Source organism: Aptenodytes patagonicus, chromosome 2, assembly GCF_965638725.1.
Source record: "Aptenodytes patagonicus chromosome 2, bAptPat1.pri.cur, whole genome shotgun sequence".
NCBI lineage: Eukaryota > Metazoa > Chordata > Aves > Sphenisciformes > Spheniscidae > Aptenodytes > Aptenodytes patagonicus.
Genome location: NC_134950.1, coordinates 43,456,422 through 43,590,461, shown reverse-complemented (window position 1 = coordinate 43,590,461; position 134,040 = coordinate 43,456,422). Strand labels below are relative to the sequence as shown.

Sequence of the window (134,040 nt, the reverse complement as noted above, 5' to 3'; positions counted from 1 at the left end):
CTAAAGGGGGGTAGATTTAGACTAGATAGAAGGAAGAATTTTTTACGCTGAGGGTTGTGAAACACTGGCACAGGTTTCCCAGAGAGGTGGTGGATGCCCCATCCCTGGAAACATTCCAGGTCAGGCTGGACGGGGCTCTGAGCAAGCTGATCTAGTTGAAGATGTCCCTGCTCATGGCAGGGGGGTTGGACTAGATGACCTTTAGAGGTCCCTTCCAACCCAAACTATTCTATTCTATGATTCTATGATTGTCCTGGTTTCGGCAGGGATAGAGTTAATTTCCTTCCTAGTAGCTGGTACAGTGTTTTGGATTTAGGATGAGAACAATGTTGATAACACACCGATGTTTTAGTTGTTGCTAGGTAATGCTTACACTAGTCAAGGTCTTTTCAGCTTCCCATGCTCTACCGACTGAGAAGGCTGGAGGTGCACAAGAAGCTGGGAGGGGGCACAGCCAAACTGGTCAAAGGGACATTCCATACCATGTGACGTCATGCTCAGTATATAAACTGGGGAAAGCTGGCCGGGGGGGCTGCTGCTCGGGGACTGGCTGGGCATCGGTCAACGGGTGGTGAGCAATTGCACTGTGCATCACTTGCTTTGTGTATTATTATTATTATCATATTATTATTATTATCATTTTATTTCAATTATTAAACTGTTTTTTATCTCAACCCACGAGTTTTTTCTCACTTGTGCTCTTCCAATTCTCTCCCCCATCCCACCAGGTGGGGGGGGAGTGAGCGAGCGGCTGCGTGGTGCTTAGTTGCCGACTGAGATTAAACCACAACAATGATTCTATGATTCTATGATTCTATGAAATATCCTCTAACAGTCTTTGCTCTCATCCCCAATCAGCCACGTTTATGATTTTTTTTTCCTTTACAGGTCCAAAAGTGTGTGCTGATAGTCAGCCTACAGCAATGTGTGTTGGATATTCTCACAGCTTACACACAGCTTGTTCTCTGTGTACCTTTAATAAAGGGCTCGTAGGCTCTTCTTCCTTAAATGCTCAGTGCTCAGGCTATTACACTGGTACTCAATGGAAATAGGCTCCATTCTCACAGATTTCCCACACGGCTTTAGGAAACTCACTGTAACAGTTCCTCCATTTTTTTCTGTATGAAATGAGGATAATTGTACTTCCTTTCCTGGTCTGTGCTGGACTGCTGACTCTTTTGGACAGGTACGTACAGGGCCATGCACAACCAGGCTTTATAACCGATCTCCATTTACTTTATATGTCCCTTGGAGCAGGGACTGGGATCCAGGTTTCCCCCTTCCCAGGCTGGTCCAGAGGAGATGTGACAAAGGGAGGAAGCAGACACCAAGCGTCCCCACGGCTGTCCACAGGCCACGTGCCAGCAATCTACAGCCTGGACACTCATAGGTGAGTAACCTTGCACTGGGTTCCATAAAACACAAACTGGGAACACTTTAAGGTCGTTAATGCTGGTGTGAATTGTGGCTGGCATGACTAACCATTCATGGACATCTCTTTATTGAAAAAAAAAAGATCAGTATAATAAACTCAGTATATAATCCATGTCAAAGAATATGCTCTGGGCAGGACTTTTTTCAGTGACCTGGATGATACCGTTTGCTTTCTTGTAACACAGCTTTCAGAGATGGGCAGGTACGTTTTTGTCACGTGATTTTTTCTGGACTATGTTAAGCTTTCAAAGACAGACTTAGTTTCCTTATTCTTTCCTTGAATTCATATAGCTTTAAGATGTTGCCTTTAACCATGTTTCAGAGTTTGAATGCTTGATATTTTCAGGAAGAAATGTGAGAAAGAAAGAAAAACATAATAGTTTCCTATCATCAAATATTTTGGGTGAGTCATTCGCCTGCATCCCTAGATAAATGCAACAGGACATCCTGTAACCGTTGTGCAGTTTCTTTAACTTCTACTTTTTTTTCCCTACCACATAAATAGTGAAGTAGGGAAGAAAGTGGCAATGGAGTCCTCTCCGGGCACTCCTCTGTGCTTGGATCCTCTCCTGCATCAGGAGAGGGAAGTCACAAGTTGCCTCTTGGGGTGACTACCCACCTCGGTACCAAGAGATACAGACAGATTGTGGTCTCCTCCTGGCCAGCGGCAGGGAATTCAAAGGGAAAGCCTCCTGAGGGACGTTAGACAAGCCAATGTTATTTTCCTGAGCCTTTTGCTTCGTGGAGGAGTTTCAGGTGTTACTAGCATCAGAGGGAGAGCGTAGCTATGAGTCTTCACCGGAGCTTTCCTGGAAAAGACCTGGAAGAGGGGTTTCTGTGCCAGCAGTCCTTTCCCTCACCCACAGTTTCGAGACTAATGTCCCTCAACCATTTTTTTAGGTCTTGCATGCCAGTAGAAGAATTTCAAAGAGATTTCTCTTCTTTCTTTTGGATGCTGATAAAGGGATGAAGCTGACCAGAACACCAGTAAAAGTGGTGTAACTGAAGTCAAACAAATCCTGCTCCCAGCAAAAGAAAACAATAAATCAGAACATAATAATTCTGGTCATAGAGTTGGCATATTTAAAGCTAACAGAAAGAAGGAAAAGTTGAAAAACTTGCAAAAAAAAAAAAAGTTTTCCTCTTTCTACTCTATCTGCAAGTACAGAGCTTTGAACCTTAGATCTATCAAAAGTTGATCTGATCTTACCCAAAGGCCTTGGAAAAAAAAATCTGATATCAGGTAGATAAACATCTAGTCAGAAATCTTAGAGTAAGCCTGAGAGACAGTTTGCATATGTGTGTGTGTGTGTATACATATATAATCACCAAAAATTAAACAGACAGATTTATGATGACAGACCAAGTGAAAGGGAATTAGTGGAGAGATAACAAATGAATAAAGCCTAACTTTCAGTAATAATTCCTGACAGAATTTCAGAGGCATGACTTCACATTAAATAACTGGAATCTCCTGAAATTCATCTTCCTCCTCAAAATCCCTTTTCAAGACTTGTCCCTACTGTGACTCTCAGCAGCAGTTAGCTGACAAAACTTGAATGGTCATGTGTTACTGAGGTATAGAGGACTTTATTTCATTTTTCATTGCCACTTACTATATTTATTATTATTATTATTATTATTATTGCCCTCTACTTAGTGTCAGGAAATGCCTTTCTGTGTTTACACAGTATGTAGTACAGTGGTCTTCAGTTGTGGTGGTGGTTTCAATAAACCCCATTAATAATTACCAGGAACTAAATCTGTCAATAAATAAGTCTCATAACTTCATAATCTGACAGCGTAATGAGGAAAAATCAGTGTCTTAACTGCTATCATGCATGTTTAGTTCTGGCACTGTTCTTCCTCTCCCTCCCATACAGATACAGCCTCATGAGGCAGAACAATAAAAATGAGGCTCCATGGTTTCATTTGCTGTTTACATAAACATTTTCTCCAGGGTGAGAAGTTCCCTGTAGTTCCTTTACATACCTCTCATACACACTTCTCCCACTCCCTCATTCTTTGAGTCTTTTCCTGATCTGGTCACAGGTATATTGGCAAACTTTTTTTTTCCACTTTTCAATCACCAATTCTCCTGCCCTCTCCCAGTGCCATCTATTTCACAACTGTTTTTGTCAACAAAACATCTTCCACTCCCTATCTGCTTTCCACATCGGGATTCATGCCTTATGTCTAGACTGGGAAGTCTCTGGGGCAGGGACTGTCTCTGGATTCACATGTACGTATGTTTACTTACCCTCAAAAAGCCCCAGCTCCAAACCTCAAAGTCCTATTACAGTAAGTAATGCTGGTGTGGGTGAAAAAGTTTTAATCTATTAATTCCAGAAACCACTTGAAACACTACTTTCTAGCCTTGACCAAAACGTAAAGGTTACTATCAATTTCTTCATGGCCCTTCTAACCCTTGCAATGCTACAGGCTTGGGGAAGAGTGGCTGGAAAGCTGCCTGTCAGAAAAGGACCTGGGGGTGCTGGTTGACAGCCAGCTGAACATGAGCCGGCAGTGTGCCCAGGTGGCCAAGAAGGCCAATGGCATCCTGGCCTGTATCAGAAATAGTGTGGCCAGCAGGAGTAGGGCAGTGATTGTCCCCCTGTACTCGGCACTGGTGAGGCCGCACCTTGAATACTGTGTTCAGTTTTGGGCCCCTCACTACAAGAAGGACGTTGAGGTGCTGGAGCGTGTCCAGAGAAGGGCAACGAGGCTGGTGAGGGGTCTGGAGAACAAGTCTTATGAGGAGCGGCTGAGGGAACCGGGACTGTTTAGTCTGGAGAAAAGGAGGCTCAGGGGAGACCTCATCGCTCTCTACAACTACCTGAAAGGAGGTTGTAGCGAGGTGGGGGTCGGTCTCTTCTCCCAAGTGACTAGCGATAAGACGAGAGGAAATGGCCTCAAGTTGCGCCAGGGGAGGTTTAGATTGGACATGAGGAAAAATGTCTTTACTGAAAGAGTGGTTAAACATTGGACCAGGCTGCCCAGGGAAGTGGTTGAGTCCCCATCCCTGGAGGTATTTAAAAGACGTGTAGATGAGGTGCTTAGGGACATGGTTTAGTGGGCATGGTGGTGTTGGATTGATGGTTGGACTCGATGATCTTAGAGGTCTTTTCCAACCTTAATGATTCTATGATTCTATGATTGAAGCTCTTCTTTCATCCAGCTTCAGGCTCTGCAGCCTCTCTTGAGGCTGTTTGAGACTAGTAGTGTAGAGCCTTTTCTTTTTCTCCCTTTTAATTGCGATAGCCTTCCTAAATAACTTGGGTTTTCCCTGCTTTTCTTCAAATATTACCTGAACCTTATCTTCCTCTCCTAATTGTTCTCACACAATTGTTTTCTAAAACCTTTGATTTAGCTGGCTTAGTAAAACATGCTATGAAAAATGCCACAGGAAATTGTTGCTTTGTTCCAGATGGTATTTTTATTTCTGTAATAGCTGGGAGCTCTCTTTAGTTTACCTACTAACCTGCTTTCTAGTGTTTGTTGTTGCAGATCATGATATCAATTTTCTGTTACGTTTCCATCATCGAGTCTGGTGTAATTGCTGTAATCCTTTACTTCTCTTCGTACATCAGAGCACACCTAATACACCAGTTTAGGGTTGTACTTGTTTCCTTTCCATCTTTGATGACCGACACAGTTGAGCCGGTTCACAAAAATAGTGAGTATTTTCTGAGTAGTTAATTGAAAAGGTCTTTTAAATTGACACAGAAAACAAATAGTGAAGCTGGGAAGGGAAAGAGAGTTTGTGTTATGCTGCTGTTGTTAGTTTTTACATTTATCATTGTATTTATTAATTTTTGTAAAGCCTGTTTCAATGGAACCCACATACTGGATAATGTTAAGAAGCGTCAAGAAGTGTAATACTCACAAAGCCTACATAGCAGTGTATTCAGAAGCAGCATGCTGTTTTTTGCATGAAAGAGCATGTAATTCTCCACCAGCTGTCCATATCTAGCCTACTTCAGTCTAGCCAAAATGCATCACTGTCAAAGAACTCATGGATGGCTTATATGGAGGTCACCACTGTCCCCTTCCTTAAATACAGCACAAACCATTCTCAGGGTTGACATCATTGTTTACAAGCTAAGTAGGAGAATGACAAGGAAACAAAGGAAACTGTCCTTTTGTGGCTCGGCTTCACCCCAGCCTCCTAGGGTTGGACAGCCCCGGTGAGGGGGCCTGGAGCTGCAGAGCGGCAGCGTTTAGGGATGTGCTGTGGCGTTGCCTCCCAGCAGCCGTGGCCTGTGCCTGTGGTTGCAGAAGGCTCTGGCAGATGCTGCATGGCTCCTCTGCACTGGAGTTTGATCCCGGCTGATGCGCTCAGCCTCAGAAGGCTGTAGGCAGCTGCTGGCAGAGGTAGGTGCACAGCGTGGCTGTTCTGTGCAGGTGCTTTCTGACCACCTCGGAGCTGAGGTTGGGTTGAACCCCTCCTCTGCATAGCCTTCCCTTCACCCACACAGCCAGCTGAACAATAATCATCAGACTGTCCTACAGACATCTTTGTGCCTCACGAACACCTGCCTCTGCCTTTCTTTGCCTTCACGCCCTGCCACAGTACAGTGTGGCAGACATACTCCCCCTCATGAGCGTGACACCCAGGAAAGCTGTCCTGGGAGCCTGGCGGAAGGGCTGGGGGCTCTGGCTTCTCCCCAGGTCTCATCACACTCACACGCTCCCCATCTGAGGGTCCACAAAGTCTTGGGAGATCTTTGTCAGCTCCCTCCTGGCACATGCCATCAAAGTGTGGCTGCTCGGTGGAGAAGTCCTCTACACCGCTGAGTCTCTTTCCTCTGGCTGTCTCAGTCAACCTGACAGTTTCTTTGAGCAGTGGGAGTCCCATGGGACTCCTTCACAGATGTTTGGTGTTTCTCTTTTCAAAGAAGTAGTCCATGCTGGTTTCTGTTTATCTTCATTTGTATTCTCCACTGCATAGATGAGTGGAGGGTCACTCCCACGAAGTGGGAAGCCACGAGGTCAAAAGTACATGGGCTACTTAGTCCTTGAAGACTTTGGCTGCCATGCCTGAGGGATCTGTCTGGCCAATGATATTTCTAAGTGCTATAATTTAATATTTTTATCATTCTAAGCAGTTTCTATTCTGGGCTAACTCCTTCAGGAAGCATCAGCTTGTTAGGTTTCTCTGTGTCCTTACAATTAGCAAATAGCCTTAAGTTTGCCCCGGTGTGCTATAACAGCAAGTTAATATCGTTGTTGTTAGTCAAAGCCAGACTCTTGCCAAAACTGCTATTCATAACTTGCCTTTCAAGAAACAATATACTACTGACTATGGCTACCATGCAGTTGTCAGATATTTGCTACTTTGATTTTTTATTTTTAAATGCCATTCAGTCTTTAAATGGAGCACAGAAGTTTTGCTCTGGCAGGCAAGGTTAAACCTATGCAATTAATAGTCTGGTTTTTGTACACTTTGCCTTAGTGATACACTTGGATGAGAACAAATGTGTCTTAATATCCTTGTTACATTTTTATGGCTTGTTATCAGGATTTTGCTATTCTTGTCATTATACTAAATTGGATGTTAAGAGTCATATTTCTAAATCTGGCTTTCAAATATCAACCAGTGAAATAGCTGCACAGCATCTGGATGCAACCTGGACGGGTGGGCTCCACCTCGTACGCGACAAGCTGGGTGTGACTCAGCAGTTTTCTTGTTGTTCAATAGATTTCTTCCAGCCACTACCTGCAGAGCAGCTGAGAGCTGAAGTAACTTCTTCCAGTTCAAAGATAACTGGCTGTGGGAGAGCATGATGAAAAATTGCAGAGAGGAAAGGCTGCACATAAATCAAAAGCATGGTCTCACTTTGGGGCCAGTGTTGCTGATGGCTGACCAGGTAGGGCAGAAGGCTTGAGTGGGGTGGGTTAAAGGGAAGCTTACTTGAGAAGGCGGCCTTAAGAAAATGGAGACTAGCAGACCAAAGAGATTTGAAGACAGAATCACAGAATAATTTAGGTTGGAGTCCAGCTTCCCACTCAAATCAGGGCTAGCTTCAAAGATAGATCAGGTTACTGAGGGCCCTGTCTAGTAGTTTTGAGTATCTCCAAGGATGGAGACCCTAAGGGTTCTCTAGGCACCTGTTGCAGGTTTAACCACTCTCATGGTGAAAATATTTTTCCTTAGATCCATCTGGAATTTTTACTGCTGTAACTTTGGCCACTGCCGCTCGTTTCACTCCACACCTCCAAGAATCTGCCACCTTAGTCTCTATAACACATCTTCAAGTAGCTGAAGACTATAATTAGACCTTCATCGAGCCATCTCTTCTCCATGATGAACACAGGTCTCAGCTTCTCCTCATACATCATGCGATCCAGGTCTCTAATCATCTTTGTGGCCCTCTGCTGAACCTGCTCCAATTTGCAAATTGATCCCTGATGAGGAAGAGGTAAAAGATAATAGGATAGGAGAAAAAGTAGGAGACAAAAGAGAACGGGGAGGAAAACCTTCAAAAAGTAAAGCCCAGAGCAATTAGGACACTATGCAAAAGAAAATGGATGGTGGGAAGGCAAAAAAATAGCACAAGGAAAGTGGCCACATAGTTCCAGCTGTGCCCTGTAGTAGCTCTGTTACTAGAGCACCTCAAGAATTTGGCTACCTGAGAGAGCTGTTGTTCCACTGATTCATTTTAAAGGTTATTGTTGACGTGGATTTCTTTCAAAAATGTCTTACTAAAAATCTGATTAATTTTGCAGTATGCATGAATTTTGCAGAGTATGAAATGGAAGGTTATTCACATAAGACAGTTACCAAGGAAAGAGTGATACTGGGGTTTGCGTTAGGCTTATTCCCCCATGAACACAGATGTCTAAGACAACTCTGAGGCAGAGATGTGGGGGTGGCAGATAGCGATGCCCAGGCGCCGATTCCTTGATTTTCTTTATTGCAGCAGGCAAGGCCATGAGCTTGCTGTGCAGCCACATTCCCGTTTGTTTTGAAGCATCCTCATCTTCTGGAAGCCGCTCTCTAGCTTAGTGGCATAATAGTCACTTGGCAGTTCTTGCTCAAAATGGTCGTCAGGGCTGTACCTGTCACTAACAGAAATTTCTTCTACTGCTTTGGGACTGCCGTGAGCCGTTCCTCTGATCATGAGCTTGACAGATCAACTGGCTGTTGCTCAATGACTGTAGCGCTGTACTTGGCAGACAGTGATTTGACACATCAGGGCAGGCAGCTACTTTGGAGGCCGGCTAATGTCAGTCCCTGACAATGCACTGCATTCCTGCAGAGGTGATGGCAAAGCAGAGCGACGTTTTGAGTAATGTCACCGAGCAATGGGACAAGAGCTACCATGTTTTAAAATGTGTGCATATTATTCATTCTAAAAAAGCACATTTGCCTTTTTAGAGAAAACATTTGTGTAATTATCTACAAGTCTAATCCAGTATATGGTTTTAGGGATTGTCTGATAGTTTTTTCTCATTTAGTGTATTACTTGGTCAAGTAGATATTTTACATTTTCAGCTATACCTGCAAATTATGCAGCATATACCTATCTTTGCTGTCTGTGGGATTTCTTCCACTTTTAAAATCTTTTTTATGACTAATCAACCTGCTTAATCATCTAAATAAATGTGAACTGTTATCCAAAACTGTGATCTATACTGAAATAATAATGTTATCAATAAAAAGCATTAGAAAATTTACAGAAAGAGCTAAAATCTTCTTAGCTCTATATACTCTTATTAAGTCTAAATGCCAAATTGAAAAGGGAATCAGAAGTCAGAGAAGTAGGAGAACATGCAGAGTCAGATATGGTCAGCTGTGTCCCATTTGAGCCCATTTAAGAGCCTGAAAGAGATGGAATCCAGTTGAGCTCTTTTGGTGATGATATCCAAGGTGCTGGGTGTCCCTTACCTTCTTCTGGACGGTTCAGATACCCTCCACTCTTCTTGTAGCTTCCTCTTTGGTGGCCTTTCCTGGGAGGTGAAAGACTTGGAAAAGACGTATCATCCTTTTGATTTCTCAGCACTGAAGAGATATTCAGGTCCAAAATAATATTTTTTTCTATCTACTTTCACCAGCTTTATTTAGCACAAATCATAAGGTTGGAAAAACTGTCTCTACAATAATTTAGGTAGTAGATTAGAACTAGATTAGAGTCTACTGCATATCACATATTTTAGTTAAGAACATTAAAGGTTGGGTTCATTCAGTTTATCTCTGAGCTTGCACATTTCACAAGCAGCCTCACAGCTGCACCTGAAGAAATGCTGATATATACACACAAATAGCCAATTAGCCACACTTATCATTAGGCAATCCGCATGCCTAATGTAAGGTATGCATTTCTATGCATTGGGGGACTACACAGTGCACTTCTGTGTTTCTTTCTGTGAGCAAACGATTTAATTCTGAGTACCCACTCACTTAAATTTAACCCTTTATAAGCAAGAGGGCTGCCTTAGTGACAGCAATGTGTGCACATGTGTGGAACCTAGTTGCAGGTTGCACTAATAACCTCATGTTAGTAGTGTGAACTGTTTGACTTGTTCATGGAAGCTGTTTAATAAAGTTTTATGTTACAGTATGGACCACATAAAAAAATGTCCATATGCTTGCCATTTTACTTCATATGGATGAAAATTAACTTAGTTAATCAGACATCTCTTAACATGCATGCCATCTACAAGATTAGCCTAATCCCCCCAGAGCTCAGTCTTAAATTAATTTTGATATTTGAGTGCCACCCTTGCCTCTAAGGCTGTGGTCCAATACAACTGTAAACCTCATTTTAAATACTACTGGGCCAAAATTGCAGTGGCCATCTAATACAAAGCACTTCCCTGGTACATATAGTAGAAAGTTTTGATGGATTAAATTCATGGCAATGAATTTTAAGCTGGCTTTGCTGTAGTATAAATTCAGCTGTCTCACAGCTAGCGCCATCCCAAGAGTCTGCCCCAATGCCCTCTTGCCTCTGCCCTGCTCATTCTATTCAAAGATAAAGATCCTTGGATGTCACCTGCAAGCTTGCAATCTTACATGTGTTGGCCATCTCTAATGGACACTCACCAGTCAGGCTTCTTTGTCGTAGATCTTATCCTAGATTCCTGCCCTGCATCAGATCTCTTCATCAGATCTTTTCCTTAACCCTTGGCCTTTGCCTCAGCGTTCGCACAACCAGTCTGCCAGTACAGCACTGTCATTGACTCACAGCCAAGCTAACTGAAGTCAAGCCGTAAATCTGTGCAAGCCATAAATATAGCTGATGTTCCTCAGAAACCACCCCTTATGCTGCACCACACTGCAGACCTTTGTGGGCAATACATACCAAGATACAATTCACCATTTCCCACAGATGCTTCAGTGGGGACATCAAAGGGACTTGGGAAAGTTAAAGGGCAAAAAACATGTCTCTGAAAAGTTCTGCAAGGTGGTTAGGTGGTTAGGGGCAACAGTGGAAAGGAAAGGACAGGTGAGATGGTGCTGACAGGTTTACTGTCATTATGGTGGTGGACCATATCCTGAGTGGGGACATACACATTTCTTCAGAGAAGAAAAAGAACTCCATGGCAAAGAATCTAGGGTTTCCTTTTGTTGTACTTGAGGTCACTCCCTTTAAGGTAGAGGACAAGTTTGAGCACAAAAACCTGCCCACATGGAAAAAAGACAGCCAAGGAGAAATGAAATACTCTTGGTAGCCAAAAGCACCATCTATCCCAAATGCTCCAAGAAGGCTTTTTTTTTCTTCTCCTGGGTTATCTTAGCATTTCTAGGCATTCATTCTGGTCCCAAGTGCTTTACTAACAAACTAACTAGTACGTGAGGAATGCTGCTCCATAACTCTTGCATGCCCCTAAGTTTGTGCCAGAGGCTTCTGCCTTGGTTTGTCCCAGGCTTGTGCCATATGGTACCTCCCCATTACCACCTAGAGTGTCCCTCTGACCCCTGCACCACCATACTTTGTGTCAGGTTGAATTGCATGACATACTCCTGCAAGCCTTCCAGGTCTGTGAGCCCAGTATGTCCCAGTGTTGCTCTCTTATCCCCAGCCCACTGTGGAAAGAGCCACTTGCCACATTATAAAGAGACAGGCTTGTCTGTAAAGAAGAAGAGGTTTCACCAGTGGAGAAATCTACCTTCACTGCCCTCCACCTTGTTGCAAGTCCACATATTTTCTATCTCAAAGGCAGTAGATCATGCCATGCATCCTTCAGAAATGTATATGCTTCCAGTCATCCTAGGAGGTCTCCTTTCCCCCAAGTCTAACACTAACATAGGTTTGCCATCCCTCACTGACTCCAATCCACAGCCCTTCATGGCTTAGGAACAACCTATCCAAAGAATATGCACATGGAAGCTGCCGATGGTTGAGCTGATCCAGGCAGGGCAGAAGCTGCTGGTGTAGACCTTCAAATAAGCTTTGGAAATGTTAACAACCTGTCTAGCTAAGGAAAGAACAAGGATTACCTTTATTCTCTTACTAAACCAATTCTGCTGACTGCGGCAGAAAACAGAACAGCAAGTACAGGATGTGCACGATAGCCAAGAGGCTGGGCAGTTCTGTGGCAGCAAATGTGCAGATGCAGCAAAGAGGTGGTTGTGACGATAAGAAAGAACAGACTCTGACCCAGACTTAATAAAGTATCCCAGGACATGCAAAAAGAGGAGCCAGGTGACAAACACAGCTGCTGTTGAGATCACAAGCACTAGTATAGACTCAGAGGAGGTTGCTAGTGGCCATAATGAACATCAGTAATTCCTACTCCCTCAGAAGCTCCTGCTACCTCAGACTTAGCCTTCCTGACCTGTTCATATCCTGTCGTAAACACCTCCACACCAGAAAACATACCCAAGGCTCAGCAGCTGCTACGGAACAACTCCTAATAGAACAGGCATTGCCAGCAGGAGACACTGTATGAGATTCTTGCTACAACCTGATCCCAGACAAGCATTCGGGCAGTGCCCGTCTTCCACACTTCAAGTATGTCTGGAAATAGCTGCTGTGTCCAGTTTTGTTCAAGATTTGATTTTCTTTTTGCCTTTGTTTTTCAATCACTTCCTACTTTTCATTTGTTTCCAGCTGAGAGCCTTATTTGGGGGCTTTCACAGCAGGGCTGGATGGCATCAGAGATGTCAAGGGTTGAAATTTCAAACGTTTCAAAGCCTGGGGCAAAGAGCTGCAGAGCTGCAACGGATGGGACGGCGCAGCTGGGATTTCAAAGCCAGTAGGGCCTGGCTCCAAGAACGGGATACAAAGGGCTTCAGGGGGAAACAGCAACTGGGAACAGGAAAGTCAGAGAAAAGCTGATTTACTGCTCATGTCTGACATGTGCATGATTTCAAGTTACAGCAAACAGCTGTCAACCACTCCGCAGAAAACAATTAGTCAAGTTGTCCCTGACAATGTGACCCTCCCAGTTTTCACAGGAAACAAGCGAGCTGCAGCTGGTGGAGGGACTGGCTGTAGTTCCACTTGTTACACTCCTACCCTGCCACCATCTGCTCTTTTGGCTCTCCAGGTTTCTGTGAAGGACACAGCATGCAAACAGGAGCCTGGTTCAGAGGGCAGTTTAGTAGCACTCCAGCATCCTTTTATACACATTGCACAGCCATTTTGAAGCCCTACCTGAGGTGGTAACGCAAGAGGTTCTAGCAACAGCTAGGTTGCTGCTAAATGCAAGATGAGGTAAGCAGGCTCATCCAATACAGGGTGATTCAGCAACTCCATCGCTCCAAATGGGCTCAGCAGCAGGTTTGTACTTGGCATGGCTGCGCAGCATCAGACGGGCAGGAGATATGAAAGATGTGAGTGCCATATGCCTTGCCAGACCAGCCAGCCTGAGCTGACAGCAGTAAAGTATCTGTAATGACCCATGATGGCTCCTCTCAGGATTCCTGCTCATGGAAAATTGTGCCAGGTCAGGAGACAGGGAATGAAGAGATCACCCTACGATGTTGCTGTTACAGACAGCACAGCCTTCCAACACGTCCTCCATGTCCACAGAGGGTGCAGGCTGTGAACTTTATGGGTAGCAGGTGTCACCTCCTAACTCACACAGGTAGCTGTCACCTTCCCAAGCCCAGGCTGATGGGTAATGCACCAGCAAAAGTTAGGCGCTCCCAGGTTTCATATAACCAAAGCAACCTTCTTGTTGATGTTCAGTGGCACTCCGGTGATAATTATCTTCTGTCCCAGATAAGAGCTACTTCTCACAAACCCTGTGCAACAAGGGGAGGGGGCTGATAACTTTAATTGGTACCAAATGTTTTCATCAATGCTACCAGCTCTGACTTCATTAACTCAAAGTCCACATATGTTGCCTGATGCTCTGCGCTGTCCCAGAGGAAAATGAAAGCTGCACTTGATGCAAGGATGCCTCATACTGCTGTATGACTGTGACCAGGTAGAGGACTGAGTTCCTACTGCTACTGCAGCTGTTGAAGAGCAGCTTGAACACTGCATTGCTCTTGCACAGCGAAGATGCTAATGATGGTCCAGTGCCTCTCTGTGAGGAAATTTTCCGTAGCAACTGGCTGATCTTGGAAAGGGAAAGCTACACTTTGACAGCAGCCCACTCTGGAAGCTGCCTCCAGAAACACCATGTTGCTTCTGAACTAACAATTCACATGATGCAGGACAGACAAGATGCAGGCTGGACACCCATCCAGGCTGGTGATACTAGGCGGAGTACAAGGCAGCAAACAAACAAACAAACAAACATATCACCACTGTGTAATCTTGCTAATTTGAAATTATCATACACCTGCTCCTGAATTAGCTCAAATCTGTTCTTTCAGATAATTAAATATTAGTGATCACAGAACTGTGTACTAAATTAAGCATAAATTAAACACATTCTTTAATACTGTGGGCAGCCCCTTCAGACCAATAAGAATATCTGCAAATGGCCACAAATCTTTGAAAGCAAAGGGCTCCTGGAACCCCTTGTTTGCCAGCTCACCCTTACTATTGCCTACCTGAATGAGCTGTGAAGAACCCATCGGTTTGGCTGCTTTTCTTGGCTCCGTGAGTAAGATGATATTCATGAGAACCAAGACGACCCTTTATTTGAGCTGTCATTTCTACAGAAAGGCAATTGGAATATTCTGTAGGACGCACATAGGCCATTTTCAGTCTCCATCAGGATATGCACCAGTGCTGTGCCACCAACACAACCTAGCTCGTTGCAACTGGTTCTCAAACTGTCTTCCAGTGTTGGACACATTTTGATTCGCTAACTGCCAATTTTTCTGCTTACAGCCATGAAACAAGTGGAAACAAAATGGGAAGGATTCTTGTGTATAAAAATGGGTAATGGCAGGTGAATAAAATATTTAAAATCAGCAAAGACACAGAAGAAGCAGCCTTTTCTTAACTTCCAGAATTAGACTATCTCAAGGCAAACACTTTTTCTATGTGCTGTATTATTATGGCTCATTCATGGGAATTACAATTAACAAGATGAAATAAAAAAGGGTGAATTTAGGATTTATGGCCAGAAAATATCAGTGTAATCAAATGTAAGCGGATGTGCATTAGGCAGACCACTGTCTACAAGAAAGATGCCAGCTTTCCCTCATTTAACCTACTGAGTATGTGTAGAGTTAGTCTAAACGACAGGTCAAATGCAAGCTGAGTCAATATAGGGATCTGTGCGTTATTTCCCAAAGTGTTTTTAAATGATTTCCAAAATTTTAGCCATAAAATTAGTCAAGATTGTAAATTAATGTGTGATACATTTCAAATAATCCCAATGGAACTACAATTAAAAATTAAGATTTTTTTTGTTTTTATTTCTCTTTAGTGTCACAAAACTTATTTTCCCAGGCTCCAAACTGGAAACAAGAGCAGGAACTGATGAATATCCACACATAAGAGTGTATTAACTTGTTGCTTCATACTTGAAAGTAACATTTCTTTCCTATATTCTTTTTCTTTGAACAAACAAACAAAAGCAAACCGTCTTTATCACATGAAAAGCACATTTCTTAGAATAAAATTTGTAAATATTCTTCTTACATAGGTCAATATGGCTTTCTTGAAAATCATAGGTTACAATAAGAAAGGAAGCGATGCAAAATGAGTGCCAAAACATACTGCTTTTATTTTCTGGGGGTTTTGTTTTTTTTTTTCCTCCAACAACATTGTGTGAAGAACGAGCATGTGACTTGGATCTCATTTTTTATAATCCACCCTTCACTACTTGTTTAAAAATTGCTACATTATTACAGAGCAGGTTAACAATTTGGACTTTAACTACTTAATGATAATCCCTTGAGGAAGAAATAAAATACAGAAAAACAATGCAAGCGGTGACCATGCAAATGCTGAAATTTCTAGAGAAAAGACATTTTACTGTGTCAAGAAATTGAGAACGAGTTTCCAAAACACTGGCTTATTCAAAAAAGTCAGATGTCTTAATGTTTTAGTTTTACATGTATCTTTGCTCTCTCTTTCCCTGTCCTTCTATGAAGAATTTAAATCCTTGTAAACTTATTTTTGAACAAAGTGATCTTTTCCCTGCTTTTTTTTTAATTGAATGAACCCAAGTGTTCCTTGGGATCTCTCTCAAATTACTGCTCTGGCTGTGCCACTTATGCTTTCATGACTAACTATTATTCTTCTATGACTGTTCTGCTTTTGGGTTCAAGCATACTATAGAAAATGCTCAGCAACGATGAGGTTAAGCAATATATAAAAACATAGAGTGAAGTCTGCTGTCTGTTTTCATTGTCCGTGACAAAGTTTGATTTACTGCCCAGAGCCACTGTCCCCTACAGTTTGTGCCACTTCATACTCCCGTATGCAATCCAAACAATGATCAGTGGCTACCTATATGGGTGCGTAGCTGGATTGGTCTGGAGAGTCTATAGGGCTATGTATAGGCCAGTAATTAACGGTGCCCAAGGAAACTTTCCTGGACATTCCTCCGAGTCTACTGACAAATTGCTGGATTCATTCCTGGCCCAGGCCACTTACCACTCTCAAAAAATTTCTAGAGCTGATCTGGAAGTTAACCTGGGCCAGGGACCACTCAAACACCAGTTTGGTGTAGTCCCCGTGTTCTGGATGCTAAGAGAATTTAACAGCACGGACATGGACTCTTACAGCACCAGCTGGCCTCAGTACTGGAGCACTGTCTCGCAGCCATGCTTAACTCAGCAGTAGAGACATAGTCTGGGAGTCAAGCCGGCCCAAGGCGGAAAATCAATTGCTGAGCACGAACGCTAGCTGGCTAACGTGGCTCACAGTCCTTTGTACAAAGACTTCAACTTCAGTGACAGGCTTGAAGTTTCTTTCTTGATCTATACACAAAGACATGTAAAACATGTGACTGGCAGTAGATCTAGAGACATAGGGAGGCTGGAACCAGCTTTTTGTTTTCCCTCTTGGTGAATATATAATGAGAGAGAGAGTTGCTTTCCTGCTTATGCTTTCTAAGGTAGATTTTGTACATATTCCTCTTGTCAGTGGGAACAAGGACGCATAAAACCATGACTTATTGCAAATGATACTAACAACCTGTCTTTGTTTTTTCTTCTTATAAAGCACAGTGTATTTATTCTACTCCAACCCTTCTTCTTATTAGTTCTTTCAGGGCAGAACTGATGAGTTTGTGCTATGCCTCCTCAATCTAATATTGCACAGCAGCCTATTAAGAATAATTCAGCACTTTTTTTATTTTCCAAATTATTTACATTGGTAAGATTGTATTTTACTAGACTGCTAGACTCTACTATGCATTTATAAAACTAATGCTTTGATAGGAGAAGGTGAATTTTAAACCCACTGGAATACTTGATAATGGAAAGAAGAAATAGGGAGTAAAGGAGGGAGGCCAAGACAGATGTAGGATCTGTGCACTATTTCTCCTCTCCAAGAAGAAAACCACAAGATGGAGGTACTTATCCTATAGCAGAAAGTGGAAACATGGGGCATTACCAGTACATTCTCTTGACCCTCTGTGATAGCACTTCCAAACAGAAATAGCTCATTTTGCATAAACTTTTGGAAACCAAATTTCCAACAAAAAAGATATCCCCAAACCCAAAGACAATGTAAATGAAATCAGATGTTTCCTTTTTTTATAAACTTTTCATAGGGGAAAAGGTTGTTCTGTGATTTTTCTTCTTTCTTTTTAAACACCTTTAAATAAGTTGGGGGAAGGGAGAAAACATTTACCAACTTTTTACTAATAGAACTTGAAGGAATTCCTTACTGTCTCACCCTACAATATTTTTAGAGGCTGGTCTTATACTGAGCATCTACATGACATTATTTGAATCATTGATGATATAACTCAAAGAAGACAAGCAACTATCGCCCTCCGCTTTTCAGAGCTCTACAGATGCCCGGGGACATCTGGGACTGATTTAGAAATGTGGCAGATTATGGTCCGACTGCTTCTACGGACCGAATCTTCTGCGGGATCAAGGTAGCAGCCTGTGTGCTGGAGTCACAGCCTCGAGGCAGGACTGCAGCTCATACTACAGTGCAGTTGCTCATACTACATTGTGCCAGTTGCACATGACCGTGCGTGGCAGGCCTTTACATCAGTGCCAAAGATCTGTAAGTCCTACTGACGTGAATCAGGTTCTTCTCTTAAACCTGTAGGGCGTGAGCTCCATCGAGCCATTTCCAGCTGTTTGGATGGTCTGCTGGAAGTCCTCGCCAGCTCCTCAGTCACAGTTTGTTAGGCCTTGTTCGTGAACTTCAAGAAGGGGTACAGAGATACCTTTGAGCATCTTATACCACTCTGACTGTTCCCCAAACTTGTTCCACTGTCTTCAATACTATGTGGAAAGCTTAAATGTCTTTTTTTTTTAAATTCTGCCTTTGAAATCTCCATGACCCGAACTCGTCCAGGTGGTCTGGCAGTACACATACGACACCTTGACTCCAGTTCTCATAGAGCTTTTCAGCTGCATCCTCCGAGTGTTATGTCCACACATTCATATTTCCTGTTTTGCTGACCTATGAGATCTTATTTCACTTTCCAACAGGCTAGTAAAAAATTCTTAGAAAAACAAAAATAAATTAAAATATCACCTTACTTGTTCTTTGTTTTCTTCCAACCCAGCCTCCAATGGACCTTAGAAGTTGCTATAGTTGAGCTTTGGAGAAGTTCATGATGGTTTTAAAGGCTGTTGGTGGAACAAGGCAGCCTTTTCTGTTCTGCCTCTCAGACTAACACGGTTTTATTTAGTTGTAACTTTTAATGGAGGCCAGTTCGCCTCACGAAGTTTGCTCCGGGGCACCGGGGCGCTCACTCCTCGAGGGCAGCAGCTCCGCCGGCCCCGAAGCAGCTCGGCAGAGGCATAACCCCCTACACCCCTTCCGCAGCTCCTGCCCCACCTCGTCCCTGCCACAGCCTCCCTCCGCTCAGCGTTCCCTGGTTCAGCCGGAGGAGCTGCGCCTCCCCGCCAAGAGCCGCTGGGGCCGGTGGCTGGGGCCGGTGGCTGGGGCCGCCCGCTCCCCGCCGCCAGCCCTTCCCTCTCTCGCCCCGCTCTCCCCTCGCAGCCCCTCATGCAAATCTCACCCAGCACCAGGAAGTAAGCCGAGAGGCTGCGAGCCAACCGGCGGCGGCCGTGCGAGGTTCCTCCGCCGGCTGCCCCCCTCTCCCGGCCGGCGGGACAGCGGCGCCGCGCCCCGCACGCACGCCGAGACCAGCCCAGCCGCCCCCGGGACACCCCTCTCGGCGCCCCGGCGGTAACCGTGGAGTTCGCTCGCTGCCGCTCAGCTTTCGCAGCCGGGAAAGTAAGTGCCTTCGCCCGCCGCCCCCCCCCCCCCCCCCCCCCCGCCCCGGGGCGGCAGCGCCGGGAGCGGCCGGCGGCTGGAGGAGGCAGCCCCAGCTCTCCCGGCCTCTCCCACGGGGGTGCACCGGGCGGGAGCGGGAGGGTGCCCGGCCGGGCTGCCTCCGTGCCCCCGCCCCGGTACGGGCACAGCACGGCACGGCACGGCACGGCGGGTACAAGGTGCTTTCCGGCGGGCTTGCCCTCGCTGCTGCCTCCCGGACGAGGTGCGTCTGCCGCCTGACCTTCCCGGTAGGACTGGCTGGGGTCTGAAAGGAAAGACGGCATTTGGAAAAAAAATATTCATTCTCAAAAGCGTGATTTATTTACCTCTTGCCGCTTTGCCCGGCTTCTGCTATCATCTTGAGGGCTCGGGTGCCTTCTGGCTGTTTCGTGCCGGAAAGCGTGTGAAATTAGCTGATCAAAGTCTGCAGTCGGTGTTTCAAGCCGAGGCGATAGCCTTGACTTAGGAGAGACAATGTGGCCTCTGGGTATTCCTTCTTACACTGCTTTTTTTCTAGGAGAGTAATCCTAGAGCGTCTTCCAAGTTAAAGCTGCTTCCTCTTAACTGTGTGTTCAAATGTGCTTTAGCTTAAAAGAAAGACGAGAAAATGGTACTGTGATGTTTGGTGCATGGTGTTTCTTGCTATCTATTTATCCAGGCTACTATTGTAATGGTACTGTATGCCTAAGGAATGGTCTTGGGGGGTTTTCTCCTGCCAATTTTAATTTAGGATCTGAAAGTCAAGCTAGATCTCCCTAGCTGATGCTGTACCTTCAGTAAAGCAGTTAAGAGTTTCTGTTGAAATTGCATCTTTTATGTGTTTGCAGTGAATGGGTTTGCAAGGCTCATCTTGCTGCTTCGGTTTCCTCTGTTGGCACTAGAGACCAGAGAGATTAACACTTAAAACTTGTTTAGCCAGATCATATTACTGTGGATATACATAGGGAGCATAAAGGTTGAGTTCTTATTCTGTTGTTTCATCTGAAACCCCAAATCAATATCCCATCACTTGCCTTTCATTCCCACCTTTGAAAAAAAGAAACCAGTCTGACCAATCGTAACGTGTTTTAGCTCATCGTAATACAAATTGGAAATCACATTTTTTGGCTTGATCCCAGAAAGTACCTGGAAGACTTTTGTAATTCAGAAATCTTAATGTTAGTTGCAAGTATCTGTAAAGTATGAGTGCCAGGTAGATACGTCTGTACTCTTCATAGTATCACTAAAGAGAAGAAAAAAAGAGGAAGATTTTTGTTGGGAAATTGCAAAGCTATGTTGGCAAAATGTAGCTCAGTTTTACCGAAGGGATAGTCAAATTGTGTTTGTGTGAATTGTTTCCAACCTAGTATTGAATGCAGCGTAGGTGTTACTTATCTTTTATGTGTTGGGACTTTGTATCTTTATAATAGGTACCATCGACAGCACTGAAAATATGGATGAGAAAAAATGGAATAGTTTTCTCTGAAAAAGTAGCAACAGGCTAGAAATCAGTTAGATGCTGTTAATAGGAGTTATGAAATCTTGGGCAAGGATTAAAATTAATGAACTCTGAGATCAACAGATGTCTCATTCTCTGGATCTCTTCTGAGATTTATAGCTTTTTTTCTTTCTCCGTTTCAGGTTTGTGAGCTATAGACTAGTTAGAAAAGAATTCTTGATTTAATAACATAAAGATCTATTGTCATTGTGTATTGTTGAGATATATTTTTTTTTAACTGTAATGGTATAGAATGATCATCTTTGTTTGTACAGTTGCTGGCTGACTTGAAGTTATTCTGCTTTTCTCCTGTAGTTTTTTTTGAGTAAATAAGGGGGGGTTTCCTATATAAATATACAGAGGACAAGGTAAGATTTAGGCCTTTCCTTATAAGTTCCTTGACCAGTGGAGTTGCGCAATGACTTTTTCTGATGATGCAATGAATTATGAAACTTTCGCATATGAAGTTAAACCCCATTGCCTTTGAGATGTTTAATATTCTAGTTTTTAATGTTACCCTTTCAAGAGAGTTTCCATAAATGTGAAATTCTTTCTTGCATGTATTTATGAATACGTAAGTATTTATGAATGTATAAGTAACTCTTTCATAATACTTTTCCCCCCCATTTTATCTATGTAATTGAAGTGAGCTATCTTCCTATGGCTTTGTTGGCTCTTGTAAGATAAATGGCATCACAGAACAGCAAGTGTTGAGGGAAGCAATTCCTAAAACAGGCAATAAAAAAGGTCCAAGGTCCTCCTGGCTCAGCTTAGTAGCTGATATTCAGTGGGGTTACTCACAAGACAGAGATGCTACATCTGGCCTTTCTTGTGCACATCAGAGAGCAGCATTTGACCTCTCTGTAGCTATTCAGGAAAGTTGAAGAACTGCAGTATTTAATCTCAGATGTGGTTCCATTTCTGTCACAAAACGGAGATGTTCGCCTGTCTGTATTTTGCATGTTATTTGGAATCTTAATGGGCAACTTTGGGGTTTTTTAATGGAAACATGTTGACCATGAACCAATTTTTATTTTTCTCAAAGGGCTAGGTGATCTGGGGAGGGGGTGAGGTCTTTCCTCCTTTCCATATGTGCATATTCTGAGTGACTGAGTGGCTTTATTTCTTGTGTCCAGGGAATTGTAGAGCCAGTTTTACTCTTGGGGTTCAGGGAGTCCTTTGCAAAACTGAATGAACACAGAAAACAAGCAGATGAGGAATACATAAATAAATGAATAAATAAATAAATAAAGGCATGGGGTGGGCATTAGGTGTAGACTAGGATTCCTAGCACTCTGCTTTGGTAGCATGACTGTACACAGAGGGGTATTTCTGCAGCACCAGTGATCCCTGAAGGATGTGAGCTGTCACGTGCTGATGCAAGGGATGGGAGGAGAATCCGTTGGCTGGGGATCCTGAGGGTTGTGTGAGCTTTGTGTGCAGTAGGTGATACTTCCTTCTGAAGCTATGGAGCCGAGTGTATAAATAATTACACCAAACCACATGACTCTGTTAAGTAGTATTTATTGTTATTTTACCCCTATAGGATTTCTGTCTCTAAGAACAGCTTCATTCTGTAGAAGAACCAGTTGCCCAGCTGAGAATTAGGATTTTTCTCCTGCTGATCATATTCCTACTTCCTATTTCTCCCATTTATTTGTGTCCCCTCTTTCATGAGAGTGTAGGAGTGCTAGAGATGGTACAGAGAGAAAGGCTTCCAGACTTGCCGAGCCATGCCACAGGAAACTGTGTAGATGAAAAATGTAAAGTTACATTCGTATGAAAACAGTCTTTAGTGAAGCACACAAGGAGAAGGAGACTGCCATACTGTAAACAGTAATGGTACCTCCTCAAAGAAATCAGCTTCTACTAATAAAAGGCAAATACAATATAACTGTCCTTAGTGTGACTGTACCTAGTTTAAACTTAATTGTCCTTCAGGGAAGGATGGAAAGGTCTATGCTTTCATATTTATTTTTGCCTGATTCAAATACGTTTCCTGTTGACATTGTCATTAAATGCTGTAATTTCCGAGGCTGAATCATTCACGGTCGTGGTCGGCATCTTTCCTGAAAATGTGGGTTCATGGAACAAAATGCAAAGGCAGAATTCATCTTGTGTTGGAAGCATTTCCTCCAAATATTTATGAGATACTTGTATTTGTTGTATGCCCTAAAGGACTACTCATAGAGGTAAATAGATGAGTTATTTTTGTCGGCCGAACGTCAGAAGAGAGATGGTGGTATTTTGACAGTAACACTTTGCTGGGGAGAGAAGGAGGAGGGGACCAGGGAAAGGTGAAGGGCGGAACGGGTAGATCTCATTTCTCTGGGGGAAAAAGGGTAGACTAGCACCATTCAGGCCAGTATTTGCTATCCCTTAGGTCAGCGTTGTCTATCTTTTTCAAACTGCTGGCATCTTAAGTATCTACAATTGGTTCCTGTGTTTGCGCAGCATACTATCTTACTTCTTCAGTTCAAAGGACTCAAATGATAAACAGTCTGAACAATGTGTCCTTCTTCCTCTATGGTCTCTGCTGCTTGTAGCATGAGGCTACTTCTTCCTGTCTAAATTGTGGTTGATACGTTGTAGAATTTGCTACTTCAATTTGCAAAGGCCTGCTTTTTACTGTGCACATTCTTGTGACCAAGCCATTTCTTGAAAGTGCCTGTGATAGCAAATTGTGCGATCTTAAACTGGAAAATGTGATAGCTCACCACAGGGGTTGAAGTATGGGATGCAGCTACTCTTCTGGAATGGCGTTTTCTGCAGTTTTCTCTATTCTAGAGGGCTACTGGAATTCTGGACGTGATAAAAGTTTGGAGGGAATGGACTCCCTCTGGGATGTGTTCTTAACTACTCCTTTGTTGGTTTAACAGAAAGCTGTTTCAGGAAGTTCATCAGCAAAAAACGTAGCCTGTTAAGTGGGCTTTCTGATGTGGCATCTGTAATGTATTGCTTTGCTTTTCATGTTTCCTTCATTAGTTTGTGCAGATAGGCGCATACAAACTTGTTTGATCAATTTTTTGATGAAATCTTATTCAAGCTTTTTCTTGGGCAGAAACTGAAACAATATGGTATTACAGGAGTTAGTGCAAAGGTATATTTGGCTGCTAAGCAGGTTTGTTCTTTCCATGTATGACTGTACTGGGGGCTTAGAACAAAATTAATATTAAAAGGTAAAGAGTATGTTTGAGTGAATTCCTACATAATGACAACATATTTATAAATCAGTAGGCCTGACCTATGACTAAGTTTTACTCTATTCAGACAAAGAAAATATTTCCCGGTAGTATCAACTGAGTAGGAAAAGATCTGGATAGTAGTGCATCTATTGCATTTATTGAAATTGCCTGCTCGAGTATCCCTTGCCAGCATCATGAGGCTTACATTCATTAGATCCAATGGACAGAAAATGGTTTTCTCCAGGGCAACCCCAGCCTTACCACGTGTCTTGATGGGATTTCAAAACCCTTCAGTAAGTGCTGAATGCCCTAGGGTAGCTGTGATTCAGGTGTGAGTGGACGAGAGCTGGAGAACAGGGTTAAGTGATTGCCAGAGCTGGTGTCAGCGCCACTGAGGAATTGAAAGTTTTTGGTAAACGCACAGGAAGGGGATGGGCAGGAGAAAGAGGAAATCCCATGTTGGATGTTCTGGGTTCAAATAGTTCAAAATACATTGCAAGAGTCATTTGAATGTGTCATTATGGCGTAGCAGAACATGCAAATAGGATTCAAAGTACATTTTTGTAACTACAGACCTACCATTGCAAAAGATCTGCTAAACTATGCAAAGGCTAGAGAGCAGCATTGCAGCCCATGAGGGGTGTAGGAAAACCTGCCTTTTAAGCAACTCTTCTGCTGTGTTGCTGGTGTGGCACTTTGTCTTCCTTTTTCTGTCTTGCGAGGTCTTTGCTCTGTCGCTGATTTCCAGCTGTACTTGCACTGGCTGTGAGAGAGATTGCAGCAGCTGTCCTGGCACCAGTGGAGAAGCACCGGGCCATACTGAGGTGAATGCTAAGCCAGTTTCTCTTGGGATGTAGATAGCCTGGTTGATGGTTTCTGCTAGGCAGGCGGTGGACAGCAGTACTGCCACTAGGCCTGACCAGGAGAGCTTGCCTCTTCTGAAAATCTCCCACTGAATGTCCTTGGTAGCAGTTCCCGTCCCTCTGCCATGACACTTACCAGTGTGTCTGAAAAAGTCTTAGAGCCACACTGCTTCAAATGTCTTCATTAGTAATAATGTCCTGTTTGTTTGGGGCTTTTTCTCCCCGGTTTCCTGGAAAAAGCCATGTTTCAGTCTTTATCCTGCTGTAGCAGTACTCCCTTCCTACCTCTGTTTCCTTTTTTGCTCTCCCATCGTTCTTTTATTTCCCCAACGTCATTCTGTTGTTTCTTTCTCTCCAGCTTTGTCTTCAGGACTGTCAGTGGTATAAGCTGTTTATTTCATCCTTTGATTTAGATCTCTGTGCAGCAACTTTTCTTTTTCCCCTTCCAGAAAAGTAAGTCTCAGCACCTTTCATAATATAATTATCATTTGTAATCTCCTTGTGCTACCTTATCAGGGAATGTGCGCCCATAAATATGTACCCCCAGCCTCTTGAAGAGGTGTGAAGTCCAATGGAGTACAAACCTGGCAGTACTAACGTGGTCTTCACAGTGTTTTAAGAAGCCTGTGCCTCCTTAAAGGGCAGCTTTGTACTTCTATAGATAGCCAGCAAGACTCTTCTACCTAGAGCATGTATTATGTGTAGGTGTGATCTTTAAAGCCAACTACCACTGTTTACCACATCTGATTTAAAACGGTGACCTCAACCTGACTTGAAACAGGTTAGTTTCTATCTTGAAGATGGTCAGCGTGGATTGTCTGCTACCCCTTATGTCCGCCATTCTGCGATGTTGCTTTGACATTCTCTGATCAAGTTTCATTTCTGTTGTATGCAGGAGGTTTTTCTGTGCTGTGTAGTGGCACGTGTAAAAGGTTTTTGAGCCAGCGTTGACCCTCCTTGTAAATCCACCTGGTTTAGGGAAGCAGAGCGTGGATTTATTGGCATGTGTGCTGGCCTGTGAAGAAGAAACCAAGGCTTGGTATTGTGGGGGTGTGGTGCTAGGGCAACGGCTCTTGTTCCAGGATTTCCGTGCTGTGCTCCTCAATGTCGAGATGCCCCGTACGCTCTGTCCCCACAGAAAGTGAAACTTAAGAAATTTAGCTTTGGGAAGGCAGTGCAAGTTTTGAAGAACCAACTTCAGCAGAGCTGGTACCAGCAGAAAAAAGATTTGGCTGGTGGAGTGAACAAGTGGGAAAAAGGTGCTTCAGGTGAGATGCTTCTGCTCTCGATGGAGCATTTGAGCAAGTCTGAGGGCATTGGATACAAGTGTCAGAAAATGCAAAATTCAGCATTTGAATAGCTTATTTGAATTGGAGATCAGAACAGTATTATCTTCTGTAATGTATTTGACTATGTACAATGGCAGTCTTCTGCTACGTTTAGATGGGTGAAAAGTCCTTTTCCTTGCTCCTGCAATAAAAGCAAAAATATCAAGATGCTTGGTATGGTATGACGCAGGAAAGTAATTTCTCCTTTGAGCACAGAATACAGTTTCAGTGATGTGACTATATTATGTTTATTACATGTGGTGTATCTTGTCATACTGATTGAGATTATGTGCTTTCCTAGGGACTGTAATTGTCTCTACCCCATTAGTTATCATCCTTTGCATTCTTCTTTGATTGTTCTTTCTCCTTTTATCTCTCTGCTTCTGCAGTCTTCCCTCTTAATTTATCTCTCAGCATCAACTCCAATTCTGACTTCTCAGGGATTTCAGCCTCCTCTCCTACACCTTTTCTCATATGGTTTGTGTTGTCCTGAGAACTTCCCGTGCATGCCTAACAATGAAGCAGTCTTACTGGTTTTTAAAACATCTCCTTTGCACAACGCTTAATTCTATGGAATTAAAATGTAAGTGCATTGTGGACTCATTACAGTTCTCCTGAAACAAACTCGGGTAACCATTGTGAACACTGATCTATTCTTACTTCTTGCTTGGAAAGTTAGCTGCATGGGCCGTGAGTGCTAAAGTCACATATAAACAGTGGGGCTTGTGCACAGTCTAAGATGTTTTTGTTAGGTACAGTGTAATCACGTGGCCTGCCTATGAGCTATATATTTGATATTTGAAGTTACAAAGATTATAAACTTTAATGAGCAGCCAGTATGGTCGTAATAAGAGTGCTGTAAAATTCTTGCAGTCTGCAGTATGAATGTGAAAATAATTCTTGTCATGGACGTCCAGTTTACCGTGAGTCTAAATCTGCCAAAATTATCGTGCGTGCTGTCCTACTCATTAAGGTCCGTGTCCTGCACTTTGTTTAGAAGGTCTTGGCCTGAGTCTCTCAAAGTCCGTAGAGCTCGTGCAAGTTGTGTGCAGGCACTTAGAGGATCAGAGCCTGGTTCAGTGGAACTGGCTACAGTTGTAACTGCTAGGTCTTCATCTGCTGTCAATTCCAAGGCTCTTGACCATTAAGCTGGACTAGAGGCAACAGAAAATACTAAATGCTGTGCAATCCAGTAACGATACATTGTGAATACAGCAATGTTGGTTGTTTTTAGAGAGAGAAAACAAAAAATGTCAAGGCAAAGTCAAAATAGTAACAGCAGTCAAAGTATTAATTGGTTTCTGAAAATGAAATAAATTAACATATTGAGCAAATGCAACATGCTTCTTCAAGTCAGTCCTCCATTCACAACTTCTATTTAGTGTAGAATAACTTCTCTCAAATATAAGATGACTTTAATCAAGTTAATATTCTTGCATAGCTGCTGTCCCGGTGATTTGGGGAACTCTGTGTTGATTCTCGCCCTTGAGAAAGATCATCTGCAAAGACATACAGGCGTTTAAAATCCAAGGTCTCCAGTTCTTCCTTGGAAGGTTTGAAGCACGAACAATCAAGTGAACCGTCACACCAGTGATTCACAACCCTCCCTCAAAACAGAGTTCCCAGATTCCCACTCACTCCTCTCTGAAAATGGAAAGAATGTGAAATATTTTTAATTTTGGTTAACTTTAAAGAAACTTCTTACTCATGATCATGTGTACAACAAATGCGAAAAGCATGCTTAGAAACTTGGATGCAAATTCTTACTCCACGTTCATTCAGTGACATATTTCCTTTTACACTCTTACTGTCACCCCAGCTTGAGCATGTAGTTTCACAAGACTTTAACTAAAGTGTGCTTCAGCCTTTACATGCCAGGCTTTCAGACCTGAATCAGTGGCAATTTGCAGTCCTTCAGGATATGTTTGGTAGGCTTACGCAGTGTCCTTGTATCTATGCAAAAACCCCTGATCTCAAGGACTTAATATAAAAACCTCCAAAAATTGCTCACGATATAGTTCATTTAGTTGTATTTATCATCTTTGCAGCAAACTGTTGGTTCAGACAATATCCTTTGGTGCCCCTGCATGTATCCCAAATTGCAACAGTTGCTTAGAACAGTTTACTAAGCTGGGCGAGAAATCAATTGGAACATGCCTGGTTTAGGTTCATGCCCTCAAAGGAATAAAATTAACACAGGGTTTAAAATTAAGTAAAATAAATGAGTTATAAATAGACTTCTGTGAAGTGCCAGAACCTGGAGTACAATCTTACACCCTTGAAGTTAAGGGAGGTTCTGCTACTTACATCAGTGAGAACAAGATGAGGTGGTTCCTCACAGGAATAGTTACAGTTAGTGCTGAATGTTCTTCTAGTATCCCTGTAAAGATTAAATAGCACAAAACTTCATTTCTGCTAGTGTAATTTACTGGCACCAGATTCGACATTGTCTGATTTTTTTCGAGAACTCTTGCAACTTCCTCTTGCGACTTAAGAAAACTTGTCCAAGGTTTGCAAACTTCCAGGAGGAACTGGACTCTGAGTAAGAGTGTTAGCCCACATCAGCATGAATGATTTAACCCCAAATTTTCATCTAAGCTTAGAGTTAATTCTTAAAACCAGTATTACATACCCCAGCACAATGGCCTGTGTTTCAGGAGGGTTTCTCTGTGTGTATCTAATGCTGTACAGCTAATGAAACACAAAACAGTCTGCTGGAGAAGTAACTTTTTTTGCAACTGAACTATATGCTGGTGTTTGAAAAACAGGGTGAAAAAAACCCCCTGTTTTTCTTTTGTGAAATTCAGCCCTTTAGACAGATGCCCAAAGCATAATATGATGCTATTGTAACAAGAACGCTATGTTTAAGTTGCAAGTTTGGTCATGAGTACTTGTCAGCCTTTAAACGTGGAGGTGACGGCAGATGAAGAAGCCCTCCGACCAATGGACCAGGATGGTAAATGCAGTGTGGTGCAAAGTAATATGAGTTACAAAATGACCAGGCTAGTACACAGCCAGGATCCATTGACACAGAAGTCATTCTGCACTAATTTATTCATAACTATCTTAATCTGTGTTGAAAGCAGATTGTAGAATGCATAAAGCCAGGTAAGGTTTTTAATAATTGATTTATTCCATGAGGATATAGTTACCTGAATTTGAGAGAACAAAAGCTAATATGCACTAATGATCTGCTCCCCCTTTCCCCCTTTTATTAAACACACTGAAACCAGAAGATGAACCCAAAGGAGAAGCGGTATACTTTCTATGAGGCCACCCTCAAAACCTTCATCAGGGCTTATTGGCTGTGAATTTGCTGTCCTCCATCATGTTTTCATTGACATGTTGTGATAATTTCATGATCTTTGAGTTCTGTTTACAGTATAGCAATGGGTTTGAATTACAGGCACATCTCAAAGCAAGAGATCACCTCTGCAAAAGACTATTGCCAACAGCATCTTTAACTAGTTGAAGGCCACATTCATAAATAACCATCTTCTCCCCTTAGTCATAGTGGCTATTAATGATTCTCCCTAACAAATGTCCTGTCAATACATTCATCTGGGCATGTGGAGGTTGAGCATTAGGCTGCCTTACTTGAATGAGATGAAGGTTTCAAGTATCAGCTGCTACCTGCAAACATACCTTCCTATGCGCCTTCTGGAGGGGGCAGACAGAGTGACGAATTTCAGTTGAAGAGCTAGCTGGGGTACAGCCTGGTGATGATATTAAAGAGACACCTTAATTTTCCCCAAACTCACTAAATGTTAGCAAGCTGCTCACTTCATCTCATGTTGTCTTCTGAGGCTCAATGGAACAGAGAGAAGCTAACTCTCATTTCTCTTTCATGTATCACGTAGTAAATGCAGACATTGGGTACTGCACAGTAGCTCATGCAGGGCCACTTGTTACTCAGTGTAATTTGTTTGTGTGGCTGTGCCTTTGGTTTCAAGTACATTGATGGATATGTTGAAATCAACACCTGAGCAAAACCACTATGTGTATGAACTAGGCCTTTTGGACTGACGTAGAAACCCTTGTTGCGTGCCTCTCAACTACACCTTGGTTTGGGAGGTAAAGTGTGTGTGTGTGAAGGAGAAGGGGAGAGTGAGGAGCTAGGTAAGTACTGTTGGGAGTGAAGAAGGATAGGTCCCAGATCTGCGTTCTCCAAAGAAACTGTGTGAAGCTTGTCCTTCTGCCCTTCTGTTGCAGTTATGAGGATGACGTCATTTGGGCTACTCCTGAACCTCACTCCAATACCTCGTCATTTTTATGGGTAGTTTCTCATTTTCCTATGCCACAGTGACTGCTGTAGTCATTAAAAAGGGAGGGGAGAATGATTCTTATACTACTGGTAGACATGGACATCTATAAAGCTCAGGGCAAATATTAGACTACTGAAACTTTAGCACACTGCCATTATTGGCCAAAGTCATCAATTTAAAGCTGGAATGTAGACATAGTCCTTGGTGTTTGCTAGCTGGAGTGGGACACTTCCTAATGCTTAGGAAAAATGTCGATCCTTTTCAGTGTAGTGGTTTGGCCAAATTTTCATCTGGAAATGGAGATTTGGTTATATTGAACTGCTGTTTGTCATTACTGAGGTTTTTTACCAGTAAAGAAAATGACATTTTTACTTACAGTTTGCATGACGCTTTTAAGTCTGTAAAGTATTTTGGGAACCTTCCCTTTAAGTTGGTTAACATGTTGGTACAGTTTTTCTCTGTTCTATTTCATATGATCCTTTTGAAGAATTTGATAGAGGTATTTATTCTGTTATGTCAAATTAAGATGTTATTTGACCTTTTCCCCTATCTTCAAAAGATATAGTACAGTGGAAAAAAGTTGAGGAAATGGAAGATGTGGTTGCCTGAGGGTTGGCAAAGTGAATTAATTCATTGTTGATATTGATTCAAAATTCTGGAGGATGCAGTTGAGGCAAATGATTGTAATAAAATGAAGCGAGTGTTATAAGGTCAGAAAACAGATGTTAGCTTAGTGTAAGACTTGGTTTAAAATTAGTGCCAAAAATACTGACTACACGAATCTGGAACATTTTCATAATATATAAAGTCTATTATGCAATGTTAACAAAATTACAGTCTTGTGTGGATTAACTTTCTTGTGTTTTGGTATTTTTCTTCAATTGAATAAACAAGGATCAGTAGTTTGTATAAATTACATTCTGCTTCATTTCAATGTAATGTTTTGTTTCAGAATTTTATTTTCATCCTTTTGCAAGCATTATAATATTATTATACTACCACGATGACATTAGTTATTTCCAGTGTTTCTTTTTTATTTTTTTTTATTTTTTTTTTTTTAACCACTGCCAAAATTCCTGCATGAAACCAAGCTTTTAACAAATCCAGACAAAAACTGTGGTGGATTTATAGAAAAATAGAAGATGCTTCTTTCTTGGTCAAGGCTCCCCACCCCTGTTAGAGCTACCTTTCATGTCATCAACTATGATGATATTTATTATACATTATGCTATCATTTATGAGTTCCAACAAAGATCACGTATCATTTAGCTGAGCACTGAATAAACTTATCCTCTCCCCAGAGACTTAAAGGCAAGACAGGCAAAGGTTGGACTGTGGATTAGTATAATTTGAATATAGAAAACTCTTTGCCTGAACTGATACCATTAGTTTTACCAAAGCACTCCTGTTTCAAAGGCTGCGGAGGGAAGTACATAATCCTCAAACCTCGCCTGACCACACCTCATTACTATATAACTGTATATATAACACTTCATACTTGGAGTTTGAGATGCGATAATTTAAGTCACTTATTTTCCATTTAGTATAGCAATGTGTTAATTAATGTTGGTTATTGCATAGCTAAAATGCCTGGTCTAGTAAGTAAAAAAAAAAAAAAAAATTAAAGATGGGGGTGGTATAGGAGAAAAGGTTTTTCCTTGTACGATGCGATTGTGCTGCTCAAAACAGGTCTGCCTTTCCCAGAAACACATCAATACAGCATCAATACAGCAACTCCACGTATTTTATCTCACCAGAAGGTTCCTGTTCTTATGTCAGCTGTTGGGGGATTTTTGCTGTACGATGTAATGCACAGTCCACTTCCACTATAGTCAGATGGCAGCACACCTTTTTTCCCTGTTCTAACTTCAATTTTGATTTAAAAAATGTTTAAATTAGGAAGCAGACTTGTGTTATGAATGTTGCAGAGTCCTACCCCTGATTTCAATATGCAGACCAATGTGGGAAGGGAAAACAGGACACCAAAGGGTGGAAGAATGGGTGTCGAGAATGTCAATGACAACAGTAGTCAGCTTGGTAATGAGTTCAAGAAAGGATTCTGCCAACCCAAATTGGTTTAGTTAGACTGAGATATTTGTGCACTAACGTCAGGAATCTGGGCTCTGAAGAGGAGGAGGAGAAATACTGGTGCAGGGCTTAAAACTGAATGTTGCAGAAGAAGTAGAAATGTGACAGATTTGTAACTGTAGTAGGAACGCAAGTGTTGGAGAGCATGAAGGTGATAGGGTGATGCTTTCTGTAACTGATATAGGAAAACCATAAAAAATAATCTGAGATAGAATGGACAAAGTAGAGTTTGTCTTGGTCGCAATTGCTAAGGAAGGAATTGTGAAAGAAGCTGAACGGGGTAGTGGTGCCTGTCGGCTGCACTTCCCCAAACTGTTGGCAAGACCACTCTCTGTTGCCTAATGTTACATTAGCATTAAATTGAGACTTTTTTTTTAATACTTTCATTTGCAATGCAAAAAATAGGAGTCCCCTTGTGATATTAGGAAGCATTAGAAACACACAGGCGGCTGACAATGTCATGCAGAAAGAATTGTCTGGCAAAATAATTCAGAGAAATTTAATATCAGGGTGTAAGGTCATGCCACTGGAGATACAAAAGTCTGCTGTGACAACCAGTTTGTCATTATGAAAAATGAGACAGCCTTGGATGTCTTAACGGATCGCAAGATTATTATAAAAGGTTAGTGTGATGAAAGTGTGAAAATAAGTTAATTTCTGGAATTTATTTGGCAACATATTTCTGTAGATGGAAGAAATATTAATACTATTTGCTGCAAGGCATTGCTGAAAGTCATCTTGGAACACCTGACCAATTCCAGCCTCCCATCCCTAAGACGGATGAGTTCAAACTGAAACAGATGTGGAGAAGGACTCCTAGCATAATCGGTGGAAATGGAAAACACTGAGAGGGCTTGGTCTTTAAAGGCTAGAAAAGAGGCTGAAAGAGATCTGACTTCTTCCTAATCGCCCGAGAGGATGAAGGGCTAAATGCCATTATTGTCCCCAAAACGTGCTTAAGACTGGGAATTACGAGACATCTTCCGAGCCAAGTGGAGTGAGGTTCTGAAACATTTCAGCAAGAATACTTTGTTCTTCCCCGCCACCACCCATTAACCTCTCTAAACATGGAGCATGGCAAACTCACTTCTGAGCTTGTACGATGCAGTTGTGCTGCTCAGAATGTGCCTGCCTTTCCCAGAAAGTAATTTTTAGTCCTGTGCTCTGATCATGGGTGATAAACTAGATAGCTCTGTTATCGTGCTCTATAGAAAAGCACCCTTGGAAAATTTAGGGTTTGACTTAAATGAGAATAAGTTTGAGGAAATCTCACAGTAACGTGCTTGTTGCATACTTTTCCACTACAGTAATATTTGGGTTTTGATGGTTACACTGGGGATTAACTCGTTTCTCTTCTTTGCCTGTTTATATAGATATGTATGTCAAAATATTATTTTAGCTTTGTCTCACCTTTTCCCAAAGAAAGACTGAAGCAGCTAAAGAACTCCCCATATTTTCTTCTTTTTAAAAAATGCTGTCAGCTGGACTACTGCTTCTCACATCACAGGAACGACGGGAGTTCACACTGGGCAAGTCTGTCATAGTTAAACACTGAGTAGATTTAGGCTATCCGTGCTCCTTTTAATATGCATTGCAGGGAGCACATGGTGATTTGTGCTCAGGTGTGTTTGTGTGTGTATATATATATATGCCCATGTATATGTGTATCATATAAGGGATAAATTCAGTTTGGGAGGCATAGAGAAGATGTAATCTGAACCTACAGAAATAAGCTAAATTAAAAAAGAGATTAGAATACACGAGGCGAGGAGTGACTGAGACATACACAAGCGTTTCAGCAGAAAGGCAAGGGAAGAACAAAATGCTTGAGTTCCCCTAGTTGGTCTCCAGTGCAAAAACAAGATGTAGGAAGTGAAACAAGCCCAAGATGAAAGCTGACCCAGGATTTCTGTGTTTGCAAGAGTCTAGTCTGATGAAAGTTACCAGGCAGTCAGGACTTACAGTAAAATTTAAATGTGTGTGCATATATAATATTATATATATTATTAAATATATATATACATATTTTATATATTTTTAATATATATATGTGATGAATTGCAGTTATAAGAACAACGCTGAACAAACCCAAAACTGATCATTTTTGAGACAGGTAAGGAATAGGAATCCACTTCTGTTCGGTTGCTCTCCAGTTTAATTCTTTCGCATTACTCCCAACCACAGATAATTTATTTTTGTCACTCTTATTCTCACTCCGGTCTAGTAGCACATCTTCACTGGCACAAATATATGTAGAGCAGTACTGATGAGGCTTTGCTGAGCCCTACCACCTCAAATTAAACTCCTCCTCGGTGTTCCTTGGAGGTTGCTTTGCCTCCTTGTAGTCCCAGTAACAGAGGTATAGAAGATCGTTGCAACACTCAGGTACCACAGGTGATGTGGAAGCAGATCAACAGAGAGTGGACGTCAGCAATAAAGGTTAAGATAAATGAATTCCTTAAATTTAAGATTTTTCCCATTTTTTTCATGGACTGGGAAACTTGAGCAGTTGATTGAAGTGATGTAGAAAGTTGGATGGGGTACTGAGAAAGCCGGTGTTTGTTACCGTGGGCAGAGTAGGCTTACAATTCTTCCTCCCCAGCAGTTTTAGATCTAAGTTGATCACTCTGAGTTTGTTTGTTTTTCGAGACACTTCTGCCTTGACCTTGAGGGTAATGCAGAGGAGTCGCACATTCTCGATTATTCAGGAGATCTGATGAAGGCATCACTGTGTTACCTCTGGCTTTATAACTTGTGAAGTAGCAGCAAACCAGCTGGCATTAAAGGCCAGAATGAAACGTCTAAAACAGAGGAGCAAAAAGATATTCTTTTCAATTTTTGAAAGAGGTGTTAAAAATTAAAATTATTTACCTGTCTGCTCTCTAAGCTGCTTTAAAGCTCCAGGTTTAAAATGAGTTGTTTCTTCTATATATAGGTGTAAACAATTCCTTCCTGTCCTTTGATTCAGAAGCTTAAATATAGAGCAACATTCAAGACTCAGAATAATTTGGGGGTCTTGATTCTTTAAATTTTTTTTCTTTATACTTCTTAATGCACTGTCTCTCTCTTATTTGTACTGCTAAGGAACATCTTTTATATATATGCGTATGAAATTTTGTGGTTTAAATGAAGAGTTTACTGCTCATAAACCTTGTAATTGAATACAAATTTATTTTATTTATGTACCTGTTAAAATACATATGTACATATCTGTTAAAAGCCTAAGCCACCCACAGAATTGGTGTTTATATATATGATTATTGACCTTTTGAACAACAGATATTTATTTGATAAAATAGAGTTGCTTCTATACTCAATGTTGTGGTTCTAATTCTTTTAAAAGTTACTTTATTATTGGAAAAGCCAAAGTATAATCTATTTTAGTTGATTTTTAAAAGTTTGCATTTTTTGCAAAGATTAAAATGAAGCCACTTTAACCTGTTGAAAAATCTGTGAGGATTTGAGAATCATTTTCATGAAGACATGACTTCAATCAAGAAAAGCCCAGACATGTCAGGTGGATTTTTAGGAAATGGTTTCGAATGTGCACCATAAATATTGTATGTAACAGAATCACAAGGAGGACAATAGTTGTGACCATGAGCAAAACGAAAAATGAGATCAGCTTTGTAGAGGATGCAAAGGGTAAGTGCTGGGAGGAAACGAAACCTCAAATGCCGCTGATGGTGGATGGACAGGCGATGGTGACACGAACCTTGACTGCTTGCAGTAGGAAGTATTGTGGCTTTAGACACGTTACTCTGCTGGTAATGCAGCAAAAGGCAGATAAAGCAATAGTATTTTGGGGATAGACAGCAGCTTTTAATCCTGGAAAAATGTTGTACTAGTTTCTGACCCCCACTCCCCCAATCAGTTTTGGAACTAAGACCCAAGTGCTGCTGTAGCAAGACAAAATAGGGGATTCAGAGGGAAAATTCAAGGCAAATGCCTCTGCAGACATCAAAATCGGTGTCTGGAACAACCTGCTGCAGAGGCTCTGCGTGATGGTTCTTATGGATACTCCTGTGGCTTTTCAAAGGGTGCCTGAGCTTAGATTCTTGTCACCAAGCTGCATACGTTAACTCAAGTACCTCTTTACCTTTTAGCCATGAAATACCATATGCTCTTTGTTAAAAGAGAAGCTGTTATATTTTAGATATGTTTATAAAAGTTAGCAGCTATGTTATATAGAGTTTCTTTTAATTAAATGTTTATCTTTCACCTCTAGAGGTGTGGACAGGACAATAAATGAAAAGCATGGATGAAAAGTAGTGTCTCCTGTATTACAAAGCTGTTGGAATGGGAAACGTCTGAGTAGGGACTGGCAGCATTTCCTCTGATGTCTAAATTATTTTTATCTCTGACGAACAATAATGTAGTTTCATTTGTAATGATTCTGCGCGGTCTGGATTGCTCTTTGCTTACCATATTCTCTTTCTCTTTATATCTGCACAAAATGCTTCCTTGATGCTCCTTATGATACGGCAACAGAGAGCTATGCAAATAAATGTTTTACACTGAGTGAAATATTTTATTTATGCATGAATGAACTTCCCCCCTTCAGATTTTCCTTATGACTACTGTATAAACTAAGAAAGTTGTACACTGCATACACATTTTGTATTTCAAAGCTTTTTTTTCGTATGGGTAATTTGCTAGGGTCGAACGTTTGTGAAGTTCGTGGTAATGATATAGCGTTTTGTATTTTGAAACCCATTACAATGTGTGTTGACTGAAACTCTCCCGTCAGTGCCCACTGTTTATACTGGCCCTATGAATCTTTACTTTGATACCGCTCTCAAAACCCTAGGAAAGACCCGGATCAGATTTCAGTAAAAATATATAATACAATGCTGGAAACAAGTACATCTGGCATTGCAGATGAACTGAGCAGTCACTGAGTAGAAGCTTTTGAAACCAAGACAGTTACGTTTGCTTTGGGCATAGGACAGATTTTATGGAATTTTAAATGTGCAGTCCAGAACCCAGTGCACACAGCTTTACAGAGGGCTAGGATGTACAGAAATATAAGATCTTGTGGCCTTTGAAGAGTTCAAAAATCTTTTGTTTCACAGTATCGAAAGAACATGTGCTCATTGATCCAGTTTCTATTGCTTAAAAACTATTTTTCAACTTCGTTTATGCTTTGTCTCCACTGTCTGCCTATACTTGTTTAGAAATAACTTAAGGTCAGAAAATTAAATCTTAAATTATATATGATATACTTAACTATATTGATATATATTAAGTGCTAAACATTTGTTTTATGTTGTTGCATATTTTTCATGTGTTTCTTTTGCAAGATTTAAGAGGCTTGTTTTATAAAGAAACTAAAAGTCTCAGGATGTGTCTACATTAGCATTTTAGTTAGATCAGGATCCCACTCCTGAAGCAGTTGCCCCGACTTGCTAGGCTGTGGTTTGTGTTGTGGAGCAGAGTTGGAGTACAAGAACGGGACTGCTTTAGGAAGATGTAGCTGGGGCTTATCTTTAAATAAACCCTTGCTATGGTCTTGCTCCTACTGAATGTTCAGTCCTTGAGGCTATACTGGAGTGAAGGGGGCAATAACCCCCCTTGAAGCAGGTATGGGCTTCAGCACCAACTGTTGGGGCTATTTGCTCATGTAGACCTAGCTAAGTCCTGTGAGGACTACGGGCTTTCATCTCCATGAGGAAAAAAACAAAACCAACAGTGCTTCATGATGAGGCTGAGGATCTTCTCTTTGTTTGGTGCCATCACATGTGTTATCTCACATACTGTATTTGTGTGATTTCACACGACATCGAGTGGACTTCTGTGGGATTACGGAGCACCCGGACATTGGCATTACTGATCCGTTGTTGTTACTGTCACGAACAAATGCTAACCTTGAGCTTACCAGCACAACCTCACAGCAGGCTTAAGTTACAGCTGTTCTTGTGCTTTAAGCTGCAGAAAAAAGCCGAGTAAAAATGGTTTTCTCTGAGTTTACACCGGCACTGGGCAAGCTGCAGTCTCTAAAGATACCTTCAGCTTTCTTACAGCAATAGGGAAAGGGAATTTTGGCTGACAACTTAGATCAAATTACCTTATGTCCTCCACTTTAGCTGTTTGTTCTGTAGAAGCAGAACTATTCAAGAGCAAAAGGTTAGCACTTAGGTGGCTAAATAACTGATCTTGCAGATGCAGCAGGTAATTAAACACTGGGCTTCCTGATCTCTAGGGTGAGCAGGCAAACACCAGCTTGCCTGTCGGTGTACAGAAATTTCCTATGAACCATTTTGCTACAGAACAAGAATCATCCATATATCCACAATGATAAATAAATAAATAAAAACCTTCTCAGTATTTCAAAACATTACTAGTATGTAACCCATGTAGAGCTGAGAATTTGGAAAAATCTCCTAATGGGTCTTCTCACAAACTAAAATCAGCATTAAAGATACTTGCTTCTAAGGGAAGATCCTGGCTGAAGGTGCCCCCCAGTGCCTTCAGACGAGTACGGGAACACTGAAATGTTGATACACAAGAAAAGGAAACTGTATTCTCTGCCTCTGTGGGATGGTGATGCCTGGTCAGTGCCTATTGATTTTCTGTATTTTTCCTTTTATTTTTAATTTAAGAGAAGATAAGAAGGGGAGCAAGCAATGAGTTCTCATGCTGCTTTTAAACCAGTATCCCAGTTTACTGCATCACTGCTGAAATTTTATGGACGCCCAAGATTTGTTGGCGATAGGTGACAGATAATTTGCAGAAAGGGAAGGAGAGGAGATACCCTCCTCTCATGTTTAGAAGAAAACGTTCAGCCTGTGGGTAGGACAGTGCATCTGTCATTATGTGGTCCTTCCTCAACGGCAGGATGGGAGATTATATGAAGGCGATGTGGGAAGTTGAGACCTGCCACGTGGGAGTGCTTGTGGCCTTGGTTTATTGTTATAGTAAGTTAAGATTATGATTTTTATCAGTATTGTTACAAAAGTACAAGTCTTAATATGGACCCAGACCAATGTGGCTAATTCTTCTACCTACAGGGGTAGGGTGTGTAAGGTGCCATCCCACTGAAACAGTTGTGTCTGCAAGTGGGACACCTCTACTGCTTTAACTGTTTACTATGACGACCTTTTCTGTCCTAGAGATGAAGGTAAAAGTGAGATGTAGGGTGTTACAATCTGCTTTAGCTTCTCCAGCTGTGTTTTAGTCAGCGCTGGTTTACTTGAGTCTGTATATGCACTGAGCTCTTATTTTAGGTTTTACATTGTTCTTCAAAGAACTGGCTTTAAAGATTAATTAGGGCAGGGGGGGAGTGCGAGCGTGTGCCTGCAAGGGAAAATGTGACTGTGAACCTAGCATTAGAGCACTGACCTGAAAGGAGGGAGAGAGAAAGGAAGAAGAGGTTTGCAAAGCATTCGTAGTGGGTTCTTTGAAGAGTAAGTATAATTACTCTCCTCTGAGGGAGGAATATAGAGGTAATGTTGTATATGAGCTTGCTGAAGTAATATGTAATTACATCATGGGATTAGCAGTCAGGTTCCAGTCATGTAGATGCTAACAGCTGTATCTCATCTGATTTAGCATGGATGCACATCCTGAGAGAAGGATTATCCTTCTAAATTGTATTGAAGAAGAAATACTTCTGTGGTGATTTGCCATCACTGATACACACATCGGCTATTTTAGACTGCTGTAACAGGCCTGTTTGAAGAAGGAGATTCATTATTGAAGGTCACGGTAGCAGCGTACCTGCTATGGAGCTGGGACTGCACGAGTCATCAGCCTCATGTGAGACGGGGATGCGAATCAAACTGAGCTCCCTGTTAGACTGGCATATGCAAAATGAAGTGGGGAGATACAGGTGTTGCTAACTCCAGCTGCAGTTCTCATCATTTGGACTGGAATTTTTTCCTACATCTTCCAAAGCAGCCTTTTCTCTAAAACATACAGAAATAAGCTGTCACTAAAGTAAATATATTTTTCTTATATCTATTCTGAAGCTCACAGAAGTATCAGAAAGATGTAAGGGGTTTTGGAGGGGAGAGATTGGGGAGAAAAAATGATAAATCTGAAAATGTTGAAATGGTAAATAACTAATTTGAAGTATTTACTTCATCTGTGGATTGAGACAAGAAATCATTTCTTTCCTTTGCAGCAGAAAAGAGCTTTCAGTGCGTGTTCCTAACCTTCAGTTGTTCTCCCCGTGAACTATTGTGTATGAAAAGGAAGCACGTTTTTGCTGCGTAGCCCAGATGATTGCATGGGAAACAGCTTGGTTTATGGCATAATGGTTTTTGTTTAATACCTTTTTTATTCCAACAGGAAATATGGGATGTATAAAATCAAAAAGGAAAGAGAATCTGCATGGAGATGGGCTAGATTTGAAGAATCAACCAGTACGTAAAACTGAACGAACTATTTATGTGAGGGATCCAACGTCCAATAAACAGCAAAGGCCAGTAAGTAGATAGTCTCAGGGGAGAATTCCAGTAGCAAGATCAAAGCATGACTGGCATAACTTAAGTTTCAATCCAAAGCACATGCGTGAAGAAATTCAAATGATCATTAGTCCACCATTGGGCTTTTAGTGTTGTGCAGTTCACCCTCAACGAATAAGTACTTAAAGAAATAAAAAATAAAAATTGGCGGTTTGTTACTTAATTACTGTGTTTGTCATAGTTTTCTGCATGAAAACAGTAATCTTTGGCAATGCTTGATCTAGATATAGCTATGTCTATAGAAGAATGCTAGGTGACTTTAGAAAACTTGAAGTAGTTTAGAACCGTTTTTAAAAGCATCGGCGCTGGGTTTTTAATAGCTATGGGATCCAGGTGATGATTATTCTATTTAAAAAGGCTGAGGTAATCACAGGCGATTTTTTACCAGCTCTAGTCAACTTTCCTTTTACTCACTGAAGGCCGCTACTCGACCTTGCACGAGGTGCGTAGGTAAGGACGGGAGGGGAGCAGAGGGCGCAGCGGTGAAGGGAGCAGCGCTGTGCTGCGGGAGGAACAAGCTAATGGCAGTTCCGTCTGTGCTGCCTGGCATTAGAAAGGAAGGGTGCTGGGAAGGGCAATCCTGTCGGGTACCAAGTGGGTTTGCTATTTTGCAGATTGACTGGTACCTTTTTTCCCCACCCTCTCTACTGTGCTGAGGAAACCGTATTTTCTGACTGCCCTTATCCAGGGGCCGTGCTCTCTGCGGGTGTGAATGACACCCTTCTCTCCCCTCTCACCAGCTGACACAGTGGACGCAGCGTGCTCTCAGTCAACGCACATCACAAACTACCTTTTTTTTTTTTTAATTACTCTTTTTTTCCTTGCACAATCTTAGCAACATAACCGTGCTTGTAGTTCTTTAGCATGACTGCTACATGTTAATAACTGTCCTGTTAAAGTGCCCTGCCTAAAGCCTCTTCAGCAGAAGTCACAAAGCTGTGAACTTCCTCCCCACAACTTGTGTCACACCTTCCCAAGGTCTGAGCTGCTCAGTTCAAAATCTAGTGGGGACTTACTACATTTTTATGTTGTAATTCGCTTTTGAAGAATGGTGGGGAAAGATTGGAGCATTTCGTTTTAATTTAAGACATATAAGATGATACCAAAGCAACTGAATAATACGTAATTGTAATGTAAGATTGTCACAAAGATCTAAAACTGCTTAATTAAAGACATATTTTATTGTAGGCAAATCCAGAAGCACAGCTCTTACCAGGACAGAGGTTTGTCAATGAAGGTACGTTTTCATAGGAATCTTACTGCTGTGTGCTATGCCCGTGTCAGCCTGTGAAATAATGCGAACGTGCCTTTGGCTTTCTACCTTTGTAGAAACAGAGGAGCATGGAGTCATTGTGGTAGCTTTGTATCCCTATGATGGCATTCATGAAGATGACTTGTCCTTCAAAAAAGGAGAAAAATTGAAAGTTATTGAGGAGTAAGTATGACAGTACTGATTGTATTGTAGTTTTTCTTTGGACTCATCTAATTCCCTTTATAATTTTTTGATATCCTACTCATAACATGAGTGTATTAATGGTAAGAGAGCTCCCTTATATGTGAAAATACAAATGCCTGTGGAGCTGTTGGTAGGACTTGGCAGCTGCCCTTGGTAACAGCGACCAAACATTGATCTGACGGAGCCAATGGCTTCTCAGGGGGCTGGAGTTCAGAGAAAAGATGCTGCTTCTCTCTCCAGCGTGGGCAAAGCTGTCAGCACAGTAGAACCCAAATAACACTTTATAATTTTCCTTTCCTGTGAATACTACTGTTGTTTCTGTTTTTCAGGCTGGGAGAATGGTGGAAAGCAAAATCTCTCACAACGAGGAAGGAAGGCTTCATTCCCAGCAACTACGTAGCAAAAGTAAACACCTTGGAAACAGAAGAGTAAGTTCTCCCAGGCTCTAAATACTGGCAAACTTCTTCTTCACCCTGGTGGTGTATCCTTTGTGGGTGGGGCAAAGAAAGGGTTCTAACTCTTTGAAATATTTTTCAGATGGTTCTTCAAAGACATAACCCGAAAAGATGCTGAAAGGCAACTCCTGGCTCCTGGAAATAGTCCTGGAGCTTTCCTTATCAGGGAAAGTGAAACATTAAAAGGTAGGCTTTGGGGTGGGTTACTTTGGAATTGATAGTAGAGTTAAAAACATACAGTCTGTCTTCACAAAAATTGGCGTCAAGTGGCACTGGGTGTGGAGTAGTCCTAGCGTGTCCTATTGTGTGAATTTTCTGCAGCTCTGTAGGAGTGAGAAGGATGAGAAAATCACCAGGAAAAGAGAGAAGAGAGTTACAGGTTAACACCCAAAGCTGAGATAGGAAAAAAGAAATGTGTGTGTGTGTGATTACACTGACAAGAAGCAGGAGTGAATGGAGAGATCTTTTCCCTTCCTAACATTTGTGATTCCTTTATCGAAGGACACTTTTCATTGTAAACAGTAGATGCTGCCTTTTATAGTCGTCCATTATTGGGTCTGTATCCATTGCTACAAGTTTTAAAATGCAGTTAGTGCATAATGAGGGTTTACAATTGTGCACTGTAGTGTGATTTTTTTCCAAAAGGTTTTTGGTAAAGGTTTCTGCTGTAGACAGAGCTCTTTATACTGAAAAGCTTAGTGAAGTCTCCAGACTCTTTGGCTGGGACTTTCAGAAAAGCGTAGGAGGTTCTGCCCCAGCGTCTGGACCCTGACAGCAGCCTGACTGGATTCTCCAGCTGGATACTCTAACACTGCATCCTTCAGATGCATGAATCCCTTCAGCGGATTGTCTGTCTATCCTCTCCATAGGGGTGGTTTTTCTGGCCCTAACACTGCAGATTCTTGATTAGGTAGCTCTCCGTAATGGGCCCATATCGCTGTTTCTGTGCTCGCAAATGAAGACAGAGATCTAAATTCTACATAGGCTGCTGGAGTAAGACAAAGTACCCCCAAAATCTTTCTGTCACTGCATCTTTGTGTGGGGAGAGAGAAGGGGCTGAGGTGGTTTCTTAGCCTTGAAAATGGACAACAAGAGTTGTATGAGTGGAAGAAACGAAGAGCTCTGTAGTTTAGGGTAGGTACTCTGCTGCCCCATCTTAAATCCCAGCTGAGGTTAGGCTCCCTAGGACTAACAGATCTGCCCTCCCTCCTGTGTGCCTCAAGCCGTCTCCAAGCTATCCTTTTGCTAGTTGGCCCATGACATCCAGCGTGTTCCTCTTCTGAAACGCTGATCTCCGAATTTCAGCTTCTGCCTGAGGGGTGTGACAGCCCTGACCTTGCTTTCCCAGCCGGTTCCACTCGAGCCGGGGCGACTTTCTGCAGAAGTGGGCGTTGGATTGTAGAGCTGTCTGGAGTATGGAACTCCTAACTTTGTTGAATAAGATTGAAAAAGAAAGTGTGACTGTAAGCATTTTGGTGACCGGTTCAGGACTGGCTATTGGTTAACTTCCTCATGTGGATTGCACAATGCTTTTTGAGGAAATAAGGGAGTAAAAAGAAAAACAGACAAGAAGGTGATTTTGTTAGGCTCAACTGTATATGTGTGGACGCTGTAGACTTTTGCTATCTGTTGGTGACCATTCTTTCTTTATCCGCAGGCAGCTATTCTCTCTCCATAAGAGACTATGATCCACAGCATGGTGATGTTATTAAGCACTACAAAATTAGGAGTCTAGACAATGGAGGATTTTACATCTCTCCAAGAATAACTTTTCCCAACATCAATGATATGATCAAACATTATCAAAGTAAGTTAAATCGGTTAGTGGATTACTTAATAGAATACAGCCATTATTTCCTGTGAAGGAAAATAAATGCTTTCTTGTTTTGTTTCAAACCTTTTCATCTTTTTTTTTTTTTTTGGTCCTAAACAACCCAGGCAAGCATGTTATCAAAGATAAAGTAAAACTGGTTGGAACTCAAGTAACGTTGTTATCATAATCAGACCTAATGCCGCTTGCTCCGTGGCATACCACTGTGAAATAAAGAATAACTTTATAAAACACCTCATCAAAGTTATGATGATGTGAAACTACAGTAAGAATTGACTGCATTGTAAATAAATAAATTCTGTATTTGAAAGTAAATTTGTATTCACAATAAGCAGAAATACGTATAGACTTGTGAATGTCTTCTTGCGGTGTTGAGTGTGGAATTGTTTTTATTTTTCCTATAAAATTGTTTGTTTGTTTGTTTATTGTGAATGGTGTTTTGAAGGAAGTAGAAGTCCACTAACTTCAAAGAAAGAAAATTGCACCCACATATAATGTATACATTTATTATTAAAAAAAAAAAAAGGGGGGGGGGGAAGGGACAAGTTTCTACCTATGTTTTAGCTACAAAAGTGACTTTTCATTCTGCATAACCTCCTGGTGGATAGCTCCAAAATACGTGGTTTTTAGTCTTGTGACTGGGAAGACAGAGACTACGAAAAATGTAGGACAGAAAATCACGTAGTGATTTTTCAAAGCCACGCTGAGGACTTGGCCATGAGATTTCACTGAGTTGTTAGACGTGTGGTAATTCTTTGGCATAGCTGGAAAACCTGAGAATTATTCTACATTTGTATTAAAGTTGTAGCTGGTCAGTGTCTGGAGAAAAAAAAAATGGTGACCTACTTATGCTTGCGTGCACATGTGTCTGAAACAATGCTACAAGAAAATTTAGTGACAAATTCAGAATACGGGTTCCAAGCTTGACTCCAGTGTGCATCTTCACCAACATACTGTCAGTAAGCAGATCTTATATTTTATTTAGTTGGTACGAATTGTACTAAAAAACCCTTAATAATCTGATGGTAACCAGATGCATGTGACGCTTCTTTATTAAATTTGTCTCTGAATACCAAATTTCAGTTCAGAGGTGCTTAAAGTTACGTGAAAGCACCAGAAAGGTTACATTTTCGTCAGAACACCTGATTATTTTGAAAATTATTTTGAGCTGGTTAGTGCACACCTGAAATTAAGTAACGTTTGTCTCAAGTTGTGAGGCACAGAAATGTAATGGACTTTGTATTTTGTTTTTTCTTTGAAAACCAGAGCAATCAGATGGCTTATGCAGAAAGTTGGAAAAAGCTTGTATTAGTCCCAAGCCTCAAAAACCGTGGGATAAAGATGCGTGGGAAATTCCACGGGAATCAATTAAATTAGTGAAGAAACTTGGAGCCGGTCAGTTTGGAGAAGTCTGGATGGGTAAGTTTATTCCTTTGGAAAGAGTATTTAAATCTGCTGAAAGAAGTGTCATTTCAGAGTCATTCAGAATAATAGTGGACATGAACCTGGTCCGATATACTTGTAAAACAGCGCAGTCAGGCCCAGAATAATCCTTCTCATGAGGAGAGAGGATTTGCGAGGGGAAAGATATCTGATATCATGGAACAAATCCTTTGGTGTCTTTTAAAGGAAAAAAAAATTAGTGAGTAAGCACTGTAATTTAGAGGGTTGAAGACAATAGGGGGTTTTTTGGTTGTGTTTTGTGGGGGAAGTAAAAGGTTATAGTAAGATGTGGCTCCTGATTCTCAAAATCAGTGGGCATCTCAGAACTTTGTTTCAAATCAGAAGGTGGTAAAGAACCTGAGATAGAAAGAAATCATGCCTTTTAGTGAATTATGTATAGAGTTTTCATCGTCCCTTGGTAAAGCAGAGGCTGCAATACAATGCATGGGACTGCCGCATTGGGTGAAAAACAGGGACACTTAATCCAAGATTATTGCCTGCCAGATTGCTGCTGAGAAAGCAGGTGATTTATGTAGTAAGAAGATTAGAGATTGATCACCCCCTACCTTGAACTATCATGCAGGTCCCCAACAATGAAAGTGCCTTAAGACTTACAAGTTGTAAATGTTAGTATATACCCGGCAAAAAATGATAGCGTTAATTGTTATAACCATAATTAGCTTTGTTTGCTTATAAACAATCTTGGTTTCTCAGCCTCAGTGACTTCCTGTGGCAAGGGGCTATGACCACTGTCCAGTCACATTCTGCAGAAATATTTAATCATCTTGCTTTTGAAATGCTGTCTATTCAGGGATCTGAGTATTCTTTTGGGTTCCATATTGTGTGTTCTGTGGGCTATTCGTTACTTACACATTTGTTACTGGTTATCATCTTATTTGAGGTAAACTATACCTTTCTCCCAGAATCTTCATGATGGTGTTTTTTAAGGCCAGATCATTGTCTCAACCCTTCCCTGTATCTCCTTTTTGGAGGTTATATTTAAATAGTAATTAAATTATTATTATAATAATAGAACGGTTTTTGGTTTGGTTTTTTGGTTTGTTTTGTTTTTAAACAAGATTCTATAGGCAGGGCATTTCTGAGCAACTTAAAAGTGTATCCCAAAACTTACTAGAAGACGCAAAGCTATGAACGGGTCTCCGATGACCCACGGGAGTGTTGCAGGCTAACGGGAATGTCATTGCTTTGAAGAGATGCTCTCATTTAGAAAAGTAAGGCATAGAGTGGTGCTGTTTGAGTGGCAATCCACACACAACTGCAGTGTCAATCGAAAAGCTCTATTTCAGTCATAGGTGCAATCTTTTGATATAAATCATGTAAAAAAAATGCAAGCAACGCATCTCTATAATACAATATAGCCAAATACAGCCTTTTATCTGCCTTCACAAAGAAAGGCTTAAGAAGCCCTCTAGCTATGGTATACATGAGTGATAATTTACATACTAGTTAAGACACGCATCAGCCATTGTGCACTTTTTTCCCGTCTCATAAACCAGGGCAAGAAACGTTTAACTGACACTGAAAAGCTATGCAAGACTGTGGCAGAAGGTGATCACCTGCTTGAAAATGTAGATCATTTTGGGAAGTGACTACTTCTGCACATACACACACAAAGGCATAAAACTTTAAAAGGGTGTTTCTGGTTCAAGATGTTTCCTCTTGTTTGTGTCATTATTTTAACATCTAAATTGGGCCTAACCCCTGCATCTGAATTGCCGCACTGTGAGAAAAATTAATGTACTGTGAAAGCGATTGCTGTGTTTCCTCTTCTCTGCTTCCTTTCTGAAGCAAGAGCAGCTGATTTGCATGGCGCAGGTCCTCTCGAATCAGGAGCGTGGTTAATCTTAGAACCAAGGAAGTTCAAGCTGGAAAAGACATAATAGGTCAGCTGTGCGGTGCAGGGTATCAACAAACACTGTGTATTGTAATGATCAACCAGGGGCATCAGGAGTTACGTGGAGGTACTGAGAAATAACCTAGTTGTTACGCTCTCCTGATTAGAGAGCTGGTTGTTACGTTCTCTCCTCATATAGAACAAAATTATTTTTCAGCCATAGTGTGAATTAGAGAGAAATATTGTTCCGTGGTTTAATTATTAAATAAATTCCTTCTTGATAAAGGGTACTTAGAATTGTGGTTTCAGAGGAAACAGTGTCCCGTTCAGAGGAACTGGGCTTTCCAGTGAAGAGAGATACGGAGCTACTGGAGAGAGTCCAGCAAAGGGCCACAAAGATGATTGAGGGACTGGAGCATCTCTCCTGCGAGGAAAGGCTGAGAGAGCCGGGACTGTCCAGCCTGGAGCAGAGAAGGCTCAGGGGGATCTCATCAATTTATGTAAATATGTGAAAGGAGGGTGCAAAGAGGACGGAGCCAGGCTCTTAGTGATGCCCTGTCACAGGACCAGAGGCCATGGGCACAAACTGAAATGCAGGAGGTTCCCTCTGAACATCAGGAAACCCTTTTTCACTGTGTGAGTGACCAAGCACTGGCATAGGTTGCCCAGAAAGGTTGTGGAGTCTCCATCCTTGGAGATACTCAAAAGCCAACTGGACACAGTCCTGGACAACTGGCTCTAGGTGGCCCTGCTTGATCAGGGGGGTTGGACCAGATGCCCTCTAGAGGTCCCCTTCCAGCCTCAACCCTTCTGTGATTCTGTGATATATGGAAAGATAGAGATAATACTGTTACTGCAACATGAAGATACGCCAGCGTGTCTTCTATAGTCTTTTCTTTTTAGTTTGTCCATAAGTACTCTTTGGGCTTCCAAGTTGACATCTTCCTCTTGCACATTTTGGAGGGAGTTAGCTTATGTTATGGGAGGACTAAGAAAACCCTAGGAACAAAAAGCAGACCCCCATATGCCCCAAGCGCTTGGCTGTGCTCCTGTGTGACCTGTGCACAGAATCTTTGTCACTTACAAAGAGGGCAGGTGAATCTCCTCCAACTCTGAAGAGTTTCTTTTACACAGAGAAAACTTGCTATAAAGGACCATCAATTTCCCAGTTTTGTCTATCTGCAAGTGCACTTAATTTCTTTCTTCATTACATCTATGTGTAATTTTATACATTTTATGAAGACTTTCTGGTTTTAGGCTACCAAGTTAGTGTTTATGTGTGTCTTTTGGGCATCAGCTGTGCTGACATGATAGATGAAAACACCATGGCAGAGTTGTGTTCCCATTTTATGCACTGCACCATGGAAGCGGTTAGAAAGCTGCAGCCTGTGCTTTCTGCCTTCACATTTAATGGGCTGTATGGAGATGAGCTATAGGGATGGAGCTACTGTTGCATTCCTCTGCTCTCCAGCTGAGTGATGGCTGTAGTTGGTGAAGGAGCGATGTGCTGACATGCAATAGGATGCAGAGAAGCTGCTGTTCCTCAGTCTCTTCCCCAGTACCTCCTGCAGTTGTAACAGTCTGAGACATTATCTGGCTTCTAACAGTGTCATACCTCCGTAGCTCAAACAAGTTGTTCCCAGTATAACCTTGCAGGGAATTACTGTGAAAGCAGAGGAAGGAGGAAGCTGCATCTTGTAGGCTTGTTCACAAAGTTGTTCATCTTCAGTCCTGGAGATCTGGTCAGAAATGGTAGGCTCAACCTCATTATTGTCTGTTATAAATTCATATCACAGCTTGGGCTGGTTAAGCCCATGCAAGAATCTGGGGTTTTGAACCTGGCTGTCCAAGAAACTACTGTCAAAAAAATCATAATCAACTCCAAAATAAATGCCTGAAACACTAACCATTTTTGGAGGATACTATTCTAACACGTAGAGAAGAATGTGGCTCTCTGTGTAAGACATCATCACATTCCTCAGACTTGCATACTATTGCTTGCATCATATTTAATTTTTAGCAGAAGTCTAAACTGCAGAGAGACTTGCTTCCTGCCATGGTATGAAAGATTTTTTTGACCATGGAGTTCAGTGCATCTGGGCAGCTTCTTTAGTGATGTGATGAACCAGAGCAGCACTGCAAGAGCAGGGTCTATGTTTTATGCATTTTTGTTCCTAGCGTGCACTGATACGATGTGAACTGTAATGCTCTGTGGTATTAATAATCCATGAAGAGAATTCTCAAGCAGGGCTAAGAGAAAAGTTAACAAGCCAAATGGAGCCATTATAGTTTATTTTATTAATGAGACACATTTTGCTTGCATCTCGTGTAAAAGATTCTCACATTTGGTAGCCCCCAAATTAGAATATAAGTAATACGCATTTTAGATGTGTATTTTCTTATGCAGCTGTTAGAAAAATCAGAGTAAATCATACCGCAGAAATACTGTTATTAAAATGAAAGACATCTAAAATGAACCAAGAAAACTTGCTGGTACATCTCATCAGTATCAGAAATGGATTTTTACAGTACATACATGAGCTGAATGTTAGTTGCAAGGAATCTGAATTTTATGTCAGGTGTTCTAGATGTAAGCAAGAATTTCATTGCTTACCTATCTTTTTGAATTCATGTTTAGGCAGCAAACTGACCATATGTTCATTCATATCGTATGGCAAGGAAGTTGCTGGGTTTACACCTGGAGCCAGGTTCAGTCCAGCCGAGGCAGACCTTAGCGAAGGGTTCAGAGCTGCAGGTACTGTATGAAGCGGGGGTGATGCAGTGCTGTAGCCACCCCTTCCCACAGCTCCCTGTGCGTCACTGGAATCCTTCTGTGATGCAGATTGAACATTAAATTTGCTGTCACCAGCTGAAGCGCTTTGAGGTCACCAGTTTTCCCTCCACCTGCGCAAAGGCTGCAGTTTCTTACCTGCACAGTAAGAGCGTGCCTGCAAAGCAGACGATCTGTATGGAAACTACCACAGAGGTTCTCACAGTAATGATAAGTGACCTGACATGAGGACTAGGACTTTGTTAAACTGGGGTGGTACAGACGCATACTAAAAAGATGCTGCCTGCTCCAGGTCTGATGTGGTCCTCAGCCCAAATCAAGCTAATGCTGGGTTTGCTGATAACGGGTGGGCGAGAGAGGTGACAAATTCCAGTTTTGCCAAACTGTCAAGGGTGCATTTTTTACAGACGCCGTTGTGTGCGCTCATGGAGTTCATGACCACCTTTCCTTGGTGTTTTGGTGTCCCATCCCTCCCAATACCTGATGAAATAAATGAACGTGAGAGAGATCAGGATCAATTATCTCTAGTGTTCTCATCAGCTAATTTGCTTTGTGTGTTACCACCAGAGGGTCAGGGTAGGCCATTTTCCTGTAGAAAACATCAGTATGGGTGAGGTGTTATAATAACGTAAACTTTCTGCAAGTAGAACCCTAGTTTGATGGATCTCTTTAATGAATGTAAAATACTGTTACATCGTTAATGTTAAGTGTGTTGGTCACAACTGCTTCACAGAAATAATGATATTAATTAGTATGTTCAATAGAGTATTCAACAAATTGGGAGTGGAAGTAGTGCTCTGCTTTAGGGTATGGGATGGAATAGTAGAAGCGGTACAAATAAGCTTTCTGCTTCTTAAGCAGAAAGAAAAATTTTTAACATCTGTTTTTCTGATAGATTTAAATTGTATACCTGAGCTTTAACAGCAGATTTGACCTGTAGTAGTCATTTCTTATTATTAGATCATTTAGAGGCGTATCTTTGTTATGCTTTGACCTGACCATGTTTGGAAAAATATATTTAATAATCATGCAGGAGAATATTTTGTGATAGACATAGTGGCTTTTCTCAGGTGATGACCCTTCTTTAAAAAAAGGTGATAGAAGATGCAGTGGTTAGAGCAATCCCTTAGGATCAGGAAACTAGTTCCTTGCTTTGCCACTGATTTCTTATGTTAAGATGATAAACAGTATAAGGAAGTTGTGGACTCCAATTTAGAGGCGTGGTAATACGGTCTGGATTGTTGCTGAATAAGGAAATGAGGCTATTTCATTGAGTCATCAAAGTTTTACCTCTTCCGAGAAATATTTTTATGATGTTGAAATGGGTATGGGGGGGGACAAGAGTTGCATTTATATCCCTCTCTCTTTCTCCCTCTCTCTCTTTTTTCTTTTTTTCCTTTTATTTTTCAAATTGAATGACTTCACAAGATAGACTTTAGGATCAGTGCTTGCTACTCTTTTTTTTAATGCTATTTTAACATTTATTTTATGTTTGGAAAACATTAAAGCAGAAAATAATTCACTGCTTTTCTGTTTACTGATAGTTGCTTTTTATATAATTAGAGTATTACATTAGAATGTTTGGTAAACAGAGAAACGAAACAGCCGCAGTCTCTTCCACTCTTGGCATGGGCTATGTGATAAGAAGTTATCACATTCTAAGACTTGCTCTGAATGTTGGAGGATTGCAGTCCTGGCAGCGTATCTTCGTTGGTCATGAGAATCCTCATTTGATTGCACTTTGCTGTAATGCTCCGTTTTGAGGACTGGGGGTTACAGAAAGGATTATAAGCATGAGACTGGCATGCATAAAATGGTTGTAAACATGGTATTTAAAGATGCTCCAGAATCTTGCACGCAATCCATGGACTCTATTAGTTTCTGAGACAATTGATGTGGACGTTCATTAAAACATCTCTCGACTGAATATTTTATGGGCTACTTGTAAATGAAAACTTGGTATAAGTAAGATAATTTGGTTGCTTTTATTTTTTTTTCAGATAACTGATTTCTAAAAATAGGGAATGGATTATTTTTCATTGCAATGTTGTATCAGTTGCAAAATAAAAAGGAATTTTAGCGTAAATATTTGTGCTACATCTGGCACTTGCTCTCAGGCTCTTAGCTATTACTGGAATCCAACCTCACCTGCTTTACAAATTCTTACTAGTCGGGGCGCTGTGCGGCGCAGAGTGACTTCAAGTGCACTGATTGTATTTCCTCCTTTTAGGTTACTATCATAACAGTACAAAAGTGGCTGTAAAGACTCTGAAGCCTGGAACGATGTCTGTGCAAGCCTTTCTGGAGGAAGCCAACCTCATGAAAACACTTCAGCACGATAAGCTTGTTAGGCTTTATGCTGTAGTGACCAAAGAAGAACCTATTTATATTATAACAGAATTCATGGCTAAAGGTGAGAACAACATTGGATCTGCAAGCGATGTTTTAGTAAACTCTTCTGCCTCTCAAAAACTAGTCCCCTTTCTTTAAAAAGGAAAGAATAAAAAAAGGAAAACTTGGGATTTTAGCATTATTCTTTTGAATGCTCTGATATAAAGTGAAGGAGCACCTATCCTAGAGGAGGGCTGAGGCTTTAGTTTTATGATTCATTGCTGCATTTCTGAAACAAACTATTTTTACAGTTTTCTTAAATGTAGCATTTTTAATTGTTTCAGATGCAGAGCATAACCCCCAAAATAGCTCTGGTTCCTTTGGGCTCCCTACCTAACTTCTGTGTCTGGTGTCATAGCAAGGCAATTAAAACAAACCTTAGAAATTGCCTTATGTGGCTCTTGAGTTGATAAATGTGTGTAATAAGGTGAGTGATGAGTGGTCCTGCAAGGATGGCTGCACTACTAGGAAAGGACAACCTTTATTAGAGCATTGCTACACAAAATAAGTGAGGTTTCCTTCTCAGATTGCCTTGGGTGGTAGTTTTTCTTGGTTTGTTCTGTTTTCAAGCAATTCTGCTGATAACTTCATAAACAAGCGTTGAGACACTTATTCTTTATGACTTGGAAAGGATTGATATGTGTGATTTTCCTGGATAGCTTTCCTGATAGTCATTAGACTAGGGTACTTATCAAACTCAACACCACTGAACTAAGGTATGGTCAGACGGGAGTTTTCTCCACCCAGGAAAATGGCAAAACTCGGATGCCTGACATGCTGACTTGGATGTTACTGTTGTTAAATCATGTAAAGAGACTGCCTTACTGTAGTCAACTTGAAAATACATCAAAACACTTAACTGCAAAAATTTTGTGATCCAGAAAATTGGGGACCTGGTGTGACCTTTATTTTGGTGATAAGCTGCACTGACTTAATCTTTCTCTGTTGTAACAGGAAGTTTGCTGGATTTTCTGAAGAGTGAGGAAGGAAGTAAATTGTTGCTTCCAAAGCTAATCGACTTCTCTGCTCAGGTAAATCTTAAGAAATATGCTCAAAATTAATGGGGTTTACGGTCTGAAACTCGTGCTGGGCAATTCTAAGGTTTTTTGCATTAAAAAAGAATTTAATTTTCAAATAAGTTTTGGTCTGAGAAAATAAGGTTATTTGAAAGGAGGGAATAGATAAAAGAGGTTTCAAAGTGAATATGTGGTTAGGCTTAACTCTTAGATACTGCTGGTGACCTGCTTAGATGGCAGTGGTATGCAGCTGCTTTCCTTTGTGGAAAGGCTGCTTTCAATTTGAGTGGCTGTGAGTTGAAAGTGTAAGTACCAGGTTGTCATTTTGTGCTTATGAGATTCCTTCAGTGTTAATAAATGTGTCATTTTTACTTCTTAAGTTAGGTCAATTGGTCAAACTTGCCTTAACCTCAAGGGACTACTGTTGGTTTCAAATTCTTATGTAAATTACTGTGATATAGATGAAATCTAATCAAATGATGTTTCAGGTACTAGTATCTGATTTATGAACTAAAATGATTGTTTCAAAATATACAAGTTATCCCATGTCATAAACGAAATCTGTAGAGAGAGACCCCAGAGTGATTTGTGTGTCAAAGCCTGGATCAAAGGTGCCTGGAGCCCAGTGCTCTGCCTCGGACAGTTACCAGCATTAGATATCCAGGGAGGCATATAGAAAATAGAGTAAAAATTGTGCTTTTCCAAGTTGTAATTCACGTTGCTAATAGGTAACGAAGGCATTTCTGATAGGTTATTGTTTCACCAACCTTTCGGGGTTTTCAACATGCATTAGCGTTTGCAGACTGTTGTACTCTATTAAACTAACTTGTTACAATTCATGAGGAAAGACAAGAAAGCTTTAAAAAGATTTAATAAAACATTAGTGATTTATACCAAAAATTCACTATAAGAATATTATATAACTGTTTTATGTAACTATTGCTATATAAATAAATATAAGATTAGGTATTAGGAAACATTTCTTTACTAAGAGGGTGGTGGTCAAACACTGGAACAGGCTTCCTAGAGAGGTGGTCGTTGCCCCCAAGGCTGGCAGTGTTGAAGAGGCATTTGGACAATGCCCTTAATAACATGCTTTAACTTTTGGTTAAAGTGGCCTGAAGTGTTCAAGCAGTTGGACTAGATGACTGTTGGAGGTCCTTTCCAACTGGAACTGTTCTATTCTATGGTATATTATATTGTTATATAGATGTTCAATATATCAAATATAGATTTTTATAGAACATAGCTTCAGTGCAGGAGCTGTTTTTGCTCTAATTGTTGGTCCAGTGTAGCTATAGGCTTTCTAAGTTTTCTGAACTCTTTGGGTAACTTGTCCTTGAGAATTTAGTGGGGCAAATGCTTTGTAGATGTGGAAAACCTCCTGGATCCCAAGTCATGGTCTGGAGAGATGAATAACAGTGGGCAGAAAAAAAAATGTAGCTTTGAAAATAGTGTGTAAAATTCAAGGGAGAGAAGAACATCTGTGAGCAGTGATATGAAAGGAGACCCAGGATGTGGAGAGGAAATCACACGTGGTTTTATTGCAGACCTTTTTATTGGAGCTAGGGATGTTGTGTTCATTTTAAATGAATATTGTGTTTTCAGAAATTTAAGGCTTAAAAAGCTTAATGACCTAGAGAGCCACTCTAACTGTGTACAACTTGGGTAAATCAATTCCAAGATGACAGGGGTCAGCGATTGTCATTTACAAAGCTTTGAAGGTCGGGTCACTTGAAAGGGACATCGCTTGTCACCCCGATCTGACAGCAACCTCTCAGAGCCAGTTCCTGCACTTGGCCTCAGAGGCCAAGACCTTGTGCAGCACAGGTGATATGGGAGGTCCCTCTCTTCACCTGAGATGTAGACTATCAACAGAAATTGCTGAGAGCAAGCCACGCATTGGGTTGCAGAGTGATCTTAAAAGGATATTCAGGAAGGCCTCTCTGAGGATTTCTAGCTGCAGCCCAAACAAAACTTTGGAACGGAGATACCAGGATTTTTCTTATGGAAAGAATTTGTAGGTTTTTTGAGCACATTGGTAAAGAGCCACTGGGTAGTAACAGGACTGTGTGGAATAGACTTGCAGGCTGTGTGTCATTCTCAGACCGGAGATTTCCCTCTGACCAACACAGATGTTCCACCGGTCTTCTCTAACTCAGACAGTCTGAATGTTAATTGATGGGTCTTTAGGGCAAAAGACAGACAAAAATATTTTCAAACTCTATTGGCCTACTGCTAAGGTAATGGTAATTTTACTGCAGACCTGTGGATCACACTTTTCCAGAATATAGGCTGTATATAAAGGAGAACATAAAATGTGTCTAGTATTTTTTATATGACTCTGGGTTGTACAAATGGAACACTAATTTATTCTTACAGCAGTGAAGTTAACCTCTCCGTACAGCCTAAGGGGAAAGAAATTTGGAGAGCTATGTTTCAGAAGTGGTTAAAAAAAAAAAAAGCATGGAAGGAAGCTCATGGTGAACTACTTAAATAAGATCAGGCCTATTCTTCTGCCTTGGAGGAGCGACACTTGAGCTCTGCATGACTGTCTAATCACACCATTCTGGCAAGGCAGTTTGCCAGACGATCCCAGCTTCTCAGAGAGACTGAAAATGCAACAAATGGTAGCTGAGGATTGGCTTATTTTTCCCCTCGTGCATCTGCGATGTTGCACAAGGCTGGCCTGCTCCCAGCCATGCTACACAGCTGGCTGGCTTGCATCCACATGTGTGCACACAAGACGTCTGTTGCAACAGGAATTGCGGAAAGGACCCGACCCATTGCAGAAGGGTACGTTAGTAACGGGCTTGTGATACAGCAGGAAGAAAACGGGCAAGAAGAGGGTCCACTTAGTATGTTGCCTTTTTATCCAGAGGAATGGCCTTTGCCACCTTACGATGGCCTTGTCAGATAAGGAGGGACTGGGAATGGGAGAAAGGGGGGGGAGGATGCGGTCTCTGTGACTGTCAGCTGGAGAATGTAGTGCAGGTAGTTGAACATGAACTCCCAGCTGAAGCCCATTTTCCAAGTGGTGTGGAAGAGCGCTGTGGGTTGGTGTTTCCATTGCCAGACTGCTGTTAGTGCTCCACTCGCTGACTTCGTAACGCCTTTGCCTTGAACAGTCTTGAAAGAAATCTGCATTTACAAGGGGTGAAGCGTTCTGATTTTGCAAAAAGAAAAGTAAGAATTGCTTCCCCAGGTGAAATAAACACCTTTTAAAAAGATAGCATTTTTCAAGCAAGTAATCAAATATACTCCTACTCTGCTATACTGATCTTGCAGTTTTGTTAGCTTAACATCCACACTCACAGACTGCCACTTTTGACAGCAACAGCTGTGTGCTGGGGACAGAGTTTTTAATAGGGCCTGTTGCAACAGGACGAGGGGTAATGGTTTTTAACTAAAAGAGGGTAGATTCAGACTAGATCTAAGGAAGAAATATTTTACACTGAGGGTGGTGAAGCACTGGAACAGGTTGCCCAGAGACGTGGTGGATGCCCCATCCCTGGAAACATTCAAGGTCAGGTTGGACGGGGCTCTGAGCAACCTGGTGTAGTTGAAGATGTCCCTGCACATTGAACTGGGGTTGGACTAGATGACCTTTAGAGGTCCCTTCCAACCCAAACCATTCTGTGATTCTACTTAGGTACACTTACATCTAGTGACTACTTTAGCATACAGCTGTGGATTCAGGATTTTTTGGGTTTTTTTTTTGCTGTGCTAACAATCACAATTTATGAAATCAGCCTTGTGGAAAACATGGCAAGAAAATGCTTGCTAGGAAGGTAGTCCAGCTCAGTTTCTAAAGCAATCTGCCCTCTGAAAGTTTCTCTTTTGTGTTTTAATTAGTGTGTATGAGTAGGGGCTGGGGAAATCTAGTGTTAGCTATGCCCTGGCAAAGATGATTTTGGCCACTAGCGATGAATGCTAGAAGTCTCTGAAAGGTGTGCTTTTTAAAGGAAGCTGAGTTTTGCAAACGTATCATCAAGCACATACTACTTGCTTTAGTACAGAGCAGAGCTTCGGCATCTCCCGTAGAAGTCAGCAGAATGTTGGACATGCCAGAACCAGCCAGGAATACAGAGAAATCAAAATCTGAGCGCGTTTCCCTGCCTGCGTGACCACTGCTGGTGCGTGGGTCAGCAGCACAGCAACCTCATCGGCTGCTCTCGCAACTGCTGTACGTCTGGCAGGCATTAGCTGACACGGTTGACAAGCGGTTCCCCTTCCTGGGGCTTCTGCCCATCAGCTCAGCCAGCGGGCTCAGGGAACCCAAAGGTGCTGTTGGTTCCCAGTTACGAGTGGGAGGGTAAGCAAATTTCATCACTTTGTCCACAAGCTAATGCAGCAGGCCAAGACAGTCCATGTGGACATTGCCCATATTCCCCTTGGTCATCTACAGGCAAAAGCCTAGCTCCTTCAGCACGAAAGCGACTGGCAAACTCTGGATTTTACTAGTTGGTTTTCATCTTGCCCCAGAAGTAATTTGCCCAAAGAGCTCCCGATTCTCTGTTTCACAGTTCTTGAAATCATACTTACTTCTGTTTGATGAGAGCTGCTGAAAACGTGCAACACAAATTCAGCGAACCTTTTGCATGTGTAAACTTTTCCTGCTTCTTACGCAAATCCGTTATCTACTGTGTAGCACACACATGCATGGTGGCTGTGGTTAGGAAAATGATACCAGTTGTTGCTGAACAGTCATACCTTTCAAACTGGTCAAAGCTTTGTCACAAAAACAGTCTTCCTTCCTTCCTATGCAGCGCTGATACTTTCATTAATTCTTCTATGATCTACAACTTCATTGGCAACTCTTATCTCTTCTTTCTGCCTTCTGAGGCTACAAATTAAAATTATAATAAACTTAGAATAAAATTAATAGAAATTTTTGATGCAGTGCTTTAATCCCTCTCTTTTCTCTCTTTTTTTAAGGGGAAAAAGGAAAGTCCGAAATAAGAATTAACTTTAACTCTTATTTGGCATTGGGAGACTTCCACTGCAGTCTCGCCATATTCCATTTCAGGTTTCTTTCATTTTTAATGACAGCCTCTAATGTTCCAGTGCATGATTATATACATTACTTTAATAATCCTTTTTTTCCCTGTGGGTCTGCTTTGACTACATAGCTGCTTGACTGGAGCAAGAGGAATACATTTTTGCAGCCTTTCCTGACTTCACCTTTAGGATAAGCACTGCTGCAAACTGAAAATTGGTATTACACTGATATATCACTTGAAGATTAAAATGTGACTATTTCGCAATAGTTTTCAATTGCCAGATACAAAGGGTCTACACCCTCTTCATAGACGGAGAGCCACGTGAAGATGAACTCTCTTTTTGAAAACTCTGTGATCAAGAAGTATATTTTATTTTATTATGCATCTGGACATTACTGAAAGGAACCTGGTTTTGGTTAATCCCAGACCAAAGACAATCTTGTCCAGATCAATAACACGTGTTTGCTTCAAACCTTTCAAAACTGCAGACTGTTTGTAGTGAGGCTTTTCCCTAGGAACTGAGAATTACCAAATTTAAGGCACTGTGAACCTCGGGATGTGCTCCATTATTTCCTCTGCTTAAACTTCACCAGCAGGATGCTCCCTCCCACCCTAAGTGCTTTGGACACATTTCCAGTCTGGTTTTCCGGCTGCTTTACCTGCTTTGGCAGGAGCATCCCGCCGAGCCCTGGGCCTGAGCTGGTGGGCAGCCGAGAGCAGCTCTGAGGCCACCGTCCCCCACCCGCCGAGCAAAGGACGAGGGATGTGGCCGGGATGTCCTGTTCACGGCTGGACCCTCAGGGGCAGCATCCCAACCCGGGGACCGAGCGCAGCGGTTCAGCCCTGCTTGTCTCGCAGGCTGCAGCAATACAGAGGGAATTTCGAAGCTGCCTTTATGCACGAATCCCTGCCTTCTACTGCCTGCGGTTTCACGTGTTTTATAGTATGGATCCTGAAAAAACTAAAAAGCCACATCTGTCACCACAAACGGAAATCTTTTAAAAGTATACCTAAACCATCTCTAAGTAATCATTTCTACATGATTTTGATTTAAAATCATAGATAAAATAGGGCTGGAGAGGATTGGGGAGGTTCTTAGCCTAGTTGTTTCTCCTTATTTTGGAAATTGTAGGTCACACCCTTTTGTTTTTTTCCCAGAGTTGACTTAATTTATAACCAAATAAAAACTAGGCTCAACTTTGAATACCGATTCATCACTTATATTTTTTTCCCCATTTTGCTTGCCAGGTTTGTAGGCGAGTGAGGATGTGTGAGTTTGGATTTACCAATAGTTTTCAGGTGTCTCATAATCCACCTATATCCACAAAAACTGTCCTGATCCAGTTCTTTCCCTTTTCCACCCTGTATTCTTACCCCTTTGTCATTCACATTAACCACGTGTGCATCCTTGGTCCTTTCAGTGGAGACTGAAGCAAAGGCAGGCATTTAAAAACTTCTCTGTAGCATTTGCATGTAGTCTTCTCCATCATTTAATTTAATCATTCATTTAATGTGAATGTTTTCCTTGGTCTTGTCCTATTACTAATGCACCTCTAGTTTCCCTGCTTATACTTACTATTTGTAGCACTTTTTGTGGGTGGGGGTTTTTGTCGTATTGGGGTATTTTTTTATTGGGGTATTTTGTAATTTGATTTTATAATTTTTGGTTGTTTCTGACCATGTAAGATTTGGCCAAATTGACCATCTACCAAAAGTATTGGGAGTCTGGGGAGGTCCCTGCTGACTGAAAGCTAGCCAATGTTATTCCAATCTACAAAAAAGAGCATGAGGGAAGACCCAGGGAACTACAGACCTGTTAGTCTAACCTTAGTTCCTGGAAAAATTATGGAGAAGATTATACTGGGTACTATTGAGAGGCATTTACAGAATAATGCAATCATCAGGCACAGTCAACATGGGCTCACAAAGGGAAAGTCCTGTTGGACTAATTTGATATCCTTCTATGATAAGGTCACCTGCCTGGTGGATGAAGGGAAGGGGGTGGATGTAGTTTTTCTGGATTTTAGTAAGGCTTTTGATACTGTTCCTCACAGCATCCTTCTGGACAAGTTGTCCAACTGTGGGATGAGCGTGTTCACGATGCACTGGGTGAAGAACTGGCTGAAGGGCAGAGCTCAAAGGGTTGCAGTGAATGGGGCTACATCTGGCTGGCGACCAGTCACCAGCGGTGTTCCTCAGGGCTCAATCCTAGGGCCAGTCCTGTTCAATATATTTATCAACAATCTGGATGCAGGGGTTGAATGCGCCATTAGCAAGTTTGCGGATGATACCAAACTGGGAGGTGCTGTTGACTCTCTTGAGGGACATTAGGCCTTGCAGAGGGATCTAGATGGATTGGAGCATTGGGCCATGATTAATGGAATGAAATTTAACAAGTCCAAGTGCCGGATTGTGCACCTAGGACAGAGTAATGCCAGACACAAGTCTAAATTGGGAGAGGAGTGGCTGGAGACCAGCCCTGCAGAAAGGGACCTGGGGGTGCTGGTCAACAGCAGGCTCAGTATGAGTCAGCAGTGTGCCCTGGCAGCCAAGAGGGCAAACCGCATCCTGGGGTGCATCAACCACAGCATAGCCAGCCGGTCAAAAGAGGTGATTATTCGGCTGCATTCAGCATTGGTGCAGCCTCACCTTGAGTACTGTGTGCAGTTCTGGGCCCCACAATTTAGGAAGGATGTGGAGGTCCTTGAACGCGTCCAGAGGAGGTCAACAAAGCTAGTGAAAGGGCTGGAAGGAATGTCCTATGAGGAGCAGCTGAGGACTCTGGGTTTGTCTAGTTTGGAGAAAAGGAGGCTGAGGGGTGACCTCATTGCTCTCTACAGCTTCCTGGGGAGGGGAAGTGGGGAGGGAGGTGCTGAGCTCTTCTCCCTGGTATCCAGTGATAGGACACGTGGGAATGGTTCAAAGCTGCGCCAGCGGAGGTTTAGACTGGACGTTAGGAAGCATTTCTTTACCGAGAAGGTGGTCAAACACTGGAACAGGCTTCCTAGAGAGGTGGTCGATGCCGCAAGGCTGTCAGTGTTGAAGAGGCATTTGGACAATGCCCTTAACAACATGCTCTAACTTTTGGTTAAAGTGGCCTGAAGTGGTCAGGCAGTTGGACTAGATGATTGTTGTAGGTCCCTTCCAACTGAAATAGTATAGTCTATTCTATTCTAAACTTTTCTCATCAGGCACTGTCTTTACAATAAGTGTGATTTGCTCTTGCAGTTGTAATTGCTGGGTTTTTTTGATGGTGTGGTTGTTCCTGAGACTTTTTTCCCATGAGGTTGTACCTGTCAGCCCTCCAGGTTGTTTAAAACTTGCTTTCCTAATAAAAAAACTTCATATTTTGCTATTCTTTCATTCCCTTTCATATTCATTCCACTCTGTTTCATGATCCCTGTCACTTAATTCTCCTTCCTAACATGATATAATGCATTCTCAGCATGATGTAAAAACATCCTATCAGGCTGACCCCAAGCAAACCCATCTGGCCTCTCTAGTATTCCACATTTTTACAGTCAGCCTAGAAATGCACAAGCGGAATCCATTACACATATTGCCATAACCCCCTCTCTGCATGAAGAAACAGCATTGCAAACTATGTGTAAAACATGCCTTGTTTGAAATAACTCTTGCAAAAGAGGATCACAGACCTTTGGAATGGAAGTTGAAATCAAGCATGTCTTTGAGTTGAAAAATGGAGCTATGAAGGAATCCAGAAGTTCTCTGGTTTTGCAGGGAAAAAAAAAAAAAAAAAAAAGTAGCTGCATCTCACCTTTTGAAAAAAAAAACCACAGAACTGCCCATCCCTCTGCGTGCTGTTTAATGTCAGCTGTGGTGTTTCGTCAAGGAAGTCTTTGAGTTGTGACCAAGTACTTTTGCTTTTCAGAAGGTATAGCTCTTCTGTGACAGTAAGTTCTCCCCGCCCTACTTCAAAGTCCTCTGCTGCTTTTGCCTCTTTCCCCAAACACCTTCAGAAGCTAAAAGAATGGGTCAGAAAGTAGGGACTGCATGTTTTCAAAGCAACATCCTATGCGCCATGCTTTTGCTACCATTTTCTTTCAGGATTTTAAAGGAGTTTTATACCTATTTGTGAAATGACCCACAAGTGTTCTGGAAAGTTAAGTAGTTACCCTGTTTTACAGGTAGAAAGAGCAGAAACAGAAGAAAGAGCACTGACAGCTGAAATCACACCCCAAATCACACCCCAAATGGGTGACAGAGCTGTCTGCAGAACTGCGGCTCCAAGTCATTCATTTATTGCGTGACTTTTAGCTGAAGCTTTACAGTACAGAGGCTGTCTTGTGGAGTGATTTGTTTCTTCCAGAAGACTTTTCTTCCATTCTCACCCTGGGTGCATAGTTCCTAGTATTTAGAGATTTGTTGGTTGGTTGTTTTTAAAAGGATTGAATTTGCGTATTTCTAGAAGCGTGTCAGTAGTTCATTAAAGGTGAAGGGGAAACCGCTTCCTTCTTGGTAGTAACACGTGTGCAGTGTAGGCAGAATCCTCTCTTAAAGGCCACAAAACATACTCCAGAAGCCCAAATTAGCTTTCCCATCCTGCTCCTGAGTAGTAGTTACACGTAGCTGAACAGTCTTGACAGGTACCAATGATCATTAAAAGAGGGGGGAAAAGGCTTTAATTTTCTTTTGTTCCCATGAATTTCTCTACCTTTAACATATCATTTGGCAATGAAAACCCAACAATTATCATGAAGAGTTATCACATGGGCTCTGGCACCCATTCCCTTGATCAAAAAACCCTCTTTTTTTTTTTTTTCTTTTCCCACAGGCAAAGGTTTAACGTGGCCAGATGTGTGAATTCAGTTGTCCAGTTGCTGTGTTTCCCCTCCTCCCATTAAAAATTTCTTGCTCGTTATTCTTTTCCTACTTGGGGAATTTTTTGCATGCCTAAATGCTTGCACATACGTGGCTTCTTTGAATTTCTCTGATTCAATGCAGTCAAAACCTGGAATTTCACGGAAGTGTAGTTTGTATTTGCTGAAAACATAATGGACCGTTTGATGTCACATTCTTCGTTTGTGACTCATCAGATGATGACTGGCAGAAATAAGAGGAAATAAAATGGTCTTTCCAATGGCTTTGCTTGGTTGGCCTTGGAAACTAAATATCGCCATCACGAATGTCTCTTTTGTGAAGTGGTTCTTGATTCCCCAGCCAGCAGTTCGCCCAAATGTTAAATCTGTGCAGGGAAATACGAGGAAAGTTGATTCCTTTGTGATGGTTCATGTATTTTTGGTGACGTTAGTGGACCTGCCTGCATTTTGGTCGTATCTGCCAAGCTGGCCAGTCCAATTTCAGCATTGATCTTACAGCAAAACCTTCCCTTTCATCTCTCGTTCCTCCCCAAGCCCAAGTAATTGCATGGGGAGGAGAGAGAGAGGCAGAGCAGGCTCTAATCAAATACTACTATTTTATCTGTAAGTCTCTAGTAAGACTCTCTGTGGCAATCATTCACTAGTAGCTGCTTCCTTCATTATAAAACATCCTACTTATTTCTAGCAAATGTGAAATGCAGGTGTTCTTCATTCTTTTCATCATCGGAGTTTCCTTCTGGTTTAGTGTGAGAACCCCCCTGCATTGTACAAGGGCAATGTAACACTCTGCTCTGAAGAATAGATCGGTTTGTAAGAAGAGGTTTGCAGTGGAAGGTGGTGGGAGGGCAAGTGGCTCTATTTTTCCATTGCCTAAACCAAAAAAGAGGAACGAAGACCGTGTGGTTTTGTGTTGTTAGTGGTGGCAGCGTGTGCCTTCGCAGTACCCCTCGGGGACTTTTTAAAAATGGATAAGCAGAAGTGATGTTAATGTTTTCTTAAAATTTGGTCCGGTGCGCCTGCCTGCTTTACTGCAGGGCTGAAACGAGCGCCTCTGGCACTGAGAAGGGATCCGTGCACTTGTCTTCTCCTGAGGCGGAGAGGAAAGAGCCCCTGTACGAGTGTGCTGGGGACTGGCACTGGAGAAGGACCCTTACTGCTTTACAGCTGCTTCTTTAGCAGATCTGAGAGCTTGTGCGTTCCCTAAACGATGTGGCCGAGAGCGAGCCGTCTGTCACCCACCCAGAGACATCCTGGAGAGGTTCCTGCGGCATAGGTTGGACCGCGGGCCTTGCCTGGGAATGACCCATCACCAGTCTTACAAGGGAGAGAAAAACTGACAGCCCACAAGCACTGGGTTTATTTTTCTTTTTTACTAGCTCCTCTTAAACTTTTGGACAGAATACGATCTACACGTCAGTTTTATTGCTCTGACTTTAGAAACTATTCTTTCAGTTTCTTTTTCTCTGAAAAGTAAAATGTTTTTCCTTAGGGGGAAAAAAAAAAGGTAGTCTGGGCAAATACTGAAAAAATCATACCCAGTGCATATTTTGAGGACATTAATCATCTTTAATTTGGTTTGGAAATTAATTTGGGCTGCTGAAATACAAATTAAATTTACTTTTGATAGTATCTGAGAGCTAGCTGTTGCCAAACACCCCTCGTGTATGAACAGGTATGTTGTTGTAGAAGAAAATAAAGATAAAATTGTTTGCCCTATCTTAGTAATTGTTTCCTGATTGTCCAGGCCTATACTGGGTAAATAGAAAGTTGCTGGGGGTTTTTTAACTCTGTCTGCACTGTTGCTTCATCAATCCTTAAAAGAACATCTGTATCTTGTTTAACTTACTAATTCCTTCCATTTTCTTAGTATCTGGAAAAGAAACTGGTTAATAATTTGGGGAAGAGAATATTTTAGTAGAAATCTTAGGAACATTTTAATTAAGATTTTTGTTTCAGGAAATGTCTCTAACACATATCTCTAATCCTGCCAGCTGTTATTCACCCAAACAATTCTTTTGAAGCTGCTTCTGTAAGTACAGTTTTGCAGGACTGGATCTACCCATAGGTTTTCCATGGCAATCACCCTTTCCTTGCTTCCATCTAAAAAATGCTCCGAAGATCCTGGTAACGAATAAATGGATGCTGATACCTGGAAAGAACAGAGAGGTCAGACCTGCTGATGGTGGTGTGTGGTGTTGAAATATCAAAATAGTTGTTTCTTTGGTTACAGATTGCAGAAGGGATGGCCTATATAGAAAGAAAAAATTATATTCATCGAGATTTGAGAGCAGCGAATGTTCTGGTTTCGGACTTACTGATGTGCAAAATTGCTGACTTTGGACTAGCGAGAGTCATCGAAGACAACGAGTATACAGCAAGGGAAGGTATGTATTTTTATTTTTATCTTTAAACTTCAGCCTCTGGGAGGCAGTGAGGCTGTATCTAACGATAATGTGATCACCAAGGACAGAATATGCCATAACAACTTCCCAGAGGCAGCGTTCTAATGCCAACAACTTTAAAAAAGAATAAGGAAACAAATAATCTTTCTGTGCTCCCTAGGCTTTTTGAAAAGTTTATTTTAAATAAATTTGAAGGACAAAGAAAATTGAGAGTACTTAGCTGCATACAAGTTTTTCTAAATTGAACAAATTAATTGCACAGCCACAGCTTCCATCCCGCTGAATTAAATGCCAAGAAAATATGATCTTACTTCCTCTTCACATCCTTCAATGCCATATGCACCTCCTTTCACTTAGGGAAAGGAAGGAGCCCTAGGGGTCATAGTTGCTGGTAACAAGAAAACCTTAGCAGAACTGGTCATCTTTTGAAGCTGCTTTAGGAACTGCAGCACTGATGTGCATGTTCAGCAGCATTACTGCTACGTGTAGGGAGGGCTGGGTCCATGTCCCTGTTCAGCACACGGGTGGGAGGTAACATCGCAGCAGGGTCAGGACTGGCAAGACGGGAAACCATGCCACTGAAGATATTTGTCTGGGTTTTGCCATGTGTGTTTCGCTAACGTTGTCAAGGATCCTTTCGAGAAGTGCGTAGTCAATGAGCTGTAGTGAGAAATTTTTATTTATGCTTCCATGCACAGATTGCATTAGGGCAACTTGTCTGAGCAGGTTTGTTGGCTGGCTTCCACCCTCTCGTTTCAAAGACACTACATCATATTTTCACACAGTCTGGTAATGTAAGGACGAGAGGGGAAGAACTAAGGTATGAGGAAGAAAGAGAACAATGCACTACAGTTGAGATTCAAGGAAGATGAGCTATTCAGCAGTCACTAGGTAACAGTAACTCAACAGATCGGAGGGAAGGGTCCGATTAAGCAGTTTTCAGAGGTACAGAACACATATCTGTGTTTTTTAGCTGGCTCTGGACATTGTATATTGATTAAATGAACCTTTCAGGTTATAAATTCTTTATGCTAAGTTTCTTTGATGTGTTTTCTGCCATTCAGAAAAGTTTCCTAGCTTACCTGGTATTTTGTGCCAGAATGACAGAGCAGGCTAAAAAGGGTATAGAGAGAATCTGCTTGTGTTACTCTTCATTGTCTGAAGAGCTAATGTAATATTCCCCAACAAGGGCTGCCTGAACTTTTCTTATTTAACTGGAAGGAGTTTGCTTTTATATGGGATTTTCTGGAATCAGTTAATTAGACATGAAAGACGCTATTTTAAGATATGGCTTTTTAAGATATGACTTGTTACTGCTTTAGTATCTATGGCTGAATGTGAAATGCGTTAAAGTGTATGTTGAAGCTAGACTGACTTTCTTTAAAATAGGAAAAGTTAGTTGAAGTCTTGCGAAGTTCCGGCTGATGGGAATTGTAAGATTGTTGCCTGGCCACTGGGCAGAAGGGAAAATGGTGACTAATTTTAGCAAAAATTCACCATACCTAAGAGTCAAAAGGTGCTATGTAGCTTTCGGCGTCTTATTTGCACCTCTGACACAGGACATGCAGTGTGGCAACATGCATCCTGCAGCACATCTCTGCTGATAACTCTTGGACAGAAGGAGTTGCTGGTAACGTTGCTAATTCAGGGGTATCATAGGCAAGTCGTTTAAGACCTTTTAGTGACTTGATATTGAGTGTTTAAATTTGCCTTTGACTGATGGAGACTGTACTTTTTATTAGGTGCAAAATTCCCTATTAAATGGACGGCACCAGAGGCAATTAATTATGGATCTTTCACCATTAAATCTGATGTGTGGTCATTTGGGATTCTCCTGTATGAAATCGTTACATATGGAAAGATTCCTTATCCAGGTACGGGCGTGTGTGTATACTGTTACTCTGTATTTATACTTTGGTGTTAAAAAGCAAAGAAAATACGCCAGAAAAGAGCTGGCATCTGACAGTAGCCACAGCAGCGATTTGGAAAATGTCTTGCAGGTAACGTTATTGCTTTGAAAACTTATAGTCACCATATGTGTAAACCACGTGCCTCTCTGGGGTAAATTTTAGCAAACAGACTAATGGCACCATGAACAAGTAGTCATTTTTATATATTCCAAAGGTGTTACAACTGCAGCAAATGCTGAACTGGCACACATCCCGGCTTTACGGGCAGCAGCTCAGTCTCTAATGGTGCTGTGTAAGCTGCTGGGGTTTTTTAATATCGTAATATTTGAAAGTACTAAGAAAGTGTGTTTTCACAAGCAAATAGGCTGTAATAATTTGTCAGTGTTAGCTAATCTAAACAAATACGAAAGCAGACCCTAAAGCAGTGTTGATGTACCGCTGGGAATATTTGCTCTTCATTGTTCCATACGGTTCAGGTATGAGACCACAGAGGAGGACATCAATCATAGCTGCATTAAGTAGCTGTGAAAGGGTTATGTACTTTATGTTTCGTTTTTCTTTCTGTTAAACAAAATACATATTAATGTTTCCAGCACACAGAAGCAACTTGTATGAAGGATATTTTTGCACACAAAATTGTCACATCTCAGGCATAGCCGATTAACTCGGGGTACGAGACCGCATTCATTTAAGCTTACTGAGGTTATGGAAAATTAACCTAAATTCTCTTATCTTGTGGGCAAATGGGGAAAATACAGCCATATTCACCTGTGCTGCACATCTCATAGATGGAGTGACTTAAGAGAAGAACCCTTAGGATCCTGCAGTTTACAGGCAGTAAAGGGAGAGCAGATATTTCATCCAGGCAAAGCTTCCCCAGCGCTTCCAGTGCAGCAGCTCTTGCTGTTTAAACAGTGAAAACATTTTCACCGCCACTTCCCGAGCAGCTGGAATTCTGCATCCTGAACTGCCAGAGATGTCAAAGGGGCAGACCTGGGTGACCCGAGTCCTGAAATGACAGTAGGATCAACACCTCTGGGCACAGGGAGACCAGACCCCCCGCGAGACTCGGGCAGTGGGGAAGGGGTGATGGCAGCCAACTTTACACTATGTTATGGAAGAACATATCAACTTTCCATACAAGAGGTAGAGCCAAACCAGACATTCTCATTGCTCGATAAGGCTCCAGTCCAGGAAAGCACTTAAGCTCAAGGGTAGCCCCCTTAAACTTCAAGAGATGATAGGGCTGCTTGCACAGCTGAGTGTTTAAACATATGCTCCGGGTTGGTTTTTAGGTAGGGGCTATAAAATACGTGACTGAGTAGCGGGTCCTCCCAAAGCTGTTCTAAATACTGCTTATGTCCTCAGGAAAGATCAGATGGGATTTGTACGCAGCCGAGTAATGCATGGTTCTTCCCACAGTTGGGATACTTTTTTCCCCGTTAGCACATGCCTATGCGTCTGAACGGTTGCCTATGCTGAGCTGGGCTCACAAGGGTATTTCTAGATGCCTTGAAAATTGTCCTCCCCTGAGCAAACCTACGAGCTCACCTGGAAACCAGCACTACCAAAATACAAAACCCACCCCAATACTTAATTCTGCAGCTAAGTCTGCTCTCTCTTTCCCTCCATAAAACATATCATATTCTTATTTTAAGAAAAAGATCAATCTTTACGGCAGACACTGTACTGCTGTACTACTGTGGGAAAATATCTCTTCTAGGGGAAGTCTGGGCAATATTTTTTTTTTAATATGGGAGCATTTTTATGAGCACCATAAATAGGCCATACCCTGTGGATTCATTTGTCAACCAGCAATTAGAAGTGGAAGCCTCTTGACTGCATACTGGAAGATTTTAATACTTTGCAGGCATTGCTTGCATTAAACTGGAAGAGGGATATATGTCTATTTTAAATAGAAGTATAAACTGAAATAGCCTATTAGACTGAAAGTTGATGAAGAATCAGAAGGACAGCAAACTAAATGGGTGACCAATTTACTTTACATGAAGAGATGTGGCAGCTTTGCGCAAATTACCCCAGCATGGCAAGAGTAACCTAGTGATAGGTTGTAACCAGCAGCCACTGGAGAGAAACAGTAAATTGATTTTTCAATTTTAACGGGAATGCTTCAAAATATTATTTTCAATTATTAAACAGCTCCAGCAGCTAGACAGTATTCAGCATAAAGCTGCATGTGAAACAGTTTGAGTTGAAACTGGCAAGTAGTTAACATCTAGGCAGGCAACTTGGTCGGAAGCATTTCCAGCCACGGAACTTGGGGCTTTTGTGACCAACAAAAACAACAACAAATTCCAACAGCTGTTTCTCTTCCTGAGAAACTCAAAGCAATTAGTGGGACTATAGTTTCAGGAACTACCTTTGAAATATGAAACAAGTATCTGAATCTCTGGGCAAATAAGTTGAATTGGTTGTTAAAACTAATTTCTAGGTAATTATATGGTATGTCAAATACTGGCAACATCCATACTTGCATTCCAATTATGTCAGCTGCTCCTCACAAGGTATGCCACTTTCTATATGGTGGGATTCTTCCTCCCTACCACTGGGTTCACGTAATTTCCCAGGCTCTAACATAAGCAAATATGTCTTTATCTGTGACACTTAAGAGGTACCGCAGTGTAAATTAACAGACAGGTACCAAACCTTTAGAGCTAATGTCTTTTGCTAGCATTTAAGAGGGTGTAAGTGTAACAAATATGCACATGGGATATATTTCTTTTACTGATCAGGATGTAGTCTTGATGAGACAGGTAATTCTCTCGCCACAAAAAAATAATAAAAAAAAAAAAATAAAAAGGAAAAGTTAAACAAGTAGCTATTTTGAGAACACTGCATGGACTGTGGGGTAGACAGGTAAGCCTTTTTGTTTTAAATAAAACCCAAAACATATGCAAGTATGTTCATGACATTGTATTTACTATGGACTACTGATAAAAGTCTTTTCATTTTTGTCTTGTGAACTTAAATGGTTATTTAACAGATAGTTTTCCTGCAGGTTAGCTGAAACACAGGCTTTGTCCTTGGCATTCAGAATGTAACAATCAGTCCTGCAGACACTGGATCTAAGCACAATCCTATAAAGTACTTAAACCCACAGAAACAGCCCCGTTCTGTGCAAAACCCAGTAGCAGCAGTCCTCATGCATTACACACAGTTAACTAAGACTTTGCATAATATGAATAACTGTTTTACTGCATACATTATATACAAGCCATTTCTTTAAGCTCAAGCAGTCAGATCACTGTTCTCTACAAAATGCTTTATCGACTTTCTTCCTATATTTATTCTGTCTTTATATAGCAGTAATTCCTTATTCTGTGACAACATGCCATTCCACTGCTACCTTCAAAATACTGTTTTTCTACACACGTGTGCAATATTAGCTCAGAAAAACTTCACTCCTCCTTCCAAAGCGGAACTGAAAATACCAAAGATGTGCCCAGAGCAAGCACTCTGATCCAGACCCAGATTTCATGGCCGACTATTTCTAGAATGGGTTAAAGCCAAAAGGCTTGAACTGAAGTCAACTATATGAACTATAGTCATCTTGAATAATCGAAGTAGTTATACCGGGTAAAGTTGTCATTTGGTTGTTACTCAAATGTGTCCTTACCTGCCAAGTGGCTTAAGTCATAGCTTTAATAGTCAGATAACACGTACAACGATCTGCACAGCCTGCAGCAACAGAGCTGCGCAGTCACTGAGTACGCAGGGGAGCACCACATCTGCATCTCCGCTGCCGGCCTTGCTCGGAGCAGGACCTGTCCTGCCTCCTCTCAGCAGAGTGCAGCTGCTCTCCCCGCGCTTCTGGGGAACTGGCATAAGCAGGAGCAGCGAATGTCACGTACGCACCTGACCGGAGGCCGAGTTGCCTGAGAAAAAACATGAGAAACTGTAGTCAGGCAGAACGGCATCACGTGGAGCGTTTAGCCTGAGGAGCGGCCAGCGGCTGTGCGGTCTGGAATACCTTTCTCGATAGAGGGAAAGTCTTCACTGGTGGTAGCAAATATCTAGGCTGAAGCACAGGTGCTTCCTGCATGCCCAGTCATCGGAAGAAACAGCATTCACTGGAGTACAGAAAGCTTAGAGTCTGTGTCCTGGAGAAGGTAATCCTGGCACAATTACTCCACTGGGTTGCATAAGATTTGCAGAGAAAGGGACAAGCTGAAAGGCAGGTTTCTGGGTAGGAAGTGGTGAGCCTTTTTGTTGGCCCCGCCATAGCTGACCTTCTGACAGTAGGTGTCGAAATCGTTCCGTGAACCAATTTCTCAAGGATTTAAAAAAGGAGAGGGGCGTGAAGAAAAAAGAGAGGGGGAGGATGGAGTCCAAGGCAGGCCTCTCTTGCGTGACGTTAGTTGGCATGTGAGGCTCAGGATGCACTTCTGCTAGTTAGAGTTCTTATCCACTGAAAGAAAACCGTAACGGGGAAACAAAGCAAAGCTCAGCACAGCTGGCAAGATGGTTTTGCACAATAGGAATAGGATGAGGAAGAAGGGAGGGGAAATTGCCCGTTACAAGTAATGATATCACGAGCGACCATGTCCGATGTCTTGCAATCAGCAGCACTTACACAAAAGCTGATGTAGAAGAAAATCTGAAAGCGTGTTACTGCATTGAGCAGGGCGACTGGGAGCGTGGTCAAACAGGTAGGCTGCTCTCCGTCTTAGTACGGATGGGGTCTACAGCGAGCAGGTTAGAAGCTCTGCAGCTGGAGACAAAGGCTGGTGCCAGGGTAGGCTTTTGTTGTGAATCTCACCACCGGTGGAAGCAGAACAAACGGTGGTGGGACTGGTCAGAGGAACAGAACGGAGCTGGTTCTGGAGACAAGAATGATGATCTCTCCCACAGTCTTGTTAGACTTGGCACTAAAGAGGTCGCTACACTCAACTGGGGAAACAGAAATCTTCCCCCAGGATTTTCAAAGCAAGTCCCTCGGTGCCGGTGCACACCTGAGCTTTGTTTATTGAACTCATATTAGTAGCTACCTTTAATAAGTAGTAACAGCCTTGTATTATTGGGTGAAGGTCTTTAGAGTGAAGTAAATAAAAAAGACTAAATCATTTCCTTAGGAATTGAGATCATTTGATCAAAACTTTCTTTTTCTGTTGAAGGTATGAGCAATTCAGATGTGATGGTTGCTCTTCAGCGCGGGTACCGAATGCCACGCATGGAAACCTGTCCAGCTGAGCTTTATGATATCATGAAAACATGCTGGAAAGACAAAGCAGAAGAGAGGCCAACATTTGATTATCTACAGAGTGTGCTTGATGACTTCTACACAGCAACAGAAGGGCAGTATCAACAACAGCCGTAGAACAAAGAACACTTTTTCTATTGACATGGATCACTGGCACAGACTAGCGTTTGGACAGACTGCTCAAACCAAGTGGATGTCTTAACCGAGTGTGGAAGCTGAAATGCTGAAGGAAAGAGTAATTCTGCAGAGAACTAATAATGTTTTTATTTGGTTAAAACAGTTCCTCTAAAGATTGAAGTTCTCCTTGAATGCTCTGTTTTGCATCTGCAGAAACATCCCAAACCAAGCAGGCTTTTTGGGGTGGGGAGGGAGAAGGAAGGAAAGAGATTGTCTACTGGTACAGTTTGACAAAGCCACCTTAGGATCTAAGTCATGGAATACATTACAAGGAGACCTTTATAAAAGGGGCGAGAAGATGCGTGAACAGCTGTTTCCAAAAGAAAAAGTCATGAAGGAGAACGTAAAGATTTAAGACATGGTGGTGTTCTTAAATTATCTTTTTCGAAATACAGCATATTGTGAAGATTATTTTTATATCCTTGTTATTTCACATTAGTAGTTGGAGTACTGTCACCTCTTGTAAGACTTTCTAAACGGTGTCGTGGTTTCCTTTAAGGAAGGGTTATGTATGTAATTCTTTACACTGAAGATGATTATGTTTTACTGCTGTATTACTCAAATTTAAAATCATTTTCAAAGCATCGCACAGCCACCACAGATGCAGAAGTGCAATATGAACACACATGATGGCAGAAGCGGCAGCACACCTAGCTCTGTATTCAACCTTCAGTTTCCCACAAGGCCAAAGTCATCATCTGAAGTCCATGGGAAAGCACAGGGTTTTGAAGGAAGTTAATACTTTCATTGCAGTCGCTGAGACTGTTTAATATTTTAATCTTAATTTTTAATCCTCTGTGATTATTCAAGAAAATTCCTTATATTTTTTGCTGCTTTAATCAACTAACCTCCAATCTGTTTTAAAGCTAAAACTAGCTCTAGCACTATCAAAAACAATTTGTGGAAATATGCAATAGGATATCAAGTTACATTGCAGTGACACTATAGGTTTGTTGCTCAGTATATACATCTAATTCATAAAAGTGAACGCAGTTTGCTAAGATCTACATATTGAATTGTTCTATCATCAAATTACTTACCAAAACAGCTGAGCTAGTGCAGTTGCAATGTAACTACAGCACAGATTACTTTCCCCCCCCCCCAAAGTGACACTGGTTCTTACAGCTGAAACCCAGTACATCTTTGCCACCCCTCAGCCCAATTATTTAGGCAAATGGTACTTTGCAGAAGCTTAACACCCTTTTGATAAAGCTTCAGTGTGCCTGCAGTTGAAGTTCAGCAGCATAAATATTAATTGCTTTTCTTTTCCATTGGCTTCCTTCAGTCAAACTGTGCGGTTTAAGCAGACTATCAGTTAAATATGTAAATAGTTTCTATTGTATGGTGATTTTTAATTTTAATAAACAAACACTTAATCTGAAGCAAGTTGTGTGGTAGTAATTTGAGGTAAAACAAATGGCTGATGTTCTGTCCAGAGTGGTAGCTTCATGTGGAACAGGGCAACATCTGTTCATCACCACTAACAAACACGATTATTTTGCAAAGCTAAATATTAATGGATTCTGCTTTCCTTATATCCATTCAGCTTTGAGAAGCTGAAAAGGACCGAACCAGCCATTTCTGCATCCTCGTTAGGGATTCTTCTTGGTCTGGAGGGCAGGAAGAGAGGAAGTCAGTCCTCAGCTATCCTTTAAAACAGCTTCTCAGAAGTCTTTAATGTAGTAGCAACATGGTCTGTAATGTTTTCCAGAGAGTTCAATGGACTAATTCTTAACTGTACTTCACTACAGGCTTCATTTTATTTTAAGGAAAAAAAATAGCTTAAGATGGTTTGAAAGACAAGGTTACACTATTTCCTGTAGCCAACCAAAGAGCTCTGGGAAGTAGGAGGGAGCATGGAAACAGCAGTTGCTCAGGGAATAAGAGCTTATAGTTAGTGTTACATGAACTTGCTAACATACACTCTCAGACAAGTGACAGACTGTCAAGGTGTAGCACTAGATGGTTTGAAATGGTATTATAGAAAGTTTCCAGCATTAGCCTGTTATGATGATTTTTTTTTTTAACTTCTGTTTCAATATCGCTATTCTTAGAGCAATTTGTGTGTAACAGCTTTCTTGTTCAAGGAATCAACACAGTGTATTTTATCACTACACCAAGATATTTTTTAATAGCTGGAATAGTTTGTGGGGAGTAGAATAATACTTTAGACATTCTACCCTGGAGGGATTATAGGCCTTTAGAACTACAGGGGCCAGATAACCGATATTTAACAGAAACAGTTCAAAACACGAGGACAGCACTGGCTCAAGTGCTACATCTCCAGCCTGGTTCAAGACATATCGGGGTGGTTACTTATCACTGCATTTGCACAGACCAACCCAAGACTCAAAAGACCTGGCAAGAACATTCACACCCAAGAAGAGCTGTTCTCGGTGTCACGCAGGAAGGCTGCACCACCTAGTGTCTCCACAGGGAGGGTGAGGTTCTTGCTCTGAACTGGGTCCCCTTCCGCTATGAGAAACAGCATTACAGGGACTGATCGGTCCCATTTACTTACGAGTTCTGCCTTGTTCTGAAGCAATCCTCCAGCACTTACAGGCGTGGTACTTCCACAGTAGTTAGAAAAAACTCTCACCCTCACCGACTGAAATGGCTCTAAGAAAGCTATTTCAAATTTTACCACGCTCCAGTCTTCCTTCCTTGAGTTACTAATTAAGGTAAGTAATATAATCAGGGCTATGTTTCTTTCAACTTAAGATCATCATATGTCAATCACTATGATCATTTGGCCTCTAAGTTTATCATCTTTCCTTAACTTGATTTCACCGATTTTTTTCACCTTTATAAAATAAACAGTCAGAGCTTAATTTAGCAATGGAAAAATTTTATTAGAGTTTTCAAATTTTAATGCATATTCTTAGTGGAAATTCAAATGATACTAAAACAAGTTCCTTTACAAAGCCAAGTTAGCTGAAAAATAGCAAGGAGCCAGACAGAACCTCATTTTGTTTCCTCTTATGAGGCCTTATGTTTAGCAATTTGCTCAGTTCGGTCTCAAGATGGCACTTTCCAGATCAAAGCCAGAACATTAACTGAAGAACCAAGCTATTTTAACTAGTTGAGATTAAGCTTACAAGCCATCTAATTTCTAGGAATCAACAATGAAAATGAAATACTTAATTTTAAAAGGTAACAAGGGCAGCAGATGAAGAACACCCCACTTTGCAGGAATCACACATTTATCAATACAGAAGACCATGATAGCAGTTACTCAAGAATTAAGATTTTATACAATCACATCCCTATATCAACAGTAAAAGCACAAGTTTAGGTCTATACTTACATAGCTCTAAATTCAACCCTGATTCAATTTTAAAAGTTCTGTATTAAACATTTTTCTGTTAGTTAACATGACAGTGAAGATGGTATCTAGAGTGAGAAAAAGCTACCAACAGTTTAAGATTGATAAAGAAGCCCAGTAATTGCACACTTTGATTAATCAAATATTATTCTTTTGCTTTATGAGCCAACAGTACTTGTTTTCTCGAAGAGGATGAAGCATCTTCATACTTCCCCCAGCCTTTACCAAGAGGTGTACTAGCAGTGGTTGCTACTGTGGATTTCAGGTTAGCCAACAAACCTCTCCTGGGTTTTTGTTGTTTTGGCTCCTCTGCAGAGAAATGCTTTTTCCGTTCGTCAAGTTCTTTTTGCAGGGAAGACACTGTTTCTTCAAGCTCAAGAACACGTTTAGCCCAGTTCTGAAGACTATTCATTTCTCGATCCTATGAGGATAAGGCTGTGTGAGGTATGTGAACACTCCAAAGTCTTTTTCATGTAGTTAATTTTCTGTTTCACATTATTTTACTATACCTGTAAACACCCCTGTTATTACTATGCCAAACAGCTATTCAGTACCCATTTCTTCTGAATTACTGCTATGTAATTTAGAGAACAGCAAACTACAGGGTCATCATCAGATCGAGTTAGAAACTAAGTCTGCCTGAAGAAGCTGAAGCTAAAATCCTTAGCCACACTATGCAAAGAATTGCTGTTCTAGGAACCAAATAAGGCAGCTTTCCTGTCTTAAGCTGCAATTACTGAAAGCAAAACTGGTCAAATCAAAACTCTTATCATAGTCGTAAGTCTACTAACCAGGACTGAATAAATCCTTTGAGTGGGCAGAATATGGTCTTAAAGATGCTCTCTAATCCTTGTGGTTAACAAAAAAGTCACCTTCCTATGTCTTAGAAACAATTCAGAACCAAAAGTTCAAGATGAATAATTTTCAGTCTCAGACTTAGACTAAAAAGCATGAGGAAGGTAATTTAATGTTCAAAGAAAAACATCACTAAGCAGTCTATCTGCCTTGCTTCATTTGCAGATTACAAATGAGGCATAGATGCAAAGTGTCAAGAGTTCAAAATTTGCATTTTTTTATTTAGGAATCTAGTTGATGTCTGAGGTCAGATGCTGTCAACTTTATGAAGTCCCTGCTTTTGAAGGAAAGATTCTTCTATTTCAGTATTAAGTAGTTTACCTGCCCATCTCTCTTACCCAGCGTGGCCACCTCTGCAGGAGTGCCAGTATAGCTTTAAAGCCATAGATCCTTAGGTCTTGTTGCACCAACATTTGTGAAGTGAAAACTTGCTTGCCCTCCGCAAAACACTTCATGACTAGAGTTCTGAGTAGTATTTTCTTTGCTTGACAATACTTTGTGGCATCTTTAGATTAGCAAGAGTTGTCAGCACAAAGTTACCCTATTGACCAAGTCTATCATTTAAACTGAAAAATGAGTCTTGTCTTACAAGATACAAAGTGAAACACAAGGGCTCTGAGCTCGTAATTCAGGAAGTTAGGGACAGAAAAAAAGAAAGCAAAAAAACCAACTTAATTAAAAACATTATGGTAACATCAAAAGAAATTAATAAGACTGAACTATGTTTTTACATGTACAAAGATGCAGAAATATCCAGTACAACTATAGATACAAGCCATATTAAAGTTGCTTTTAAATTGTTGACAAACCTTGAGCATGATTGTATGCTTCAGTTGACTGTTCTCTTCTGCCATTTTTCTATAGCCTTCATTAGCTTCTAGCAGGGTTTCATTTAATTTCTGTATTTTAAACTTCAGAGATTTTATAAGCTGAAAATAAAGCCCATACGCACTGAAGTTCAAGACAGCATGTTTTACATGGACTTTGTTTATGACTAGAACTCATACAGACACCATAAGCATTTCTGATTAATACTGAACAGTGCAAACTGCAAGATCAAAGCAATGAAGACAAAGCCTGTTTCTCTCAACCTTTTGTGTCCCAACCCATCATTTCTGGTGATAAAATACAGCTGGAGCATTCAAGGGCTATTGTGCTGAAGCTACTAGCTTTACACAGACCTGTCAATCAAAGAACTGCAGCACAGACTAAGCTACTTCTGGAACAGTCTGCTCCTTTTCAGTAAGGGTAGTTAAAAGAATGCTCTCGTCTCATTAACACTATTCATATAATGAATGGGAGCACAGTTACAACACAAGACCTCACCTTTCTGATGGGAATATTGACAGACCAAGTCCTGAGAGGGAAAAGAAACTCTGAACCAGCAAAATTAATGTTATATCATTAGATATTTTCCCTCCAACCTTGCAGAAGTAAATTAGATTGCCAAAAAAATCCCCTTTGCCCATGTTTAATGGCTGAATGGGAGGGAAGAAAAAAAAATAGTGAATTACTCATCATACATGCACAGATACGTGAGGCAAAGCAGCAGAAGGGCACTGATAGAACCAACTGCTTTAAACTGCTCTCACTTCTGTTATTGCCAGGCAGCAGTCCCATCATTCTAACACTTTCTAGCCACACAAGATAATCAATACTGTATCCCCATATCAAGCAAAAAAGCCAAACTTTCTTTCTAGCATCAAAATTCAAAATTGACATAGAAAATGGAAAGTTATGTAGAGCTCTCAAGAAGAGGAGTGGAAAACAAATGCCAGGGCCATAACACGAGACATTAAACTTGGTAAGGAAAAAGTTATTTCTGAAGTACTCTTTCTCAATAGAAAGGGATTTAAGTTCACTTTCCATTCACATGGTTTATTAGAACCACCTGGAACTATTTCTCCAACCCCTACTCCTACTTGTTATTAGTGAAAGGAGCAAGGCTTGTTTCTCCCCTCCTCCCCATCCTCTTTAAACATGCGAAACTAACTGTAGCCTTACAAGAAGTTCATTCAAGGTATAGACTAAAAATGCATACCAAAGAATAATTAATACTTGTTTTCCATAACACAGCCTGAAGCTCATAATTTCCACCTCTATATGCTATTCAGAACATGGGGATCTTGTTTGTTTGAAGAACAGAGACATCCTTTACTTAAGTTTAAGGGGATAGTGGAGTTCAGCACTTACAGAAAGGACTGGTTTAAGGCACTGTTTTGGCTCTAGATCTAAACTGTTACCAAATTCTGTATCTGTTCCCCTGTGCATGAGCAGGCAGCATTTCAGGAAGGAAAGCACTGAGGCCATGGCAGCAGTGTTTACAACAAATTCCAATACAAGGCTATATATTTCCCCCTACTTCCAACTCACATCATGTTCACCATGTGACTCTTTATAGTAGCAGATGCCTTTACAAACTGGAGTAAAGCCAGAACACAGCCAATTTCTGGCAAAAGTCATCCACAACTGGGCAAAGGCTTTTTTGTAAACTTGATGCCAATTTGCAGGAATCTTCATGCTTTTGTCTACAGTGCAGATCTTTAAGCACTGAACCGTGCCAGAGTTTAGGACTGTTATCCCCAGATTTGTTAAAGACTAAGCAAGAGCTACCTCTTCTTTCTCTTTGCATTGCTTCTGCAATCCTTCATTGGCTCTCCTCATCATCTTGTTCATACGATCTATAGGCAAAAGAAAAGTTCGCTTGTTTACACACAATACCAAAAGTAAATTGAACTTTGAATCTCCAGATTAGATTCCTACCTAGTTCCATGTTATTTTCAGTAGTCAGTATATCTGAATTCTCACTTCCCAGAGCCAACAGCCTCCCTGACTGTTCATCAAGTTGCCTTTCCAATTGCAGTATTTTACTCTCTCTATCCTGAAAAAAGAAGGGCACATGGTAGAATTTGTCTAAATTTCTGCTTAACCTGATGCAGTACCGCACGTCCTTCAATTATACTGCACATGTATATGCAGTTTTAAAATCATTGCAGGTGGAAGTTGTGATGACTATAGTTGAGAAATCACAGTAAGGAGTAACACTCAGATCACGAGACCGTCTAGGAAGAAGTTATTTTACACAGGAGTCAACTCTTCCAGTCTGAAGATTTCCAAACTGTATTAAAAGTAACCATACGGCAGAAAGGTAACTTTAGTGCATCTGTGTTAAACACTGTTGCCAGTTAGCTTGCTAAATAAGGAAGAACATATTTCATAGAACTAAGTTTTAATCTCAATCTCTTTTTCAGTACCTGTCAGATTGCTAGGGTGGTATTTCAGAGTGAGAAATCAAACAAGCGTCACCATCAAGAAGAGTTATTCATCTAATTCTGGTTCTCTGAAGCTGCCTGCTCAGATTTCATGTTGTGCTCTCCTTTGTCAATTAAGAATTGTACATCTTAGGAATTTCATCAGTTTCTTATCTCACTTGCTATTAAGACCATCTTGTTCTTTGAATCTTCCCTTATGCAGCCTTGTGGCCAGCATAAGAGGTAGCTATAAATACAGAGAGCACTATTAAAACCCTTTTCCTCCACCCCAACATGATGTATAGCTAGGGCTTAAGTGAAGATAAAAACAGAATCTAAGTGGGGGAAAAAAAGACAAGTGTGAAGGAGCTGGAAAAACAGAGCATGTTACACAATAGTGTTGCTTGTCAGCACCTGAATGGAGAGCTGTAAAAGCAGAAAGGTTTACATATCACAATCTACAACAGAAACCCAGTTCCCTCATGTCTTGAAAGGCACCTGCCTACCAGTGGAGTGAGATGTCTTATCAGTTCCTGGACAGAAGAGTGCAGTGAGAAAGCACCTTTGGTGTACACCACAGTTGTTCTATTCTTCCACTACAGACCTTCTGAAAAGACTGAGACCTACAGGTCTCATCTGTTGCCTGGATGCACTTAGCTACCTATGCAAAGGCTAGAGGTAAAGACTGATAGAGTTGCACATGGCTAACGTGGCTCAGTTACAAAAGGAATAGCAACTTACTGACGCCAAGTCTGAATAGTTCTAGGTATAAGTACATTCAGGAGATTAAGTTCTCTCCTGCATAAAATTTGATTTCTCATCACAGTTTCTTATCCCACAATCCTCCCTCTAGACTTTCAGAGCAGAGATCCATTATAATTAAAATAGCTACCCTGTACTAAATTCCCCACCAGCCCTTTCAGACTAGCTTTTTACTCTATACCCTACAATCTCAAGGATCTCTACAAAGCCAGACTGCTGTCTTCACCATCCCTCTAAGCATTCCAATCGTTGTACTACAGAGATAAAGATGACTTGGATTTGATTGAACTGTGCCCTCAAAGATCAGGAAGTTTAGGTATACGCTACAGGTAGTGTTAGACATGAGACATCTCTATCCTTACGGTTAGCATTGGACACCAGAACAGCTAGGCTGAACTGCTAGTTATTTTGACTGTTCAGTGTTACATTTAGGATTCCTAAATGATCCTGTTAAGGAAAAGCAAAATTTACAGTTAAAAGGCTAGCACACATTTTTTGACAGCAGTCAAGTCATACCTCAACTTTCTCTTGTTCAGCTAGAAATTCTTCTATGGGAACATAATGGTCTTCAATTTGTTCCATTGCACACACATATGCATGTTTCTTGATGGCCTCTTTATACATTTCAAATTTGCTCTCCAGTTTTTCTTCATAACTGTCTTTCATATCCTCCAAGCGGTTGCTGAGGAGAACATATTAGTTTTATTTAATATATTAGCATTCCACCTATTACAATTTGACTACATGTGTTCAACTGGCAATATCAAAGTTATTAATTAATCATAAATTGTGAAGTTAAGAGACCAAGAAGTACTTTCCTCCTTTTTATTCTGAATGATCCTACAGACTCGCACCAAGGCATAACTTCTACTTGGCATATACCAAGAATAGTGCTATAGAAGAACACATACTTAAGATCTGTCAAACAAAAGTCTTATTAAAAAAAAAAATCCACCAACACGTAGTGATAGATACTACTACACCCAATTAGACCTGATATTTGAAGCATATTTCTGGGGGGTGTCTTTCACATTGTTGGATGGTTGTTGGGTTTTTTTCCCTGTTAAAGATATATGCCAAATTCACTTTGCCTTATTATTTCAATACATTACACATTACTCTTGTCACAATTTAAAAAAAATGCCCCAGCAGTGACCCAGAACATCACCTCAAAAGAGAAAAAGCATCACTGCTGTTTCATGTGTTTGGTCAAAGTTACCCATACCCAAAGTTAAAATCCGTGCAGGTGTTAAACCATAGTGTGTCCAACTGGCACCTTAACTTGGGGTTAGTCTCTGTTAGCAATTCAAATAGCAGGAAACTGATTTCAAGAAGAGAAGACTTAAGAGGAAGCGAATACAGCTTGAGCAATCTGGACACACTTGAAAAAAATTCCCAAATTAGTAACATCAGTGCAGGCAGCCACAGTAATTTATAAGATAGTAAGCTGACAAAGGTTCATAAGTCATCCAGGAGCAAGAATCCAGAAGGAGAGCTGAAAGAGATACAATTCAAACTACCTTAAGCACATGCATGCATAATTAACACGAGCAAGTGCAAGTTTTGGAACAATCACAAGCCTCAGTGGGATACCTGTAGCAGTCTTCCACATCTGCTAAATACTAATATGGAGTCAGGACAATCTCCAGTAATTACAAATTAAACAGAGAAAAGTTCAACAGAAAGCAGCATTACTTTTTCATTGTACACGGAAGAGGCTGATCTATACAAGTTTATTTTAATGTTTCTTCTTCCCTTTTCATCAGAAGCTTTGAAACTGTCCAGCCCTAACTTCTCTAAATAACATGAGTATACATCTTGCATATACATATATATGTATACACATACATATGTGTATATGTATAATGTATGCATTTATATATGTGGAATCCTTTCCGTCTTGAAGAAGACTGCAATATGACTTGCCTCCAGGCTTCCTCTGTTTCCAACAGCTGTCGGAACATTGCTTCTGCCATCTCTCTACGTATCTTCACCTCCAGAAGGAGTTTACTTTGCCTTTCTGCCACTAGCTTCTCCTTTAGGTTCTCTGTAGTTTTCAAGAGATCCTAAATTTAACATATTTCAGTTCAGAAAACAAGCTAGAACACATATTGACATGCATGTCAAATGAAATATTGATACAGACAGCTATCCACACAGGGCATTTCTACAAGGCTATATTTTCAGGGGGGCTGCACCAAGGGTTAAGTATTTTCAAACATGAATTTCTACTGCAAAGACAACCTTTCTCCATCTTGATGGTTTCTGCTATCAATCGTTTACTACCGTTTTGGCATTTCAATATTAATTTGTACAACCATTTAGCATAAAGCCTACTTGATTTTTTACAGTTTATTGCTATTAGATTGTACAGCTTTATTTTTAAAATGCTGCATCTTAACTTCTGTCTGCTGTTCCCAGAAGAGCACAAATGACTAAATAATGCTGGTTTAAACACACATACTGCTTCCTTACTCTTCTCGTTGAGCAATCAGTTGAATTCCAAATTTAGCACTTGACCTAACTAGAAAGCCGCAGGCAGCCTTCCACAACTACACTTGTTCCCTCAGAACTAGACCACTTTAAGTTTAGGTCTGCCTGACACTGAGCAGAAGCTTACAGTTCTCATTTGATACAGCTTCCAGCACATCTCTTATGGTAAAAGATTCTAACATTAGAACCAATAGCAATGTCTTTCTTGGGTACCATTTTGAGTAGATGTGTATCTACCTCATGACTCAGAATGGTGATGTCCACTTCCTCTTCTGCGGAGGTATCAGTACTGTCAGCAAAGTCATCTACAGATGTGTTAGCGTCAAAGTGCATGATAGGTTTGCTGTTGCCTCCAACTAGCTTGGGTGGAAAATAACCAAAACTTTTGGGTAGGATTGTCTGGACTACCTGGAAAATCCAGAGTTGAACACACTGATTTATCAATGCTGTCAATATTGCAGGTATCAGAATACTAGGAAGAAGTGGCATGAATGCATTGTTGTATTTACACTCTATTTAATGATTACAAGAACATTAACAAAATTTTACATGTCTTAGCAGACAAAACCATCTATCAATACGAATATAAGACTTCGGTACTCTAACAAAATGAAAATGGGAAAGATTATCTACTAACAAACTTAGTATGCTTGTCTAGAAAGGTGTTTTCTCCCCCCTTAAAATATAAGGTTTTGGTGTAGTTTCCTGGAAAGTTAATAGAAAGCAGCAAATCCCTAAAACATTTGCTCCTTCCTGAAATACTGTGACCAGGATTCAGCAATTCATGCTAGTTACGTAAGGATTTTAAGTATGTATGTCATAGGACAACATATCAGAGAAGCTTGTCTCCTCAGTGCATGCTCTTATCTTATGATGAAAGTTGCAGCCAAACAGAATTAGGAAAATCTTTCTCTCTGAGATCATATTAAATATGCCATTACAGTCTCGGAACATGTCAGAACTAATCCATGGTTCCAGACTAGATATGGACTTTATTTCTGCCATGAAACACAGTACAGCCTACCATCCCACTTCCTGCAAGAAGCAGCTTCCAGGGAAGCTGACTGAACTTAAAACCAAATATCAACCCCAAGTACTGAATTTAATGGGAGGCTGACAAGCACAGCTAGCAGAAAGCATGAAAGCATGTAGATTTAGCAGAGGCGTTTTTGCCTTCAAAGGAAAGCAGCACACTACCTTCAAGCGTTAACTTACAGAAAAGTCTTCCCTTTTTGTTTGTTATTAATTACTTGCACTTAGCCAAATAGCAGCAATGCAGGCACAAGAGATCTCGTTCAGATTACAAAAAAAAAGAGGCTACTTCTGTTACTATCACCACTAGTTGTCCAAGAAGTTTTAAATAATTGTCATCTTGTGCAACAGATGCTTAACTGCACACAGGTTAAACAATTCATCAAAAGCTTGAATCGAAATCTTGCATTTGCTTAGATATATGGTATAACCCGTCATATCTGAAAGTGCCCTGACTTTTTTTTTTTTTTTTTTTTTTTACACACAGAATGTCTGTGGTGTAGAACTGAACAAGCCACAGATAGCTGCAGCAATCTTAACTTCTTACCACAAATAGCTTTGAGGATGGGCAACACTACTGTAAGCCTTTTAGAGGGAAGCCACATGCAGAAGAGTACGATGCATCAAAAGTCCTAATCACACGCAAGTTCATACAACCTGATCATTTCACAAACCAATAGCAACAAAGAATGCAGAATAGCAGAGAAAGTAGATGCACTCTTACCTGTTTGGCTATAGCTGAAAATTTCATTACATGTAGTGTTTCATCATATGTGGAAGCATGCTGATTAATGTTTACAATCATACAAGCTTTGCCTTTTCCACAAAAGAATGGCTGAAACAGACGAGTCAATTTGCTCTCTCTGAATGGAATATAGCTTGGCTTCATCCTCGTGGAGAAAAGAATAACAAAATTGTGAAACAAAACTTGTAAAATTGTGTGATACTGCAGCTTAGCTTAATTGTGTTTCTCTTTCAGGAAACAGATCCAGCAGGATGCTCATATTTAAGCCTAAGCTATTCCACATCAAAGAGCAAGGTCTTTCCTGGCTCTCATAAGATCTCCAACAAATTGAAGTATTTAAAAGTAAAATTAGTATAGTGTCTGCATCACAGTTCCCTAGTGTTACAAAGCAGATACTGTAACAAGCCAAAAGCTAGGTACAGGACATCTGTCGGCTGTCTGATGAATCTACATGTATAATTTGGAGGTGGAAGGGAAGAGGACAAAACAGGAGCTCTGTACACAAAGTGTATTGCTCATACGCAGACACTAAAAAAAGCTTGGTAGTTTGCTGCTAATTGCCCTTTTTTACTCTCCACGAACAGTTTTAGAGAAAGAATGTTCGTTTCAGGTATTCCAGTGACATCTGTAGTAAAGAAGGCTTACAAGATTTTGTAGATTTCCATTTTCCTCTGATCACACGAACCCCTCGCAGAAACATAAAGGGATGCTTAGGTTTTCAACCCAAAACTCAGCGTGCTGTTTACAACTTGTCACTTACTTTGGATTTTGATTTTGCTTCAGTGCTGCAATGCATTTTCCAAGGATATGAAGAGAATTATTAATATTTCCTGCTTCTTTTAGTCTGTCTCCAAAGGCTTGTGTTTTATTACACCTCTCTGATCCAGCCAAGTCACAGAAAGACAACCTGGATGAAAGAATTATCCAGAACACACATATAAACTTGTTTCTAAGCAGTATGAAAATAGAACTACATGTCTTTTTATTTCTTTATGCAACTAAAGTGTAAATGAATGAGTCATTTCAGCCTACCTAGATCACAGAATAAGTTGCACTTTAATGTTGATGTTTTGTCCAGAAGGCACTACGCAAGGTATTTAGGGTAACAGCACTAACCTATCTATCTTCCCATTGTATTTAAAGACATTTGAACAAGATTGCTGCTCCTAAGACAGTCTATTCAGCACATTCAAAGTAGTCTGCTTGTAGCGTTCATTTAAAACTTTGTAGGCATTCTTACATAAAGAATTCAGTTTAGGAACCCAAATTTTGTAGTAATCCTAACGTGAGTACTTCCAGACAAGGTAAGAGGAATTTCTGAAACAGTTTTGCATAGCGGGGCTATACTACAGAAGCACTTTGACTGTCACCTTCACCAGTTCCAGCACCGAGAGGATTGCAGGATAGTAGTATGCTTCAATACACTGCAGTCTGCCTCTTTTGGACACAGAACCATTTGTTCACTACTGCAAATAAGAGGCCAGAAGTCCTTCCCAGATCACCTTAGAGCTCTTTGGCTATAGCAATTATGTGCTACTAAACTCAGGCCACTGAAGTGTCCCTCACAGTACAACAAGTTACAATCAGAGACAGTTATCCTGGATAATCAAGGAATTTCATCACTTTTACTTTATATTAAGGAAGCTCTTGAAATACAGGAAGCTCTGGAAGCTAGATAATTTATGTAATCCAACTATTACTTACTTATACATACATTTATTTACATAAAATAACACCTTTGTAAAATCATAGCCTTTCACACAGCTGAAATCAGTACATATTAATACTGCACATATTAATAAGGCACATATTTCAACTGTGTGAAAGGCTATGATCTTATGATCCTTATCCTTTTCAGTACAAGATGAAGAGTTTTTTTCTTCGTTAAGCAACATACAAACTCTGTCATTCATCTAACAGCTGCTGCAAGCTTTGCCAGGGGAATACACCAAGACAGGGAACAGCAAGGAACACAGACGCAGCCATTTCCTCAAGTTATCTTTCCTTAGAGTATTTATCACTGTAACATCTGACATTAAAAGGTGTTATCTCAGTGAGGTATAATTATTACCATCTCTGCTCAGCAGAAACAAGAGAGAAATCAGTAGGAGCTAGGACTGAACTAAAAACAGTTACAGGACTGTCCTCATTTTTCCATATCAAGCTAAATGGACAATTAATCGGGGGAAAAAAAAAAAACACGAAAAAGCTATCTAAATGGCTTGAAGCCAAAAGATTAGGCCACTTCCTCCAAATCACAAAAGAACAGAGAGGTGTAAGGACTTAACACTGCTCTCACTGGGTGCACCTACATTAGCATTTTAGATCAGGAGAACAGTTTTTAAGCAAATCACCTGATGACCCCCTCCTACTATAGATTATACCATGGAGCAGTCCCAGAGCATGTCACCTGCATTCTTTTTGGATGATAGACTTGAATTTGTGTTCCAGGAGCACATCAAATGTGGTGCCACAAACATTCAACCCATAAACTCTAGTCTGGTCCCAAAGTAGAAAGATACACTGGCATAGCTCGCACCTTGGGTCTTCAGCACTAACTGCTGCACTCCAACTTTAGAGACTGGCTTCTATCAGCCAGCCATTTGAATTCTGCTTACAGGAATATTTAGTGTGGTATTACCTAGTACTACTCTGACCCCGCCTCCCCATTATGTAAGACAATATACATATATTTCCCTCAATTTATGTACTACTGACAGAGTTTTAACAGGTTTCTTCAGCCAAACCTTAACAGAATAAGAGACAAGGAAACACTTCTATGCCAGTCCCTATCAGGTTTCCAGTCAGTTTTATGCAGCCAGTGGAGTTCTGATTTCCTTCTCAGCTCTCGGAGGATTTGTTTATTAAAAGAAAGTTCACCAGTTTAGCATGCTTACACCTTGTCAACTGTTCTAAAATATTTGCATTCTGGTAATCAGCTGAAGCATTCACTTACTCGGAAACTCCAAGAACACACGGCTGATGCTCATCAGTTAGCCTTAGTAGCCTGATTGAAAATATACTGTGACTGGAATGGAAAGAAGTCCTTTTTAATAACCACAATTATAAAAATTAAGCAGTCACTGAAGCAAAGTAAAATTTGTATGCTACAGAAAGTGCAGTGCTGAAGAAAGAACAAGAATTCATTCACTAATTTACATTAGTTACCTCCACAATGCATTCATTCAGTAGCAAAAAGCAGCAATAAAAGTTGCATTTTGTGACTTTCCATTTCTTTCAATACAGGAGAGGGAAAAATATCACATGAAGCCTACAAGCTGTCTTGGAGAATGAACAAGCCAGTTGACTTAAGTCTATTGATCAGAAGATGAGTACTCAGGTACTCACTGTATACAAACTTTAGACAGTATCTGAACTCAGTAAATCTGAAGAATTAACTTCTTAGAAATAAATAGGTGGTGGGGGAGGGGAATGTTAAGGTTTGACAGTCCTGTAATATTGCCTACTTCAACATACAGTTATCTTTTCAGTTTTGAAATTACTCTGTTTTCTAGAAAGGTTGAATTTGTAACACTTGAAAATCCAGTTATTGTGTTTTAGACATCAAGCTACAAAGTCAGTGGACATATGCTGTCTGAAACCAAAGAGAAAAATCCCAGAACCAGGAGTGCCCTGTCCCCAGTTTATCCAGTAAATCAGGAAGCACAGAAGACAAACTTCCTCGCATAGCTTTAAAGCAATGCTTCACTCCTCAGCACCAACCCACAATTTAAGAATGAAGTTTCTAAAAAAAAAAAAAAAAAAAGAAACAAAAAACCCCAACAAACACAAAACCAAACAAAAACCACAATGTAGAAACAAGCTAGGTGGAAGTCAGCATATTCTCTGGAACAAAAAGAGGACATTCTAGGCACAAAACTCTGCCAGAAAGCCACAGTTCTTTTCTGCACTATTTTAGGCTTGAGTGAAATTCAGGTGGAATCACAGCATGAAATTTAATGGCAGCTGTCTTTAGCTAATACAGAACAGCATATAACTCTTGCTTTTTAGAGAAAAGGCAGGCTTAGTAACACTACGATTATATTAGCTAAATATACAACATGGCCCTTCCACACTTAAAGGACAAATTAGTAAGATGGCATTAAAATCAAGCAAGAAGGGATTTTCAACAGAAAGTCTACAACCTTCTCTATTTATTTCCTCCCACTCCATCAAACCAGATTCTCCCTGATCCGTCTCCTAGAGCTGGGTAAGAGCTAGGGGCTTAATTCTTAAGATACCAAGTAAGCTCAGCTAGAACACAACAAGCCAAAAGCATCTAGATAATCTAGCAGCACTGAAAGGTATGGCATGACTCGCTCCTTCCTACATACCCTACTGACAGCCTCTGGGTTTCCAAGAATTATACTGCCGGTGATGAAGAATTAGCCAGCTTTTCCTTCAACATCCTCACACAGCCATTCCCACTCAGCACCATGAGTATTTGCTAAGATGTATATCCCTGTTGGCACTCAATAATGAATGTGATTTGATCTTTTTGGTTGTCCAAAGCCATGAACAGCAACCCAAGTCCAGCTACTATTAAAGTCATAGGGCCTCTCCTAGCTTTCTTCCAGAAAGAATTTCACAATAAAACCAAAATAGTCAAGGAAAGTCTTAAGCTATTATTGAAGAGTGGCTCATTTCAAACACATTCTAAAGTCTTCTCCTCCCTTCCCCTCCTCCCTCCCCTTAAAAGAAAAGAGACAGAGTATGCTTATAATCAGAGGAACAAACCTCCTACTTGATTGCTCATTCATTCTAGTACAAGCAAAGCTTCGGTTCTTGTTTCCTATTTTTAGTATTTTGCAGGCTTCTTCAGTGCTCTGAATGTTAATCCACTTTAAGTCTGTGAAAAGAGACCTTTTACATACACTTCTGATCAAAGAAATTCTGTGAAACTGCCAAGGTCATAAAACAGTATTATTACCTTTAATATAAGAATTTCCTCCTTGATCCTCACAAATTCTTAAGACTCTGCGCTTCTGAGTTTTTGATGTAGATAATACATTTAATAGGTCATACACGTATTCATTATAAATTTCACAAAAGGAAATCCACACAGACGCTTGTGTTCTTTGGTGTGTATTAGTCCTATATATGTCAAGTGGAACAAAGTTGTTCTCTGCTAACCCAAAACAGAGAAAGAGTTCAATGACCAAACAACTCATTGATAAGTTTTAACTGCAGTATATAGAACCTTCTAAAAGGAAGAGGCTTGTATATATTTGTGTTGTGCAATGAGATACACAGTACTGTATAACTGAGTTTACCCAAGAACATTCAAACTTCTCAGCAGTCCCCTATAACCAGAATATGCCCAAGTTCTAAGCTATTGCCCCCCTCTACCACAAGCTTCCAGCAGCTTATACATTAGCTTTGCAGAACTAAGCCTCCCTCTTTCCCCAAAAGGAGCAAAGCTATTAAAATATTTTTACTGTTACTTTCTCCTGAGTTGAGCCATTAAAATTTGGTTAAAATAAATTTACTTCGTAATATAGTACAGAGATTTTTTTTAATCCACAAATAATTACCCACTTATATTCCTAAATTTCTATTCTTTTTTTCCCCACGAAATTTTTCCACTTTATTTTACCTAGTGAGTCAGAAGGAAGACTTTTTGAAGTACAGTTGGAAGAAGCTGACTCCGCATCGCATATATTTGTAATAGTATTCGAGATGCTTTCTGTCTCCTTGAGAAAATAAGAGACCGTTACATCCACCTGAACAGACTATGAGAATAGCAGAAGTAAAAAGTGACAGTAATTCCAGTATTTAAGATTTAAATATTGCAGTAGCATTAAGTGTTAAGCCCCCCTTACTCTGGCTGCAAATGAAATGTTTTTAACAATACTGAACTAAAATCAATAAATGCTCTTTCCCTCACAAGAATTATTGCTCTCTGCTACTCCCAGCAACCTGTTTTGGAGGCCAACTGCTGCTAACATAGTAGACTTACTTTACAGTTCTGGGAGAACCAAGACCCTCTGTCAGACTGTGACAGCCCAGAATGCCTTTATGAAGTACTGGACAAATCTGAACAGTATTTCAGTCAACCAAAAGAACTGGAGAAGTAAGTTTCTTTCAGGGGCAGGTGGCAAGGTGGTAGGCAACAGAGAGACTAAAGCAGCAGAGATCCCTAGTTTGCTTGCTTGTTGCCAATCACTTTTGCAAATTGCAGGCTTCTGCCAGGTCTGTGAGAGTTTGAGTCAAAACTTACTTTAAGCCCTCAGACAGAGTGAAATGATAGCTTCATAAAGGACTTAAAGATCTGATAAACCAACAGTCTACATTGGTTTAATTCAGACTGAATTAAAAGGCCATTCAAAATCCTGTATAGATAACACAGTTTCTTTAAGTACACATATTTGCTGAATTTCTTTACATCAACAAAATTATTTAAAAACCTGCTAAGACTTGTCAAAGCATAGGCTTCAAATTACTGCTAGGAAAACTAGTGTAATGAGGTAGCAGCTCCCACTATTTAGAGATTCCAACATCTCCACGTACTACCTCCCTCTCTCCCCATATTTTATACACTGATATAAATTTTCATTAGGACATTCACCCTGATTTCCCAAAACCCAATCCTGATAGAGGGTCAGCCTACAGTAAAAGAGGGGAACCTCTTGAACCTTCTTTCAAAGAAGTAAACCTTAATGTTCTAGCTATTAGAATGCAGTGCTAAGTTTGTTATGGATTGTCTACTGATGCCTGTTACTCACTTGGTATATCCAAAATGGAATTTTTTTTACAAACAGGAAAGTATGATGCCATACTTTCAAATCTTCCATTTTAAAGATAAATAGCATATGATTTTGTTGTCATTTATTTTATAAATGACCATTTTGCAAAGACTGCACTGTCTATATGTTTATGTTGCTTGAGTAGTTACAAGTATAACCACAAGCATGGATTCTATTCATTCTGTTTGTGAAGTACAAAGCAGAATTCCAAAGCAGGGTAAGGGACTGACACCCATGGCACATCTATGCATGTCAAAAATGTAATGGAATGTAAAAAACCCAGTACCACAGTACTTGTGCACGTGGTAAGTTTTTGTAAAGGTACTCAGTTTTGTGGAAATGAATTAGCTATGTTGCTATACTGTTCTTCAAATCATAAGACCAAATACAGAAAAGAAAAGAACATGAAGATGACAGCCTGAAAACAAGTGGGAACAGGAACTGACATTGTTTGCCAGCGACAGAAGCTGACATTTAATAGCAAATATGAGGGCAGGTGGAAATAGGAATGCAAGTAAAGCAGCTTTTAATCCAGTAAAAACCAATATTTAATCCAGTGAATAGAACAAGTAATGGGAAGGAAAGAGAGGGTGAGAACCATGCCAAGCAAGAGCTTTTGCAGCAGTACTGTACAGAGAACATAAACAGCAGAACATTAAATACAAGGGTATTGCAGTAACTCAGAGCAGTTTAAACTGAGAGAATGAAAGGAACAGCAGGCTCTTTCTGCATATGTAAACTGAGCCTGGGAAAAGGGCCTACAGAAATCCATGTAAACCAAAACCAAGCCCACCAACCGTATCTGCTCTCAGATTACAAGCTTGAGTGAACATCCAAACAGTGATGCTATTCACAAGCTATCAAGAAGCACAGCTTGGGTACTGGGGATAGCTGAGCTATCACTATGGAAGCATTGTAACACATAAGCAAGGTCTTGTCATGTATTATTTTCTAGATGCATTTTTACATTTCCTTCCTGATGGTGGAGTCTTGCTTGCTTTTCACTGTAGTGCATCAGCATCTAAATCACCTACTGCAACATTCAGTAACTATAATAAAGTCAGACTGTGATTTAACAGAAAGGAGTATTTGTAAAGTATAGAGTTATCTTCAAAATAAGATATTTGACCTCCTGTTCTAGACCTTGAGTTCCTGCTTGTTCCTTCTTGCAAGCTTGTAGGTTCCATAAAGGTTTTTAAAAGTATTTACCTACTATCCTCCTGACCATCTCAATTTTTCTTTAAGACCCTCACCCCCTGCGCACACACACACAGTGCGAGTGAGCTTTTAAGACACTGTCAAAATAAATATGTAATCTTCAGCATCTTTTAGATTTTTCATCTGAGGTCTTTCCTCAAAAGTTAACTGGACTCAGACTAAAAGTTCAGTTTGCAGAGTTTAAATTAAGCAATAGAATTTAGAGTGGAACTTCACATATGAATTTGATTCATAGAAGGATATTCTTTCAGAGCTAACTGGAGTACTTTAACAACATTGGTATTAAAGACCACAGAAAAAAAGAAAACCCAGTCAATCATTACTTCCATACTTCCCAGAATTCATTCAGAGTTGCTTTGAATGATAATCCCCAAATGCAGTAGGCTCACAGTTCAGGTTAAAAATGTTCTGAACATGAGGGAAAAGCCAGACATCTTGTGACAATTTGCAACTGGGCTTAGTATAGAACAGTCACACACAAGGGTGCCCATTTTCTGGTGAGACCCATTTCTTACACTGGAAACAGAAATGACTAGATAATGAAAACAGGAGGCTGCCACAGTAAAGATTCCTCTATTCTACCTACAATCTTCAGAGACCAGAGTTAAAGATACATACAATCCTCTAAAGCAGGCTGGAATCCTTTTAGGAAATTCATTTTGTGGCATCTCACTTCACTTGCTGTATCAGAAAAGTTTCTTTATGAAGTTACATAAATCACGGGTTTACCAACTTTTTAATCTGCCTTAAGACTTGTCTTCCACCAAAAGGGACTATTCTGCATTCTTCGCTGCCCCTGCCATCAACTTTCCTGAGCTAGTACTGGAATTTGAGCAACTGCCCAGAGATCCAGCCTGGGAACCTGACCCAAGAGAAGATTCACTTAAGAAGCAGGTTTTAGATAGGTCAGCTCTCAGAGACTTTTCAAGGGCTAGTGTGACCACAGTGTCAGAACTGCTCCTCTACCGAAATCCAGGCTTTGCAATGTTTTTTGGTTTGAACTGTGTGCTGCCTGCTGCAGAAAGTTCTTCCAGTTTACCCTGAGCTCCAAAAACAGCCAGTTGCCTTATTCCAAGGTTCACCAAGTATCCATACAGTAGATTTAGATAAATCTTAAGAATCAATAGTGAAACAGGGATTTTAAAGATAGTCTGTTAGACAGGAAGTTTTTAAGAAGCTTCATTCAGTAACAAGGAAGTATTTGGTCACTGACCTCTTTCAGCGATGCAAGAATAGCAGTTTTTATGGCTTCTTCTTGCTTAACTTGTACATCTTCTAGTTTCTTAACATCGTTGCTCAAATATGGTTTGAAGTTCATCTTCAGGTAATGTCTTCCCCTTATGTGGTGAAAAATCACATCAAGTGAGCGAGGTAAAATACCAAAATCTTTTGAAGTCCCTTAAAAATAACAAAAGATTAAACGTAGACATTCATACAAACTTCTCATTGGATTTTGACTTGGTTGTTATATATGCTTTTTGGCAAACATTTTATACCTTGGATAGTGAATGTCTTGCCTGCATTTGTAACCCCATAAGTAAACACCAGTCCATTCACTCCATTAACATACGCTCTTACGACCTCTTTCATTGAGCCTTCAAAAAATTCGCTCTGAGTAGTTTCTGGTCCAAAGACCTTGGAGAAGGAGATGGGGGGGAAGAGAAAGGAAAAAAAAAAGGGGAGTGATAAATGGCACAAAGAAGTTTATTATATCAAAATATTAAGCATCAATTAATAGTGACTAGTTTTTCAGAACAAGCCAAGTAGGAGATACCAGCTTAGTTTTCTGTCTTGCCTGAACCCCTTCTGATTCAACATTTTCTGTTGGGTTCTCATAGGATGCCTGCTTAATTCTGAGAGGCACTCAGGCTTGCGCTTATTTTTGGTTATTTCCTACTCCTAAAATAAACTACTCAGAATACTACTAAGCACATACTATCTAGTGGATACTTTCAAGAGCTCTGCTAGTGATACACAACTTGCTCCTCACTCTGTACCAGTCACCCACAATTGATGAGAAGATCAGCATTACAATGGTCTAAATGACTCAATGCCTGGAGCTGTTTATGTTTTGACACTGTAAGAACAGAAGTTCTGGCAGAAGTTAACAGTTAAGAAACTGACTTCCAGTATAGAAGGTTTAAGCAGTTAGGCTGCTATTCTTTCAAAAGTAAGTCCCTTTAAATAGGTGAATTCCTGTAACACTTCCCAGATGAGGGCATCTGCAGGAACAGCAGAACCACTGTAAACTTGTGCCTACAAGAAGCTTCTGTGGAATCTAATCAAAGAAAACAACAGAGCTACCAAAGAAGCTTCCTTGTCTCATCTAATAGGCACCTCCATTGTAATACAGCTTTCCTGACAGCCTAACAGTAAATAATAAGCAGTCTTTTTTTTAAGGCAAGTACCACCACATGTAATTCAAAGAAGAAAAAAAATCACATTGCATGATATAGTAGAAAATTCAATTTTTATCATTACAGTGGGAAAAAACAAACTGTAACTAAAAATTAGAAAAAAGTTTGCCTACCTGAGAAAAGGTGAACCTGTGCACAGAATGACCAATCCCTCTTTCGCTGTTTTTCATTGCAGAAGACTCTTTGGGTACATTAAGAATTACTGTCTGGGGATCTTCAATAGTTACACAACCCTTAAAAAAATAAGACAAGGTAAACCAAAACACCACACAAAATTAGTTAGGAAGAAAGCTATCTGAAAAAAAAACACAAACCCCAAAAAACCCAACAGAAACCCTAGTGTTTTCATCTATTTACCAGAGCTACAAAGAGTTGCAAAATTCACATATAATCTCTCTTGAGGCATGTAAAAACTACAGAGATACCCACTTCACATGAAAGCCAGAGTGTAGACAAAGTTCAGATAATTGCCTTGAGTTTTCTAAGAGGTATACAATTTTTCTAGGATTCCTTCCAGCAACTTTTTTTTGGAAACACTTTCTAAACCCTGGTATTTTGTGATCGTGGCTTGCACAATCCTAGCTATGAAAACAAAGCTATATAAAAATCTACTGGTTTTGCACTTCAGTCACTTTCAGTGTGAAACAAGGTATGACCAGCATAAACAAAGTAGAATAATTTTGAAGCATTATCCTTCAACTGATAGATGGCGTTATCAGTAATGAAGAAAACTGAATTAGTTTCAAGTAACTTGATTGCTATTTCTCAATTAAGTAAAGGCAAGATGCAATTACCTAGCATTCACTAACTTGGTAAATGTAGAATGCAGTATCCCAGGAAAAATTCTTTTACACCAGACAGACTACCAAAAATACAAACTGAACTACCAGTATAGCTTAACAGTGTCTTGAGGCATCAGCCGCAGGGATTGATTGTAACTAAATCTGACTTTATGTTCAGAGGCTGCCCAGAGCTGGTAAGACCAATAAGCCATGTGTAGCATGTACATAGGAAGTACCGCTCTTCCTAGGACTCTCAATTAACAAGTCTGTTTATCAACTGGTATAGAAGCTCTAAGAAGCTGGATACTGAATTTAGACCAATCACTTGCTCACTGTGCCAGGCTCTAAACCCATATACTCTTTAATGTTCCTCCCACATTGCCAGGAACAGGAACGCAGGTCAGATGTACTAAATCCTAGAGAGCTACAGAAGAATCTCAACATCTGAAGCATGTGGCATCAGCTGCCACCGGCCTCATAGACGCTCCCGAGTAGAGGCCTTGAAGTAGTCAGATCTGCAGAGCTGGAATCCAGCTGGTAACATGCCACTCTCGTTGTCTCCCCCAGCTAACCCCACAGGTAAGTTAGCAGGAGTTGGACCGTTTCCGACACTACACACATCGTTTATCTCCAAAGAAAACAACTTCCTGCTCTCCCCTGGGTGACTCCAGAGAATCACTGGCAGTTGTATCAAGAGTACAGAATTTCATCCAGAGCTCTTAAGCTTTACTTGCATAAATCATTATCTCTATAAGCAACAACAGATCAGTTAACCTGTTGACTGTCTCTGTTTAAAGCATCAGTCTACAGCTATAAGAAATAGGGTTTAGGTTCTACTTTTTTCTTTTCTTGTTACATATTTGGAACAAAGATGATTTCCTGAAAATTATGCATAGCAGGGAAGAAAAAAGGACCTAAAAATTAAGTTAATCTCTCATTGATTATAGAGACAGGAAGGGGTTTTTTGGTTGGGTTTTTTTTTGTTTTGGTTTAGGTTTTTTTGTTTGTTTTTTTATTTGTTAACAAGCATCTTCCTCACAGATTCAGGTGATAGTTAAGAGAGTAGAAAACATTGAAGATGTTGAAGATCTTTCAAGCATTCATAGCTTTTGGAGGCTGAGGAAAAAGCCTTCACACCATGCAAAACAGGTTATACAGCTAATATGGCGGAAGATCACCAATTTCATCATGAACTACACGAAGGACTTTAAGAAAATCTAGTACAAACTTCAACACTTACTTTTTTCCCCTCCCTCCCTCCTTTTAGGAACAAGTAGTTTCACTAACAGTCAGGTAGTCAGAAATTTCCCATTCCAAAGAGGAATGAGAGAAACAACTCGTAAAACAATTTGATTTTGTAAATTAATTTACCCTTACAGCCAGCTCAGATTGCTGAATACCAAACTGGAAGCACTGTGGCAGTGCATACTAGTCAACAAGAACTGCCTAAGGAAAGGTGAATGGAAGTTGGGGGGGGGGGGGGGAGGGCGGGAGGGGCAGCGGGGAAATCCAAGTGAAAAAAATTCAAAGGTTCCAACTCTGGCAGATTAAATGCAAGAATACATTTTTAAAAAGCAAATCACAAGAAGCAAATCAGAACTAATATTAAATCCTTCTCCAAACAGGTCAGGAACAAGAGGTCCATCAGAGAGCCTGTAAGACCCTGCAAACATGAGGGCTGACAGATACGCTGCGGAGATTTTGTCCTCCAAGAACAGCTAAATGAATTCTTTGCATCAGTATTCACAATGGATGGGGGGGGAGTATCTCTGTGTGTTTGCATGTGCACACGTATGTGTGTGTAAAACACTGAAGCATCTGAATCTGACAGTATAAACTGTAGAGCTTATAGAAAAATTTGACAGGATTAGCGGCAAGTCACCAGGACGAGGTAGCAGACTATTCAGGCATTCTAAAGAAACTCAAGGGTCAGATACCCGAATTACTCCTAGAATTGCATAATCTCTTCCATGAAACTCTTTCATTTCTGAGCACTGTATAGAGTCAAGAGTGACACCAACTTCTAAATAATGTACCCAGTGGAATTTTGCAGAGCTACAGGTGTGCATGTCCGTACCATGCAAATTAGTAAAAATTGTGAGGAAAAAAAAAAAATAAATCACATTTATCCAGGTGTCCACTAATTCTATTTGGAAGCAGTACATGGCTTTTATAAAAGACAGTCCTGGCTTACAACACTAGGTGTTCTTTGGGGGAGAAGAAAAACTTGTTTCTTAATTCTCCAACTAACCTGAGATTCATGGCTTTCAAACTCTGCTATAGAAAAGGGCTTCACTCTCAAGAAGACTTTCAGAGGTTGATATGCCTATTCATCAAAAAAAAAAATACACAGTTATAATGGCCACTTTCTAAACGGAACACCCCCAAATCATATCAGCATACATCTCTGATGCAGTATTTCCTATTTTATCTTACTGCCTCACTTTCTCCTTCCTTGTGAAGCTAAGCTTTCATTTGCTTCTTTACCTCCTAAAGTCCTTAAGTAAACCCTTTTTTGTTGCCCCCGCCCCTTAGTGTTCTTTTATGACAAAGCCAAGATTTTGATTTTAAAAGAGCACACTATTGGAGGTGTAAACTGCACTGCTTCCACCTTCTGGTCTCCCTCTGTATTGAATTCAAGCTGTATTTTCTAACAGCTGCTCTGCAGTACTGCACTTCCATTTTGTACGGAGCATGTTCAGTTAATAGATTGACACATTCTTAGCCTCAAGAGACCACTTCATTACCACCATCCAGGCACTAGCCCCTCATCTTCCTCACAGTAACTGCCATGAAACAGTTCTCAGTTGCTCAGGTGGGCTTTTCCATCCCGTACCATTATACAAAGGTCTCCCCATCTAGGTGAAGCAGAAATAGCAGGGAGATTTTTAGAGGGATCCCAGCATTCCTTCCTTTCTCACAGAGCTTCAAAGACCCTACTTTGGCAACTTGTTCATTCAGCAGATGGATTTACCAGAGGTCTCCACAGCCCTCCCATGACCAGCACTCCACTAATCATACACATTTAAGTCACCTGAGGGAAGTCAATCAGGAAACCTACCATTCTAAAAAAGCAGAGATGGCTATACTATCTTCAAAAGTGTACTGCAGCACAGCATTATAGTTTTTTTATTTCCAAGCACCTCACAAGCTTTCAACAAGGATCTATAGCCTTTTTTTTAGCTTACTAAAAAGAATGGTACAGTCGCATTACATTCGAAGTGCAATTACTGAAGTCCTTTACTTCCTTCTCAAAAGCTTAGCACAACACATCACGTAGCATTGACCATCTGCATTTGCTACTGGCTATGATCTATTTGTGAACAACGAGAAGTAAGCAGAAGAATCAAACGCATCTTGGGGGCAGAGGAATACAGCAGGTCTTACCAAAGAAGTATTTGCCAGAATTAAAACTTAAAAAAAAAGTATAATCAGAAGACCTATTACAAAAACAGTCCACACCTCCTGCTCCTCTGTATTAGGCAGTACTGTTGACTCCATAGGTGAAGGTTTACCCGCTACGTTCAGAAAAGAAACTGATTCCAATGTATCAGATACTTCTGCAGAAACATAGTTTTTCCCCTCATCATCCATTGTTCTGTGCAAAGGAACTTGTAAGAAAGAAAAAAAAAAAAGTCCATCATTTTCTCACAGAACAGGCAAAAATGCAGAGGGAGCAAAACAGAGATCGGGGTAGCTTGTACATGAACAAGCACTTCTGAAGAAAATAAGGTCCTCTAAAGAAGTCTGGGAGTATGAAGGAACCTTCAAAAAACAACTGACATTCGGGTTATACTAAGAAACATGCAAGTGAAACCACACTAACCGCCTCTGTCGGGCATTACTCTCATCCACCTGCGAGCGCTGGGCCACAGCCTGTAAACCCCACCCCCGAAAGACTCAACGCTCCCCAGGCGTCAGGGACGCGGCCATCAGGCCCCGGCCCGCACTCCCCACGCTCAGCCCCGCGGCCACCGTGCCCAGCCTCAACGAACCGACAAACCGTCGGCTCAGACAAGGCCCCGTTCACACACAGGAAAAGGACGGCCTCGGCGGGCCGGGCAGGCACCGCCAGGCGGGCGCACCCCCCCTCAGCGCAAGGGCTGCCGCCCACCGGCGAAGGGGAGGCGGCACCCCCGCCCGGGCTGGGCGCTGGGCCCCGCGGCAGCCGCGCCGGGGAGCGGCCGGGGCACGGTGCAAGGCTTCGAGCCGCGCCCCGCCGGGCCAGCGCTCGCGCGGCACCAACCGCCGCTACCTTGCCGCGCGCGGGAACCCGCGAACCACCCCCGGGCGGGCGGCGGAGGGAGCATTTGGGCGGGAGAAGGCGGGGGCCGATTGGCCGAACGGGAGGGAGCGGGCGGGGGCGGAGCGGCGCTGACGGACAGCCCCGTGCGGGCACAGGCGCGGCTCCCTCCGCCCGGCAGGGGGCGCCGCCGCACAGCGCAAGGCAGCCGCGGCGCCGCCAGCCCCCGAGCCGCCGCCGCCGGCGGGGGGGGGGGACGGGACGGCCGGGGGGGGGGGGGGGGGAGCGTCTGCAGCGCGTGCTCGTGACGCAGATTTATTTATCGTTTCTAATAAGGAACGGGGCAAGGAAGGGGTTTGAACGGCGAAGTAAGGCGGCGGCGGCAGCTTAGCGGCCGGAGGAGGGCTGTCTTGCCTGACTGAGAGCTTGCTGGGAGGGGGAGAAGGGGGGGGGGAGACGCGGATACCTAAATATTTCCATCAAAACAGTTATATAAAGTTATTATGCCTGTTATGTAACCGTTTCGACACCACGCGGTGTTGTCGTAAACTAAGTAGACAACAAGTCAGTCACAAAACGTTCAGGTTACACAAAGCCAGAACAACGGGGGCAGGTCGCCCGAACCGCGCACCACAGGGCGGAGGGACGAACCCCGCCGAGGGGAGACGGGACCGGCTCCCTGCTGCAGGAGCTCCGAAGGGGCCTACGGTCCATCACCTTCAACAGGCAAATGATCTGCTTCTCGGGTCAAGAGTGGAAAACCTTCACGCATGAACCTGTCTATTCAGAGAGTAGGGAGACAGTTTTATTCCTGTGAAGTACGAGACCCAGACGCAAAGGCGAAGTTGCATTTGCCCTTGTTTTTAGAAGTAAGTTGGAGGCTTGTGAAAAGAGAGAAACGCACTCAAAAGACCACAGAAAACTTGTTTTTAAAGAGCCACAACTCCTCATAGAACATAGATGGGACTTTAGGTCATTTAGGTACATTTAAGGGGCACCATATAAGTCGGAGGCACAGCCAGCTGCAAGGCAATAAAAAGTTTTGACCAACAGTAAAGACCAAAGACAGAAACAATGTCAAAGCTAGCCAGCTCCCCCTCCCTAGATCCCTCCAAGTGCTTTCGGTCAGGAGGCTGTTGGGTTAAGCAGAAGGAAGATGACTTGGGTGAGTTAGTAACTAATCATGCACAAAGGTCAGCCAGCCTCAGGTAGCAATAGGTCTTGTTGCTTGTCTGCCCCAGTTTATCCCCTTTTAATCTGACTGGTGTCACAAGGTCAAGTTCTTACCATGCTTTTCAGAGCACCCCATAAAATACAAATAATTTTAAAACTAAGGCTAGAAGTATTTGTCAGGCAGCTCATATTTGTAACATATTACTAGAAACTGACCTTTAGGAAGACACGGGTTTTTTTATCTGCTCACACAGTTCTTTGAGATGTTTCCCAAGGAAGCAGGCTTGTCACAATCCATATGTGTAAATGCAACTAAGTTTCTCACCTCTCCCTTCTACCAGAGCTCTTGAGCCTGCTAACTAGAGGGACTGAATCCTCCTAAGGCTTTACATTTAATGAAATTAAGACAAGTGGGCAGGTGAGGGACTCTTGAATCCCTTGAGTAAGAAAGCTCAAGCTTTGGCCACTGTTTTAGGTCTTAGCAAATACAAATGGGACCTCAAGGTCCACGCAAATGCACATTTCCTCACTTCTGCTTCTTTAATTAGAATTCAGGCTCTCTCCTATGCTTGAAGCAGAAGCTGCAACCTGATCTTAAATGGATGAAATGAAACGGTGTTTTTTCATTTAACTCAGGGCTTTATGTCTTGTAGGTTTAAGAATTAATCATAGTTCCTTTAAGGATTAGTTTGCAGAATGACAAACCCACCACCAAACTTGAGGGGCCTAAGTAGCAGCAATGAAAATGGCTGGTTTACTGCTTTACATATGAAGCTTACCTTTAATATTACCTTTAATATTCAAATCTATAGAAATCTAAACCTAGAAAGACAACTAGAGAGTTTCACAGCTTAGTTTTGTGACTCTACATGGAAGTCTAAAGAAAGAATTTGCTAAATTCAACATATTCACCAAAAATTATGGAGTTTTATAACTAAAATCCTTAGGATCCATTGACTGTGAAAAGCATTGGAAAAAAAAAAGCCAAGTAAGCTAAGTGTTAGTTCAGCCTTGCATAGCAAAAACTAACAATTGAAAACTTGGTGATTTACCTAAACATCAATTTTAATGCTACTGCTTGTCTGGGTATAGACAAAGACTTCAGCCAAAGTTAAATCCTTTATGGAAAATATATTTTTAACAATTTAAGTGCTGCATGTCCATACAGTCACCAACCTCCAATGAAACTATGATGCCCAAGTTTCATCTTGCTGATGTTTACAACTGGCATGTTCTTCCTTAAATATCATACAATCCTCTCACACAGCATTTTGATTATGATCTCTGTTGTCCTTCATGAAAATCATCACAGGGCTACCCAAGACTCTTGGCACGCATATGAAAACAAACAGTGATGAAAATTTGTAAATCAACTTTATTCAACGATGACCATCATTTAGGCATCGGCAATAGTAACTTCAACTTCTACACCTGGTTCAATGCTGATGGAAGTGATCTGCTTCACAATCTCAGAAGGGCTGTGTAAGTCAATGAGCCGCTTATGGATACGCATTTGGAAACGATCCCAGGTCTTGGAACCTTCACCACAAGGCGTCTTCCTGGTAGTGATTCGCAGAGTCTGAAGAAAAATCATAAACACAGGGTATTTAGTTGATGCATACAGAAGACTCATCTACAATCAAATCAATCCACCTAAAAATACTGTATGGTATCTACATCATTGGAAGGTTACTTCTTAGTTATATTCTACTGAAGCTAACACTCCTTCCCTATAGTCAATTTAATTTAAAAAAAAAGTCACAATTAAAACAAATTGAAGGACGAAAAAGCCCCTTCCACGTTCAACATCTTTAGCACTAAACAGCTGCCCCAAGTGTCAAAGCAACTTGTGAAGTCATTATCTGTTTACACTGGGTCATCCTCAATTTCGTAGTACCGCTTTTCATCTCAACTTTTTTTTTTAAAAAAAAGATGTTTTAAGTGCACATTTGCAGAAAAAAACAAACTTTTAAGACAGGAAAACAGTGTTAAGTACCTTGGTGGGCATGCGAACAGGTCCTTTCACCTTTAGGTTTTTTTCCTTAGCGCCTCTGATCAAGTCAGCACAGACTGAAAAAAAATACAAAATAGCTCAGGTTTGTGAGTATTTTTTTTTGCTCGTTTTCTTAAGTGAAGATTTCAAACATGAAGTTGGCTCAGAATAGCGTATGAAATGATCATTGCCATTCATTTTAAGGGTTATCCTCATAGCCAACCACATACAAGTGGAAGCGTTACACCATGGTTAGCAAAACCATGTTACAACAGTAGGCAAAAGCCATTACTACAAGTTTAAGCTGTATTTAAGCTGTTATCAGCCTGAAGATCCTGCATCAAACAGTGATTCTACAACATTTACATTATATGATTAAAACACTGGCAAAGCCAGTTCCTAAACAAGATTAAATAATTTTTTAAAGAATGTGAAACTTCTGAACTAAACTCTTCATAACAAGAGTGACAAAATATCAATCAAGAAACCAGTGCCTTTCAGTTCTTATACATTCAATAATGACAACTAAAACCCCCACAAGAACTAAAGGGAAGAAGCTTGCACTCTTTTAAGTTAGTCATTACGACATGAAGTTTTCAGCATGATGAAAACCCCCAAACGCTAGCTTCCATTAAAAATTAAATTAGAATCTACTTGTCGGTGTACGAAGTGCTTTGGGTTGACTTTGTTAGCCAAGTCACATACAAACAGGCAAATGCCAACATCTTTAATTACAACTGGCTTCAATACATTGTATTTTGCAATACATTATATCATATATATCATTCATTAGTTAACAAGCAACCCCAGTCAAAAAAACAAGTTATCACTCACCCTTCTCAAGTGATTTTACATTGCGACTTGTCAAAGTAATTCTAATGCGATGAATTGCTACCTCTTGTTCCACAGGTGCTTTGCCAGTATCTTTAAACGCCTAAAATGTTGAAGTTACAAGTATCAGACACTACAGTCAACACCAACTAACACTATCTGCAGCCTCTTAAAAACAGACTTCTAGAGCGTAAGAACAATTTAGCTATGGGACTATTTTATTCTACTGACTAGATGACATATCCAAAGGGTACAGTGGCACGGAAGAAACGGTGGTGGGAACAGAAAGGAAGGGTAAAGTCCTAACTGCCCAGAGAAGCAACTATTTAGTGTCTAACTGCATCTCGCAGTGGGAAGCTGCAAGAACATCCCTCCCTGGTTTGCCTATACACAGCAGACTGCCCAGTCACGAGTACTCCTCGTCCTCAAAAATAAACACATTTCAGATGTCACGTATCTTACAACTTAACCTCACCACGAATTAAGTAACAAAGATATCAACAAAACAGCAACAACTTAAACAGCGAGGACAAAAAGGGGCACCTGGCCAGAAAGACTAATTCGGCCACTCAGGAGACCGATGCAAAGAGCTTTTGCAATTAAACGCTTGCAAATAATTGGGCATTAACGTGGACGAAGTGAACTGATGAAAGAAAATAGAAGTGAAAATACGGAGGAAGAAAAAAGGTCTTAAAAACCCGTGGCTAAACTATGGCATTTCTCACATTGATAAGATGCTACCTGTCGTATTAACTGACGCACGTTCCTCTAACAAAAGCCGATTTTAAGGGCAAACGCGGGAGGCCTTCTCACCACCACTCACGCCGGGCTGAGGTCGTCTCCTCTCCGCCCGCGCTTCCCCGCGGGCGGCGGCCCCGTCGCCACAGGCACCGCTCCCGAAGGGGAGCTCTGCGAGGAGGAAGCCCTACGGCCGCCGCGGCCTGCTACGTCCCGGGCTCACGCACCGCCCTCCACGCAGGCCGGCTGTGGGGGCAGTCGGCGCAAGGCCCCGGCCTGAGGGGCCCCTCTCCCGCGCCCCCGACTGTTAGGGGCTCAGGGAAGGCGCTCCAGAAGCCGCGCCAGCAGCAGGGGGTCCTTCACGCACCCCCAGCCCCCCCCCCCCCGACACACTGCTCTGCCTCGGGGCCGGGGCCCAGGCGGCGGCCGAGGGCCGGCACCGGCGGGGCGCACGCGGCCGCCCGGGCCCGGCGGCCACGCGGCGCTGCCGGCGGCGAGAGGCGGCGGCCCCGCTCTCCCCCCCCTCCTCACCATGGCGGCAGCAAGGCCTTCCTGACCGACTTATTCCCGGGCGAGGGGCAGCGCGGGGCCCAGCGAACAGCGGTGAGCCAGGAGGCAGCGGCGGGCGGCGCGGGGAGAGGAGGGCGCGGCAGCGGCGGGGCGCTTATATAGCGAGCGGCACCGCCTCCATCCGGGCGCTGCGGGACCTTTCACCCCCGAGCCGGGGCCCGGAAGCGCCGGGGAGGGGAAGCCGGGTCGGTCTGGCCTCCTGCGCGGCGGGCGCCGGGCGGTAGCGACCTCGTAGGCGCTAGTCGCGCCGCTGACGGCGAGTAAAGAGGGGAGAGGGGGCCTGGAGCGGCTCCGCCCGCCCAGTCGGGCTTGGCGGCGGTGAGGGGCAGGGGCGGCTGCCACCGCGCACCCGGCAGGGCTGAGCTCCGGGGCCCGCCGTGGGGCGTGCCGAGCGGCCGGTCTTCGCGGCGAGAGCGGTTTGTGGGGCTGCCGTGCCCCCTGCACCGGGCTCGGCCGGCGCCCTGTGGGGCACAGCGCCGTTCCCCCTCGGGCCCCGCGGGCATCTTGCGCTCCTACTTGCCTTTATCGGTAGCCTTCGGCTTTCTCTTCGGGGGTTTGACATACAAGCGGGTCTTCATTGCTTCCAGTGACAGTGAGCCCGTTCCCATCTAAGCCTTTTTCTTTTTTATTTAGTCACTACTGAAAGCGGGGGTGTGAGAACAGAATTTTTAAGCAGCTTTAAGTAAAAGTGCTGGTTTCATTCATTCCTGAACGTAAGAACTTAACTTCATTTTATTTATTGAAGTCCCTTTATTTATTCAGATTGGGCATTGGAGGAATTTTTTTTTTAATGAGAACAGTCATCGATTTGGCCTGGACACTGATAACTCTCAATCCCAAAACAAGCATTTTGCTGAGAGCATTCCTGTTTCTAGTTATATCACAACTTGAGAGATTTAGCTGACTGGAGAGACATGGTACATGTTATGAAATGATGGCCTATAGTAAGGTAGTTGTGATTATCTTTTAAAAATAATATTTTAATTCTAGTTTGGAGGGGTGTTGTCCAGTAATCATAGACATGTATGCTGTTAGCAAAACTACTGCCACCTTTGGAAACTTAGTAATTACTACAGTTGTTCAAAAAAGACTTCCTTGGTATTTTAATCTGAACTTACTTTCAGCTATCACACTGCACTTATATAATTCTCCCCTGCCCTGCCAAATACTTGACTAGGTCTTCATATGGTCCTTAAACCTCATGTGATGAAGATAATGTTTGTATGCCAGTTATTCCATTGTGGTATTCAATTTTAGACTTGTTTTGCACTTGGATCATTTGTACTTGCTCTTTGAAATTGCTGGTTTACTAATAACTTCTTTGGACTAGATGCTATATTCTGATAAAGCAGTTCCAATAAACACAGATACAGAAGTAGTCATCCTATCACTGCTTCCTGAAATGCAGCAATGTCTTTTGCCAATGGAGATCAGTACTTGAAAAATCTGGTTTGGTAATTGTCCTGTTTCTCTGGCCTCTTCCTCCCTGCAATGAAAGCAGCATTTGTTTCTGGTGGTTTGTTTTCTGAGCCATTTAACAATTATATTAACAATTTTGAACTCACTTATGCATAAGGAACCTGTGTTTGCTCTGTTATCAGCTATTACAACTACTTCCTGAGGAAGTTGTCCATCTATAAGTGTTTTATATTCATCCCTTTTAAATACATGACCTCACACTGATCATGCTGAAACACTTAATTTTCCAGTAATCCAGATGGTTCCAAATCAGCAAGCTTGCTACATTATTTACTTAGAGCTTTTATGGATGACCTTCGTAAACTTTATTTCCAGATAAAATATTGAATAGCTTGGTGCCAAGAACTAATTCCTGTGGGATTCAATTAGCAATATGTCTGACTGATTCCTCATTGATGACACAGACCTGTAACTTTAGTTTTCATTTACTTACTATGAACTATATGTGCACAACTATGCCAGCTTCTCGGTGTCCTACTGAACAGGTCAATGTAAAATGTGTTATATCAACACTGTTCCTGTTATCTACCAAATGTATGCTCTAATTGCATGAGAAAAAACATCAGTCTGAAAAGGTACACTTTTCCATACGTTTAAGCTGTGTAATTTAAGTAAAATTTCCTCATTTATTTCTTGTTCTTATATCAAGATGTCAATATTTTTTCTTTCCCTGGATTAATGCAAGGTTGACAGTAAGTTTCTGAATTTGTTCCTTTCTTACTCCTCCCCCCCCCCCCCCCCCAGCATTGGCACCACCTCAGCTTTCTTTAAGATTTTTTTTTTTTTCCCTGAGCTTCCTCAGATTTCTCAAAGCTTATGGAAAATCCACATTAACAGCACACAAGTCTCCTTTGCCAGCTCTTAAAATTCTTGGATGCAAGCTATCTGGAGCTGCTGATTTAAAAACCGCCTTCCTTCTGTTCCTGTGTTTAAGGCTTTCCTTAGCTGTTGTTAGAATTTAGTGATATAAATATGTTGTTTGTTCTCCACAAATGTAGAACAGAAATTTATCTGGACTTCCTGCTTTCTCTGAAATACACTATTAAAAAAAATCCTTCATGCTATTCACATGGATAAATATCCATTGTCAATAAAACTTTTTGCTTACCTTCTGTGAATATTCTGTCATTCTTAGCTTCTGATTCATATTTTGTATTATGCCTGTTTTTCCTTTGGTTACATATTCGTTTTAATGTAGGTTTTTCTCCCCAGCTAATGCTAACTTCAGTTTAGTTATGAGGTTGTGAGTTTGGACATATAAATATACTGTTGGCATATACTTTTTAGATGAATCTTCCAAGAGTGTTTTCCTCATGTCACATAATTAAGCAGGTAAATGATTAAGAAGCAAGATACGCTTTTAACATGACTTAGTAGTCTGTAGCAGAAACAATTTAATACCTAATTTAATCATTTATCACTCAGAATATTTTTCCATGTGCATTCATGACACTTTCTGACTTTGTTTTTTATAGATTACTGGGGGGGAGAACGTCTGCCTTCCTTTGACCGGTTTGTCCTTAAGAAACAGTCTTGAGTAATGATCTGAATATTTTGTTATCCGTATATTTTCTAGTAGCCTATAGTAAAACCAATTAGATTCAATTTACGCTTCCAAATTAGTAATTCAGTTCCTATTAATCAAATATGTGTAGGGAGTTAAGTTCTTGTCGGGTTTTTGGTTCTTTGCTTAATTTTAGCCTGAAGATCTTTACTTTGTGCTAAATGAATGGTCACCTGATTCTTTAGCTACTTAATGCCATTGCATTTAATCTTGCTAAGTTTTGCCTGGGAAGATTTTTTTTTCCCCTCTGTGACAGGCTAAATTATACAGTTTTTTATCCAGAAAAGATGTCTCAATATTCTACAAATCTAAATCCATTTAGTCTAGATGGCAATTAATCTTTGTGTGGCAAAAAGGATCTTGGAGGAGATCTCCTAGATGTTCTTGTAGTGCTAGGGCGCTCATAATTCAAGAGTAGATCCTGGTATGACTCTACCTGTGTGACTGAAGAGTTAACTGAATGAGCATGTGCCTGCTGTCACTCAGCATCTTCTAAAGTATTGTAATAACTTCTCGCAATGGAGGCTTGTGCTGTCGTCTGGTGAATGCTGAACTCTGCACCTTTGGGTGGTTCAAAGGACAGACATATTCCCCAGGCTTTGCAAATTGGCTTGTGAACACCATTCTTCTGAGTAGATTTATTCTGCTTATTTCGCACAGGTGGCCTGTGGATGGTTTTGGCAGGGCTCACAGTAGCTTCCTGAAATCTACTTTGTCATTTTTCATAGTGATTATTTGATGTGGGCAGCTCCCTGGAAGCTACCTGGGTTATGCCAGCCTAATGCCTGTAGTCTTTGCTTTCAGTGGTGATTAACATATTGCCAAAATATATTCCTATTTACTTTGAAAATTACTTCCTTCTCCGAGGTCTTTGAAATCTGAACACACTTTTAAAGATTTTTGTTTGAACTTCTGATCATAAAAATCAGTGAAGCAGGATCATACTTGAGGCTTCTCAGGAAATCATCAGTAGATGGTGGAGTATCTAAACCAGTCAACAGCAATCCAATGAAAGCTATTTTCAAGCCTTTTAAGAAAGGCTTCAGCATCTGCTTGGTCTTAATTGTAGGTATCTGCTGATCCTCTTGTGTTAACTTGAAGTTACTCAGTTGTATCATGTCTCAGAACTCTCCTAAGTTCTTTGCTCAGCAGTTAGGTAGTACCTGTTAATACCTCTGTCCTCTGTAGATTTTGAACATCTGTATTTACTGTGTCTACAGCTGCCTCAGCTATTGAAACTTCCAGAAAACCCACTGGAACTGAAAATATCCCCTTTTTCAAGATTGATTTGTGTAGTTGGGTAGTTGCTAACTGGCAACTAATGTTCTCTGCAGGTAGCAGACAGAGCGCACAGTGCATGAACACCAGTCTGCAGCTGGAGTTCTCATATTGCACCTAGCCTGTCCATTTCAAATTTTCTAAATTTTCATGCCAATTCTGGCATAAAGAAAGATCACCATATAAAAATGCAACCCCCCTCAAAATACTGGGCTCTTTACCTTAAAAATTTTTAATGTAACTATGGAAAGCTTGAACTAGAACCATGACTCAGAAAAAGAGCAATTGTGCTTCGATGGACTCCTTTACTGTTGAGAAATGTTGCTGCAAATATTGATCTTTAAGAGACTTTTTCAAGTGGGCAGCATGAGCTTCATAATTATTATTGCAAGCACTTTCCTTCTAAATACGTACTTTATGCCTGACAGATAATACACTTGGCTTCTAATATCAACCTGGTTAGAGCATGACTTCCCCAAAACTTCTCCTTTGTCAGCCTGTGTTGCCCTGTTCTTCTGACACAAATCACAGTGACAAAAAACACTTAACTGCTAATATGCTACAGCATTTCTAGTGACACCATGTCTGTGGTACATCACTGCAACATGTCTTTGAACACTCAGGATTGAAACAGGATTGTACATCTGGGCTGCTTTCAGGAGGATATTATTTGAATTTGTCCTGCCCTAGTTCAGTCTTAAGATTTTTTTTTCAGATTGATGAATTATGTCTTCTCTGCTTGTCTGGAAGAATGTTTGTGGCCTCTCCACTCCTTGCTCTGCAGATGTGATGCTTCTGTCAAATTTGTAATAATGAAACAGCAACTTTTTGCAGAGAGTAACTGTACAACTCTCATAGTTTTGACAGCACCGAGGCAGTTTATTGATTAGCAACCTGTAATTTGCCAGTAATCAGTGAACTATATATATTGTGGATCAGTATTGGCAATATAACAGAAATCACAGTACTAGATGCTTACGAAGTGTTAATAAGCACCTACAAATTTCCTACATACCCTTCTACAACTGATTCCACTTAACGCATTCACACAGGTCTGTGCATACCCCCTCCCTTGCAAGAAGCGTGGGTTACAAATGCATACTCCCACTTTTGGGAGTGCAGATTCCCCTGTTTCTAAATCCTTGTTGGAGATGTGGGCACGTGTACCTGTGCAGCTAATCCACATGCCGGTGAAAGCGTACCCTGTGAGTTCCCATAGGCACTCCTGAGGGGTGGGTCCCTACTGCTACGCCTCATCCTGTCAGTCCCCCAGCCTGTACTGGGAGTGGGGTGGCAGCTACTTAACCGTGTCCGATGGGGAGGATGCTGTCCGGCCTTAGAAGTAATGATGCCTGCAGCTCTGGTACTGCTTTCCCCCACCCCAAGGTTTCTTCCAACAATCACAAATTCTCATGCTGCTTTTCAAGCTAACTTCTTTTCTCAAAAGGCTCTTGGTAGTCTAATCCGGTTACTGTTTAATCTGGGTGATCATTGTCTTAAGCAAGCTTTGTTATTGTTAATTTCCTCTTAGCGTTACCAGGTTTTGGGCAAACATCCTCTCAGAACATGCCAATTTGGGTATTCTGTTCGCACACACTATTTACACTCACATTCCTACTGTATCATCTGTTGTTATCCAGGCCACATTACCAAGAGGGGGGCATGCAATTCCTGCACAAAAAATCCCCAGCATCAGTCCAGTGAAAGCAGAACTAGTGGACACACAAACAAAACTGGTATTTTTGCATCCAGTTTTCATTTTGGAAATCACCTTGGAAGACTTCATGTGTGGAAAGGTTAATCAAGTATAAAAATTATATTCCAAACTACACAAATCTCTCCAATCGAGATTTGGCCACTTCAGGCAACACGGCTTGGCACAGTTTGTCGTGATCTGGTTTACTTTGAAAAATAGGCAGTTTAAGACAACCACAACGGTTTGCAGCACATGTTGAAAAGCTGCATCTACTCAAATAATATCCACGTGACTCTCTGAACGCAGCAAGCTGTTTTACCAACTGTATTGGAAATGGCTTCTAGGATGCAGATTGGTTTGCTACATTTACTTCTCTGGCTTCTCTATGGGCGCTTTGTACTCGGAGCGTTTAGGAACTAGTGGTACATGCTAGTGCGTACGAACTCTCGCAATACTGTGCTAATAAAGACTTTGGAGTTGTCTTTCCTCCTTGTGTCTGCCTCCTGCAAAGACTTTGTGGGAAGCTACCAGCAGCAGGGTGTTTGCATGGTTGGATGTCTGTCCTTGAGGAAGAAAAAGTTGATTAATTTTACAGCAGTTATGTTTACCAATATATGTAGTCTACATATATTTTTGCCCATGACCCTCTGTCTACTCTTTTAGAGCCCAGTCACTGATCACATTTTTTTCTTCCAAAGACCAATTTAATCTAATCTAATCCTTTGGCGAGACAGAGTAGGAGGGAATTGTTTCACGGTGCTTGTGCTGCCTCTCTATCATGGAGCAGGGATAATTTAAGGACTGATCCTGACCTCATACTGCCTTGTGACTAGAGGAAAAACTTCTCGATATAGAATGTATCACTGCATCATGGTTTGGTTTTTTTTTTATCCTGAGAAGTTTTTCCTCATCTCTTCAAGATTAGTTTCCTCCTTGCAATATGCTTGATCCAACTGGTTTTCAGATGATGAACATTTGCAAGCACAAACTTTAGCAAATGCTTGCCATAGATGATGAGGAGAAAGCAAGGGGGAATTGCCATCTTGATGGTACAGGACTATTAGAGCAGGATATTAGTTTCATCTCACAATTTTATCTAGATTACATCCAGGTGTCAGATTGACTTCTGTGGGAAGAGATGCCCTTCCCAACCCCAGGGTCTGTAAAGAAAGACTAAAGCCAATTCAGTAATGCTTCTCCTGTTGTACCCTGACCCTGTGTGAACTAGCCAAGTTAAATTACTCAAAACCTGACAGAAACAGGAATAATAACATAAAACTTAGGACCTGGAACTAAAGGAGATACTGTGGTGTTAAAGATGTGCTTTAGAAACAGGAATTACTAGCCACTGAGGAAATCATTACACTGTGATTGTTCAGAACAGCTGGTCGGATCCACAACGTAACATGAAAGTGATCCAAAAGGCATCAAATATTAAGAAGTTTTGGTTTCAAAGGGCTTGCTAACTTCTCTAAAAAGCTTATCTGGCAAAGCAGCAGCTGCAGCCTACTATGTAGAAATTATGAGGTTGCAGTAGGGGGGCAGGAACAACAACCGTAGAGTCTGTAATGCTATTTCATAGAAGATCCAGCAGTTCTGTTTAAGAGAACAACTTACAGGAGACTAAAACAAGTCTGTTAAATTTGTCTTTCACCTAAATATACGGCAGAAGCTCCTACTTCACTTGTAATGGAAACAGGGCTTGTACATGTCCTTCCACACCAGTCTACACGACATCATTGTTACAAATATGGAATATGGTTTGGTTAGTCTCCCAAGAAATACTATAAAATAGAAAAGTTTTTCCCCTGCAACAATCACTTAAACGTTGTAAGAGAAACTATACGTAGATGCACATGATCGCACTTCCAACATTGCTGCCTCTGTGCACAGTGAAAACTCTAGCAACAGGTTTTCCAGGCGCAGATCAAGGGGAGCAGTATTGTCTACTGGTTTACAACCAAGGAAAAGATAGTATTAGTGCTTAAGAGGGTTGTGGGCAAGCTTTTGATTTTTAGGCAAATAAAATTAATTATTGTAGTACACACAGAAGGTGGTTTGGAGCACGCTAGCCATGCCTCCTGAAAAAATTTCAAGAAATACTAATACTTGTAATTTTCTCAGCATTATGATTTCATGTTTTTCTTTTAAGTACAAAATATGTATACTACAAAATAATCTTTCAATAATTATGAGTGTTGGAAGATGTTTCTGAGATCACCCAGCAGGTACTTCGTTCTATCAACGGCCCCCTTCCCACACCCTTACAGCAGGTATATTTGCTTTCTGAGAGTCCCTTACGTGTTCAGAGGAAGAACTGCTTCTCATACGCTCTTGTGAAATGTTCCTAATGTGAGGTAGAGCCAATCACTTTGTTCTGGCAGGCACAAATGCTTATGCTAATACCTAGGGATTGATTCTCCTCTTTCCTGAAAAAAAAACACACAACACACCTTTGATATAGAAAACTGAGATTTTTACTCTTAAAATCTTCTGTATATAAAATAAATTTATTTTCCAATGAAGAACCTACCATTACTTGTGTGCTAGTATACATTGCTGAATCATTTGTGTTATTCAAGTATAGCACTAACTAATCATCATCATAATTAGCACATAGTGCAATCATCAAGAAAAGAAAGAAAAAAACCTCACAGACACGTTTGGGAGCTGGTAATGGTTTGCAGAGCATTTAAAATTAGCCAGTTTTTCATTTTGATGGGCCAGGACAGTTGGGTTTTTGGGGTGCTGGGGCTGGGAGTGAGAGGAAGGCTGTGCTTCTTTTAACTCAACAAGAGACTACTATGACCTGGCACCAATGGGTGACCGCTCTGAACTGAATCAGTGGCCTCATCTGATTTTAAGCACTGGTTCCAGACCTTAGTTTAAGTCCTATGGGGTCCTGACAGTCCAGTGGGCAGGTAGCTCTAGCATAAAACACAGAAATTCACGTGCCAGCATAAACTTATTTTTCAATGAGAGCTTCACTGATTGAAAGGCTTGTAGCAAGTAGGCTCATTTTTGAGGGTGTCTCCCCCCTCCCTCTTTCTGGCTTGTCTCATTGCCTCCTCCAGCCACCTCCCTTGTCCCCCTGTGTAAATGGCTCTTTCATGCTACCCTTGCTATGATTTGTCAGGTAGTGCTAATTTTTATGGCTAGGACACTTTTTCAAATGCTGCTTGCAATTCAATACACAACTTTTTAAACAAACTGTGCGTGAAAATGTTTTTAAAAAAAATTTAAAGAAATTTACTTCCTCTGAAAGTTAGCTGTTGAGAGGAATGATTAATTAAATTTTAAGAAAATCCTTTTTCTCCCCTTTAGGTTAGAAAACATCTAACAGCAATCATTTCACTCCCAAAAGCTATACAAGGATTGACAGCTTTAAGGGAGGTCTGGAGAAGTTCTGTCACTTTCTATACAAAGAGAAATTTGTGTGACATTCATCTACTGGCATGCCAGTGCAATGATACATTCCTCCAAAAGCTTTGTGTGTGGCTTTTGTGTTACCTGCAAAACATTTTAATGGAACTGTTAGATAAGAGAGAAACAAGGATGTGGCCAAAGTGTATGATACCTCTCTAAACTTACTGTGGTATTTAGTATATACTATTAACTACTATGAAAAAAAAAAAATCCAGCCTCCCCAGCCTATCAACTCCCATATTTACAGTCAGCTTTTTTACTATCTCTGTTCAGGTGCAACTTTCTATACTTGTCTCTGGGGCCAGCTTCACTCGTGCCATATCTGAATCAAAACCCTTTCACCGTTTTTGAAGTAAGCGGTTGAGAAAAATACATGGCTTGAAAATAAAACCGGTTTTCCTTCCGTCCATTTGGGGGGAGTAACTTAAAAAGAGCTGGACATTTACGTTTCCAGTTTGCAGCCTACTTTGCTCTTTGTAGCCTGGCACATGTGCAGTAGAATATTTATTAAGTTATGAATTACCCTATTATCCCAGGTGCCCTGCAAAGGCAAATGCAATCACCTCCCTGCTCTGCTGAACACTCAGGCTATTGAACTTCAGGCTGGGTAGGGAGCGTAACTCAGCCTCGTGCTCAGAGAAGTCCAGGGGTGGATGGTGCCTCTACTATCGAATTGTCCCATGGCATCCTTAGCTGATGGCAGACTGGGATAGACGCCAGTAGACTTTTTTGTTCCATTTGCCTTCTTTAACTGGTTTTAAGGTTTTTCATTTGACAGGCAGACAAATATTTGGCAGCTGGGTTAACTGAAGCATAGAAAGAGGCTCTTTGAGCACTGCATTAAGGTATTTGCAGCAGATAAATGGCTAAAATAAAGTATAAGTAAAATGTTCAAAGTATAGTTAATTCTAAAAATAACCATTCATTTTCTACCCCTATTTTCATCTTTGTTCTAGTGGATGAATTTATAAACACAGATGCTAATGCTGCAAAAATTGATACACAAGTCAAATACTAAGCATCCACTTAAGTCCCACTGAATTCACAAATATTTGCGGTATATTCTGTAAAACATTTTTTTTGTTTTCTTTGCTGCAGATATATCTTACTACAGAAGCAACCCATACTTCTCCACACTTACGTCTTCACGCTTCCCACCATACCTTCTGTATTAAGGATGTGCCCACCTCCAAATTATATAGTATTTTTATCATTTGAAGATAGTGTTGTTACCTCTTTCTTTCTGGGTTGAGATAAAGCATGGCACCAAAGAAAAGGGGGGCAAAAAAAAAAAAGAATATGAAGTAAGTGAGCATACAAGAAGCCTCCAAGGAAAGAGAGTCGAACAGAACAAGCCAGGAGCAGGGTTACAGAGGCTCCATGGTGATGGGAAGCCAGAAGCTATGTCAAAGAGAAACAGATAACCGTTCCCCGCTTAATTATCAAACATGTTTAACTGTAATACTCCCACCCACCCCACCCCCAAATAAAGAGAGTAGCATCAGAATTGTAGCTCATGCTTACTTTTTTAAAAACTGATTATGAAATGCCTGTTGATATTTCTATTTGGGAACCAAAGACACTAAACCTTCAGTAATAGCTATAGTAAGTGAAGAGTAATACAGAATGATAAAATTACACTTCCGTGCTTTTTCTTTTCCTTCTTTCTCATTCTTCCTAGAAACTGTTTATTACAACTGCATACTTCCCATGCTTCTAGCCATCTTTTCTTGTATTTCTTACAATCACTTCACTGCTAAAGTAATTGTTGAACTTCACAGAACTCAAGAGAGCATGTGGAAGCTGCTTTTCATCGTGAAGAAAAGCATGAAAAAATTTAAGTTTGATCTAAACCCATTTCAGCACTAAGTAGTATTGGCTCTTATTTGGGGATTCAGTCTGAATTAGATAAAATTACATAAAATCTCTTTCTTAACTGCATCCTGTCAAGTTTTGCACATGTGCCCATTTGAGCGAAAAGAGGAGACACGTGGGGGAGGTTGGGGGTGGTGGATGCCATTTGTTATAAAAAAAGAAAGAAAGGCCAGAATGAGAACTTTTAATTAATGTTTTCCCTTGGTAGACAATGCTATCTGTATAACCAAGAAAGCACAAAATAAAACACTTTAATATGGTTAATATGTACAGAGCTACTGCTGTTGATGACTAGACATGAGAATGCAAGCACTTTACAGTATCTTCTTCATATGTTCTTTCTGAAATTAGTAAATGCAGCCAGATTCGGTAGTTAGGTACTGGGAGATTGATGAGAACTAGCTGAAGTTTCCATGTGGGCTGTGGTTACCCTGGACTGCTATGAGGCAGGAGCTAACCCACCTGGTTTTGAAGAGTTAGCTCTCAGTGCTGCAGAGCTGGAAGTTTGGAAGGCAGCTTGTGCTACTTACAAGCAGAGAACATAAAACAAAACCAGAAAAACAGCTCACCTTGAGAAAATGGCCACTGTGACATGGCATCCCAGGGTCCCAGAAATGGCACTTAAGTTGCTGCTATAAAAAAAAATACCAAACCAAACCTAAATACAAGAATAGTTTAGTTTCCATGGAAAATAATTATATCAAGCTGTGGAACATGGTTGATGGTAAGACATGAGAGATCTGACATTTACTGGCTGGGACAAATGAGGCTTTGTTCCTTCCTAAGAGCACAGTCAAGATGCGTGGTCGCTCTTATTTGAGGAGGTCCAGCCTGTTCTTAGCACCAGATTAACTCATGCCCTGAATAGAGCATGCCTGGCTGATAAAGGGCTGGCGGCCACAGCCCAAAGACATACCACAATACCACTGTGCCCAGACTTACACTGGTGCTGCATCATCTGAATCTGTGCAATACTGGATCCCATACTTCCGAATTTGCTAGTCCCTACAGAGCCAGTCAGGGCATGAATGCTAGTTCAGCCTTTCAAACTCATTATGCTTTTATATATACCCTGCCAAGGCATTTAGGCCACAGAAAGAAAAAGTGATGTCCCTTTTTGATATTTGATTGGCTGGATGATTGGGGCAGCCGTACAAAGGATCCTCAGCACTGGCTTCACAAGTGTTTTATGCTCAGAAAGCATACTGGTAAACTACAATTACCTGGTTGTAGTACTTTCTCCAGGCCTTCAATAAATTTTCCGTTTAGGCTGATCAAGCTGCTGGTGATCAGTTCCAGGAATGAAGAGAATAAATAAACTAGGTACAAATAACCCTTAAAGTTTATCCTGACTTATAACTATGTCTTGCTAACCATCTGGAACTGTGTTGCATACCTGTGTATGGGGAAGGAGAGATAAAGAACAAAGCCAGCTTCTAGAAAGACTTAGGGAAAAATCTGGATGAACAGAATCCCATAAGAGTTGTAACACAATTGTCTGCCACTGCTCTGCTAGCATCATGTGCCTTCTGCTAACATTTTATATGGAGGTATGCAAGTGTGACAAAGTTAAAGAGCAGTGTGCAGCTATACTCATTAGCTTTTATGCCAGCTTTAGAAGCAAGAAGGCATCTTTTAAAAACCTGAAGCCATGTCCAGATGAAGAAAACGGAAAGGATAAAACTCTGGTGGATTAAATATAAAAATAGGTGGAAAAAACATCAAGGAACTAACATAAACCCCATAATTTATAGTTTTCAGAATATCAAGAACAAGAAATCTGTCAAGCCTCTCTGATAGATCTACTGATGTCAGGTTTTTAAAAAAAACAAAACAAAACAAAACAAAACAACCCTAATCACTGAAACCTGATCCCCCCCAAGACAACAAAGCCATTGCAAAGAATCAAAGTGTGTTCCTTGCATGTGTGTTGTCCCTGGAGGAAACACAAAATAGGCTCATGCTAGAAACATTTTTGTAGGAGAACTCAGGAGCTGTCTGAACTTCTATAAGCATCTATAAATGTTATTATAATTGCAGAACTTTTGTGGTTGGAAGGGTCCTCTGGAGACTGTCCAGTCCAACCCCCTGCTCAGAGCAGGGTCAACGAGAGCAGCTTGCTCAGTACCGTGTCCAGCTGGGTTTTGAATATCTCCAAGGATGAAGACTCCCCACCTCTCTGGGCAACCCGTTCCAGTGTTTGACCCCCACAGTAAAAAAGTTTTTTCTTGCATTTAAATGGAGTTTCCTGTCCTTCAGTTTGTGTCCATTGCATCTTGTCCTGCCACTGGGCACCACTGAGAAGAGTCTGGCTCCGTCTTTACTGCTTCCCATCAGTATTTATACAAACTGATAAGGGCTCCCCGAGACGTCTCTTTCCAGGATGAACAGTCCCATCTCTCAGCCTCTCCTCACATGCAGAGGTTCCAATCCCCTAATCAGCTTAATGGCCCTTTGCTGCACTCCTGGATCAGTACATCCATGACTTTCTTGTTCCGGCAGAGTTCTGAGCCGGCCACAGCGCTCCAGACGCGGCTCACCAGTGCTGAGTGAGCAGGGGGGAATAATCTCTTCTGGCAATGCTCTGGAAGAGCTGGCAACACCCTTTATAGCACACCCCCGGATGCTGTTGGCCTTCTTTGCCGCAAGGGTGCATTGCTGGCTCGTGTTCAGTTTGGTGTCTGCCGGGAGCTCCGGGTTCTTTCCTGCAAAGCTGCTTTCCAGCCGGTCGGCCCCCAGCCTGTACTGGTGCGTAGGGTTATCCTCCACCGGGTGCCGGACTTCACAGTTCCCTGTCTTGATTCCCATCGGCCGTTTTCTCCAGCTTGGTAAGGTCCCTCTGAGGTATTGACCACTCCACCCACTTCTGTATCATCTCAAAACTTGCTGAGGGTGCGCTCCGTCCCATCATCCAGGTCATTAATGGAGATGTTAACCTGTACTGGGCCCAGTATCGATCTCTGGGGTACACCACCAGTGACCGGTCTCCCACTGGACTTCATGCCACTGATCACAACCCTTTGAGCCCAGCAGCTCAGCTAGTTTTCAGTTTTTACTGTCTATCTAGCCTGTACTTCATCAGTTTCTCTATAAGGATGTGATGGGAAACAGTGCTGAAAGCCTCACTAAGGTCAGGATGAGCAACAACCACTGCTCTCCCCTCATCCAGCAAGCCAGTAATCTCATCGTAAAAGGCTACCAGGTTGGTCAAGCATGATTGCCTCTTCATAAATCCATGCTGACTACTCCCAATCACTTTCTTGTCTTTCATATGTTTGGCAACGGTTTCCAGAATTTTTTGTTCCACCACTTTCCCAGGGATTTAGGTGAGGTTGACTGGCTTGTAGTTTTCCAGATCCTCCTTTTTGACCATCTTGCAGACAGGAGTGACATTTGCTTTCTTCCGGTCCTCGGAAATCTCTCCTCACTGCCATGACCTTCCAAAGATAATCAAGAGTGGCCTCACAGTGACATCAGCCAGCTCCCTCAGCATTTGTAGGTGCATCCCATCAGGTCCCATGAGCTTATGTCCGTTCTGTTTGTCTGAATGTTCCCTAACCTGATTCTTCTCTTCCAAGGGTAAGTCTTCCTTGCTCCAGCCTTCTCGTTGGTCTCAGGGGCCCAAGATTCCTGAATGCAAACCTTACCATTAAATACCGAGGTGAAGAAACCACAGAAGAGTACCTTGGCCTTCTCCATGTTGTCACCAGCTCCCCCGCCCCATTCGTCAGTGGGCCCAGATTATCCCTAGTCTTCGTTTTGCTGCTGATCTATCTGTAGAAACCTTTCCTGTCGCTCTTCACATCCCTTACCAGATCCAATCTGAGACTGGCTTTTACAACCCCATCTCTGCATGCTTGGGCAGTGTCTCTATATTCCTCCTGGGTGATCTGACCCTGCGTCCACCTCTTTTGTGTTTATTTTTCACGTTTGAATTTAATCAGGAGCTCCTTGTTTATCCTTGGACACATCCTGCCACCTTTGCTCGATTTCCTGGTCATTTGGGATGGACCAATCTTGAACTTGGAGAAGGCAATCCTTAAAACTCAACCAGGTGTCCTGGGCCTTTCTGCTCTACAGGACCATATTCCCATGGAAGTCTTTAAGAAATAACTTAATGATATGATTGACATCTGTACAAGATACATTAGCAGATACTATATTAAAGGAATTAACAGACACATAGAGAGAGAGGATTTCTTTGGGAGCCAATATTGCTTTGGTTGGAAGGAGTTGTGCTTCACAATTGCATTGAATTGTATTGGAATTCTTTAGGAGCACCAACAGCGTGCAGATAAGGAGCTGGTTGATATGTTTCCCTTGGGTTTCCAAAGGTATTTGAAAAATCCTTCACTGCAAACTTTGTAAAGGTACTAAGTAGCCATGTTTAAGACAGAAAATCCTGGGCTGGATGAGTCAAAAGATAGAAACAGAGGATAAAAGCAAAGTGTCAGTTCTCTCAACTAGAGAAAGTACCCAGTGGTGTTTCACAGGGTTCTGTGCTGCTCAGCACATTCATAAACAAAGTGCAAGAGGGTGAGCCATAAGATAAGCAAATTTGCTGATTTGAGTTATTTAGGACAGTGAGTGCAAGGGCCAGCTACAACCTGGCAGAAGGAAATTCAAGGTAAATTGATGTAAAGCGAGGCAAACAGGCAAAATAATCCTTATCACATAAAACAATGGATTCTGAGCTATCAGGCCTGAGATGTTTCTTGATTAGTATTAACTCAATGCTCACTAGCAATCAAAAAGAAGCAAATAAAATCCTAGAAGTTACTTAAAAATAGAGAACATCATTGTGACAGCAGACTATGACGTGCCTACATCTTGAGTGCTGTGCAGAGTTCTTACTCCCTCTCAAAAAAGAATCCAGTAAAGCTGACAGAGACATCTGCAGAGCTGATTACGCTTCAAGAGCAGGTCTTGGCCATCCAGTATTCTTCTGTCAAGTATAACAGAGAATTTGAAGGGTGCTTGATTTTTCACAGACTCAAGTAGCACTTATTGATGCTAAAGTATCATTAAGGACAAAATATCAAGTTTCTAGCGGTTTAAGCCACAAGCTACCTAGATTGGCAAAATAAATACAACGCGTAAGCATCTAGGAACTACTAAAAAAACCTTTAACTCCATTTTTTATTATATTCTTTTGAAGACTGGAGAAACATTTTTATGTAAGGCTTGATGTTAAGGTGAGGCATGCCAATGGCTTTATCCGACATTCTATCTTACATGCCCTCAGCTAATCATTTTAAAAGCTAACTGGCTTATTATGATAACTTTTATAAGACATTTCTTGTTTATTAAAAGAAGTTATGCAACATGAAAAAACATAAGTTCTGGTTCTACAGCAGAATTATTTTGACAGAGAAAACACAGGAAATCTGTTCCAGAATTTACCTTAGGTTTTTTGATGCCAGCCGGCATCTTACAGTTCCACTTAAGGGGGACAGAAGAGCAAGAAATAGTTAAGCTTAGATATGCTGTATAAACCATTAATTTCAATGACCAATCCAAATACCATGAAGACCTACAGAATCATCTCAGATTCACATAGTTGCTCATTTCCAGGATTTCACGGGGCTAAGAACAGATGTATGTCAGTAATCAGGAAACTGGCTCAATTCCTTTGGGATTTTTTTCCAGAATGGAAGCAAGGGGGAGGAAGGGGAAAGAAGAAAAACAATTTGACTGAAACATCACTCTTTCTCCTGTCTTAAAAAGAAGCGGAGTCTTTGAGCAGAATGGCAATATCAGCTACAGCAGTCGGATCTTTGTAGCTCCAGATAAGGGTTGAGATCTCAACAGATCTATAATTATCAGTTCTGATAAATCAGGGATCAGAGCTCTTTGTCTTCGGCATCGCCGACAGCACTTCCTCTCCCAGACACGTTACAACCAGATTAGGAAAGATAGTAGATAAGACATAAGCAGTGCAGAGAATAGTTCAATAGTGTATGCTTTGAGCACTGGCAGGGTATCATTATTACTGCTTTAAGCAATCTTCCTTTTCAGTACTTCCAGTATCTTGTCTAATACTGACCCATGCATTACGAAGGGCAAGTAATCCCCCCCTTACAAAAAAACCCCTCATAAATCAGGGTATCTATACATCTCCCTTCATGTTTTCCCAATTATTTTTTTAAACTCTCCCTGTACCTCCAAAGCCTGGGAACTTTCTATTCCACACAAGATGCTTGTATAATACTTCAGATACTAAAGTTTACAATATACCAACTAGCAAGTTGCAACTAACACACCTGGTAGCACAGAGGTCTTATAAAAGCACAGGTTGTTAATGTATCTTCTTACTCTTTAGAGTCTTAGACTGACAAAGAGAGTCCTTATTTCAATGGGGAGGTTGGGTAGTTCACATTTTCCATTTCAGAAACAGCATACTTACTGAAATTAAGTACATCTAAGAACAAGAAAAAAAACCCCACTGACACTCCGTATTTATTTTTCTGCATTCATTGATTTGTGATGCATACTCATTCCTTGGTAAATGAAGAGGAAAAGCTCAAACGCACAGACCTAGCTAGTGTAAAGAACTATTCATATCTGACATTTTGGAAATACCAAATGGTATTACGTACAAAGACCCTTCTAAAAGCAGCCCTTTTTTGCACTTCACTTATTTGAAAACAAGTATTTTTTCTGCACATCACATTCCCCAGTTTCTCCCTGAGCAAGGCAGCACACAACAGATCAACCAGAAGAAGTCATATTTGCCAACGTCTTGATCCTTGCCTCTATCCCCTCCCACAGTAAAAACCCCCAGTTTTGTTAAATCTCTTTATTTATAATCTTACAACAAAGCAGGTTTTTTTTTTTTTTAGCATAAAAAAACAGCAACAAAGTCTTCAGATCACACAGGGGCTAAACTCATTATGTTCGGAGGAAAGGGCAGAGGGAAAGAAAAGTGGACAATAAAAGAAACGTTAAGAGTCCTGAGTTTTCCTAGAGGCTCCCCTTGAGGGCCCTGAGGCTGGGAAGCAACTGGGCTGCGCTCAGGCGCTCCTCCACATTAGCCTTCCAGCAGCAGCTAATAATGCTCTGGAGTCTCTGGCCCACTGGTGACTCGTAGAAAACAGCAGCAGCCAGCGAAGGGCGTAAGTTATAGGCTACCACAGCATAGAGCACATACTGCCGCTCACCCAGGTAGGGCTGCTCTCGCATGACGATTTGCCAGAGGGTGATAGCAAATGAGTAGATGTCTGCTTTGGTAGTGACCCTCTCCCCCTTGAGGAGCTCAGGGGCACGGTGTGTGTACGTGCCCCCTTGCTGGCAAACATGGGGACTCTGGGACAAGCCCTCCTCCAGTTTCTGGGAGCACCCAAAGTCTCCAATCTTGCACACTCCCTGCTCAGTGATGAAGATGTTTGCAGGCTTCAGGTCCAAGTGCACAATGCCCTGTGAGTGAAGAAAGGCTAAGCCAGTCATAATGTCGCAAGAATAGCACACAGTCTCCTCCATGCTCGGGGCCTTCCTTCCACATCCTCCTTCATCATCCTCACCCTGTCTCCACGCATCCCCAGTGCCATAAATTACATGGTGCAGGGTGATGTTGCCCACATACTCCATAATGATGGTGCCCAGGCTGTTCTGGCCGGCCGGGGCACACGTGCTGGCAGCCACCACACGTACCACATTATCGTGCTGTAGCCGGGCTACGTTCAGCTCAGACCAAAAGCTCTGTCGTGATGCCAGCCGGTTTTTGCTGCTCTTCTTCACCTGCTTCACGGCCACAGTTGCACCACGGTAGGTGGCTTTGTAGACAGAACCGAAGCCCCCAGAGCCTAGGGGCTGCAGGAGGCAGAGCTGATCCCAATCAATGGAGCACCAGGCCAGGCGTGGAGGCAAGCGGCGAGTCCTGACTGAAGGAGTTTCCCCCAAGAAGTTTTTGCTGTCTTTGCCAGGGATAACTAAGGGGCTGCTGCAGGGTCGCAAATCCGCAGATGGGGAAAACTCCAAGGGAAGAAAACAGTTAAGAGGAATGGGTGATGGCATAATAAGATGGAGAAAACAACAGGCAGTTACTAAGACAAAAGACTGGAAAGTTTCCCTGACAGAAAGGACTCTCTAGTGACTTCCAAAGCCTTTTATCCTCTCTTCACCATTCTCCCTCCCGCCCCCAAATGAACTGCATCTGTCACAACTCGCTGAACCCAATCAGGCTCACCTGGAAACATTCTTCTCCAACCCTGAAGTAAATCTCTAGAAACTCAAGGCAAATGGATTTAAAGCTAAAAAAATATTAACTCACATGTATTTCACATAATTTCTAATCTCAAGAGAAAAGAAAGATGTTCTGTCCATTGAATGCCTCTAGCAAAATGCCCCAGCAGTAAATAAAGCAGTGATTGGCGAATGCATTTCACCATGGCTCCAGGCAAGAATGATCATCATCAGATGCATTAAACAGCTCAAAGTCATTGTCAGAGGGAGCAGCTGAAATGGTGAGTGCTAGTGTTTAATGAGCTTATGGCAGGCATAACTGAATATAAAAGTGTGTTCGTAGAGACCTGCCACTTAAACATGACTGGGACAAGGGGACTGGTTTGGCTGCTCAACTCTGCCTATGCAGGACAGCAAGCTTAATAGTAGCATAAAGACAAATAATTGCTCTGTATCATCCATTGGATATAGTAAATAGAATTATACATAAAGATTTGGTTGTCTTCCCATCACACCCCACGCAGTTACTACAGGTGTGTATTTTATTTCTAGGTCCTCCTTAGTAAAACTATTGCTAAATTTACAGAGCTGTTCTGGCGGAAATCAAATAAATGTAATTTTGCCTTGCTGGTCCCAGTGTTTTTTTCAGAGGGGCTTTGCTCTTTTGACCCTGCTTTCACGTATTCACAATGCTCACGCTAACTGCCTTAGTGTTTGGTACCTGCCGTACTGCCCTTCCATCAGAGCACCCTTATGGGACCTATACAGCTAAGTGCTTTTGAATATTCCAGTAAGTATCTTTCTGTACATGTTGACAAATATCTTGGAAAGCTCAGTCTCCATTTCCCACCTCCTCGCCCTTCAGATCCTTCCTCTGGATGTCAGTTTTGCCAATACGGATCCTGCCACAGGACTTCAAAGATTGGCGGTGCCTGTTTCTCCAGAGCTTACTTCTGGGCAGCCCTGGCTCCGCAGGCAGTTCCTGCAGAGTTTTCCTGGTGCTTTCTGTTCCTTTATTTTGCTTCTCTGGATGAGTGAGATGCAGCACAGATGCGCTGAGGGAGGTTTCAGGGGTGCTCAGAACATGTGCAAGCAGAACTGGAGTGTGATCCACCTTGAGAAGTGTTCGGTTGTTCACCTCAATAGACAAACCTAATGTCCCAAAGACGTCTTCTGACCCTACTTGAACTCTAGATCAGCTCAGCCAGAGGGTTTCAAAGGCATCACTCTAGCGAATCAGCGATGGAGATTTTCCCTGGTACTGAGACTTAGGGCTATCAGGAGAAATTTGTCATCGCAATTCACAGGGAAGCAAACCTGGACCAGCGATGAATGAGAATGGGGAATTTGGGTTATCACCTGCCAGTGTGAAACGGATAGGCTGGGGAAGAACTAGGTAAATAGGTGCTAATGTGCATTGTAGGAGTTGTTAACAAGTGAGAGTGCAAAGAGTTAGGGATGCCAGAGGGCCTCTCAATGGCCCTGGGTGGGACAGTCCCTGCAGATGGGACTGCCTGACAACACAAGGCTCCTCTTTCCTTGCCCCTCCCAGAAAGGACTCTAACAGTACAAGAGGCCCCTGAACTCCTCTGGTGCCATCGCACCCTGCGAGCCTTCTGTTGTAAAGCACAAGCCAGCCAGGTAACACCCTGCTGCTGCCCCCTCCGAGGGGCAGCTATCTGGCCTGCGGCACTGCTTCAACATCAGTTACGAAGGGACGCTTTGGGGGTGGGGGGAAGACCAAAGGAGCTTTAGTGTAGTTTTAAATATGCAGTGAAGTAAGCCATGGAGACAATAGGTATTTTACACTCCCTTTCTGAGCGGCGGTGTGATTTTATGCTTCTATAAAAAAGTCTTCACTTCTGATCTTTGCAGAGAATGTTTTCTAGGCAGGCAAGTTGTGATGGAAATGAAAAGCTGCAATAAGCAGATGAAGCTATACTGTAGAGAGAAAGGATTTTTTTTATGCTTATTTTCTGAGAGCCATTAGGGCTCTAATTCTGGCATGGACCTCTGTGCCATGTAGTATATAAACACAGCTGAAAGATAATCTGCTAAAAATTCTCCAAGAACTTCAGCCTTCTCATGGGAGAAGTGCACTTGTTACAACCTGTTTTCACCAGGTTAAGGTGGCAGAGAAACTTCAAAGGGAAAGTTGGTTGAGGGAAAGGAGTAGGTAGAAGGATGTGCGGATGAAGGGTCCAAGTTAAGCTGACAACTATAGGAGCATATATGGAGATTCTGAATGCTGCAGAACACAGTAGTAAAATCTACGTTCATAAAACAGAGGGTTAGGATTAGGGCTGTTCCCAAATTTCTTTGGTTTAAGTCTCATCTGGAAGGATATAGCAGACCTTCCATACTATTTTTTTCAAAATCCATGCCCCCTCCCCACTCCTTCCAGTTGTCCCTTTTTCAGTAATTTTCCTGTTATCCTTTTCTGCTAGAAACCTTTCTGTTTTGGCCCTGTCATGGCAGGGATGTTGTATTGTTCTTGGGGAATACACTGAATTTTTGAACAGGAAGAGGGGCATATTTTGGGATCTAAACAGATTTAATGTAACTTACTGTCTTGTCTCAAGCTGACTGCTGAGGACCGGAGCAGGGGGATATCCAGTGTCTTTCAATGTGAACGCAATTAAAGCAGATTTAAAAGCAAGCAGGCTTTTATTCTTCATAAACATTATTTTCCTGTAATCCAGTTGATGACACGGCCCAGTGACTTCCCACGGGACACAACCGCTGTAGGACGTCCTTGCCACACTTCACAGCCCCGTTTAGCTCCAGCATTACCGCAGGCCAGAGGAGGGGGCCACAGTGTGGCCTGGGGAGCCATTTTCGGAGGGGAGACAAGCTGCCCCTTCCCTCCCAGCCGCCCTTCCCCAGGAGAACCCACAGCATCGCGCTGGCACCCACGGCAGCCTCCAACCGCACTGTTCCCATTTCACTGTTTCCAGGAGGAAGAAGGAAGCTGTATGAACCAGAAGTCATCGGCAAGGAATGCAACAGGCACTTTTACAAGAGGGGAACACACAGTCTGTCCCCCGAGGGCTGCAATATGTCACAGCTACCATAACCTGCAGCAGCAATGGTTTTGTTCCAGGGTTGTGTGTCGTATTTCTACAAGTAAAACCTGCCTGTGCATCCCATGCTGCAACAGCTGCCCAACCTAATCTGTGCTTCCAGCTGAGAAGGAATACAGAATCAGCCTCGCTCGGTTCACCTGTTTATATTTCACTTGTATATCAAGAATATAGAAACTCTTTGTTTGCTGTTACTGTTAGTTACTACTGCTGTTCGTTGAGTTGCTGGACAGAAGAAGTCAGCCCCAGTACTGAGGGCCTTAAAGGACTGATGTGGATGTAACCGGCCACAACAGAGGACACATACCAAATCCCAGAGTTTGATTCTGATCAAGGTACATCACTGTTGTGGTTCTTAACAGCCAAAGTTTTGACTAAACCAGGAGAAAGATAGAACTGGGGATTGGAACTGATTTCAGAGAGTTTAAGATTGTATAGTTATATTCTTCTCCACAACCGTTACTTTATTTCTTTGTGTATTTGTTTGGTGTACCATGTAACAAACCCTTGAAGGCTTGGCTGTTCAGTGGCTTCTAAGAACTGCTTTACAGTGTGGAGGTAGCATTGTGTTTCTACGAAATTACTTTATAATCTTGCTAAAGGAGTCAAATTTCTCTCTTAAGTACTTAAATTACAGTCCTACTCTCAAAATAACACAGTTCCTTAGCCTGTGCCTTAGTGATTTCTGAGAGGTTTTCTTCCCAGTTTGAAATCAATGTTTTCTTTTTTTCTCCATTCACTGTCAGTCCCTGTGATCTCAGTTTAGGATTTGGTGATGAACCTATATTCTTCCTGACGCATATAGTGTTTCACAGTCCAAATGCTGCTTCCAGCCACACCTCAGAGACCTCAAATGATATTCAGAGTTGCCTGAAAGCAGTTCTGATATGATCAATCACACAGGTGTAAGCGGTATCAGTATTTGAAGCCAGTCCATACACAGGCTTGCCCTGAAGATAGGCCACTGAATAACCATTTTTTACCACAAGCACAAGCCAGAAAAGATTCAGCTCATGTTTTAGAGTTTGGTTGTTTTGGTGAGACAAATGACACTTGGAATAGCAAATACAAGCAAGTTTTCATTAAAGCAGTCAGAGGTAAACCCAAATGCAAAGAACAAATACATCTGCAAGAATTGTGATGCTATTTTACACCGATCTTTGGAACAGAGACATAATAAACATTTAAAAAGGTTAAACCCTGATTTATAAATAATAAGATAAGTTTCAAACACACATTGCCAAACGGCTGCTTGATGCTCTTTTCCTTTCCAGTGAGGTTACTCTGTGTGTTCAAGAGCACGAAGCAAAGGCTCTCCTTACCTGACCACACTGAGGTTTTAAGTTTTTGAGGTTTTTTAGCCTGGAGAAAAGGAGGCTGAGGGGAGACCTCATCGCTCTCTACAACTCCCTGAAAGGAGGTTGTAGCGAGGTGGGTGTTGGTCTCTTCCCCCAAGTAACTAGCGATAGGACGAGAGGAAATGGCCTCAAGTTGTGCCAGGGGAGGTTTAGACTGGACATGAGGAAAAATGTCTTTACTGAAAGAGTGGTGAAACATTGGACCAGGCTGCCCAGGGAAGTGGTTGAGTCACCATCCCTGGACGTATTTAATAGACGTGTAGATGAGGCGCTTAGGGACATGATTTAGTGGGCATGGTGGTGTTGGGTTGATGGTTGGACTCGATGATCTTAGAGGTCTTTTCCAACCTTAATGATTCTATGATTCTATGATTCTTTAACTGGAGGCACTAGCATGGCAGATGAGGTTTTACAGCTAATTTACCGGGGCCTCACTGACCACTAGTGGACCAGGGGTAACAATTTGGGATCTGCTGCTATGGATTAACATCACAATTGCAAAAAAGCACCTTGAAATAAGCTAAGAGAATCTAAACTTGGGGATAAAAATGATAAAGTGTGAAATACAGGCTCTGACCCATAGCAATACTTCCTGGCCACGCAAAGACGGGTGCCTATCCTGGCAGGTTTACTGCTGTCATATGGCAGGCACCTCATGCAGTATTTTCAGCCAAATTGTTCAAGATTGGTTTTGCGGTCTTGCCCCTGGAGCAAAGCTGACTTTGCTGGGTCGCGGGGAGATGACAAGAAGTAATGGTGGAATTTGAGACTTGTAGCTTAAGGACTAGAAAACAGCCCCAATGCTTTAATGAGGAAAATGAATCGCCTAGTGAAGGGCCCAGGGGGTAACGTTAGTGCTATTCTACTGCTTGGCGACAGCTGCTTTCCCAGGTACAGCAGATTTAATGCTGATGCCTAGGACTGAAGTATAAAGGGGTCAGTCTCTCCCAGCAGCTCACACAATCCCATTAACACAGGTGACGCCCAGCTCCGTGGCTCTGTATTAAATACACTGCCACAGCAAACGTGGGGGCTCCCTGCAAACACCACACCTTCAGAGAGTTGCAAAGAGGGGAAGAGGCAAGAGGATCAGATCAATTCAGTGGCTCTGAAATGATGGCCTGGGTGCTCTGGTGGGCCATAGCGAATTATCAGAGGTTGCCCTAAGTTACAGAGTATTAAACCTGCCTGATTAAAATGGGTCGTACGGTTCAAGTACGTTGTTACAAGGTTTGCATCAGTGAATAAGCAGAAGCTTCTTGTAAAACTACTGCTGAAGAAAAATATGCCTGAGCAGAGCACGTAAACTATGGGGCAATCCTGTAATACTTTATTGGCATGAGGAGCCAGACGCTGACAAAATAAGAGGAGACAATTTTTAGGTGAGGACAGACTTCAGTGAGCTTGGGAGTTCAGTCTGTGTTTATTTGTCATTAATGTTTGATATTTGATATTCCTACGTTAGAGCTCGGATGTTGCTCATTTATGGCATGCCCCTTAACCATACAGAGCCTGTATTTTATTTTCATTTTCAATCTAAGTACTTGAAAGGGAACTTAAGGATTTATCCATGACCATGTGTGTAACAATTTAACACAAAGGCAACAAGCCAGAGGTGAGCTTAATTTCAAAGGCACAGCCTACAGAACTTTTCTGCTGAAATTGTATCTAATACTACACAAGGATAGCTGACAAACACCTTCGTCGCGGGAGTCTGTGCGCCCCATAGATAAATTGCTGTCCCTCATAGATTAATCAAGTATTTGGAAGAAACTCTTCCAACTTGCCTGGGAAACCACACGCTGTGTTAACTAGGAGATACCTTTACAAACTGCATGATTCATTTTGGACTTGTAAAACACAAAAACTTTAGACTTAAACTTTTTGAGGTAAACCAGAACAAAATAAAACTCATTTCTCAACTTTTCCAGGTTTGATTGCTCCCCCCCATGCATACAGACACAGACAGATCCACACGCACACACACATTCATATGTATATATATATACACATACATCTACAAAAGTTTAAGCAACATACCCATTTTCAGAAACTGTGACTATTCAGGTACTCTGCATTATTTTACACGCGTCAAGCAGAGATCTGACCGATTTATACGGAAGTGACACTAAACCATTCTTCTTTGTACACTGCAGTTCAGTGCAACAGTGAAAATCAGTGCCATGGGCAAACTATCAAGGATCAATTCAAATTATTTCCAAACCAGCCACAGTCTGCATTATTTTAGTCCTGTTCTCAGAGTGCTCAGCTGACAGCTGATGTCTCTTCAGTCCCCTCTGAGGCAAACTAGCTTTGTAGCTGGTGATTTTGTGACACAAACATCCCCGAAGGAGACAAGGTTGTGGGATGACGATGACATTGAAGGACACAACTGTTAATTGTATTTTGTTAAATACTTACTTCTCTGAAAACATTCATTTCTTGAAGACACAGGCCATTACAACAAATAAATGTAATTATGTAAAAATAAAAATACTGGGTAAGATGTTACGCCTTTATTAGGAGTAGAGGAAGTTTATACTGAATTCCCTGGGATACAGCACGCGAGCAGGAACTTGAAACTTCACGCTACTGCTGGGGTCTGTCATTGTCAACACCACTATCTCCACTGTTGTTCAAAACACAGAAAAACAGCGCTGCTGTTTATTTGCTAACAGCCCCAGCTAATAATGATAAGCAGCAGTTAATCCTCTAATACACTTCTCAAACTTTCAAGCACAGACTAAATTTTTTAATAGAGCTTATCTGGCTATCCTACTTGCTGCCTGTTTGTGATGGCAAACCCTTGCTGTGCCAACTACAGCAACTGCCACTTTGGAAAACTTAATTTCTATCCGATTTAATACAATGTTTTGATTTGCAAAGTGGGGAAGCCAACAGCATGTAGCTGCTCAGTTCTTGCTAGTCCAGCAGCAGCTCTGCATCACAGTTTTGGATTTCTCTGTCAAAAAAAACATTCTTTATCCTAGGGCATGCTTACACATGGGAAGAAAAAGGAGGAGAGTGAAGGGGGAAACTGGAATAGTCTTTCTCTTCCATTTCTGGAGGACAGTGAGACCAGGTATAGAGAATACTGAAGGACCATTTTCCTGTACTTACGCGAGTTTTGGAACAGGGTTGTTACAGCAGAGAGAGAAGGGAAGATGCCTGTGGCTCTGAATTTACCAAGGAAAGCTCTGAAGGGACTGCACCTAGAGATGTCTGGATATGACATAGATATCATCCATG

At 41.5% G+C, this 134,040-nt stretch overlaps 4 protein-coding genes and 1 non-coding gene across 9 annotated transcripts; 1 reads left to right on the top strand and 4 right to left on the bottom strand.

Moving 5' to 3' along the window:
* Positions 1-19,008: 19,008 nt before the first annotated feature.
* Positions 19,009-75,059, top strand: LYN (LYN proto-oncogene, Src family tyrosine kinase). Of its 5 annotated transcripts, none has more exons than XM_076329695.1 (13): positions 19,009-19,172; positions 40,710-40,846; positions 42,074-42,122; positions 42,215-42,320; positions 42,671-42,769; positions 42,879-42,982; positions 44,454-44,603; positions 45,894-46,046; positions 52,947-53,129; positions 54,062-54,138; positions 66,198-66,351; positions 68,112-68,243; positions 73,415-75,059. In XM_076329695.1, the coding sequence occupies exons 2-13, from the start codon at positions 40,715-40,717 to the stop codon at positions 73,615-73,617; spliced, it is 1,542 nt and encodes a 513-aa protein (XP_076185810.1). In that variant the 5' UTR covers positions 19,009-19,172; positions 40,710-40,714; the 3' UTR covers positions 73,618-75,059. The 5 variants fall into 5 exon arrangements, with proteins under 5 accessions (XP_076185810.1, XP_076185809.1, XP_076185808.1 ...); XM_076329694.1 differs by having other exon boundaries at positions 19,111-19,172; positions 40,710-40,783; XM_076329693.1 differs by lacking the exon at positions 19,009-19,172 and adding an exon at positions 19,404-19,434.
* Positions 75,060-77,019: 1,960 nt separating this feature from the next.
* Positions 77,020-100,897, bottom strand: LOC143157384 (kinesin-like protein KIF20A). The gene is made up of 18 exons (XM_076332212.1): positions 100,766-100,897; positions 99,555-99,629; positions 96,635-96,754; positions 95,601-95,739; positions 95,318-95,502; positions 91,737-91,833; positions 91,071-91,268; positions 90,878-90,989; positions 89,097-89,168; positions 86,901-87,047; positions 86,120-86,285; positions 84,601-84,771; positions 83,797-83,936; positions 82,387-82,552; positions 80,621-80,738; positions 80,471-80,538; positions 78,667-78,786; positions 77,020-77,423 (listed from the first exon to the last, which is right to left on the bottom strand). Exons 1-18 carry the CDS (start codon positions 100,895-100,897, stop codon positions 77,148-77,150), a joined length of 2,502 nt encoding a protein of 833 aa, XP_076188327.1. The 3' UTR covers positions 77,020-77,147.
* Positions 100,898-104,074: 3,177 nt separating this feature from the next.
* On the bottom strand, positions 104,075-106,938 carry RPS20 (ribosomal protein S20). The gene is made up of 4 exons (XM_076329691.1): positions 106,813-106,938; positions 105,547-105,646; positions 104,716-104,789; positions 104,075-104,298 (listed from the first exon to the last, which is right to left on the bottom strand). The coding sequence occupies exons 1-4, from the start codon at positions 106,813-106,815 to the stop codon at positions 104,116-104,118; spliced, it is 360 nt and encodes a 119-aa protein (XP_076185806.1). The 5' UTR covers positions 106,816-106,938; the 3' UTR covers positions 104,075-104,115.
* Positions 104,869-104,933, bottom strand: LOC143157566 (small nucleolar RNA U54). Its single transcript, XR_012994831.1, has one exon. It is a non-coding gene; the product is annotated as a small nucleolar RNA U54 (small nucleolar RNA).
* An 18,194-nt stretch (positions 106,939-125,132) lies between the features above and the next one.
* MOS (MOS proto-oncogene, serine/threonine kinase) lies at positions 125,133-126,182 on the bottom strand. The gene has a single exon (XM_076332210.1). It carries the CDS (start codon positions 126,180-126,182, stop codon positions 125,133-125,135), a length of 1,050 nt encoding a protein of 349 aa, XP_076188325.1.
* Positions 126,183-134,040: the final 7,858 nt, after the last annotated feature.

Bases quoted from the DNA above. Each gene is read 5' to 3' on its own strand.
- LYN (XM_076329695.1), top strand. From the start codon at position 40,715: ATGGGATGTATAAAATCAAAAAGGAAAGAGAATCTGCATGGAGATGGG. The intron at 40,847-42,073 runs GTAAGTAGATAG...ATTTTATTGTAG, and splicing joins CCAATAAACAGCAAAGGCCA to GCAAATCCAGAAGCACAGCT. The intron at 42,983-44,453 runs GTAGGCTTTGGG...CTTTATCCGCAG, and splicing joins GGAAAGTGAAACATTAAAAG to GCAGCTATTCTCTCTCCATA.
- LOC143157384 (XM_076332212.1), bottom strand. From the start codon at position 100,897: ATGGATGATGAGGGGAAAAACTATGTTTCTGCAGAAGTATCTGATACA. The intron at 95,740-96,634 runs GTAGGCAAACTT...TCCTTCTCCAAG, and splicing joins ACAGGTTCACCTTTTCTCAG to GTCTTTGGACCAGAAACTAC. The intron at 86,286-86,900 runs GTAAGTGACAAG...TTTCTCCACGAG, and splicing joins AAGCAAAATCAAAATCCAAA to GATGAAGCCAAGCTATATTC.
- RPS20 (XM_076329691.1), bottom strand. The intron at 104,790-105,546 runs GTGAGTGATAAC...ATTTTTTTTCAG, and splicing joins TGTAAAATCACTTGAGAAGG to TCTGTGCTGACTTGATCAGA. The intron at 104,299-104,715 runs GTACTTAACACT...ATTTTTCTTCAG, and splicing joins CTGTTCGCATGCCCACCAAG to ACTCTGCGAATCACTACCAG.
- MOS (XM_076332210.1), bottom strand. From the start codon at position 126,182: ATGCCATCACCCATTCCTCTTAACTGTTTTCTTCCCTTGGAGTTTTCC.